The sequence below is a fragment of the Watersipora subatra genome, chromosome 2 (assembly GCF_963576615.1).
Source record: "Watersipora subatra chromosome 2, tzWatSuba1.1, whole genome shotgun sequence".
In the NCBI taxonomy this organism is placed as follows: Eukaryota; Metazoa; Bryozoa; class Gymnolaemata; order Cheilostomatida; family Watersiporidae; genus Watersipora; species Watersipora subatra.
In genome coordinates, this window is record NC_088709.1 from 12,002,990 (window position 1) to 12,147,168 (window position 144,179).

Below are 144,179 nucleotides of genomic sequence, written 5' to 3' on the forward strand. Positions count from 1 at the left end.
TCCTATTTATACACTATTAGTACTCCCATCTATACACTATTATTACTCCTATCTATACACTATTTGTACTCCTATCTATACACTATTAGTACTCCTATCTATACACTGTTAGTACTCCTATCTATACACTGTTAGTACTCCTATCTATACTCTCTTGGTACTGGTACTCAGTCATATTACTTCTCAGATAAAAAAGGTGAGATAAAAGAATTGAGAATAAAATTATTACTGATACTTCAGTTATATAGCCATACCTCTACGGTGCATCGGGTGAAGTAAGCCTTCTGCATTTTTTCTGTTCTCAAATGTGTTCGCTTCAACTATTGCCATTAGCTGCCATTCAGACAACTCCAGGCCAAGAAACTTGGCAACCTTCTTAATGTTGCCTTTGAGATCCTGCAAGATTTTTTGAATTGTATCTTATTGAAGCTCTACAAACCCCAACTCTATTCTCCTTCATTTAAAAAGTTACAGCTTTATTGTTTTTAGCAAAGTTCTTTCCAACTGATGTTTTATAACCTCTGGTTTAAAACGTAGGCCTACTGTATATGTTTATTTAGTTATAATTAACTTTTATTTGTCGTTCAGCAAGCAGGTAAGTGTAAGTTAAATTACTATGGGTATTTATGTGGTACAAATTGCTGACTCAAGGGTTTACCAAACAAACCAGAATGATGAAATTAAAACTACTATGGGTATTTATGTGGTACAAAATTCTGACTCAAGGATTTCACCAAACAAGCCAGAATAATGAAGTTAAACTACTATGGGTATTTGTGTGGTACAAAATTCTGACTCAAGGGTTTCACCAAACAAACCAGAATAATGAAATTAAAATTACTATGGGTATTTATGTTATACATAATACTGACTCAAGGGTTTACCAAACAAATCAGAATGATGAGAAAACGAAACTGTACTAATGATAGTCCTATATAATCATAAATAGCCATTTTTAATTATAAGTACCATACTACAAGATAGTAATTACAAACAGTAAACCTGGCAACGTTCAGGAGTTCTTCAATTTTCAATCAGATAGCCTGCAAGTTGGTGTTTAAGTGGCTGGGTATCTGCAGCTAGAAGAGGAGCTTTAAAAGCAAATATTTTTGTCAACCTGACTGAATGTACAGTGTGTGAAGTTTGGATGAAACTGGCCACAAATCAGAAATGCGGTGTTTATGTAGACTAACAGACAGAAACAATGACAAATAAAAATGGGATTTATTAATAAAAGTGAATGTTAGGGCATTTATACTGATACTTCTTTTGTTAAACACTTGAAGAAGATAGTATCTGACACAGACCAACATGTCAGAGTGACCGCATGACACCTATTAAAGGAGCTGATGGTAGTTATGGTCAGCAACACCAGAAGATTAACCTCTAAAATCAGTTTATATGATAAACCAATTGAAGAGAAAAAAATTACATTGGTTGCAGTATGCTGAATGGTGACCTTTACTATACAAATATACATATGTAGGAGTGCAGCGCTATTTTTAAAGCAAGAACAAGTCTAGACATCTGTTTAACCTTGGTATCACCTTTATACCAAAAAAGGCCTATGTTTGTCTGCAGTGTTACATTCGCAGCCCGAGCAAGGTTGTATGAGTTTACAGTGTTGCTTTCACAGTAAAAACCAAGCATATGCATATATGTAGTCATTCATTGACAGCTCTAACAGATCTATACCTGCGTACAGCATTACCTTTTGCATGGTTTCAAACTGCAGGTTCAGCAAGTTTTGGTTGCTCCTGTAGTACCACCATTCTTTCACATACCTGAAGTAGCTGCCATAAATGACTGCAACATAATTTAGACAACACTATCTCACACGTTAATGCTGGTGAAATGCTGGGATACACTTTTTAACTTCATTTTTAACAACGCGTATGTCATCTCACGCAACTCTTGGCATAGAAATCATGAGTACAGCGCACTCTCTATTGGGCCTCATAGTTTAACATTGCGCAGCTTCCTCTGATCTCAAATGTGTCTCATCGTATTCCATCACATGGCATCAGATGCTAAATCCAAGCTATTCTACTTCGATGTATTGGGTGCAAGCGATAGGCTGCATGCAAACATTGAGATGTGTAAAATTGAATACAAATAGCGTCGATCGCTTGAAAATTTGCTAGTGCACTTTTAAACAGAATGTTGGCTGTATCTGCAAATTCATTTAGTCTTCTCCTTAGCAATGTCAATGATAATCATAGATGACTCAATAACACGCCGAAATAATACGCAAGTGTTTTAAATCAAATAGTTTGCTTGCTTTCTCTTTGATAGCAAGAACTTGTGCGTGCTCTGTAAGATTGTACAAGTTGTGCAAGGGATATTAAGACATGTGAATGTGGAACTTTTTAAAGCGTATGCATTCTTTTTAAATGCCAGTAGACTATAAGCAGCTAAGAAACTAGATAACCAATATATTTTTAAGCATACCTATGCTGCTTACCAAAATTAGAGCTGATATAAGAGAAGCTATAATGCCTTCAACCTACTCTACCATTTCCTTTAACCCACCTTACTATTTCCTTTACCTACTGTACCATTCCCTTAAACCTACTGTACCATCTCCTTTACCTACTGTACCATTTCCTTTAAACCACTGTACCATTTCCTTTAACCTACTGTACCATTTCCTTTAACCTACTGTACCATCTCCTTTACCTACTTACCATTTCCTTTAACCCACTGTACCATTTCCTTTAACCTACTGTACCATTTCCTTTAACCTACTGTACCATTTCCTTTAACCTACTGTACCATTTCTTCTACCTAATGTACATTTCCTTTAAACCACTGTACCATTTCCTTTAACCTACTGTACCATTTCCTTTAACCCACTGTACCATTTCCTTTAACCTACTGTACCATCTCCTTTACCTACTGTACCATTTCCTTTAAACCACTGTACCATTTCCTTCAACCTACTGTACCATCTCCTTTACCTACTTACCATTTCCTTTAAACCACTGTGCCATTTCCTTTAACCTACTGTACCATTTGTTCTACCTAATGTACATTTCCTTTAACCTACTGTACCATTTCCTTTACCTACTGTACCATTTCCTTTAACCTACTGTACCATTTGTTCTACCTAATGTACATTTCCTTTAACCTACTGTACCATTTCCTTTACCTAATGTACATTTCCTTTAAACCTACTGTATCATTCCCTTTAACCTACTGTACCATTTCCTTTAACCTATTGTACCATTTCTTTCAACTTACTGTACAATTCCTATAGTCTATTGTAAAAAGTGCACCATTTCCTTTAGCCTACCATACCATTTCCTTGAATAAACCATTCTATGAATTCCTGCCATTCTGTTGTAGGAAGGATATATCCTAGCTTTTTGTAGAATGGGTACATGCTGCAGAGAACATCTTTGGGGTTCCTTAAGCAGTTTATTGTCTACAACAGTTCAATGCAATAGGTACATACATGTCTTTGACACTTAGCTTTGCCCTGAGCATACGTAATTTTTACAAAGGCAGCGTTATTCAAAAGGTTTCCCAATCAAACTAGCTACCCATGATATATAAACGCTGAGTAACTTAACTTAAAACAACAGTTTTTTTCAGAAAACAATATACGCATATGATCTAGACTTGATTAACTGTTATGATGTGAATAACTATTGGCATGTGTCGCACTATGCCCATTACCACAGTTGCAGGAGTTCTTATCTTTTTTGCTATTGGCAGTAGGCATTAACATTAAGTTCATGACAGTAGGTTTTATCTATGAAAGTTTCATGTATGAACAAAAGTGTGCAATTTAGAACGAATTTATGCATTTATGCTGATATTTTTAATAAAACATGTATTAAATAAATGTATATATAATATAGTATATGTTCCATAGCCATATATATATACTATATAGTTTTTCATTGTTTTATATATAGATGTTGTGTGTTGGCACTCTAAAAGATGTGTTGTATTGATGTATTTCAATGACACTAAAAAGCTAAAATGCTCTTTAAATATTGCTAATTTTATTCATTTATTCTGATAAATATAATAGTTTTTATTTAATTTTAGAATACTTCAAAACTTTTCACTATAGTTTCTATGCCAACCTTGACTCTTCCTTCTCTGACATTGGGTGGAAGAAGAGTCCAAGGCAAATGAGTTATTATGATCCGAGGGCTATCTGCTCCTTCAACACCAACTAATTCTCCTTCTTCTACATCTGAAAATTTGAGAATTAACTGAAACAAGACACATTACTATATTAAGAAATAGATTGCAAGCAGTTCATTACACATACTTTTTGCTTCTTTGGCTCATGGGTAATTAATTGCCTGTTTAAAAAAGAAATTTTTAATTTTGAAAAAATTGTTTCAAACCTGAAATTGAAAAAGCTCATTTAAATATTTATAATCATTATACAACATGTATAAAAAACCTACCAAAAGTTATGTTTTCTATGAACCAAAAAGTTTTGCATCAGTGGTTAACTAATGCAATGCACAAAGGTTATGAATATATTTTTATTTAAAAAATGCTTTACTCAGCTCTTCCAGATCAGGATGAGTCTTTTAGTAACGTAAAAACTATTATACAGTAACTAGTCCAAAATGATGATTTAGTACATATATATATAGTTACAGTACTAGTTTTCTGTTTTATCATTGACATTTACTTGTATTTCTATTAATTTAAAATAATTCAAATTAAAGTTAACTAAAATATAATAATTACAAGAATTTAAACCTAATTTATTGATATTGACAGTTAAGAACATTAAATAAAGGTATCACTGCTCAAGTAATAAAAAGAGAGAATCCAAGAGATCATACATACTTTTTTATGCAACAACATTATATACAAAATTCATGATGACGTACTTCTATTCATATTCCCTAAAAGTTGAGAAAGCAGCAATCGAGAACTTGCTGACTGTTTGTGTCAAGTTTCGTTAGACAACTCCGTTAATGAATTGTCTAATATTATAAGGTTTTTCACATTTATATTTGTGCTTACAAGAGTTCTGTGAAGTATTTTCATACTTTCACTAATATATAGCTGTAGTATACATGTATTCCGGTTTGCTAAAACAGATGCTTGGTAAACACTACAATTCTTCCATGTCTCCTGTTCTCAGCCTGCCACAGGTTGTCCCTGCTTGACCCCAGTACACACTTTTTAAATACTTTTTGTGTATTGTGCTACAATTTGAGTAATGTACCTGTTTGCTGTCTGTAGCAACACTGAGCAGAGCAGAAAACATCATCAAGTAATCTAGATTTAAAGGATGGTTGGGGCTTTGAGAGCCCTCTCTACATTAGATAGTGACTTTGACCACCTAAACCCATAAAATCGGATTCAGTATAAACATATTCTATTATGACTTTATATCTAAATTTATAAAATAAGCATGAATTTCAATGTTGAAAAATTTAAATAAAACACTTAACAAGTTTTATTCAAATTGTTGTTGAATAGCAATACAACTTATATTGTGTTGTTATGAACAGCATAACGATACAATATGTTGTGCTACTCAATAATATAGATTATAAAAATTAGCATGAAAATACTTATAATATGTTATTTTCAATATTGATATTTTGGCTTGTGACAGTGAGTCGTTATCTAGTGCATTATTTCAATTTCAATATAACAATCGGTTTTAGTAATGCCAAGATGCTTGCGCTGGCCATAAAAATCTTCGTAAATATTACCTGAACTTTTAGTCATGAAAAATGATTGGTTGACCTCCAGAAGTGTTGTGTAGTCTATGAAGGTAGCATTTCTTGGCAGCATTCCTTTCTCTTTGTATATGGATTCGATGATGTCGTGAACTAACAGAGTGCCTATAAACAGCCATTTGGAGTTGTTTTTCTTGGACTAATTTGGAGTTAAGGAAGCATAACTCACAAAGCTTGCAAAGGTCATTTGCATTTTATGATTTTCTAGTGAACAAAAGCTAGATGTAGAAGCTTTAATGATTTTTCATGTAAACAAAAGCTTACCTGTTTTGGGATAAGTAGCAATGACAACGTCATCAGGTCTGAAGTTGTCATAGCTTTCACTAGCAACAGTCCTGTCACGGCTGTGAATCATAGAGGAGAACCAGACATCTTTGTATTGAAATGGATCACACATGCCATATAATTCTTTAGATACACCTTCAAATGCAAACCAATACAATTTGTTTATTTTGAAAATATCATTGCTAGCTGCTTTAACAATTTTCCACACTCTTCTAACTCATATTTGTTTCCCTAAGAGAGAAAGGTTTTTTAAACATTATATGCTAAATTATTCATTTGATTTGTTTGGCATAATTTAAAAAAGGGTCTGCTGGAAATGAAATGGTTGCCAATAAAGCAATGTATATATAAGCAGTTTTATATTTGTGTAATGATACTTATATAAAAGTACTAGCTGTGCTACCCGGCGTTGCTCGGGTATGGAAATTCTGCTTATAAACAATGAGAGCTAATGAGAGTTGCTTGTCACTTCTTATTAGCCTATGGCCTATTGCCAATGGATAATTTGAGTAAGCTTGTGAATAAGAGCTAGGGCTTCTCATGGCTTTGCGTCATGACCGAAAGTGTAGCGTATTTGCTACCATATAGCAATATATATTGCCTAGCACATCAATCAACCTCGTGTGGCTTAATTGGTAGGGCATCGGACTGGTGAACCCGAGGGTCTGAAATCAAATCTTCTGTGATATGGACTTTTTATTCCAAGGTTTTAATAACTATAGATGGAACTATGGTGGAAGAAATATGTATATTGAGTAGAGACAAATTTAGTTTTATGAATAAAAACAATAAAAATAGTGAAATGTATACATGTAAGTCTGGCAGTGAGACTACTAACTACAATATTAGCAATAATAAAATGCATGTACATGTATATTGTTACTGCCAACATACCACACTTCCCTAACTATACACTACATGCTAACTGACAATGCCATCAGAGAACCGTGAATTACATATATCAGTGTTTAACTTGACTATTTGAGATTGAAACTTTTCTGTTCGGCCCATTAAGTTGATCGGAAAGAGTTCATTGTTTCAAAAGACATTCAATTATATCACATGTAGAAATGTATAGAGAAAACACTTGGGGGTCACTGGCTAACATTTATGATCACAGACCATAAGCCACCAATTAAAGTGAGGTAACCAGCAAGCTACTAAGTTAAACGTTAACATTACAAAGGGAAATTGAATAACACACTATCTCTGCAGATGGGTTCAATACATTTAAAATGTTTGCTGGCCATAGAAACGTAGTTTAACCTTGTTCAAATGCTTTTCTTCTTTCAATTTTTCATGTTACTTTGATAATTATATAATTCTTAACAGTAGTGTTCTGGAGATTATACCACCTTATCCTCTATTGAATGGCAATATGAATGATGTAAGAGAAGGTAGATAACTCCAAACACTGCTTGTTATTCTATGAGTTAAGTATGGGATATTGGTAATAAATAGTATCAGCCACTTTAATAGTAGATACCCTATTAAAGAGTCATAAATGTGTCAAAATATTAACTTGTATTAGAGGACTGTTATGTAGGGCATTCAGAAGTAGGTAATTTGCCTCATTAAAGGAATTGTTTATGCTAAAGTGTGGAAGTTTTGGGTGTACATTTAGGTGCTTCTAGCTTCTGTGCTGATAGTAATGTATATTAAACAGAAGATGGCTTGTTAGTTAGCCAAATGCTCATAGCAAATCCGGTTTGTTACAGTTACAGCACAGAACTTGTTCTACCAACTTCACCTTCAATTTGTTCATCCCAATGAGAAGCGAAATCAATTCATTCGGTCGAAGTAAATGCATAAACAATCAAACAAAAGCACTTACTTTTTCACACAATTGAACCCTACAACCAAAGGTCATACAATCATTAAACTGTCGCCGTGCAGCCTAGTAAACAACTGAGCACATCTGGAGATGCTTACCGAGAGAAACTTTAAAAAGATTTGTTAGCAGTTTTCCAACCACGCACACAACGGCAGCAACTTTCCTTGGTAGCGCTAAAGCACTCATTGCAATGCTTTCTGACTAACAAATGCGTACTAACTGATGAGGAATGTGCTAACTGACGAGGAGCGGTGAGGCCTGACTCGATATGATTAATCATGTCAAGTTAATCCCAGTTGTTGGCATGCACCATGTACCATACAAGGATGGTCTACTCAACTGCTTATTAAATGTTGGTGAAATCGTTAGCCTCAGCGTGTTTTTCCACTTTTTGTATACTGATCTTTTTCAGCTTCAAATGATTTAAAAAAAAGAAGATATTGTTTCCAACACAAAAGCAATCTAATAAGTATTAACAAATTTTATTATATTATATCCCATTATATGATACTGTAATAAATTGTAATATATTACACAATATCATATTAACTTTTATTATATTATACTACAATATATTAGAATGTAGTGTATTGCGTCATCTTTTGTCGTGTCATATATATCATATTATATTATAAGCATTATTTGCCATATGTTTTACATACTATAGCATATATACATATTATGTATTATATAATATTTAGCTATGCATCTTTAATTCAGCTTGACTTGTTTTCCATATGCTACATAAAAATACATCAGACTATTAATGTTTAATTTAGCCTATTTATGAAACCCTCGCAGGTAGGCTGCTACCTTGAATCAGAATATTCAAAAAGCTTACAGATCTTTGAGTTTTGTAAAGTGCCATTATCTTAGGCTACGTAGCTATAGGGGCATATTTATTTCAGTTGTAGATCTTCACAGCCTTGCCAGTCATGAGCAGCTTTTTCATACTAATCATTGCTAACAACTTTCTTCCTTTCTTCTGAATGTATCTTCAAATGCATTTCTTCAGAATGTCTTTTAAATGAATTTTTTCTGAATGTATCTTCAATGCATTTCTTCAGAATGTCTTTTCAGTGCATTTTTCTTTAATGTCTTTTCAATGCAATTCTTTTGAATATTTTTAATGCGCTTCTTTTGAAAGTTTTTCCACGCTTAGTGAATTGTTATTTTAATGATCAACACTGGCCTGTTTCTTACTGACACATGCTGTATCAGTATTATAAATATCAATGAGGGAAGATGTATATCACCTATTAATACAAGATACATGTATAATAATGTTTTACCAAGTTTGAACCAGTTGTAGAGTTGTGTTATCCAGGGTTAATGTGGGATATGCCAGAGGTTGATCCATTCCAGAAGCCATTTGTATGTAAAAGATGCTCATAAATCAAAACTTTTGAAACTATCAGTGCATGACAACCCCGCAAATGGTAGTTGGTAACCTAACCTTGCTTTTACTTCAGTCCAAGAGATTGTTATTGTAAGAATATAGTCACGATGTAGTCTATACTAAATTTCTATTGAATAGATGTATACATCGTTTATTGGAAGTGTAGCCTGTGTTGCTGAACATTGAAAAGCAGGATTAAGAAATTTGTGACCGTTAGCTATATACTTGTGAACTCTAGCAACTGTTTTGTTCACTTTTGACGTCAGGTTAGCCTGAATCCTTCATTGAATGCGCTACATGTAGACACAATAGAGCAGCTATGGCCAAATGGCGGATCTCTGTAGTTTTTTGTGTGGATCTTTCAAGTTGACTGCCAAAAAATATTTTTGAAGTATTTTTTCAAAAATTTGGTTTAAAAAAGATTTTTGTAAACTTTTCTTAGAATTTTTGTAAATTCATTGTTTTCAGCAATGAATTTTGTAAAAAACAATCAAAGAACACGGCTCACAAATACTCCTCTTCATGAACTTTGAGAGCCGCTGTACGTAGCGGGAAACCGTGTTTTGATAGTATTGTGAGGTCAAAGCTTGGTCATCATTTCTCTCACTGATATCAGGCATATTTATTACAGCACATTCATTCCGTGATTTTTAGTCAAATCATGTATATATACAAAGTTTTTAAAAATCTTCTTTGAAGCTTTGTTTTAAGATACACACAAATAATTGCACGTTTATGTATAGTAAAAAAAATGCACATTTTCAGCTCGTTGTGGATCTTTAATTTGTCAGATTTGGCTGTAGCAGATCATGACCAAAATCATTTGGCTATCCCTGCAATAGAGTATCCCTGCAATAGAGTATGCCAAACTGTAAACTGATATATTCAACTACCGAATTTGCTGTGATAGCATTACTGCCACTCACTGCCACAGATTAGCTGTTTAGCAATTGGTGGTGAGTTTCCAAAACTCCAGACACTTGCGTGCAGGTGATGGTCTAGTAAAGCGAATCAACTGATTATTTCAAATAGAGCAGCACTTGTCAGTGGAGCGATTACTTCATATTATTGACAGCATTGACGCTACACATTTCATTTGGTTAGACATTTGCTACACAGCTAGATATACCTGTCATACAGCTAGATATACCTGTCATATGGCTAGTTATACCTGCTACACAGCTAGTTATACCTGTCATACAGCTAGATATACCTGCTATACAGCTAGATATACCAGTCATACAGCTAGATATACCTGTCATACGGCTAGTTATACCTGCTACACAGTTAGATATACCAGTCATACAGCTAGTTATACCTGCTGCACAGCTAGACATACCTGTCATATGGCTAGTTATACCTGCTACACAGCTAGATATACCAGTCATATGGCAAGATATACCTGCTACACAGCTAGATATACCAGTCATACGGCTAGTTATACCTGCTACACAGCTAGATATACCTGTCATATAGCTAGTTATACCTGCTACACAGTTAGATATACATGTCATACAGCTAGTTATACCTGCTACACAGCTAGATTGACCTGTTATATGGCTAGTTATACCTGCTAGACAGCTAGATATACCAGTCATATGGCTAAATATACCTGCTACACAGCTAGATATACCTGTCATACAGTTAGATATACCTGCTACACAGCTAGATATACCTGTAATATAGCTAGTTATACCTGCTACACAGTGAGATATACCTGTCATACAGCTAGTTATACCTGCTACACAGCTAGATATACCCGTCATATGGCTAGATATACCTGCCGTGCAACCAAATTAACCTACCATATAACTAAACACACCTGCTATATAAGATTAAACACTTGTCTGTCTGTCTGTCTTAACTTGCCGGAGTCAACATCATCTTTATAACTAAATAACTCTGAGATGTGATTATCCACAAAACTCACAAACTCGCTTTAAGCTTATCCTGAACTATTAATCTGTGGAGTGAGTATCAACTTTGCTAGACTAATCAACCTTATAAAAAGCCATGTAAGTTTATTGCTATTAGCTTAGTTATGATATATATTATATGTAATATACATAGAAACTGTATCGTGGCACAACAGCAGGTATTGCACAGGAGTTATCCTTACATGGAAGACACATCAGAATCTGTGCTAAAACACATTTATATGTAGGTTTTATCAGAAAATCTATGCTGCAGTGATTTGCACATTTAAATATTTAACATAGAAAGGTATTTTAAATGCTACATATTGTGCCATTTATTTTATTGATTAACTGTGGTCCTTATTGCTGATTCTTGTATGGCTTAATTTAAAAAGATGTTCTGCTGGAAATGAAATTATTGCTGATAAAGTAATAATACAAAACACTTCATCCTTAGCAGCCTAAAGTAAATGAATATATACAAGAAATGCTTATTTCTAATATATTTCTTGATCTAAGATGATATGAATGCTTCTGATTCAGTTCAGGTACAGGCGGCTAATGGCATCCACACACAATGGCAAGTGTACAGCTAGGCATTTAGTTTTTCTCAATAATATAATAACTTTTTAAGTTTGCTGGTGAAGACGCAGATGACCAGATAAAGCGATAGGTTGATGAACATGATATCTATATACTTCCATTTCCCAAGTTCGCACAAGCTTAACATAATCAGTATCAGCCTGCCCCTATTAAGATTGAACACTGTTTGATTATCAATGAGCAAACCAAATCAATAGATGACTGTTCAATAAATATGAGTTGACTCTCGAAGTCAGATTTGTGACAGTTGACATCTACCTCACAGAATTATGAATCAAGTGCTGAAGGCTGACCTATACGGAAATAGCTGGCTTAAGATAAATCTACACTGCATGTACAGTGGCGCTGCCTATTCAATTCGACAAACACAAGTATGACATGGTGACACAACTCCGACTACGGAATGGATAAACAGCTCGCAACTGAACCAGCAGTCAATAATATGATGAATGCACAAGTTTATTTGTGTGTATTTGTGTAGTTGCAAAGATGTAAAAGAGCCAGTTAGAAGGGTAAACTAACCAGCGCGCACAATATTAAGCATTAATTGTAAAAGAAAAGAAAAAGCTTCTAGAAATGGCCAGGACAAACGTGGAATGCATTGACTTACTTTACAGCGGTAGCAATTCTAAGAGGCACGACACAAAGTAGATAGCTTTGGCCAGTTGTTTTGCAAAGAACATTGGGGAGAGCACACGATGTAGCAAAATATAACATAACTGCGGTGCAAGAAAACAATAGGAAGGAATGTGGTTCAAAGCAAATGATATGCTAAAGCCTTACATGAATACTGTGAAAAACCCATTAAAATTGTCTTAAAGATGGAGATGGAGGTCTCATAAAAAGGTAATAGATAATGCAGGCCTTATTGATCAGATCTATTGTATGAGAAATTATTCTTGATTTTTCGACAAAATAAATAAAAAAATACACAGCACAGAAATATTTAATTTACATCTCAGTTGATGCTGCAGCGATTGATTAAATATATAATTTGTAAATATTGCATATATATTCTTTTTGCTTGCTTAGATATCTTTAAAACAAACTTTTTCTGACAAAAATATCTAAAACGCAAAGATCAAGAACAATGTTTTGAATGACCTTTAAGAATTATGCGAGACATGAAGATGCCTACAGGATGAGTGATGGGCGTGTCTATAAGGTGGACGAATCTATACGGTAGGTGTGTCTAGAAAGTAGGCAGTGGGTGTGGCTAAAGTAGGCAGCTATAAAGTGAATGAAGGGAGACGAGTGAAGGGCGTGTGTCTAAATAATGAGCTGTGAGTGTCCATAAAGACTGAGCCTGTCTGAGGGTGATAAAGGAACTAGATCGGGTTTCTATGAGTTGAGGATTCCTCATCTTTATCTTTCCATGCTTTGAACTTTCTCCAGAGCTCAGAAGGACGGTTCTGCAAGCAAAGATAACAGACAATCCATTCACCGCAGTATTCAGGAACCAAAGAAATTATACACATACATTCGTATATGTAACAACTAACTTTTTAAAGGTCCTGTTGACCCATGTTTAGTTGAAAAAAACTGTTAACGCCACGTTATTTACCAGAGTATTTTATGTAGCAATTTAAATGTAAGTTGAAATGCAGTAACTTAGCGTAACGTAATGTAATTTGAATTGAATTTCACAAAAATGTAGTAATTTAATCACAAAATTATAAAAAAAAACCTATGTGTTTGAATTTTTTGAATAAGTCAAAAAACCTTTTTAACTGTTACATGGAGCAAGAATTAGTATCTTTTTCAATATTTAAAGGAAAATTACTAAACTATTATATATAAATATCTACCATAATTTAATCATTTTATTTAAGGTAATATACGATTAGACGACTTGAAATAAACAAATAAAAATGTATGTGGTGTTATCATATAAGATCATTGTCTTCAACCATTAAAAATAAACTGTTCAGAGTTTAGGCTACATAACCATTAAAAAAGCTGTTTAGTTTACATATTTGACATCAGGACTAAATGAGGGTTAATTTAATATATAATTTATGGCTATTGACGAAATTCACGAGTAACAAGGTTTTGAATTGGAATTTAATCTAAGTTTTCCAACACAGGAGATCAGTTACTCTGTGTGCGAATATATAATCACTGAATTCCAGGTCTTTTGAAGAATCAATGCTTTCAAAATGGCTAAAATGTATACATTTGATGATGGCTCAAAACCACCTAAAGTCGATAAGTCACTTAATGGCATTCATATAGAACTGAGTGTTGTTTGTATTACACTAGCCTGAGTTACCGCATGCCTCAATCAATTATGACCTACAACCGGCGTAAAAATATTTTGCTCACAGTTTGTGCAGGACATTCGGTGGTCCATTTTTGCAGGCACGGATGATGCTATTGTAAACTGACGCTAATTTGGTGTGAAAAAAGAACATGTAACAGGTTATGTGGTACTAGGCCATGTGGTACCAGGCCATGTGGTACCAGGCCATGTGGTACCACATAGCCTGGTACCACATAGCCTGCTACCACATGGCCTGGTACCAGGCCATGTGGTACCAGGCCATGTGGTAGCAGGCCATGTGGTACCAGGCCATGTGGTACCAGGCTATGTGGTACCAGGCTATGTGGTACCAGGCTATGTGGTACCAGGCCATGTGGTACCAGGTCATGTGGTACCAGGCCATGTGGTACCAGGCCATGTGGTACCAGGCTATGTGGTACCAGGCTATGTGGTACCAGGCCATGTGGTACCAGGCTATGTGGTACCAGGCCATGTGGTACCAGGCCATGTGGTACCAGGCCATGTGGTAGCAGGCCATTTGGTACCAGGCCATGTGGTACCAGGCTATGTGGTACCAGGCCATGTGGTACCAGGCTATGTGGTACCAGGCCATGTGGTACCAGGCCATGTGGTAGCAGGCCATGTGGTACCAGGCCATGTGGTACCAGGCCATGTGGTACCAGGCTATGTGGTACCAGGCCATGTGGTACCAGGCCATGTGGCACCAGGCCATGTGGTACCAGGCTATGTGGTACCAGGCCATGTGGTACCAGGCTATGTGGTACCAGGCCATGTGGTACCAGGCCATGTGGTAGCAGGCCATGTGGTAGCAGGCCATTTGGTACCAAACCATGTGGTACCAGGCCATGTGGTAGCAGGCCATGTGGTAGCAGGCCATGTGGTAGCAGGCCATGTGGTACCAGGCCATGTGGTACCAGGCCATGTGGCACCAGGTCAGGTGGCACCAGTTATTCCCTTCAGCATGACAAGGATTATGAACTAACTAAAGTAAATGCACATTGAAAACCTGTTACTGGCACATTTTGTTTTGATATTTTCATATAATGCTTTTTTGAATGGATTAACTGTCGAAGACGCTCAATGAGCTCATTCATGGGTTACATGTGAAGACATTGCCGCAACCAACCAGAATAATTTGGATACACTAAAACGGAAAATCGAATTTTCCTGGCTCCAACCATGGAAACACACTTGCAAAAGCCCTGCAGATGTGTTTATATGCATTTTAACCAGTCAAAAATAGTGGTTAGCTATATTTTCATTCAGCATATTATGCACAGGACGCAGCCATATTCACAGGAATTCACAAATCCGAGTATAGCTATTTCACGGATTGCCTTTTGCAATGTTGATTCTAGGCCCATAAACCTTGAATGCTCAAAAGTGGCTTTACAACTTTTAGCATTATCACATGCATGTTGTTCAACTGAATACAGGCAACAGATGAACGGTATTGATATCTCTTTTGGTCATAACACGTCAAAATAGCTACATCCAGTTAGTTTCAGAGTCGTCTCACCACTGTAAATGTAATAAGAGGAAAAGCAACTTCTGTGACAATATAATAAAGGAGCATACCCTGACTAGGAACTGGCCGATGGGGCTCGTAGGGTTACTGTATCCATAGAGGATGGCACCAAGGATTCCAGCAGAGGTGAGAACAAAAATAGTGCAAAGAGCTGCAGTTATCCCTTTCCACGCAGAAGAGCCTGCAACCAATGTAACTAATTAATGCCAAGTTCTATCATAGAGTAATAAGAATAATATGAATTTAGAGATTTGTGAAGACCATGTTTAATTAGTGACAGTTGCAGTCGGCTGATGGCAAGAAATTACTAGCGCTTAGCTATAACTTACTATGTTGAAACTATGACAAACATTATTATAGCTTAATGTCAAGTCATTGTTAAGTTGCATCATTGTTAAGTTGGAACATTTAATTAGAGCTTCACGATATGGAAATCTAATATGTTGATGGTGATTTTAAAGGCATTTGATTTGAAAATCGCCACCATTTAAAGAAATATCGCCAATCGAATAAATGATATAATCATGTAATTGCGATATATCTCACCTCACACCTGATGAGTTTTAGAGTGAGTGATATTGGAATTAAGATGTACGGGTCTTCTAGTTTTATAATAAGCTCATTCCATGGCCTTCTAAGCACACAGGCATTCATTATATAAGTGTTTCTAATTATCATGAACACAAAACTTTATTTTTAAGTTGAAGTATACAAAAATATTAACCAAAATTTAAGCTTTTGTTTCTACAAAATAATATCGCGATATATGGCGAATCGTTTATTAGAAATATCGAAACGAATGAAGCTCTACATTTAGCTGGCATTTGCTGCTACAGTTGAGCCAGGTGAATGCAACTTCCAGTTTGCCAGTTACGACGCGGACCAAGTACTGCGACCAGTTTAAAACTGGTTGCTGTTACTCCAAATACACCGATCAGGAAGAACTCAAACCTACCTGTAGATTTCGTTTCTTGAGCTCTCACAACGACTGGCGTAGAGGAAGGAGCAATAGTGAACATCATGCTACAGTCTGTCTGTGTCACCTTTACGAAAAACACAGATGGTAGTAGCCAAATAACCCACTCTACACAGTAATATCAGACTAAGGGTATATACTCATGTATTCATCAATCTTATGTATAAGTAAATAGCTATTTCAAGACAAAAACGCTTGATCATAGGTATTAATCATATGCATTTATAAGTTGACTCCAATATTCCAGAATAATCTGAAAGAATTATATCAATTCTCAATCGAACTTTGCTACTCCCAAAATTAAAAAAACTTTTGAAATTTAAAGTTTCGAACAACTCGAAATGTTTCAAGAGTTCTGAGATGACACAGTTATGGTATTACTTGTGCAATGACTGCACACTACACGACAAGTTAATAACTACCAGTTTGCAATCATGAGTGTTGCGACTCTGTTGCTAGCGAAAACTAGTTGCTAGTAATGTTCAAAACTGGCAGGTGGCAGCGCAGCATACCAATGGAGCTTGTTCACTGGTAATATATACCATCCTCTCACTGATATTTGATTCTGGTAAATCTATGAAGTAACTGTAACATTTATGTGATGAATCATCATTATAATGGGTCTGTTGAAGGCTTCATAAAGCGATGTGCGTATCACATGTATGATAAGAGAGTTTTCTGTTCATGCTCAAATTCTAATTGACTCGGCAGCAACATGTTATTTTAGGAAACAAATAAAATTAGCGCATTTTCTAAGAGCAATCCACTTGTCTTAGATGACCCACTTGGGTGACCCACTTAGGCGACCCAGTAAAAACTTGAAATAAAATTGTTACTACTTGCGAACATCAAGCTTGACCTGCTTTTTAAATGCTTAAAATGAATAAAATTGGAAATAAATAAACCTCTACTGTTCTGTCCCATATAATATCATCAGCAATACAGAACACAAGCTAAAAGCACCAAAATATTTGGAAAGATAAGAATGATGTCTGACTTAAGCAAACTCATGATTCTACTCATGATTCAATGACTCTAGAAAAGGTTGTGTCAATCACTCTCAACTAGGACATACAGAACTCAGCCTAATAACTGCTGGGCAGAAAATTATACACCAAGAAAAATGTCAAGTACGACTCACATTGAATACACAGCCACTGGTCAACCAGTCCTGACGCTGCCTGTCAAAGGCATCCGAGCATCTGTTTAGTCTGCTGCACCAGTAACATTGAAAATTTGCAGGTGGGTCATTTAGGCAGACATCGCAGTCTTTGAGCATGTTACAGGCTGTAAGATGCGAGCGTGTGTGTGATATAAACAAAGCATTACGATCCCTTCAAATCATCTTGCATATAGACCCCAGCATATATTAGGGATTATACAGGGTAGTGTCCAACAGGGCAAGCAGTCACAGTCTAAATACACCCAAATATTTTCGCATGAGTTGTTTCCTCTCGCAATTTAATGACTTGGCTTTCCAGAAAGCCGTGTAAACAATATGTATTTGTCATGCTAAATAATTCATACGATTTTAAAATCATTTAACAGTGATTGTTTCAACCAGGCGTGTAATAACCTATTTACTAGCATCAGTTCAAAGCTAGTCAGACACACAAGTATGGTTTCATAGTTGAATTGGTCTATGGACAGCGGATGAGTGAGAACGCGATAAACAGATAACAAGTGGCTTAGGAGGGCCAAAACAGAACAGCATGTAGAGACTGTACATCAACCCTGTGAGACGCACATTTGAAGATGAACATGCACAAAATTTTAGTAGATTTTATCAAAAAGTATCGGTACTTTTCTATTATATGCGATTGTTTTTGATGTTTGTCGTGATCTGACTGCAACGATGTTTCAAGATTACCATCGAAAAACTTGGTCGCAGTTAAACCGCTCAGAAGAAAAATGTGTGAAATGATGTTACTAGTTGCTATCGTTGCTATAGTTGATATCGGCTATTGCATTTCAAGTTACAGCGTTACGCGCCTCTATTCTGTTGGTCTCTTTGCAACTATAGATGTCATAATAGCGCTTTCGCCTGAATCGGAAACTTTTAACCGCCAACAAGTTTTGTCGATTTTAACCTTAAAACATCCCAAAATCTTAAACATTCAAAAATCAAATCAAAATCTTAAACATCGTAAAATAGCCTCAAGCATCGAAAACAATCGCAAATGATGGAAAAATACCGATACTTTCTGATAAAATGTATTAAAATTCTGTGCGCATTCACTTCAAGTACATAGACAAGGAGCGTATACATCTTCCAGTTAAAGTAAATAATGTGCAAGAGGTAGTGATGCAAGGTGCATAAGGTCTGGCTGCAGAAGACCAGTCTCTTTCAGGTTGGTTTCCATGACACATACCACCACATTTCCCGAGTAACAAGCGTATATATATGCTGCTCTACCTGAATGAAAAACATTACAGGAGTTCTGTACACAAAGATTACCCTTCTATTGAAGTTTACAAAGCCACATGCTACTTACAAATCTGCTACAGTTACACCGATATCATGATTTTATGCTAATAAATTTGGTCAAATGTTATGACAACTTATACGCGCCAATGTCAAATATTTAGTTTTACCAATTTATTAACTCTCTCGATAAAAAAATATATTTATTAGCAAAAGAGTTGAAGAAAGTGGTAACCATTATTAAAGAAGCAGCGTAACACATTTGATCCCTTTATTGATCGGTAGTTTATTGATTGATAGTTTATTGATCGGTAGCTTAGTCCCTAACTTTGATTGGTAGAGTTGTTGCAAGTACTTACTTTTCCTGTGAGTATATACGATAGCTGCACCAGGTTTCACTTGATCTTCAGAAGCCCTGTAGGTGTGATAGGGGTAGATGGTTCGGTACTGTCCCACTGTAATAGCAGAAGTAGCCAAGCATTTATGAGATATATAAAGGAAATGTCCTATGTAATTCTGCGATAAGCGATAACAATAGGCTTGCGAGCACTCACATACTTGCAACAAGGCAATGTTACATAGATAAAGGGACAATGCAATAGCGTATCGACTTATGAGTTGAACTGTTACATTTGAATTTTAGTAGATGTAGAGTGAGGGCATGAACAAACATCATCGATATAATAGTTTGAATGTAAATATATGTGTCCAGATATAAATAACTATTGGTATGGAGCCCTGTCGGAGTCCTCATTTACAAGCAACTCTTAAACAAAACCAACTTGCGCTGAATGTGAATCAAATGGAATCAAGATTATGCTATTTGGAATCAATTATTTTAGCCAACCACAGATGCATTGGTTTTGTCTCGACTGACATATACATTCATATCAACACAGTATATGTAGAATTACAGCCTGCGTAGCAAGAGAAACACTAATACTATCAATGTAATATAATAAAAATGCTAATATTTTTTCCCAAATGTCATCATGGGGCCCCTGGTTGGTAAAACTCTGTGAAACACCAGGTGAGTTTAGTGATGATATGCTGATATTCAGAGTAGCTGTAGTCTGGTGCTCTACAGGTCGGGTGGGGGGAGTCAATTCCCAAAACTGGTGTTGAAAGGAATGGCATTCAACATTATATGGCTCTCTCTCCAACTGGGCATATCCCCAGTCATTGAGGTTCCCTTACCAATGGACTCAGACATGTCCAGTCAAGGTCACATAGTTAATGTTTCTTCAACAATACTCTTAAAAACACTCACAGCCCCTTCTTGCAGTAAGCAAATCAATCTTCGACGAAGTACTCACACATTAATATTTGGTGTACCTCAGTTGAAAAAGATGGAGTGCTGTTAACAAGAAAATTGTTTGATACACTGACTTAGTTGATCTGTTGACAAGCCAAACTTTTTCCATAAGGGAACTTAGAGAAGGAGAGGCAATACATACCATCCCAGTAGTACGCATCAGAAAGACCAATCTTAACAGGGTGGTCCTTTGAGGTCACTTCAGAAATTGGCACAGGGATCTGTTTGTAGACAGCAACTATCTTTCCGTCTGTTCGATGCAACTGCACTTGGAAAGTAAAGTTCCCCACTGAAATTATAAATACCATCAAAACTATACAACTGTTGTAAAAGGCAGTAATGGATTTGAACAATGACCAGGGTGTCTAGAGTCCGTGTAAGGGAGACTTTGTTGCTAGCAACTGGAGATGAATGACAAACAATTCTAGAACATATTCAAGGAGCTAAAATATTATTGCGTGAATATTGTTGAAGCTAGGAATGTACATAATCAAATAGTATTTCTATGTGTTTATATCTGTAAATAGGAGCGGACCATCTTCATCCTTATAAGTTGCTAAACTGACTCTCATCTTTAAACAATTTAAAACCAGGACTAAAAGTGAAGCACAGATACTAGGAGTTGTTCATAATAGCAACAGAAACATCGCTCAAGGTTAATTTTTTACCCGCAGTCGGAAGAGCAGAATTTGTACTAAACGTTGTTTTTATATTTTACTATTTTTTCTAAACTTGAGAAAATCCGTAGCCAACCACTCCTTTACTTCTACCTTGAGATCATTACGAACAGACACAATTCAGCTCTATCAGCAGACTGTACCTCCGGTTCTAGATAATTCCCAAGATCACACGGGTTAAGTGGTGAGGCTCTCTGTCTAACTAGGCAGTGCTCGTAATACTGTGGTCACAAATACCTCTTGCAACATTTTAGCATTTTAATGGTGGTAAACCTTCGGCCAAACAAAAGTGTAACGTATCTATGCATCAGTTTGAATGATAATAGAAGTAGTACAGAGTATGACCAATATATGATAGTGATATGAATGTAGTCCAGAGTATGACCGCTATATGATAGTCATATGAATGTAGTCCAGAGTATGACGAATATATGATAGTCATATGAATGTAGTGTAAATAATGACTGGTATATGATAGTCATATGAATGTAGTGTAGAGTATGACCGCTATATGATAGTCATATGAATGTAGTCCAGAGTATGACGAATATATGATAGTCATATGAATTTATTGTAGAGTATGACCAATATATGATAGTCATATGAATGTAGTCCAGAGTACGACGAATATATGATAGTCATATGAATGTAGTGTAGATTATGACCAATATATGATAGTCATATGAATGTAGTGCAGAGTATGACCAATATATGATAGTCATATGAATGTAGTCCAGAGTATGACGAATATATGATAGTCATATGAATTTAGTGTAGAGTATGACCAATATATGATAGTCATATGAATGTAGTGTAGAGTATGACGAATATATGATAGTCATATGAATGTAGTGTAGAGTATGACCAATATATGATAATCATATGAATGTAGTGTAGAGTATGACCAATATATGATAGTGATATGAATGTAGTGTAGAGTATGACCAATATATGATAGTCATATGAATGTAGTGTAGATTATGACCAATATATGATAGTCATATGAATGTAGTGTAGATTATGACCAATATATGATAGTCATATGAATGATTCACGAGAGAGCCTCTACGAAGTTCTTATTGATTATCGAAGCCAACAATCCATGTTTCCAACCAGCTTATAAGAAGAATTGTCTCTCCTTCCTTTAAAACGGGTGATGACTACTCCCGCAACTAAAGCTAGTCTATTTTTGAACAAAAACTACACTGTTGCATTTTGTAAACGTGATCACAGCCTGTTGCAGCAGATCTATACCATAAACAATATGGACACACACATATCGGCATGCATATAGTGAAACGCGAGAAGCTACGTTGTTTTTGCTGCAATACAATGATCTTTGAAGCCTTGTTTTCTCTAGTGGCAAGTCAATTTCTCAAACGTTTAAAAGATTGTTATTGATGGTTATTAATAGGTGCCACTTTGTTATTGTCTGGCTGTTCGTCTGCTTTTCCACACTTTTTGTCTCATTTCATCCACCTTTCACACGCATATGCTCTGTACATTCCATCGTGTCACTAAAATATTTTGTTTCAGTACTTCGTCTGGTACCTGAGAACCAGCCTCTCAAACACCCAGCTGCCAACTATCCGATTAAGAATACAGAATATCCCGGGCATCACAGGGCTTACCGCTAGTAAATACTACAGTACTAGACAACTACTAACACAGCCAAAATTCCCATGAACATAGCGCTGACCTGTTGATAAAAAGAGTCATTAATGACAGCCAACAATCACTTTGTCTCCATGACACGCATGATGCATGTTTATAGTTGTGGGCAAGTTGAGTTACCATGCAATTAAGTGTTTCAGTGGACTTAGCACTTGGGCCAGCTTCGGTAAAAAACTAGACTGTGTCACTAATTATTGATTCCACAGGTCAATAAATAGTCTCTATTTAGGTGCCGCTATGTATTACTATTTATTGACCCTACAGGTCAATAAACAGTCTTATCACACTTAGCAGCATTCCAATATTAGCTCATTGGAACTGCTAAAATGAAATAAAGACCCAAGTGTGAAAATGTTTATAATGGAATAGCTAGCGTGATATTTTAATGCGCATTATTCACAAGTGCCGTTTCCATCATTCGCAAGTGTAAAACATTCGCTAAAGATTGGCAAACAGCAAAACTCGCTTTTGCTGTTTTCATCATGCGGATATCTTGTGGATTGGCCCAAACTTGCGCGCCATGGAAACATAGTACATGTCCTGCATAAATACTTGTGTGTATCTGCTGCAATTTATTGGCACAACCCGAAAGCTTTTTTTACTTGCATTCCTGTATTATTATGAGCTTGTTGAAGGTCATTACTCTACTATTAATAAAATTGGAAAATTGGAGTGATCTAATTAAAGTTGCTGACAACAAATAAATTATAAAACTTCCAAAACTAAAGCTATCAATCAAATTTGGTAAATTGCCAAAATTACATCATTTTAATTAAATGTGCCCTGAGGTTACAACTGGTGTCAACTGTTTTATAAACTACCAGATATAAATACCTACATTCAGGCTTGTCCTTGAGAAATATGTTGCTCCACTGAGCGACAAAGGCTGTGTCTAAAACAAGAGAAGACAACTATGTAAACAACGTTGAAATTTTCAGGACAGTTGGAGGGGATTTTACAGGTGAACTTGAGCATTACATTTAGTAATAGTAACAGTTGCAAAAGTAATCATCATAGACATGTGACACCTTACATCACAATCTGATCTTTTATACATTACCATCCCTTGTCTAGTATTAACTATAATATTGCTATGTATGCAAGCTTACTTTTATATTCTATTTAATTCAAGGGACATAATTTATTTTTTTGACAAATGTTTTAATAATTTACAAAAATAGACTAAAACAATGAACAGAATCCGAATGCAGAAAAACAAATCCTTTAACTTGAGACATTTTGCACTTTAAGATGAACCTGAACAAAATTTTAGTAGATTTTCACAAAACGTATCGGATTTTTTTATTATTTGCGATCATTTTTGATGTTTGAAGTAATATGACTGCCAGGATGTTTTAAGATTAAAATCAACAAAACTTGATGGCGGTTAAACGACTCGGTAATAAAGTACGGGCAAAATGATGTGACTAGTTGCTATTGTTGGCATATTTGATATCAGCTATTGTGTTCTAGTAATAGCGTTCTCTATTCTGTTGGTCTCTTTGCAACTACGAACGCCGTGATCCGACTTTTGATTGATTCTAGCGTTTTATCTGCGATTAAATTTTTTAAATTTTAATCTCGAAACATCCTAGCAGTCAGATCACCTCAAACATAAAAAACAATCGTATATAACAGAAAAATATTGACACTTTCTGAAAACACCTTCTAAATGTTATGTATAAGTTCATCTTTAAAATGAGAACCAAGACTAAATAAAACACATATTGGAGCAACAACTCGGTGTTACTCATATTATTTATTTAATAAAATGTAATAAGAACTTCAAAATGTTTGCAAGAGATAAACATTCGTGTCACATAGATGTTTAAAAAGTGATTAAACATAGGCGACATCAGTGCTGAGTCAGCCAATTGATGACAACTGGAATAATAACCATATAATACAGCATTATGGCAGCCACTGATGTCAGAGCATTCTGACAAAGTGATCAATGTCTCTCAAATGAAAGGATAGTCACAAAAACCCAAGCCAATAATGATCATGAAGAGCCTATTATTTGGCACTGCAAACCTTGTTCAATAGTTTAATACTTTACATAAGGTTTATTATGCTAGAAAGGAAGCAGACCTTCAAATATATTATTATATAGTATATAATTCCTAGTAGAACTACTAAAAATATCAAAATTGTTGCGTGTGTTATTCACTCTGTCTTGGATTAATATATAAAAATATTTAGGCAAAATATTTAAGTTTTCATTGTTTGCTAAAATATTCTTGTTAAACATCACAATATGAAAAAGGTTCACAATGTACATCTCGATAGTGAGAGTAGAATGAACAAAAACAGACGCCTCAACTAAATCATTAACTGACTAGAATATTCCAATCAACTTCCACTTCAACTATTAAGAAGCTGCTTAATGGAGGCAACAGAAAACAACGACTATTACAGCAACTTATCAAGAACAAGTTCAGCTAAAAATGCACTGTCAGCGCTGCCCCAACTGCTGCCATTAAGAAAGATAGGTGTCATTATGATCTGACATAGTCTATATCAAGTCTCCCTTACCATCAGTTCGGAAGAGAATCTCCGAGTCATTACCGCCGAGAGAAGTGTCAAAATTGGCCATGAGAGGTGCGATGTACTGGCTGGCGGTGAGGAATGAGTGCAGGAACTCACTCATATATAAGAATCCTACAATTGTACATGTACATGAGTCGTACAGCAATACAGGCAGATATGAAAAACTAGTTTTGCAACTATTAGAGGCCGCAAGGAATGATAGAGTCCTGCTGGGCATTAGGGATGGTACTGGATGCCCTGCAAGTATGAGGAAAGCAAATGGTATTTAGATTGAGTCATGCAGGCCTACACCCATAATGGCAAAATAATTATGTGGGGCCGGGTTATCAGAAAGGCCAGGTTGACATCAGCCATGGGTATGTTTTAAATAAAAACAAAACAACATGTTATGTTCATTTATATTTAATGTCTGCAGGTAAATCCAAAAACATGTTCAGCAAATAATTCCCATAATGAATTCCAAATGAAGATCACATGAAAGATAACTCCAAATTTATGCCATACCATGTATCATCAGCCGATGACATTAATTCCTCACACATACATGTACCTTATGGGAATGCATAAAATTGAACTCAGAGGCAACAGATTAAGAGCTATAGTAAAACTCGACGCTTCCGGCCATATTCACAATATCTAGTAAAGGCCACAGGCTAGAGCTTACTTGAAATAACTTGAATAAACAGACTTTATAACATAGTCACTAGTATTTAGTAGCTATATACTAGTTTTCCAGAAAATGTTGGATACTAAAACAGTGCACCAGGTTACGCAGATGTGCGCCAGCAGTGTGCCAAAAGAAAAACAGCCCCATGAGGTATACGCTCTGAGAATGGAATTTCTACCTCTATAAGTTTTGCAAACGTGCAGAGTTTGCTGACATTCAGTTTAAACGAGGTAGAATTCAGAAATACTAAAATAAAATGTACATTAATTCCCTGAAGGGCATTTGCCTAATTCTTGCCTCATCGAATGCATGCAAAATATCCATTGAATCTTCAGTTTCTTTTGCTTTAAACAAAAATGTCAGGGTCATTGAAAGCCACATAACCTATTGATTGGTTTATCAGTCAGTTGCATGACATAATTATTCTATGATTTTTATCTTATGTCAGAGCCTAACAAACAAACTCCTCATGAACTCACAGCTTATCTATATGATTTTAAACAACATCTGGCTGATTGACAAATACATCTGAAGAACAAAAACGTGTTTGTGGGCGCTAGAATGCTGAGGACCACTTGATATATTCACTATGTTTCCATGATGCGCAGTGCTTCGGAGTTACGCTATCTCCGAATCATGGAAACGGCGTCTTCGCACTGAAATCACTGCGCACTGATCAGTGCGAAGCCAGTGCAAATTCGCAGCAAGGAAACAGCGACTGCGCAGAGGCTGCGCATAGCTCTCATGCCGTGGAGACGGATTTTTCGATGGCCATAAACTAGTACAAAGGTTGTCCTGCTAATCTTGTTTTTTCACTATTCTTCCGATATTCTTTCACATAAATTTAATTATGGTCTGCATTCACGAGGATGATGAGGTGATTACTTTCCTGGACTTTGTTATCGATGCCAACACTTCGAAAAATAGGTGGCAAGTCCTAAATTAACGTTTAAATAATATATTACTTAAAAAATACTTATTAAAAATATATTACTATGTAAAGCGTGTGTTAAGGTTTGTAAAACCTTGTGAATGTGTATTGTAAATAAAAGTATAATGACGACAGAATCATAAAAAAGACTGTGTATGACGTTCGGTATCCGTGATCGATTCTATTTCTCCATCAGGCGATTCGATTTATACAATTTCTCTTCTCTGGCTAATTTGCGGTATTTGCTGAAAACCACTGCGCAGCATGGAAACGTACAATCCCCTCGACTTCGGAGGGGGCTGCTTCGCAGTACTGCGCACCATGGAAACATAGTGATTATCACTATATTTCCACGATGCCATTGATCGGCAAGTTTGTATTATACGCAAGAAAGAAATGGCCAAAACCTGCAAGTTAAGTAAATCTTTTTATTCACAGATTATCATCGAATGTTTTAGGCTGGCAAAATATGGAAATGACGCATGGGAAAAAGGCCCAAGAAAATGCGGCACACACCGTTCTATTTTACTAACATTTTCCATACTTCAATCATTCCTATTTGGAAAGTGCGCTGCTAAGGGAAACAAAAGTATGCTGCTATGACTTATTCAGTGAAATTCCTCATTTTTTAAACAGAGCGGTCAAATTAAACTGCGCCATGCTAATGTTCACTAAAACACATATTGCCCGGTAACTCAACATTTCCGGTATCTCAACACAAATTCAAATCCGCATAATCCGCGCAATGGGAACACGGTGTATATGATACAATCATGGCAGCCTGTAAACTTAACTTAGCCTTATGAAGGCAGCGTATAAGAGTTTAGTATAGAACCGTCTCAAACCCCTGATATAAATGCTGCCTTACACGAATAATCACTTGGAGAGCAGATGAAATTTCTAGTTCAGCTTTGGCAGTAATGCGTGCATTGCAAAAATTTAACCGGCAAGATGACACAAAGCAAATTCTATGTATAGTAACCAGCAACCGCCCTCCCTATTCCTCTTTATGTAGTCTTGCTACAAACGGAACTTTCCAGAATAATTAAACGGTAAGAGTCTAAGTAACCTGATGAATTGCGGGGCGTTGCCTAGTTAATTATGTATGCCAGAGGGAAAAGACAGTGCGAATGACGGCAAGATAACCATGACACATTCACCAATATCGTAGTGCTTAACGATATTTAAAATTTGAGAAACCCGCTTGGTCATTCACTTTGAAAAAGTCCTGTACATTTCTCACATCACCAAGCCTGCTTCCCTCTCAGTAAGATTACTACAGAAGCAGTGAGTGCTGGACCATATATGATTGCCAGTTGTAAAGCAAAATTCAAATTAATCTTACCAACTCCAGCACGCTAAGCGAATCTTCTACTTGATAATCTAACAAAAAAGCTCTTCAACACAGCTTAAGGTACAATGAAAAAATATAGACAGAACTTACCTCCGGTGGCAATAGTTACTTCCTTTACGGAATGGCCATAGAAAAGAAAGGAGAATCCTATATCTATTTTCTACAAAACAATATAAATTATAGATAGAGAGGAGCTGTTTCTAGGTGACACACTAACACCAAATTAATAAAAAACCACAGCTGCATTTACGTCTTTAACAAAAGAGAGATCACTGTTGGAGTTGTTATTCCTTCACAGAATTACTGGTGGGCCACTTTTCATGCAGTTATAAAAAATCACATCAAATCTGAACTTTTTACACATAGGGTGTATGCATATAAAGTACACGCATAGCTATTGAGTTCCAACAGTGCATCTCTTACAATTATAGAAGAATTACAGTAGGTTCTGCAATGATTGGGCACATGTGGTAAGTACAATAACCAAACAATAGAAGCTATGCTGGCGGGGGGGTAGACCCATGCCTCGTGTTGTCTCATTAAAATCTGTTGCCTGAGATCTTTGTAAAAACATAGTGTTTGTAGGCTATGATCAATGACCTTTTTCCATATATATATAACAACTACTTTCTGCAAACGCTAGAAATTTTGTTATTAAAATAAGGCACAGGCCGTCCTCCAATCGATACAGTTACCCAAATGCTAATGGAATGGGGTATCAATAAAAGTACGAGAAACTACCCCCATTCAACGATGAGTATTTGGTACTCATGCACCTGAGAGTAGGGATTCAAAAGCATCCTTTGTGATGATTAGGATAATAAACATGAATTCAGTTCTCAGAACAAATAAATGCTGTGCATGTATTGAACTGCCTATACACACTGACGAAATGTGCCATTTGCTTAGCCAATGCACTGACGGCATATCATCCACGAGGTGTATTGATACAAACCTGTTGGGCTATGTCGGTAGGGAGAAAACCAATGCATCTGTGGTTGGCGAAAATAATCAATCTCAAAGAAAATAATCTTGATTCTATTTTATTCACCTATAACTTACTCGAACAATTCTTCGGGAAATTAAATCTGATGAGACTCGATTTTCTACAGCTTGATTCATGTCTGTACTGAATTTATTTTGCGTTTTCATTTTTGGCATTGAGTGTTTTTTTCCTAGAGTTATTGCTATCACAAATTGTCAATGATTCATGTTAGATTACATATATACTGATGATACTTAAATAGCGGCAATAAAAAATTCAATAGGCACATCATGGCCTTCACAAGACTATGGCCAACTTGTATCGGACAATCTATTTGTCATGTGAAGAATCATTCGATAGTATTTTTATCGGACAATCTACTTGTCAAGTGACGCATCATTCAATAGTATCGTTGTATGTAGCCACAGCAACATCTACACTATGCATTAGTTGTGAATCTTGTCAGTGCATGTAACCATTACTTTACACTGCTGTTAGCATATACCAGCTAAATGGCATCATCAATTGCAGCAACAACAGTTTATTTTGTTTGTGCCTGCACTTTATCATTTTCGTGTTCTGTTTTGAGTTCAATTTCAAAGTTCAAGTTCAATTACTGTAAACAAATTATATTCTTATCATACAGATCTGAAATCAAGCAGTAGTAATTATGATGTCATCTTGAACACAAACCTAAGGTAATTTTTAAATGCCTATAACAGAACTCAAGAATAATAAATTGCCTTTGTTGAAGGGTTCTCCAAAATCTATGTGTTATTGAATAAATTCGTTCGAAGATAATAATCTTTGTATTCCTGCTCCATTATTCAATGATTGCTGTGAAGTAAAATCTTCAAAGCATGTGACTATGGAGACAGCCATGGTGAGGATAACATCCACCAGCTAGTGGACTATGGAGACAGCCATGGTGAGGATAACATCCACCAGCTAGTGGACTATGGAGACAGCCTTGGTGAGGATAACATCCACCAGCTAGTGGACTATGGAGACAGCCATGGTGAGGATAACATTCACCAGCTAGTGGACTATGGAGACAGCCATGGTGAGGATAACATCCACCAGCTAGTGGACTATGGAGACAGCCTTGGTGAGGATAACGTCTACTAACTAGTAGACTATGGAAACAGCCATAGGGAAGATAACATCTACTAACTAGTGGAGTATGGAGACAGACATGGTGAGGATAACATCCGCTAACTAGTGGACTATGGAAACAGTCATGGTGAGGATAACATCCACTAACTAGTGGACTATGGAGACAGCAATGGTGAGGATAACATCCACCAACTAGTGGACTATAGAGACAGCCATTGTGAGAATAACATCCGATACCTAGTGGACTATGAGGATGGCCATGGTGAGAATAACATCCAATAACTAGTGGACTATGGAGACAGTCATGGCAAGGATAACATCCGATAACTAGTGGACTATGGAGACAGACATGGTGAGGATAACATCTACCAACTAGTGAACTATGGAGACAGCCCTGGTGAGGATGACATCCAGCAACTAGTGGACTATGGAGACAGTCATAGTGAGGATAGCATCCACCAACTAGTGGACTATGGAGACAGTCATAGTGAGGATAGCATCCACCAACTAGTGGACTATGGAGACAGCCGTGGTGAGGATAACATCTACTAACTAGTGGACTTCCCATACGCCCACGAGTGGAGTTTCAGGGACAACAGTACTCAAGCTAACCACTACTAACTAAAGGGCTATGACTGTCAAGCGTATACATTACTACCTCTTCCAAAGTGCTCTGGGCAATGTGATTGTGTCAAACATGCCTCAGTGAAAATTTTACAAGGTTTCATTTAGTCGAAGCGCAAACAATTTTCCTGCTGGTATTTCACAGGGCTTCTGTATTTTTTGGAAAAATCCAGTTAAAGCTGTGCTGTCCTTCAACCTAATGTAGAATTAGTCAACCAACTTTATTACACCGTCGTAGCTATGAAAATAATAACAATAAGACATTTGACACTTACAACAGCGAGACGATATGCTGACTGGAGACTCCGATGCTTAACAACTCCAGACGATCCAGCCGTCAAATCCATCCACAGACCTGCTCCACCATCTTCTGCACCGATATACTTGATATCATAGTAGTTAGTTGTGTCCTGCAACCCAATGTCACAGTCAGTACAACCAACACCACTAACATTAGGAAGTCAAGCAAGAATACTTCCAGTTATAATTTATTTATTCGCACACACTTGCATGTTAATTCTATACTCAAATATAATTGTCATTAGGCAGAATGCTTCCAACTCTTCTCTCAGTTTGAAGGCCTTTAAAGGTCGGCGGTTCAGGGATAGAGCCACAGATAAGCTCAAACTTTTCAATAATAATTTTGTGTAGCTCTCATGTTAAGTATGGCCTTACTACTTGGTAGTGATATATTGTAGGATAGCAATAAAATTTACCTTTTTAACATTCATTTATTTAAAACATCAAAACATTGTTGAGTTTTGTGGAAAATTGTCTGTGAAGGCCTTATTACCAAGTGGAGTACCAGCGCATAATTGTTATTCTATACGCTAAAATGTAGGGCACTGTTGAATAACCTGAATGTGTTCGGTTGACCTAATTGAGATTATATATAGAGCATTTTGGATAAGGATAAGAGACAACATATAAGAACAATAAGAATATTTTGTAATAGTAGCTCCAAGTATCAAGATGATGTGTTCTATGGAAGGGATTCAATCCCTTCTGATTATCACCATGATAGTGACAAAGTGGGATATGGAATTCTAAGGAATAGAAAATATATCATGGATATATCCCACTTTGGTAGGGTGCTAACGTGTTTTCATGACAAAATTAATATAAAAACTTCCAGTCGAAACATTTAACATATTTTTAACACTGGTTGCGCAATCTTTTACATTCACGCTTGTATATCGTCACTCACTCCTCTGATCTTTTTTTAGAACATTTCTATCGGCAAGTTGAAAAGCTACTAACGCTATTTTAGTTATTTCTGTTTACAGAGTTTAATAGCGTGTCCAAATTATCTTCAGCATCCTGTGGCTTCTTCTATCGTATAAATAAAAGGGAAACTACATGCATGTCCTCCACAGTTTGCTTTTGATAAATTCAACGGAGTAGTCAGTGCTAATTAAGTATCACGTTCTGGAGTGCCTGGCCATAGCCTACTTCTGTTTATTTTTTTGCTAGGCTATAATCGTGCGTCAATCATTGGGTTGCTTAGACGTAGTTGAACAGTATAAATAGAGTGAATAGAGCACTGGTACATAGCAAAAACTGAACAAAGAACAGCTCAGGGTTGAGGAACTATAAAATCATGTTCTTATGAAGGAAGGTATTACAAAGTGCAGGCCGCCATTAAACTTGACCCGAGCTGCTGTAATCAGGGTTGGATTTTGAACTATAAACATATACACTTAGGCTAAAAGCATTTTGAAAGAGGAAGAATTTTTCTATCACCATTTGCTTGAAACTGCATCCTGCTTCACTACTGCTTGGGTGTCATATATTGAGGCCCGACTTGAAAATTCTTTGACTATGGCTGGTGGAACTGTGGAAGACTATCTAATAGCTTGCTAAAATGCTTTCAGTGCTCTTACTTTTAGTAGAAATAATTTAGTTAGACCAGAAGGAGACAGCATGAAGCACAATAGGTTGATCTTATTGCTCTATTTCAACTTTTAATATTTTTCTATCTATCCCGGAGAACTTGAGACGGACGATGAAATGAAAATCGTATTTTCCCAGTGGTTTTTACCACTCTCGAGAAAATCCTTGGAGCCCTGGTTGTAATAACGTAGAAATATTATTGTAAATATTAGTAGCTGTATTTTGATGCGTCTTAGCTTGTTTTATATCAAAACAATGTAGTGGCATAACTTTTACTTTCCACTTGCTGACAATCCCATCTTAATCTGATCACAAACAAAAAGAGTGAGCAGTTGTTGAAAACACTGCTTATATAGACTGAGAGTAATGGGAGGCATTAGTTGTCTTTAGCTAATGGGGCGGTCTTCTAGCCTTCTACCCACTCGAGTACAAATTTACAAACCGATAGGCCAGCTCCTTTTAGCAATTCAAGAACAAAAACATTTTCAAACATGACACGCACAGCGATTGGTGTTAGTCCGTCTCACACCTAATACGTCCACATTTGATGTTATAATAGACATGCTAATATGCACTTTACAACAAGTTTCCTAATACAAGGATTGTATGCTAGTTTTAATTACAAACGCACAAGGCTAGCAAAACATCAATACAGTCGAGGAGGCATGTTATAGATATACGCTGTTTATGTTATATGCGCTATACATACGTTATATATATGTTATATATACATTATCTACTATACAAGCAAATGCTGAATCCTTTTAGAATGAGCGCTAATATCCACAAGAATGAATAATGAGGTGGCCAGGCCATACCCTAAGTGCTTGGACTAGTTCTAATGGTGTGTCTTGACAGGTTTGAAGCCATCTTTTCAAATACTGCATCTGTGCAAGCAACAAAGATAGAAGCCGCAAGCGAAGGTAACTCTTGCATAGATGAATACCTTTACCCATGGTACAGTTTTTATAGAAGACTAACATAGCATCAATGACAGTAAAATGTGGAAGCTAATGCAGAGATAATTTGTATATATTAAACTAGAATTGACTAGCGCCACGGTAGTGAGTGATAATAACTGACAGGACATTATTATAGTTCATACATGTACTAGGACAGAAATTAATTACAGGTAAACTTTGGGTTCAATCTCCTTAATGCCATTTCCTACACACTTCCATTGCCATACACACTATAGCAGGCCTATTGATCAGGCAACTATAATATATAGAAATGAATGAGTGCTGAATCGTCTTAGGATATTGAACGATGAAGAGGGTTGAAAATGTGGAACCCTCTGTTCATGGTATATGCAGTAATTGTATTCTGACACAATAGCAGCTCTCACTTATCATTATGATGCATCAATGATATTGAGAACTTTTCCAAAAGAAAGTTTTTCCCCTTTGAAAGACTAGCCTAGAGAGTTTTATGACTTCTGTGAACCTCAAGGAGGTTTGAACCAAAAAGTTTTGAGAATTTTTAGAAAGGAACGGTATACTCATCTTCTGATAGATGGTATACGAAGGTTGCAATTGACTCCTTGACCTACTTCCTCATCAGCATATTAAACACTCCCATAACATATATTCAAAGTAATCTAAAGAATTTATGTGAAGTTTTTGCTTCGTACTACGTAAAAATTTTCATATAACGTAAACTGGTATTTGGGCGAAAGGTCTCAAAGTCGATTTTAATAATAATAATCTCGCAGATAGCCTTAAAAGTATGCCTTTATCTCCTGCTGCACTTGAGAGAAAGCGACCTATTGGGTCATCTCTCTTACATATAATACTATATATAATAGTAGCCTAGCAGTCTAGTGTGGCGTGAGAGATCGTCAGGCGTATCAATAAAACAACGAGAATACCTACCGGTGCAATTATTCAGAAATACTTGAAGGCGATCGATTGGTGAAGGTGTTAACGTGTCAACATACCAAGCTGTGAATGTTACGAGCTGTAGACTCGTCAAAAGGTATCTTTTATCCTAACCATTGAACCATGGCGATGGACAGACAGACACCGCGCTTATAGCAAAAATATATGTTTGTTCGCTTTATTCTAGACAGATAAAACATTTTTATTTTTCCCTTGAAGAATAGACATCGCTATCCAAAACGAAGTTGTGAAAAATCGATGTAAAGTGACATTGTGACAACGAAAAATTATCGTAATAATGAGCCATAAACCAACTGAAAGTGATAAGAAAAAAAGTAAAGTTGTCGATACAAACCAGTAATACCACAGTCACTGTACAGTAATACCACAGTTACTGTACAGTAACACCACAGTTACTATACAGTAATACCACAGTTACTGTACAGTAATACCACAGTTACTGTAGTCAGTAAATTAAACAATTATGTTTAGTTTATCCTTTTTGAAGGGCTAAAGGAATGATTTTGGGACAAAATTTCAACAAATTGCACAATTTATATGTATTTTACTGTTCATATAACTCTCCATATCATAAATGTTCCAGGAATGGATTATTTAGATTGTAGAAAGGTCTACTGTACATGAAATAGAATTTAGACGCCTTGGCCTACCATTCTCTCGTCCAATGCCTCCCTTGGTCACTGCTACATTAAAGAAATGGCATGTGTACTGCTATCTAAAAAACACTTTTTTGTAAGTCGATATAGCAAAGGTTTTGTAAAGAGCACACAGTTCAGACATTGAATAAAAATGGAACCTTTCATATCTTGTAAAACTTCTTTTACAGAAATAATATTACATTTATCAGTTGTACGCTATCGTTATTTTCGTACCATTTCGAAATGTCAGTGGTCCACAGCAATCACAGCAGCACAATAATAATAATATGGGCTCTTTAACAAGAACATTCCGGAAAGAGTTCCGCTTCATCCCAGCACATCATAGTGCGAAGTGTTGAGAGTTTGGTGGCTGATAACTACTGACTGGGTTATTATACTAACACAAAGAGATGATTTATGAAACACCTGGGAGGTTCTTGGCGTATAAGTTCGGGAAAAGAAAAATGCCAAACATGAAAAACAGCGGTATGTAATTACATCGAATAATTAGAAATTTGTTTTACTCTATAGAGTACAATAAATTACCATAAAGCGGTTTGCCTATAACCAACTCGATGAACACGTAGTGCTTGCCTGCTGTCAAATTTCTTCTAAGCAGTTTGATGATTTTTGTCTTGCAAGTGTTATACAGAGGGTTCAGGGGCACCAGACATACCCGAACAAATAATAAAGGTAACAAAATGAAGTCATTGCTATAGAAAAATGTAAGCTATATGGACTCACAATTCCTCACCCTTAGAAGGAGAATGTCTAAGACATTCACAGGGCTCACTTAAAATGTGATAGTGCCTTGTATGATACAAGGTTATGTATGATACATGATTTTACATGATACAACTGAGTTGTATCATGTAAAATTTTCCTAATTTACGATGTAACTAGGGATTGGATCATTAGGGTTGCATGTGTGCTGCATGTGTGCCCCACGTGTTCCAAGCACTAATCCAACACTGCTATGTACAGTACATGTATTTAATAACTTTCAAAACCAAAAGAGCTGTAGATGGGGCGTAGAAAGGTGACTATTGTAGCTCTGCCTAACCAATACTTCACCAGACTGTGTAATCATTACGTCTATCCTACCATATGATACATGACTAGATCTGTTTGAACTGAGGGATAATAGTAGAGTTATACCAGTCTTAATATATATTAACATTTCTTGTTCTACTACATACGTAATAACAGCTAAACATTAAAATTGGTTTATGAATAATTTTAATCCTCTGTGAATCATAACAAATGTTATAATGACTCATCCTAAACGTGTCATGGGTGAAAAAAGTGATCGAGACCAACCTGTGCGCAATTTCATGATTTTAGTACTCTATAAATAGTGCCATTCCTCCCTGAGAATCATTTTCATGAAATCTCTAATTTCATTAAATTTCATTCCAATAAATTTCTTATATCAAATTGGTATCGCGGCAATCGCAAAGCATTGTTTTAAATGCAAACTTAACATCATTTGCAGCTGTTAAAATCTTAAAATGTTTTTGAATCTAAATTTCAAAGATTTCTACAGAGAATAAAACCTTGAAAAATATTACAGCTTCTTTTCAGGATTGTCATGTTTGTCCTGTGTGACTCAAGAACCAATCACCAAAACATGGGAGAGTAGATTATGAGACTCAAGTGGGGACATTATCAACACTCCAAAAGACTTGATCTGTAAAATAGCTACATCAATAATGATTGTTATTTAGAAGTTTAGAACTTACTAAGGAAGTGGAGAAGCAGCCACAACTCTGACAGCTATAATAATTGTATGTCTGCACAAACACAAATTTTAAACACAGGATGTTAATGAAGGTTGTTAACACAAGATGTAGGTTTGCCTTAACACAGTTTTTCAACACAAGTTGCCAACAAAGGATGTTAAAAAGGATGTTAAAAAGGATGTTAACACAGGATGTTAACACAGGGTGTTAATACAGGTCGTTAACACAGAGTGCTAACACGGGTTGTTAACACATGTTTTTAGTAATAACAATTACTGAATTTCCATATTTTGAAAAGTACCTATGATTAATGCATAATCCCCAAGACTGAAGATTTCAACTACATTAGCCTTCTACATTTCATTTTTTTACGTCATCAATTCGTCTGCACATGCGCTCGTTAGCAGAAACGCCGCCATATTTGTGAACAAACAAGCATCATTCTCATTCAATTTGCATTATTAAACAATATTTTTGATGTTATTCCGAGTTTATATTGGGATTCTCTAGGTGTTCAGCATTGCTGAACAAAAATTGTGAACAACGGCGTCGTTCGCAAAATTAATTGCCGAAGCTTCGTATTTTCAATGGTAATAGTTGTCTACGAAGATGGCTGACTACGATAATTCACAGTACCCCACTCACGGAATGGCGTCACAAAACGAAGGATAGGTGAGCAGGTTTGCATTCAAAACTGGCTCATGCAATCGCTGGTGCAGCCATACATTTCAGTTTACTAGGAATAAATTAATCTAGTAAAGTGTTAATTTAAATCTGACAATGTGAACAATCGATGGTTAAATTTAAATTAACCACAAATAACAAATCTTTGCATTTACTAATCTACATGTATTGCAACAAAAACTAGATTGGTAAAAAACCGAGTGATATGTTCCTACCACTTATTTTACATGAGAACTTAATGTGACTTCATTATGGCCAATCATAACTATGATAAGCAGTTTCGAACACACATTGATCTTCTCTGCATGGAAACAAGCTCAAAAGTAGTTCTTTAAAAGAGGAATGACTCATGCGACACGACATGACTGATGATTGCGCGATTCTATCTGTGCTCTGAATACCCATTGAATCGATCAGATGCAACGAATAAAATACATACAGTAACCCGGTAACCGGGTGTATTTACCCAGTATTTACTGAGTGAATACACTCAGTGAATAAATACAGCCGGATTCCCGACTATGAAAGTTTTGATGCGGGTACCATCTGGCCACGCCTTCAGGCTATCTTAGAAGCATGGAACCGCAACAATGAACACATCAAGACAGGCTTCCTACATCTCCTTAAGGGAATGTGTCTATAGAGGACAATATCCTATATATCAATTAGTTTGAAGTGAACGCACAAACGGACAAAAGATAGTGCAAACATGGCCTATAACATGATGGGCATTAGGTGTGAGGAAAAGGATAATGGATAAAGTGGCAGCTAATAAAGGCCCTGCCAATCACCAGCTGATGAAAGTCAACAGGAGCTGCTAACATTACAGAGCTCCTGATTGTCTTATGCTAGGCGTTATAAGGCTTGAGCTAGGAGGAACTAACAGGAAGTACTCATAGTGCAGCCGCACTCTTGAAGTCCAACAGCTAATTAAAGAGAGTTTGTTCAGGTTAGACGCTCTCACCAACATTCGCTATCGAGGTTATAGGTTATTCGTGTCACATGTTCCCTACCTCTTTCACTATCGAGACTACGGTGGATGTAGCAGGGCTATCGGTGGGACTCTCCACATTTTGCCTTTTCACTCTGATAAAGTCATCAGATTCTTCACTCAAGTCATACCTCACTGAGTCTAGTTGTTCTGCAATAAAACCAAATACCAACTGAAAGTAAGCAGCATTTCATCGAATTTTTTCAGTCATTATATTTGTAAGATACTGCGGGTATCTTTGTTACCTAAGGCTTTATTAAGCTTCACTTTTTAAATTAAAACTGATAAATGACTGCTTAAAATTTATCTGAGGTGCTTTAAACATCGTGATAAACCGTTTACAAGTCTGATCTATTATCAAAAGGCTCGGGTTGAAACAATTAAACCGGCAAACCAGCTAAAAAGTACTTCTTTTATTTAATAATCATACCATAATACTTTAAAAATCTATTATAAATCACAAATAGTTTAAACAGTTGAATTGTTATGACACAGTTCGATTTCAAAAACAAGTTTTGAGACAAATACGAATTAATGTGAACTGTTCATAATGTACTCCAGACCCACAAATATTCAATTTATACAAAAACAAACTTTGAACTGATAATTAACTACAAAAAATAACTACAAAAATATTTGAAATGGTTACAGCCAACACCAAACAATTAACATTAGAACTCCCAAGTTGCACTTTTCGCATTTATTAAAAGACTGGTGATAAAACTCTTATTGCTCGGAGCTCTAGTTTATGAAAGGAAAATACACAAACTATCGAACTTAATAAAACTGATGATCAAGTTTCCAAGATGTTTCAAGAAAAACCATCTTAAATTCAATGTTGCCAGCATTTACTACAATCTTGATAAGAAGAGATCGTACGATTTTTCCTTAACTGAACGGCACTCTTAGTACTTATAAGTCGTTCTAAAATGGACTTATTACATTTAGTTGTTTGTTTCATCAGCCTAATCTAGTCGTTTGTGAAATGAAAATATTGATAAATTTGTTATTAATATAGTCTGTCATCTCCTCTGAAGGAATGACTACTTTTCCCTTAGGCCCCAGGTGGTCCTTCTGGCAGCAACATGGTTGGTATAGCAAGAGAATGCAAAAGCAGAAAATACTCAACTTGAATTGACTTGAGTAAAATGATATCTTGCATTAATTTCTAGTGCTAAATATTATTCGTAAACTATATCAGCAAAGAAAATTAAAACTTTCTAGCTGCCGGATATTGCCACGTTGTTATTAGCTAGAATATATATCATGACTTATTTACGGTAGTGCTATGAGATACTGGTCCATTAACATCTAGACCCACAAAGGTTAATAAAATCTTTCTGTAGCTTTCACATACCTTTAGCATATTCACAGGAGATTACAGCGAATGATAAAGCCATGTACAAGAACAAGGTTGTCCAGCAATATTTTTCTGCCATTGTGGCGCTTGCTCTACAATAATCGTAGTAGGCTGCAAGAAATAAATAGTAGTTTTGCTTTACTACAATAACTCTGCAGCTACCATGATACAGGGAAACTAGCAACTGACTCTCCAAGCGCAAAATCTTGCACATTAACCCCACATTACTCCCAGGGGCATAGATGCAACATGTTTTGTAGAGTTGCCCCGTCATAAATATGCCTAAAAGTGGGAAAACCCCACAGTTTTCCCAGTGGCATATATGTAACAACAGTTTTGTAGAGTTGCCCTGGCATAAATATGCATTTAAGTGGGAAAATCTACTTAAGTCAGAAACAGCGATATTTTAACTACACAATGATACCAAATATGATTGGTTACAAGTCATGTGACCTGGGAGCAACCGTCATCAAACTCCCTCCAAATTTGAAGTAACTTGTTAAGCGCAGAACTATGAAGCTGAAAACATCATAATAGATAGCGTAATAATGTATGTTATACTATAAACAGGTGTGATAAATTAAAATGCAAATTTTGTTTTTATATTAGAAAATATAGATACAGATCGACATAAAGTGAAGTGAAACATCAAATACTCTGCATAGTTTTCACGGTCTAAGCACTGTGTGGTTAAATGTCATACTTAATAAACAGTTCTTGGCAAACAACTCACTGATCTGATTCCTTGGCAAAAAGGATACAATACTTTGAGGTTTGAGTTTTAAAAACATGCATAATATACGTAGAATATCAATTACATTGATGATAAAATTAAAGAATAGTACTAGGCCAATTTAAAAGAGTGTTGAAAAGATGCACTTGAGTAAAAACATTTACATATCAAATTGAGCGGAGATGATACAGACGAGAAATAAAACAATGATCTGATTCAGAATGCTAGCTGGAGTGCGCGAACAGTAGCAGTAAAGGACTTATTGACTCAGTTATAGCTAATACTAGATGAATGTCCGGCATTGCGCAGGTAATAGAATAATTACCTAATGAATTTGAATAACTTACCTGAAAAGCTAGATTTTTACTAAAATATTTATTAAGACAATTATGTTTAGGGCCAGCTTAACAATTGCTACGCATAACGGTCAACAGTGCTAGTTATTAACCCCAAGCAAACGTCAAGTTTGAGTATCTTAACCAATGCAATGACTATTTGAGCATTGAATTCATGGTATTCCGTGAAGCTTAATGGTTAAATTTGTCACCTCTAGATCTGGAGGTTCCGAGATGAAATCCAGTGCCTTGTGGATTTTTCTCTACTAGAATTAAATTGTTATAACTGGACGCAGGGTTTAATTCAGAGAAAAAGACCAACAGTGAGAAATTATACATTGACTTGGAACATGGCTCAACTGAGCAAGAAACAAAATATAATTTAAATAAGATTAACCTATGATTTTGGAAATGTGATTAAAACAGTTAATTATTGGGTTCTTACATGACTATAGTAGAAGAGTACTAATAGTTGTACCCCAGTTATCACATGAAAAACTGCACAGGTTGTGCATGTTATATTCTTTGTATATTTGAGTAGAACTTTAAAGGTCCTGATTTGTTTGGAGAGGAATCCACCAGTCAACGTTTTATTGTGTAATGCAAACCCTCACATTACATGCTCCTTAACATTTCAATTTCAGGGTATTCGATTTCTGTCTGGCATGGAATACTCCAATAATTCAAAAATTGACTGATTATCACAATAAAGGGTCAAATGGAAAGCTTTTTTTACCCCTCAAATAGCAAAACAGTTAAAAAATCCTCAATCATGAACTGCTCATAGAAGGGTCTCAACCGATGTGGTTACCAAATGAAGCAAATACATGTACACAAAGTGATTTTGGGCAGTTTGTTTAGCGCAAGGCCTTAAAAGTTATGGCAACGATTCATTTTTAAACGTTAAACTTCATGCTTGATTAAGTTTTGTCAAAATAATTAATTGTTTAAGATTACAAAGTATACAGATGTCTCAAGTTTGAAACTGCAAAAGTGACCTTGAACTAAGCCATTAATACAAGTTTTTGGCTTACTGCAGATGTGGGCAAGAAGTTTGATTTAAAAATGCATTTTACCTGCTATTGTTGACTTGTAGCAAACCTAATTATAGTTAAAATACACCAAGGATGTTAGAACGAAAGATGGTTAGACGTTCATTATCTGAGGTAAAATACTACCTCTCTAAATCATAAAGAACATCCAGACTGCATAACAGGCAAATTTACCAGGGAGCTTTTTTAAGCTAAAACTATATTTACATGCATGTATAGGTGAACTAGGAACTATTAAATAAAAATGCATCTGTAAAGATTTCATAAAAACTTTGCATTTTCCTGGAAATCAAATCAACCAATGTACAGACACATAGATTATAAGTGAGAATTGCAACAAGGTTCATCATCAAGCCAATACCTTGACCCAACTGAATGAGCTCGCTATCAAACACTTGACAAGGCAAATTAGACCACACACAAGAGTTTACCAAACCCCTGACATCGGAAAATATCTTCAGCAGTAATGGTGCACTAACTTAGATACCTTGCAGCGCGCAAAATCACCTATCCATCGAAATCCTCAATGCTGTTCAGACTCTTCGCATATATACTAATCAACCTCGGCTTTAGAACAACTATAAGCTGTTTGTATTTCTGTAAAACTGGTAACAATGACTAAAGTTACTAGTATTTTATCATAAACATTTTCTATGTCATAAAGACAGGCATGCCAGAGTTAGCAACTGCATTTATTTGAAGCATTGATAGTAGCAAATCGTGAGCTTAAAAATTTTCTACCTTTGTCTGCAATCAACAGGCTAGTGATTAAGTTTCAGAAAATTAAAAATATCATGTTTTATTACAAATAAAATTGGAAGTATCGTCTTAAAACCTGGAAATATGACCAAAAACGGCTAAAGAATAATAGTTGTTGTGGTATCCTTGCTATACAACACAACAATACAACTGCGTACCTAGTTGTTTATAATATATCTAATCAACTAATTTGATGAAGTTACAACTTTACTATAATCGCTAGTATTTATTAGCGAACCTCTATCGCCAAGCACTGCTTTATGTTATTCAATCATCGGAAATACGTCTAACCATAAAGCCTGTGAACCGTGATATTTTGACCAATAAACGAGGATCTGTCTAACCAGAGTTCCAATCACCAGTGCGCATGTGTGCTGTGGCCGTTTCCGTTAAACCTGAAGTCTATCTGTACAATCGGTTGTATTAGTAATTGAAAAAAATAAGTCATATCATTGGTTTTTGATTGATGATTGTCAAAAATAATCTTAATGGAACTACTATTTATGTGAGAAGCGTTGAAGCTAAAAATAATTTTACAACAAGTATAGGCAAAAAAGGTATGGCTAGTCTCTTCACTGCCAATTCAATTTGTCACCAGAAGGATTAAATCGTTAAAACCCAAATTTCACGCCCAACACCTGTTCCTTTTTGAACGGATTTAGCGACTATTAATTAAATTATTTTAGTAATATAGTAACGATACTATACAAACTGTAGGATATAATTAGCCAGTAATATGAATGCTGGGTTGCAAGGAAAGCCAAAAAACTGGCTAACAGGACCCCCTATACAAAGGGCAGTAAAACAGCAATTGGTGTTGAGCCTGGGGAAACAGAGCAAAGATCGTGTGAACTGAACTACTGGGTTGTTGTGTCTTTCGCTAACAGAAAACCTTCAGTGTGTGGTGTTCTAGACAGATTTAACCATATCGGTGTAGCAATTGTAATCCATTAATTACTAAGTTTACATGTATATTATAATTGTTATTATAAAGGGGCTAGGTTAGCATCTGAATTTTTCCCAAACTTTAACTGAAGCCATGCTTTAAATATGATGAAGTGGGAGTGACAAAACTTGCTGGAAGTCTCTAGTGAAAGAAAAATTACTTAGCGAAACTCATAAAATCTACATTAATTATGACTTGTATAAAGCTTGCCATCTTTCATTAATTTATATAAATCATCATTTCAATCACTTTATCAATCAATATGACTTTTTCATCAGTCTTGAAGTTATTACAATTGCTAAAAGTCGCGGCTCAATAAAATTTGTTCTAGTATGTCATGGTAATGAGTTATACTATATGATATAGCTTTTTATTGCTTTGTGTATAATGAATATGCAAATCTATAAACATTTAAATGTTACGTGAATCTTAATGTTTATCTGTGTTTCATTCATTTGTCCAATTATAGCTATAAAGGTATAGCAACGAAAAATCACCTTGGTACTCGATTAGTACTCCGGACATTCAAATTGCAAGTCTACTAACAAGTGCACGTGACCACACGGATCAGCTTTTCTTATACTCCCCATTGCTCTTACCATATAGTGTATATCCTTTTTGTGATTGCACATGCTAAATGTGTTCATTTTTATTATTAATTAACATAACCTTTTGCGTTTGTTACTGTTTTGAAATAGTTTTAAAAATTAAGTTTTTAACCATTACATATTTTTTAATTTTTAATTTTCAAATGTGCCGTTTCAACTTTAAATGTGTTGTTACACGCAGACTTTCGGTTTCAGCAAATCTGTTAAAGCTAAATGCTTTTCACATGGACAATTGTATTCTCTGGATTGGACTTGCCTCTACATTCTATTTCCATTCAGTCAGACAAAGTATCAAATAAAGAAAGTCCGATATCTCATTTTTTGTTTGTACCAGTAATGAGAGGTACCAGTATTGTCCATCAGAACTTTGAATACAACGGAGCTTCTGCAGCAATGTTAACCTTTCTTTATACACACACCTCCATGTATTCTTTGTTTATTTTTTCTTAATTCATTTTAACTTTGCAAAAACACTTCTCATGATATGAAGCTTGAAAGTATATATGATAGATATTGTATATGATAAATAAAAGTAAGTTTTCTGCACAAATACTTTTTATTACCCACCCATCAAAACTTTGAATACAACGGAGCTTCTGCTGCAACAATAACCTTTTTCTATACACACACTTCCATGTTCCCGTTGCTTATTTTTTCTCTCAATTTTTTGAACTGCACAAAAACACTCATGATATGAAGCTTAAAAGTTAAATTGGTAAATGTCGTATATGTTAAATAAAATAAAGTTTTCTGTGCAAAGACTTTTTAATACTCGAGCAACGCATTTAATCTATGGCATTCATCTAGTATTACATAAAATATTATTACATAAAATAAATGTTCACATAAAATTTACATTAATAAACAAATGTAAATCAAAGATTATGTAAATCTACTCTTAGTACAAAATCATGTATTTGTTAGCCTATTATTAGAATTCTGCTTCAATATTGAGTACGATTATTCTTGGCAAGTCAGACTTGTTCATTGCTATGAATAAAGCATGCTTTGATTTGTTGTTCAACAAATATTGACCTATGATATAGGCTAGAGGAAAGTTATAAACTTGAGAGATTTATTGTTTATAGACAACTTGCTATTAATTTATTGCAATTTGCTTAGGGAATGTATTTTTGATCACTCCACCTACAAGCTAGTAATATTACTGCAGTTTTATGTTCAATTTGTGGATGATGGTTATATCATCATATGTAATAAAACTGATAAAAATCTTTATTGTTCTCGTGAACCTTTGTACAATTGTCAGAACCGTTATCTGATATTGATATGCAAAATTCACAAAAAACACCAGCAAATAGCTTTTAATTTTTAGCAATGATTCATAAAGTCATTAAAAATTGTCATAGATCTGCATTTAAAAATTATTAAGCTACTTTGAATTCGGCAAAAGTCATTGGGTCTGTTTTTGCATTAATTATTTTTTTAGATGCAAAAGTGATCCAATTGTTATACTCCTGCATAATGTAAATGTCACGAGGCCTTATGTAGCATTTTGCTACTTTCCTGCACAACAACCGCTATTACATAAACCAAAAATTGATGTATGTTTGCTTCGTGTTTTCACAACTTGAAACTAGGTTAAAATGCCTCAAAGGTGATGCAGTTGAATCTATCTACTTTTTATCATTTAAAAAAGTTTTTGTTGTGGTTGCGACGGATAGCAGGCACTTGTTTAACTTTCATTTAACATTGTTCATGACAGCTCAAAATTTTTGCGGTAGCCGAATTCATTGTTCAGCTGTTTCTTCACTGCAATGTTTGTTTCTACATAGCGATAAGTCCGTGATTAGTGTAGAATATGTTAATATGCTGTTATGAATTATTTTTCAGCTATTTGTTTGTAATAAAATATCTAATTTTATTTGATGGAAGTTGTGTTTATACTTAATGATTTTGACAAAATAAATCTGTGGCGCTTAGACATGCATTCAGTACACCGGTCATGCAGCCAAAGCATAATAGCCATGCTGCTCGTAGAGACAATAGTCAACTATATTCTTCAACTGTTATTGATTAAACTTCATCATGCAGTGAAAGCTATGATTTTTTCAATGCCAAATGCACTAGCTGATTCAGCTATTGATCCGTTACGTCAATGCTCCCTAAAACCTATAAACCTTTAAAATCCAGGTTTTTTGTGTCGCACTATTTGGTGTTCGTTTGTTTTGGATAATATAAATGGGTATGCATGTATTTTTATGTTAAAAAAAGAGATATATTTTAATTGCTTAATTTCATAATGCCAGTAAAAAATAGTACACTGCATTCTGAACTTGTGCTTCGCTGTGATGATTTTCATCTTTTTAAATTAAAAATACAACATATTTACCCGCTGATACGAACCAGCTAAATGGTTGACTATAGTTTCACAGGATCCGCCTTCGCTGAAAATTTTTATCTGCGGAATAAGAAGTGGCTACTCATGGTACTCTATTATTATAGTCAATAGTGTATTCGTGGAAACTATTTGAAGTTTCTGATACCTATTTACATGTTAATTATCCTAGTTATTGGTTCCAATACCCAAACCAGTGTCTAGACATTTCTGATAAAAATTACCTTGTTTGTTAAAAAATTACTGAAATGGGACAATAATATTATCTTTTTCCACCCGCCCTATAGTGTGTATATGTTAACAGTTTTATAAGATTATTAGTTATATTCAATACGTATTACCTCCACTTCAGTAGAGTCAAACCTCGGCTTATGGAAACATCAATGTGTAACATTTTCAACAAACAACAAGGTTTCAGCAATTAGGTATATTGACATACAAATTGCTTTACAAAACATTGCGTGGTGAGCTTCCTGACACATTGCAGCTTTATAAATCAATGCATATTTGCCCAGTTATTTTTCTAATGTAAAGCCTGTAATTGAACGTCACGTTTATTTGAACGCCACCTCTGTTTGACCGCGACTATACAGGTTGGGGTGCAAAATAGAGGGCCATGGCGTTCAATTAGAGGTTTTACTGCAATTTGGTTGTGATTCTTGAAAGTTTTTCATACCTTCCTTAGTTAGTTTTGAGAGTATGAATTCCAAACAGATCAGTGCCAGCAGGCGTAATTGTGAAATAAACGAATGCATTATTTTTCTTTTTATCTAAGCAACATTTAACATGAAACCATAAGCATGCAATTTCAGATAAATTCTTGAAGATTTGGGCAACTGTCTGGTAGGGATGGGATGAAGTAAGTGAAAGTGATAGAAAGAAAATAAATTCAAAAAGAGTGAACATGAATAGGCTGGTTGTAATAATTAAAGATGAAGCTTTCAAATATATCAAATAAAATAAATATTCAAGTGATGTAATTCATAAAGTTTGCGCACACTAAATATCTGTATATTTATTGTGACTTGTACTAATATGCCATCTATTTCTTGTATTACTATGGCAACATCTGTATTTGCCTGGCTTTATGACAAAAGCGGTGTAATAATGGCTGCCTTTTTATTGTTTAATACTTTAATAATTTTAGTTTTTCACATACATTTTTTACAACTTTTTTATAATATATTCATTGTAATCTTATAGATATTTACCAGAAGTATTTAACCTTAGATGTTTGATCCCATACTGAAGGTCAATAATTAACTAACAACATACTAACAGCAAATGATGAATCTCTAATAGCAGTTTAAGCAGTATTCTTCTCCACAAAGTCTTTTCCACCAGTTTTGTTATCAAGAAACACTCCTACATAATAAAAATCTTGAAAATGCCTTTTCATACTTATTAGCTGCAATGTAAATTAAAATAACCATCCTACTGTGTAGATACTACTCACAGTTTGCTGATTTCACATGAAACCTTTTAACAACTTTACAAGGTTGCTCTAGATGTGTTAGAAATGCTAAGGTGGATTGTTTCATACATTTTATCACTTTTGCAGCGATCTTGAGAAGCTTTACAGTAAAGAAGTTATCAAATAGCAGCTAACAGAAGGCAGCATTGTGTTTTAGATATAGTAGTGCTTCTCACGGGATGAGCTTTCGGAATGATTGACTCTGTTATCGCTGTAAGTGTTTTTTTATTGGATTTAAGTCTAATAACTTCTGTTTTCTATATCACTTGGTATTTTCTCTGTTTTGCTTTTGTTTATGCACTTTTAGCTAGAATATTTCAGCATGAAATGACCTGACTTATTGTGGGTGTTGACTTTCCCTCTTTAAATGCTGGTATTTTCACACTGATTACAGATTGACAAAATGCCATGAAAAAGTAACTATGCGAATGGGCTCATTACATTTAAATATTGCCATGAAAAAGTGTTGCTCACAAACTTCTATGTATAAAGACAAAAAGAGTCAAAACCTCTTCCAATAAATTTAATATCAAATCTTGTTTTACTACTAGTTTCCTGATACTAGTCATTCAGGTGGTTTAGATATATAATTGGAGTGGACAATGCTGCTGACTAAAGTTATTCTCTCTTGCAGGGAAAAACGCATGTAACTCACACAATGATTCCTAAGGTTCAGTCGGGCAGGAACATCCCTTGCCTTAATTGTTTTCTTGGAAATAAATCCAAGATTGTTTTCCTCATAACTCTTGTCTGCATCATATGCAGTTATACAGGATTGAGATGGTATGCAACAGCCAAGGTATGTTACACTGCATCCTGTCACACTGTTGTTTCTCAAGTTTAGTTAAATCACCTGATATAAAGTTTGAAATCTAATAGTTTTCTATTGGAAGGCTAGGCTTAGATGGTGAAGCATGTTATTCTCTTGTTTGTTCTCTCTGTGAAGCAGAATCTGTGCCTTGATAACTGTTTAAATCGGCCAATTTGTCAAAATCCTATGCCTTGAGGCGTCTATTTTAAATCTTTCATATTCAGTGTGTGTTAATAATTTGTCTATTAAACTGTTCTGTGTGCCACATTTCAGAACAAATGTGAATTTTTTTTGTTTACCATGTTTTTTCTTTTAAAGTCTGGTATGTCAAATGCAGAATCTTTGTGCTGCTCGGTTGGATATGTATGAGTTATATTTTAATCTAGTATCAGCCAGAGGATGATGTTAGAGATCTCACCACTGTGGTACGCTGCATCAGCCTGTGCATGTGTGACCTAGCTATTCTTGTCTTGTGTAACCCCCGTTCTTGTTTTGTCATTAATACTGGTTTTTGTGCATGGTATGGTTGAGGTGTTGGTTTCCTGGTGGTAAGCTTTCTATGTGTCAGGTGTTTGATGTAATAGAATGGGTTTGAGGTATTTTACTGTAGTCAAACCTGGACATACTAAAATAATCCGTTATAATATTTGCTTCATGCGCTAAACTCATTTGTTGAGCAAATATTTCATATTTTGTTTAATTTATTTTACAGTCCAAAAACAAGAATAAATTCTAGAGGTAATTTGTTGTAGCATCAAAACAAATGCATTACATAAAAGTTTGTAAAAAACTTAATTAGATCTTAGAAACCAAATTAGTAAAAGTAATAATTATTATAAAAATGATTTTGGTATTATTGCAATTTAAGTTCAATGATAGGCAATATGATATATATATATACATACATGTGTATATATATCCTTGTCATATATCCCATATGATAGAAGAAATGGAAAGATAAGTGACACGTCGTCTAGGTGGTGATAGAAATATAGAAATAGTCTAACTTAGCATTAACATAATTTATTTATACTTCCAGTTTTTTATATTGGCTGTTTTTATATTTTATTGTTAGTAATCACATCAGGTCTGTCGACTTTTACTAGTTTCAGACCTTTTTGCGTCACCTTCACTTTCCTACTCACGATAAATACTAGACTTGAATCTTTTAAAGAATTGATCTGATGACTTGCTCATTCTTTAAGCGATTTATTGCTTTATTTCTAAGGGAAGCAGCCTTCCCGTTTTCATTACTCATACTGGTCTTATTGGGTGGTGGATTTTGAAATCGAAAATTAAAGGTAGGAAGCGCTGTTTAATTTTATTTAATTTCTTCATTTAATTTCTTTTATTTAACATCTTAGAGCCAATCTATGCGAAGGGGAAATGTGTATCCATGTACTGATTTATGAACTGCGTTGTTTCGAAAAATGTCATATTTTTAAATTTCCTCCAGACGTCAAGATAAATATTTGCTCAAATTTAATGGGATTTTTTTAAAGGTTTACTTGCAACAAATTTCACATTACAGTTATTCGGTATGAAAAAATTCACCATGTTTTACTCCGCTGTGTTGTAGGTGCAAAATATGTGGAAATAGACTTCAAGCTCTTACTAGCTAAAAAAACGAATCGTCAAAATATTATCACAAATATACTTCACGCATTCATTAAAACCAAGTCTATTGCTCTTACACAACTATTTCATCATCATATTAACACTGTCATTTTGAGCACTGATATATCAAAACCTACCGTAAAAATTCGTTTAATTTTTTAACCTCGGAGGAATGCATATCATCCTCTGATAAACATGACGAGCCTGTTGGTCACATGTGATAGTCGACAAATGCTGCAGAAATTTTTCGCGCTATTTGGCAAGATGTACGGGTCACATGATCAGATTACGACTAGATGACTAGACCAAGCCGAAACAAAACTAACATAGCGAGCATCTATATTTAATGTTTGCTATAAACTAGTTCTACGAGAAGTTTTATATTGAGCCTTTCATTGGCCTTTCAATTCACGTGATAACACCACGCGTCGACACAATAACCAAGTTGGCTTGAGTACATCAGCAAATAAAAAGATAGCCTGCGGCGCTTTCGTGATGGCTGTGATTAATCGTTCGTTTTTTAACTTTTAAGAGCTTGTAATCACATTTGCACCTACAACACAGCAGAATAAGGCATGGTGAATCTTTTGATACCAAATACTTGTAATGTGAATTTTGTTGCAAGTAAACCTTTATATAGTGTAATAAGGTTGTTGTGAGTCGAGGTTTGGCCGTGCCTATTTAGGATAACATTCTTCGTGCCACCACATATACATGTATTTAAGCCAAAGCATTCACTGTAACTGGGTAATATATCGGCTAAGGTGTTTGCTGTGGTGGTGCTCGTACTTCAGCTAACATACTAGCTTCAGCAGGATATGCTATTAAAACAAGACTACTCTAACAGTAAACATAATGTACTTAATCGAATCTGTTTGCTGCAATTGTATGTGTGCATTAGTTGAGATGTTTGGTGTAGTTGTGTGTATACATAAGGTAAGGTGTTTGCTGTAGTTGTATGTATGCATAAATTAAGGTGCTTGCTGTAGTTGTACAAATGCATCAGTTAAGCTGTTTGCTGTAGTTGCATGCATTCATCAGTACAGTTTTTTGCTGTTGTATGAAAGCATCAGTTAAGGTGTTTTCTGTAGCTGTATGCATGCATCATTACAGTTGTTTGCTATAGTTGTATGCATACATCAGTACATTTGTTGGCTGTAGTTGTATGCATGCATCAGTACATGTGTTTGCTGTAGTTGTATGAATGCGTCAGTTAAGGTGTTTGCTGTGGTTGTATGCATGCATCAGTACAGTTGTTTACTGTAGTTGCATACATGTATCAGCCAAGGTGTTTGCTGCATTGAAATGCATACGTTAGCTGATGTGGCAGTTGTACTGGTATAAACATACATGTGGTATGGACATATGGTATATATGTATGCTAAGGCATTGCTTCCATCAAAATTGACCTGTGTGCTGTACGCTTTAGGTGGTTCCAGATAATTTAACTGTGCACAAAACATCTGGTACAACATTCCCCTTATCAAATTCATCTACTATTACCCAAACAAAGCCTCAGGTCTATGAGAAACGGCTTCCCCACTTCATCATCATCGGAGTGAAGAAATCGGGAACTAGGGCTCTGCTGAGCTTTATAAAGATGCACCCAGATATAGTCACCACCGGAATGGAGGTTGGTTCATTACTAGTCTCCGATGTCTATGATGTCTATGTCACTATCTGTTCTAATACTTGAATTATCTACGGGGTTGTCTAGATTTTGTCATTTTTCTGACAACTGCATTTTACTCCTATATTAATTTATAAGCGCTTTTGTCTTTTATTCCATTGAGGTGTACCTAATCCTGTATGATATTCACATTGGCATAGGAATCGTCTCTGACCTCCCATTCGCTGAAACAGAATATTTTTCTTTGTTATTTTTTTTCAAGTTTCTCTGCTTAAGGGCTAGTCTTGTCAAGTTTAAAAAGAATTTATCAGAAAGTTTAGATGTTTCTATCATTTGAAGTTTTCACTGTTGTTTTAGTTAATCTGACTGCCAGGGTGTTTCAAGATTAAAATTTGCAAACTTTATCAGAGTTAAAACGTTCAGAAAAAGGGGACGTCTCCAAAAATGATGTCATTAGTCGTGTTTCCTATTTGTCCCCCTCGTTATTGACATCGGCTATTGAGTTCAATTTGTCGTTTCACGCGTCTCTAATGACCTATATTTTAGTTTATATTTGCTCATAATTGTTAGATTACAACTACAAGTATAGCTTCAAATCTATAGATAGTTCAAATAATTTAAAGATAAGTTGGGTTGGTTAATAATTGTCCCATTTTCTCCCTTTAAATGTTGTGTATGCGTATAAGCTCGTGATGCCGATAAGACCGTATATTTATTTTTTAAACACAGTGCACTATGACTGATGCCATTTTTGGGGAAATCTGGACATATCTTTTTCTTTCAAGTCTTTTTATCACAAACAGGTTTAACCAGTTTTAATATTGAAACATCCTATCTGTCAGATCACCTCAAACAACCAGCAAAAATTCAAATAATAGACAGATATCAATACTTCCTGATTGACCATTTTAGCATTTAATGTGAGTTACCCTTTCATGGTTTGTTTTCTTCATGTTCGCAGGTACACTTCTTCGACCGCAATGAAAGCTATGAGCAAGGCCTTGACTGGTATAGAGACATGATGCCTGCGTCCCTGCCTGACCAGTTGACAGGCGAGAAATCCCCAGGCTACTATAGAACATTGTTTGTTCCACAAAGAATTCATGAAATGAACAGCTCTATCAAGGTTAACTTACGATGACTTACTTTGCCTTACTTACCAACATGTAGATTTGACGATACACTAGTTCAACGAGTTTGGGTCAGTAATCTAGGTTTTGAATTACAAAAATTTCAAACAATTTTTTAAAGCAAGACATACTTTTTACCATTGAGCCCATTTTCTTCGGCATTCCATTGTTTGTTAACTACACCGCTCACCTTTCATGGTTTCACCGCTTCATGGTCCAAAAATGTTCATTAAAAGCTAAAAGATCAAAGAAAGTTTATTAAAATACATGAAAGTCAATCAAGATAACTTCAACCTACTTATCTAGAAAATAAATACAATATGTTTAGAAAAAAGTTTGAGTGTTTTGGTTTTAGAATTTTGGCTCATATACTTTGGAAAATTAGTTTCTACTTTGCGGATTTTCAAATATCACGGCTGACGCTGGTTTCCATCAACCATGGAAAGTGAGGGTTTACTGTATAGTCTTCAAGACCAGAAGACCAAGATTATTTTTATCGTTGAGCTGGAAAACCTTTCAACTCTCATGCATGCATTTGCATGCGTAAAGCCTCACTGGAATGCATAGTTATTTGTTGAAGCTAATAAAATGTTGTAACCTCATCTTGATCTCGGGTTGTGCCCATCATGGCCGCATGTTTTGTGAGGGAGAAGGTCGAGGAGATTACGACTAGAAAGATATATCTGTTGTAGCTTATACTAGTAGTACGGGAGCCTATAGAGAGGTGTATGTCCAATTACCTGCAGCACGCGAGCAAGAATGCAAGGCATGGCTCTTTTGCGAGTGAAGTTCTATTGAGCAATGGAGAGGTGAATGAGCAATCTCCTCATGTCTTCAATTCCAATTATGATCTGTAAGTGAATTTAATTTTGTCAGTTTTTGTTGTCTATTTGAATCGCTCTCCATTCTTTATGTGCAGTTTTTGTGGAAGTGATTAAAAATAGTGCGTAAATTTCTGTTCCGAGTTAAAATTTAAAGTTTTTACCTCAAGTTAAAACAGCTCATCATTGTCTGTCCATGTTAATCATTTAAACATGAATTTACTAAAGATTCTAGCATAAATTATTGGTATTTTTCTATCATTTTTGTGATTTTTTCTGATGTTTGAGGTGATTTGACTGCTAGAATAGTTTGAGATTAAAATTGACAGAAGTTCACCTTTTACCCGTACAAAATTTACTGAACTTGATTACGGCTAAAACACTCAGAAAAAATTTACTTACGAAATGATGTCACTAGTTGCTATAGTTGATATCAGCTATTGCTTTCAAGTTGCGGCGTTGCGCATCCCTATTATGTCAGTCTCTTTGCAACTATAGACGTCATAATCGCAGTAGTTTAAATTAAATCTCTAGTTTAAACTATAGACTATCACAGTAGTTTAAATTCTAGCTGCTGTCGAGAATATGCCTTTCCTCAGCGTGAAATATTTGCTTAGCTTTTCATCACTAGATTCATATTGTTAATCAGTTCTGGAGCTTCATCTTTAGTTCTCTTCTGATAGTCCAACTCTTTCATAATGAATGAGATCAAAGTGTGAATATCATTTGCAACTTCCCACACGTGAAATAATAGATATTTTGATCATTTTGCATTATATGATGTTTAGTTTAATATTGGTTGTTGTAACTGTTTACAAAAGGTAACTGTTTACAAAAGATACTGTCCCATATTGTACTTTGTATTTTGAGCAGAGGTTCAAGAAAACTGTTACCTTTGTTTTTCGTTTGAATTGATTAATTTTCTCTATAAAAATGTGCCTGTTTTTTCAGACTGAGTCATAAGCTAGTATTGCTATACCTCTGCTCTTTTCTTTGAAAAGTTCTGTATTTGGCAAATGAAGACAGGTAAATACTAAGTTCATCACATTGTTGATTATTATAATATGTTAGTCATGGGTACCCAATGATAGTTGTTGTCAGCAAGTTCAACGAAAGATACAAATTTATATAGATGCTGTTTTTTTTTGTTATTTTGCGATGAGATAGTCTTTAATGTAGATAGTTTAGTGAAGTCGATCCAGGCTTTTTTCCTTTTTGAATTGCTGTTCAAAAAGGTAGTTGCGATTTAAACTTTTGATTGTATTGATAATAATGGTATCATCTATAGCAATGCTGGTGAGCGGTGGTAATGCAGGAAGGAATGGCAATGATGATTCATGGGTATAGCTGACTGTCTTTCAGTTGTTCTTTGGTTAATACGTTTACTAGTCATGCTAATCCCAATTTCACAATGTTAATGTCTAGTTTTATGTATCGGCAAAAATTTAACTTCAAACAGGAGTGCTTTTCAAACTATTTCGTACTAAAGTCATAAAAAGTGCAACAGTTATTCAATCAAGTTCAATAAATGGTTTTGAAGTATCTTTCTCTGTTAAGAGACTGGATAATAGGTGGAATGTTGTTAAAAAGGTTAGCAGTAATATTTTCAAATTAATTGTTAGACGTTGTATGTAATCTGTTCATATCACACAAGCTGAAATGAGTTGGATATCTGTACTTTTCATGTAAAAGCGAGGACACAAACCATGAAAGATCATGAATCCTACAATTCGCGTGAAACCAACATTTTACTAGTTAAATGTTTTTTTTATTTTTTTTTTATAAATTGTAGACGCATTTAATAGAGTAACCAATGCTTTTAAAGGATATGCAAGATTCATTTTGGGCTTCCATTACAATTTTAGGCCGGTAATTTTCAGATCCTTGATCGTCCATTAAATGGAGACCTTTGCAAGACTTGGTGAGGTTCCACCAGTCAGTTCTGTGATACTCAATGTTGAGGGAAATTTTAGCCTTAAATCGCTTTTATCATTTTTGGTGGTTATCTTTTGACCTAAAGCTTTAGTTCGTAGCTAGGAAGACTTTTCATGTAAACTAATAAATATTACCTTATTTTCATCAACAACACATCAAACCCTACTTTAAATAGACTTAGTACAAGAAGTCTTCTGCAGGCTAAAGAATTCCACATAACAGAACTGTGCTCTGTCATTGTTTACTGTCAAGATTTGTGGTGCATAGACTATGCGGTTGGTTAAAAGTGTTTAGGATGTTCGTCTCCAAAATTGTTGTTTTTTTGTTAAATACTGTAGCATGAAGAGAATATAATTTGGTCACTCTTGTGATTGGCTGTAATGTCACTGCATTATTATAAAATTTAAAGAATTTTGCTGGAAGCAAGAAAAAGTAGAGTATTGTAAAATCACTTGGCAAGCTTCGTCAAAGCACTTACGTTGTTGATAAATCATAGTAGTAGTATCCCATTGCTAATAGGCCATAGACAATATTAAGGATATGTGTTCTTGATCCTTCAAGTGCTAATGTTGTGCTTTAAGTCTGATAGCAAAAAGTCTACTCTGGCTTCGCCATTTTGAAATCCCAGCGCTTACCTTAGAGGGGTAGGTGTAACAAAATATCCAAAAAGTATCTATTGCGGTATGACTGCATGATAAGACAGTCCATGTGTAGCCATAAACTCCAAGTTGTGCGTGTGACTGATGCAGTAGTTATTAGGTCAACAATCGGATAATGAGTCCGATGAAACATGTCTCACATACACCAAATACATTAATAAGGCAAGTGTTCTTGTATCATAGCCTACAAATGTTACACGTTTATATTCATCTTGAGCCATGGCTTTTGTTGGTGCATCACCTTCCACACCCTGATCCACTGTCAACTGGCCCTGACTCAGTTTTCATGTCGGGGCCTATTATTGCGTATCCCAATCAAAGCAAAGTCTTCTGTATTTTTCTTTAAATTCTATCGCAATCGTGATCTCCTTACCCGCAGGTGATTTGAAAGCATGCTACATGTAAATAGTAACCCTTACATCTACTGCTATGGTAACTTGTGCTATAACGAGTGAGAGTAGCTGACTAATACATAGCTCTCATCTCACTGCAGGTTTATAGACATGTGGCTAAAGCGGTTTCCTCGGAAACAACTCAAGATAGTTGATGGCAATCTCCTTATTACCCATCCACATTTGGTACTGCAAGAGGTGCAGGAATTTCTCGGTGTTCGTCAATACATAAATGAAGGTGAGTCTAGCAGGGTGTTATATGTTGTTGTATTACACAGATGAAGAGGATGCCTTGGATTATTAAGAGAGACATATATCAGTCACTGCATGATGTAAGCATGATCATTTGTCATTCACGTTCGTGTTGAGCGGTTAATCCTAAGGCATGAATGCGATTGTTGTATAGAAGTTGACTACTCCTAATAAGAACACATATGGGAGGATAACTCTTACTTGAACCAATACAACGTACATGTATGTCATCATTTTGCTTGTTCATTGTACGCTAGTAAAATATGAGTAGCGAGGTTGTTTGGGTTGTTTCATGTTCTCATACTTATGAGAGAGCTATCTTAAGCTGTAGTAAAGGTAAGACTTGTTAGTCTTTTCATTCAAGCTGAAGAGGAAAGACAATGGTGATTTGTTAATATTTCATTTAATAACTTTGGTTTAGAATGTTAAGAGAAGACATTTAGGTATCCGTCTAGATTTTTGAGGTGTTCACTTAGGTTCTGTCTAAGGCGAGCTTAGTGCTAGGGCAGATGTTAGCAGTTATCAGCCTTTTACTGGTAGAGTCTACTTTCTGTTGGTAGAGTTAGAGCATGAATCCGGAAGAATGCGAACATTTAAGCTGTGACCACGCACACCTGAAAAATGGTGTCATTTTTCATAGAAAACACCTGCTTGACCAGCATGTAGTGTGTATCTAAGAAAGTATTAGTTTTCATTGGTGCTGCAAAAGCTGAAGCGTCTGTGATAGGCTGAAAGAGTTTACTCTAAAATAGAAAGAGCGTTTCCATTTTCTTAATTTTCAACGCCAACTGGTTTTGTATGAGCTTCACGTTCATTGATGAGAACAAGGCCTCACACCAGCTACTGAAGTCATGTGCAAAAGTATGGCCCCAACCACTATAATTTAGTGTTTCTACAATGTATATAACCAGTTGTAATTTGTACGTAAAAAGTACAAGAATATAGGAGCTTGGTATCATTTTAATGCTCAGAATCCCCTTTGTCTGTCTTTTTATTTACTAGTTTTTAAAAGCAATACTCCGTCTGGTACGTCGCTAAGCAATGTAAAGTTTAAATATATTTTCATTAAATGCTATTTTGAGAAATGAATGCATAAAATGTCAAAAATGACAGAATTTATACTGATAGGGAAACAGGAATGTCAAACATTTGGGAAAAATTTAAGGAATTTAACACAGCTGCTTGAAAGAAAGAATTAAAGATGTAGTTGCGTCAAAAAAGTCGATTTAATGAAATCAAGACCAATAAAAGGCTAAACCATCAGCTACAATTTGATGTCATTTTTGTCTTTGTAGACCAATCCTGTCCAGAGATATATGCGTTTGAATGAGGCCATCTTTTAAAAAGCTCACATTCCAGCGGGTGCTTCATTCGTGACGTAACTAGTAATACATCTGAAAAGAATCCACAAGCGATAAATATAAGGTCGCTTCATTAGCCAATCATCAGTACAAAATTTTTATATATGTCGTAATAAATATTATCACTCGTAAAACGCGTTGTCGGTGATCTCAAATTTAGGGATTTTACTCTATTATTAAATCGCATGGACATCGATATTTACTAAATTAATTAACATCATTACTTTAATGAATTACTCGATCGACACGTTTTATTGACGAACAACAGAATTGTAAAAATTGCTGTAAAGTTACTGCCAAGGTGACTCCGAGTTTTCCGGGCATCAGGTGATTAAAGTGCCACGGAGGAAGATAGGAGAATGGAGGTAAATTTATCTTTTACTTTGATCTCCTCTCGATATACTGTTGAGTTTGCATTCAGATTATATTTTCCCGTTTGAGGTTATAATGTAATTTCCTGTGTGCACGTGCAAGATACGTATGTACAGTGAGGTCTTGACGACTTCTTTTTAATCCATAGCATCTAACAATACAATGGCTTAGATTGATTAATATACTAAAGGTAATATTTTTAGTACTCATTAATACATGTAATAATTAATAAAATTATAACTTTTTGCTATCACTAATCATTGTTTTATAATTTTTTATCGTTTCACCGAGCTATATTTGCTTCAAATTTTCTGTGGCAGTTTTATCTAGTAAATTAGATTTACGATTTGACTTTAGATGTTCACTTCTCACTTGTAGAATGTGAAGAAAATCGATTGATCAATGCACATCTTTAACTTCCAGAACCAAAGCTTCGAATCGTTGGCTTGGCGAACTTATGCTTTTGTTAAACATTTATTCATTTTTAAAATTACACTCGCAATCTATCCAACTCCCAATTTGAAAGCTTTCAGTAGATACGCGTTAGAATGACATATCTATGAATGACTTATATTTATTGCATTTGTTTTACTGATTACAGGATGTTTATGTGGTCCCACCAGCCGAAGCAGCTTTGTCAGTGTGGAAACTGCCATAAATGAGAAAGAGAGACTTGAATTTGTGCTGCATAAACCATGATGTTTTGTTTGAGTTTGCTGCAGTAGATGAATTTGTCTTTTTGTATTAGCTGAAACTATGTGAGTGGCCACGACTTGATGGATATTTTTAATAAAAGCTTTATGCCGAGATGACAATTTTTTTGCTTGTAAAAATTATATAATAAAATAATATTGTCGAAGATAATACCAAACATGATTTTCAGAATCAACAAATCAAATGTGACCAGTGAACTTTTTTCTCCACATTAATACCAATAATAACTCGATAACGTTGACATTTGACTATACAATGTACATGACTGTTAGGGATGTAGTTGGTTTCACCACATATTCTTTTCAAAGACACAGTTTGCTTATTTTACTTGCGGTAGTAAGAAACTAGTTGTCGGTGTGGGCAATGATATACAGCCCCACCCCTAGGATAGGCGACGGGCATAATGTGGGCGGGGCTTTTGGGAGGCTGTATATCGTTAGTGTGGGTAGCGACAGAACCGTGCTAATACAAAGACCTTATTCTACATAGTTTGCTTGACAGAATTACTGTAGGCCGGTAAAATTGGTAGTCGGTACTAAGATGTTTACACAGCATTTAGAAGAAACTAATATGACAAGTTTTTAATTTTCCTTGTTTGAAGCCTTTGAGACATTGGTAATAATGTATCTGTAGCTGGATTTAAAATTTTATTTTAGCCAACGAGCAAATACAAGATAAAATATATGTTAATAGAGCCGCATAGGACTAGACTTTTATCGTAATAGCCGATGTAAATACGAGAGATGGAGACAGGTTGTATCACGCGTTACATCATTTTGGGCAAGTCTGGGCATGTTTTTTTGGCTTGAGCGTTTTACTGCGATCAAATTTTTTCGATTTTAATCTTCAAATATCTTGAAAATGAGATCGCCTAACACAACAAACAACATATCAACTGATAGACAAAGAAAAATACTTTTAAAATCAACTCAAATTTGACACAACCCCATCTTTAACACCAATTAACTTTTGTCAATGTTTCTTTAATCCAGAATATTAATATGTAATTAGGGGATTAAAGTTTTAACTCTTAAACAATAAAATAACATCACAGAAAATGTACATTTTTAAGATTAAAATAATGTATAAAATAGTGTAAAATAGCTTGAGTATATTGGTCTTATTGAGTCCTAAAGTTCAAGCGTGCGAAAAATTATACGGTAGTTGCACACTTTTGCATTTGACTGTATATACATTGTACAAAATATATGACATTGTTACCCTTTACGCGTATCTGAAGGGTGTCAGTAAAAGCTGCCCATAAAATACTTCAGCGAAATTTGTAGCTAATGAAATTCATTGGAAAGCAATGTTGCCTCACTCGTTCATTTCATTAAACAAAGACCTTTTTGGGGTTGGCTGCTTTTTCTTGTTAATATGTAGCCTTTTCCATTGAAACAATAGACCAATGATCTCCAATAGATAACTAAATGTTAGTTCGCAATATACCGCCATACCTCGGCGTTGATGCCACAATACTTTGGTGATTGTCAATGATAACGATGTTCACACTATCACAAACCCATCTGTGTTGGCATCAGTGATGTAGTGTTCTCATTTTCCTTTTTAAATAATTGCGAAGAAACCTTTCGTTTTCACGTGCTGGAATCAAATACTAGTCTCGCAGCAACTATCATAAACAGAAATAAATTAATCACGCTATCGACCACCGCGATTTACCATCGCCAAAATGGTTCATATTTGAAAGGGCTGTCGTCGATGCTTGGCGAATTATCGGGAAAGTTTGACAGCTGTAAACTTTGCCCATGTGTCCGCATTGCTTTGGAACTAGCTGCCATCAGTATACGGTTTACATAATCGACGATGAAAGGAAAACTGTGGCCTACGAAAATATAGTGTGAACCAGGCTCAAGACACTGTCTTCGCCCTGACACTATCTTCGCCCTGACACTGTCTTCGCCCTGACAGTAATAAAGGAAGGTTTGTTTAAGATTTATGGATGTCACCCCACTAAGTTCATTTTCATTGATCTATTTGTCAATGCAATATATTATTGTGTATAGCCATAGCAGATGTCTACACATTTGCTATGGCTATGCATTTTTGGCTAGCATTGCGCTATGGCATGCAAGCCAAAAATGCATCGGCGAAATGCATAGCCAAATGCATGCCATTTGTTATGCATTTCGCCGATGCATTTAGATCGTCTCTCATTGATCTGTTCATATCTATCTAGTTTACATGTATGGAGTCAGCTGAATATATCCTGGTATTACTGACAACTGTTCAGTACCCTACTTGTATTTGCTAGACATATTAGACCAAGAGCTAACCTTCTTGCAATGCTTTGACTTCGTTGATGCTGTTTCATCGAGTGCTTGCAGGCTTGAATTTTCTTTAATATTAATCGAGTTATTCACTTGTTGTATGTAATAGGAATACACATTGTGTATTCCTATTACATACAATAAGTGAATAATTCGATATTAAAAACCTGCTCCTTAATTAAACGCTGTATACTTATTCCTAACTTTATTTGAAGCAACAAGCTTTAGATTAACAGATCAGGTCCGAGTATATCGGTAGTTAGAGAAGGTCTGGTTCATTGGTTGGAGAACGTAGCTACATCATGGTTTTTCGATGCTCAACATGTTAGCTTGATTTTAGGAACACCTATTCTGTTGTTCTAGCCGATTCTGCACTTGTCCTTCCTTCAAGGTTGAATATTTTTATGATCTTCATTGCTAAAACCATGTCCTGTCAGTATATTTGTCGACTATTTTAGTAGACTGCTCATATGCCATTCTACATGTTGTAGAATTCTTTCAATATGATGAAAAGAAAGGTTTCTACTGCTATTTTAACGAGTCAGAGTTTAAATGTCTCGGAGATAGCAAAGGAAGGGCACACCCGGAGATCTCACCAGCCGTGAAACTCAAACTATATCAATACTTTCAGCTTCGCAATGAACTTTTTTTCAAAAAAATTGGCAAAAGATTTGATTGGAAGGTTAATTTGACAGGAAATGGCAGTTAGTCATGAACTCCAATGTCAAAAAAACCCAGCTAGGTTTCATCTCATCTTCAGATCAAACAAATCTACCATGTTTGACTCATCCATCGGTGCTTTAACACTATCTGATATATTTATCCACCGTTTGTGGTCAGCCTACATTTGTGTATTTATTATTCATTCAATCATTACTGTCATCATTCTCTAGCTATCATTCGGGCAGCAATCTTCCTAGCACGTTTATCTTGCCTTTACAATATTTTTGAATCGTTACCTTTTCTCAGCAATATTCAATATGGACACTTGGTGCTTTTTTTGAGATTCTTATCTGTTGTTATTTCTGAGAATCTTATTTGTTTTATTATCATACCCGACGCGTCATCTGAGGTCTTTGTTTATTTATTCTAAATGTCATGTCTATTTTGTCAACTGTATGACCAATTACGGATGTATATTGAATGTTGACAATAGGGTCTGCGGTATTCTATTCTTACTGGTGGTTTCGCCAGAGCAAGGTAGCATATACCTATAAGTTATGGAGGGTACTCTGCGTGGCCATTACATAGAGCTGTTCTAAGCTCGTACAGTCATAGAAGTATTTTATGTTGTCTGTTAAAGTAACAGCTGCTGTATCTTAAATATAATATAAGCCTTTTGTACCATCGTCTCCTCTACATTTTAATCACACTTTTCTATCAGCTTGATCTTGAAGAATCGTCATTGATTTTATAAAACTTCATATGGACTTCATTAAATTCATTATGGGCTGCCTCTTAAGTCAGCCGCTTTTATAAGCACATGCAGTGATGGTCCAAGATTATGAACATGCTTGATTATTAACACTTTTGTATTATACAACAGTGAAAATTATGTTCCGTTCTGACTCTTCATGAGATCCATTGGTGGGCCTCCATATGCTGTGTTTGTCTCGATGGATTTGTAGATATGCAAAAAGTTGCAGTTGCCAGCTCCTGTCATTTAACGCTCTTCATGGTATATCCCCAGGGCTGATACTCCCCCTCAAAAGGCCCATTAGGTTCGGCCCAAAATCACGTTTTAGGGGGGGTTTTCAGACCATGGGGCACTGTCAGTGAATTTGCTACTTTAGGGGGGTTTCCACAACCAAGCCAGTAAAAGGGTCCATGCTCATTAAGGTTTTATTCAGCCAAAGTAATACCAATAAATTGCACCAAAATTCCACAGTCTTCATTTTAATGCATATTGCATTAAAATTTGCATGCTTGCTGACGGAAAAGGAAGGGAAAAGAGACAGTCGACACTGCATCATCTTAGCAACCCTTTAGCAATATACTCAGAATGAATGATATTTCTTTTATTGGTATTATTATGTTTTCTTTTGTAAATGAAATGATGATCTGATGGTTCGTGTTTGGAATAAGTTTTATTAACCCTTTTGCAGGCATAACAACATTTTTGTCGTTTTGCGATACTGACGCTAGTAAACAGAGCGACTATTATGTCACCACACGAACGGTTTTTATAAATTGATTTATGGTTATCTAATTTTCTTTTTTTTGTTTAATTTTTTTACCAATAGTAAACTACAATATATTGGTCTATGTTAGCAACAAAAAATAAGCCGTTTTCAGAAGAAAAACGATCGTTTTTGCAATGCTAAACCAACAAAAAATCCGAAATAAAAACGTAATTAAATTGGGAATTTTGTTTGTAGCTTGTTTCTGCTTTATTAATACATGAATCATATTAGATGTTTAGCGCAGCCTGGAACCTGGGCGCCCTCTAGGGAACTCCCAGTTTTTAGGGGTGTATTTCAAATTGACCAACCAGGTGATTGGGGGTACAATATCCAAATTCAAATTGACCAACCAGGTGATTAGGGGTACAATATCCAAGTCTGGGCCTATCCAGGTGGGTGTTTCTTTCAGAGTATCAGCCCTGGGGGTATATCTACCAGCATGAGCTTATAGACTAAAGTTTTTGGAATTATCTTTCCTTGCTTTTTTATTATTACTTACAAGCTTGCATGTATATGGGTAGTCACTGCGTTAAACTAAAGGCATTTTATTTTGTCATTTCTTGTCTAGGTATATAATTGAATATTCCAACAGTTGTTACTAGTGCGCAGTCCTAGCATAGGGCAGCATTTTAAATGTTGTTTTTTCTCTCCCTGTTTTACCGCAGGGTATACGTTAGAGCACAAGTGTGTTGTCCGCATGTCAATCATGTATTCTTCGACACCATAAAAATATTGCAGTAGTTTTTGTTTTCATTTGTATGCATTAGGGTATGACAACTAAATCATGGGTGGTTCAGTGACAGTAGATACATGCATTTAGCTCACTGCATCATTAGAAGCTGTGGACCAAGATCTCCATAAATGCATCTCTAATATTTCAAGACTGATAATTGAAACTTGTGTAATAGTAAAATTAATCAGTGTGTGCTGAAATTTTCTGTTTGGATACGTTTGTAGGCCATCCAATTATCGATATAGAAATTACCATGTCATTCATTGCCTGGCGCTGAAAATTACATGTACTTGTAAACTCAAACATTGTGGATATGTGTCTGCACAAACAAATTCGTATAACAGCCCGTTTCCCGATAAACCCATTCGATATGTTGTAATATCTACTCCTTCCCTCGGAGGTCTGTATACAGAATCTATACCCACCTCTAATTTGATATCTGTTGGAGGGATTCCCTTCTTCCTGTACTTATACTATTGCCCATTATAGGTCATGGTGCTAAAGGCATCATTCATACTAGTGACCTGATATTCTCGTCTGTTGTGAGAGATCAGCAGGTGTAATAACTAATTACATAATTATTCCACCTTTGCCACCCAACGATCTATGTGGCAAGTAATGAAGCGTTGGCCTACAAAGCTGTAAGAAATTGTGGTCAAATCTCGTTGAAAGCAGTCATTTTTAAAAATTGCCAAGTGTGACTGGACAGACGGAGATAGCCACGGCTCTTATTATAGTAAAGACAAGTACACTAGGGGGTCTCACGCACCGTGAGAGATCATCATGAGTAATCAGTATGTTCATAATTATCACATGAACTGGTAAGTCAGCCAAGTAGTGTAGTGGTTAGTGCGCTGGTCTGTAAAATGGAGCGTCCATGTTCAATTCTCATGTGAGGCAAGATTTATTGGTAACGCTGTCAGTGTGGCTTTGGATGGACACAGCTCTTATTATAGTAAAGATCCTTGCTCTAATTTAGTAAGAATTGTGTTATTGAAATAGGAATGTCAACCCATAAGTCTCATGCCTACATTTATATCAGCCATTCAACCCATCTCTTGTTCACTTAGGTATGCAATTTTCCCACTTTTAGGATTTTTGCGCCTATCATATGATGTTTGAATAAAAAGCTTAGTTTGGATAAATATGTTACTATTTTTAGAGCTGTCTTTGGACAGCCAATAGGTAAGAAAAGGCAAATAATTGTAAGAGAATGTGGGAGCAGAATGCAAACAAGATTATCAGTAAAACTGCAAAGAATTTCACTTCTTGCTGACATCTTGTATTGAATGACTGCTGCTCACTGTGAATTTGTTTCTACTTATAGCTATATAAAACTGTATATAAAATATATATAGAAAACTGATAAAGAAAAATTAGATTGCTTTTAAAAACTGCTTCAGGCTAGTTCAGGCTTATGCCGCTTGATATGAACAGTATGATAAGAGCATACATAAAAGTCGATTAAGTTAAAATCAATTTGTAATGAGTCTCTACAACGCTTACAGGAAAAGGTAAAAAATTATAAAACTATCATTGAATCTGTGGTATTCCATAGCCATTGGCCTGCAAGACTGTAAGGTTGAATGATGCTAGACAATCAGGCCAGCCATTATTTTAAATACATTTGAAATCTAAACAATTTTATACATAACTATTGATGCATGTTTACACTTTCAGTTGTTTTTTATCCAGTACCGGAGTCATGACACCAGAGTGCTTTGATATAAAATCTGCGACTAAAATGTGTTAGAGTTAAAAATCTTACACATACATGTAATTATAGGCCAACCTTTTTCAACAATAGCATTGCAATTTTCAAATTAACTTAAATTACTACCTAAGGCAGGAAAAATACTTCATATATTTCATGAAGTCCTTATTTCCCCATTTCATATGAATTTATTTTCAAACTAAATTATTTTCAGACTTCAAGCCTCAGCATAGATGTTGGATGACAATAAAAATAAGTAAAGCTATACCAAATAGTAAAATAAACTAATAAAATGTTTGTTTACAGATGTGTGTTTTGTTGTATCTGTAAGATTTATAAAGAGACACAGAATAACTTTTTCGAAATATTTCTATATGTTTTGTCACTGTATAATTTTTTTCCGAAAACTAATATAGATTTAAAAAGGCTAAAGGTTACTGTAGCGTAATAAAGGAAAGCTGTAAAACCATTACGAAGATTTTCTCAGAGAAACATGTAATCATTAAGTATTTATGTTCTAATATAAAGGGACCAGCCAACTGTAACAGATTTTATGATGCACAAAGGTGATAGGAGCTGGTGTTGAGAATCTTATGGAAGGGGTAGAAAATATTTTCTACCTCTTCCATAAGATATTTTTTATTTTTGACTGATAGCAAATATCTATCAATCTATTGTAACTATAGATATAGCTACAGGCTTGTTTTAACCCATAACAGGTTCTCAAAATAGGAAAATTAGACCGCATAGAAAAAGCTACAAGTGAGCGAACACTTGCTCATAGAACATGCAGCAGGTTGGAGGTTGGCCATGTACGATAGTTTCTATGAGGGTGAGAATATTAGCAAATTATCATTGATGTTGGAGTATTAGATCGTGGCAGGTTTGTAAAAAGTGCAAGGTAATGACAAGTGTCATAGATACGGAAATACTGCATCCAGATTAATTGTTGAATGAATATACATTAAAACATCAAAACATGGATCTTGTTGTAACTTGGACTTGCAACAAAAATAAGAACTAAAATGCATCATATTGTACATGGTTGTGTGAAAATTTGCCATATCAAGCCACCTATGACTAAAATTAGCATGTGAACAGTATATAAAGTGCAAAAAATGACTAACAATAAATTGTAAATGTTTGTTGATGGTCAATTTTTTTAGGTAAATTAAATGAATTAAAATTGAATCATCTTAATTAAAATAACCAAACTTCACCTTAAGTAAGGCAATAAATTTTGTATACTTTGGTTCACTAATATATAGTTTTAACAAAAAATAGATAAGCTAAACATTACGTTATTTTTCTTAATTCTTTTATGACAAGCATTCCTACTTATGCTGAAAAAAATAAAATGTTCTATTATTAACTGCCAGTGTTACTAAATGATCAGGATATCTGCAGCAAACTGTTTAATGTCTCTTATACTTTGCAGCAAGTTTAGTTAATATTTACCTAGACATTCTAATGTGTGAGTATGCTTGCTATTTTTGCGATACATGTAGTTATATCTCGACATACGAGTGCTTCAGCATACAATAAAACCGAGATATGAACAGAATTTTTGAGCTATTTTCTTCTTTGTGGTACGAGTCGGTTCTTGATGGCCATTATATGGCCAAGTATGCGAGAGGCCGCTTCCGAAAACAGCTTCGCTTAGTCTTTTTCCTCGAATCAGTTTAAGGAGGTTTTTAACAGGTTGGCTGAAAGTGACAATGAACGCCCGCTAAAAAGGTGCAATCTACAAACGGATAATAAAAAATTACGATGACAATGAAAATAAGTTTAGTAATAGATTAATACTTATATGCGAGGATATATGATAGTTTCAAACGTTACGATGCCTCCAGTTTCTCAATCTCAGACAACTTAAATTCAAAAGCTTGCATATAATGAGCATTCAATTTTTAGCAAGTTTCATTTAGACAATCAGCTGCTCAACACCTGACCTAAGTATAAGAGTTGTGGCTCCTTTTATCCCTTATGGTCTGACGATGAAATACCACTGGAGGCGGGAGTTATCTTCTCCATCAGTGCATATGGGGTGGCAGGAAATTACTGTCATCGGGTAACTAAACATCTGGAAGCCATGAGGTGCTCATCAGACACAAAGTATGATTATATATATAGGTACACTGGAAAATGTTTAACATTCTGCCTGTTCTCAATTTGTTTAATGCTTGCAGATTAAATAGAAATGGATTCATTCATAGATATAGATAATTCTGCTCATATACTGTAAGCGTCTATAGTTAAATCTATGACTTTACTGTCGATGTTCATAGCAATAAAGTTTATATAAACCTATGGCTATGAGTGACAAACTTGATGACATGTTTGTTTAATTAAGTTCTGTTCATAGTTATGTCAACTGCAGTTGTGTCTGCAACTACTTGTGAACTAACCAATCATCAGTCAACTAACAACTGGATAATCCAATCATTTTGGAAAATATTGATTTTTACCCTAACATAAATTCGTTCACGTTTAGTATTCAGAGAAGTTGCAGCTAGGATGACCAATCATAGAAGACTCTAGCAGCCAATGAACATGGTTTAATGTTACAATGAACAATGATTAGTCTTTTATCATCTAAAATAGAGAAATATGTGATTTACTTGCCATCATCTTATATAGATATATACCTAAGGGTTTATTGCTTAGTTTGCTGCAGCTCTGGTACATGGAGAGCCACACCTTCACTCTGGTGCGTAAAAAATATGTCCATTTGTCTAAAGCCATGGTTAGAGATTGGAATAAAAGATCGCCTCATATAGGAGTTGAACTCAAGAAACTTGGCACAGCAGCCCGACACTCACCTAGGCTAATCATCTTCCTTTGAGAATAGTTATGCACATACTGGAATAGTTATGCACACACTTATTCTCTGTGCTTTATTAGCACCCTAGGTGATCTCTCAGTGCTCTTGAGACTGCCAAAGTACTAGTAACTAGAAAGGAAGAAACTTGAAGCAAAATCTTTGCATTTTGATAGAAGCGCTAGAGTTCCTAAAACATGTTTAAGAATTATCAGTGAGTTTAAGATGAGAGTTAGGTCATTATAACTCAGGTCTACACACATTCAATTACTTGTCAAAACTTGTCTAGCCATATTCTACTCAAGCTTTGTAATTGATAGTGCTAGTTAACTCAACTAATACGGCTGCATCTAGAGATCCTCTCATGCATGCTGTTTAGCTAGTTTACTTGCTGTGGTATCTTATGGAAAACATATTGTAAAATATGACTATTGATTACCACAATAAAATTTGCTCATAATAATAAATGCATTTCTTAATTAGCATGAGTATGTATACTATGCTATATTAAGTGAGTATTTATCATTGCGTAGTTATGATTCTTTCATATTGGTCAAAACCCTGTACTTAACTGCCATATTACATGGGTGATTATGAACATTCACTACAGCAGTGTACCCATTACTCAACAGATACAACTAACTTCAACATTTTCTGTGGCATTGTTTTTACATAGATGTTAAAATTATTCATACTTGTCCAGGCTGTGTCACACAATAATCTGATAACTACCCGTGTAAAGGAATTATAAAAGTAGCCGTTGCCTTATACATGTAGGTGCTTAGTTACAGCTTTATAAGTAGCTGAAGATGCCAAAAAAGTTAAAAGTTAAACTGCAGATTTGTTGTGTGACCGTAATCAGATGACTTGATTCCATCCGCTTCAATTAAGGCAATGACAAGCGGAATTGGATTTATAGCCTATTGCTTTACTCAGAGATCTAGGAAAACAATGAGAGGTGTCAAAATCAAACATCATAAAGAATATAGAAACTTTGCTATCGTGTCCTTTAAAGGCCAAAATGTTGTACAACGTCTGCTGGACCCATAAAGTCAATAAATAGCTATTTATGCCAGAATTATAAAAAAGTTACAGTATTGTGCTCTTGATAGGAGAGTGGTTAAAGAGTTTCAGTAGTATATTTATTCAACTGCAGCAGACATACTACCGTAGTCTGACATTCGGGTATAGATGAGTCTACAAACGACAGCCAATAAAACTACCTTTAGCTAACATATTAAATAATACTAATGGCAATGAAGCTATGGTACAACCTCTATTTGAATTCTATAGTGCTCTATTTTTCAACCCTTCTTGTATAATAACGGTGGTCAATTAGAGGCTGGCGTTGTATTTTCAAATTGTTCGTTAGAATTTTGGGAAGATGAATTTAACCCTTTTGCAGGCGAAGCAAATGTGGCCTATATTTGCACTCTCTCTTGGGCAGAGCGACATTAACCCTTTTGGGATACAATAAATCTGCTAACTTACCTCCAACTTGTTGTAGATTTTTAAATGAATATGCGTCGGGAATCCAAGAAATACATCTATCAGTTTATATCTATTGCTTGCAATTGACCTGCAATGATATTATAACCGGCATCCTGCTTTGCAATTTGTTGGAGTTCTTAATTTTTTATTTCATTCAAACTTGAACGCATATTTTTATTTTAGGACTATATTTAACAATGTTGCATAAAAGTTTACTGCACTAATTAATATGTTTTCTACAGTTTGCAGCCAAAATTGGCTTTTTATGTGCCATAGAAGAGGGTTATGGTCAAGCTAACATTACCGCGTGGATGTTCTTAAATAACATGCTGGAAATTTATTAGTTATATAATAATAATAATCGATCAAATGCTTCCAATATATATTCATGAACAAGTAACATAGACAAACCACATTTATAATACATGAAGAAACAAAATTAACATTTTAAAAACAAAAATATTTGCAATGATTGCTCGGCAAGTTAGGTTCTGATTGTTGCTTTTGTTTGGACCCCTTTGTAAAGATCAAAGAATGTCGGTGGCGCTCACATAGAGGTGGCCAAGGTTTAAATATAGATTTTACGGTATCTGCTTTGAGCCATTATAAGTACTAGAAATTCCACTGTCATACAGCCAACGACCAAAGTGATATTAGAAAAAAGAAAGGGTACTGATGGTTGGGAAATGCAATATTAGCAGTCAAATGGCACTGCAGTGCAATAGGATAACTGCAATGGTAGCTGTAATGTACTGGGTGTGGGTGTTATTATATACAACAAATAGCAATAATGAAAGGAAAAGATTATATGTTTATATCTCTCCTCCTGCAAAAAGAGAAATGCAATATTGGCCAATATTAGAAGTAAAATGCACTGATATTATTAGAATAACCAATATTATTACTATATTAATAATATAAAACCAATGCACAATTTTGTTTACATTTCAAAACGTCATAGCTAACAATATCACGAAGTTGTGAAATTTATATAGATTTTTAGAAAATCTGTATTACGTAGTCATTGTTCTGTAGTCATCCAAACTTATAATTAATTATTGTAATAATCTAATAAGAACCGTTAAAAAAATATCATCGCCATTTCCTTTACTTACACTGCATTAGACATCAGTTAGAATACGAAAGTACTCAAATGTGTCGGCAAACGAAAATGAAAAAATTGAAATCGGCAAATATAAAACGATTTCTGTACTCCTATGTTAATTGCCGAAACCTTTGGCAATTCGACAATTCTATAGACTGGTAAAAAGTGCACGTTATTTTTTCGTGAAATGCGCATGACTTTATCGTTCTATTCTCTGTCGCTCGGCGTTTCAATTTCCGGTCTTAATTTTTATTAAACCAAGCTTTTCAAGCGTTTTGTGGCAATTTTTGTCCAAATTAATCTGTCTATTTGTGTATAATCCGATCAGATGGGTTAGTTTTAGGATCTTGCGGTAACCTCTCAAAGGCTTGGTAACATATTTAAATAGGTTTATATGCGTTTTGTATCATTATTATACTTAAACGACTTTACTGAAAAATAGTTAAATTTGTTGATAGGATTTCGTTGCAAGGGTTTGGTGACGGCCGTTAACGGATAATTTTTCGGGAGTTCTGTGCACATGTGCATTTATCATAAATCTCCCAATAAATCACTTCGCTCTTATTTGGTCGTGGGACAACTTTTTATGGCGTCAACAAAGAAGTAAGTTGTCAGCAGAAACAATAAGGCACTGTATATATAGGTCCCAAGCCTTTTTCTAAATTGTTAATTTACACTTTAGAAAGCTCTTGTCTGCTAACGAAATTAGAAAAACCGTTAAGTACTTGCATAATCTCTGTGCACCGAAGTTTTGATTTGGAACAATGAAATTAAGATCTGCAAAACAATACAAGTTTCAGCAAGTTAAGTTCAACTAGTAAGTTAGCAGTCTAGTGTGCCATGAGAAATCATCAATAATTCGTCTTTTTCCGGTTTTCTATACTTTTTTTCGCTTTTTCGGTCATAAAGCACAAAAATTAACTAGTGGAATTTGCACGATCATTTTGAAGTGATGGAATTTTTGCTGTGATTGCAAGTGTTAGAGTGTGGGTCTCGTGGGCTGAATATCATGAGTTGCTCAAAGTAATTGTTCATCCAAACCTGTGACTCTGATATTAGACAAACAGACATACAGGCAAACAAACATACAAACAGACAATCAAGAGCTGCTCTAATCATAGTAAAGATTATAACCTTGAACAGAAGATTTCTGTTCAAGGCAGTTGATAGCCATTGCTCACCAAATAGTTTAAATTTTTTGCATAATTAAGCAGCTAATGATAGTAGTGTAGAGGTCAATGGTGATTATTCACCAGTGAACTAGTAAAATTTGCACCATTACTAGTTTTTCGTGCCATTTTCGACATGCTGCTTGCTTACTAAATATTTTCACCATATTCTGCTGAGAACACTATGGGTAGGTTGATACTTCATGCCTTTGACCCGATTACATTCTGCTGCTTCCTGATGACAGGAATTTATATTGAAGCTTGTAAAGATAAGATTACAGTTATTAAACTTTTTAGCACTAGTACGTCCACAATTTTAAACATATTATAATAAAAACTTATTGTAAAAACCATAATTAATAAAAAACATTATTTTTTGAGTTGAAAAACAGTACACTCATTACACTAGCATTCCAACTTGTTTCTCTTTTTGTTTTCAGAAAAACTAAACTTTGCTCTGTATCAAAACATATTTTATTAAGTACATTTGAGTTAGTCTCAGTTTATGCTTAGATTTTATGAGTTCACAACAGTTTTGAATTTTGAAGTTGATTTTTATATTTTTTGGCAAATATTACAAATTGTTGTTATTGCTGTTTGACTAATTATGTTTTTGATAGACTTTGATTTGTCTTATGAGGCATTCCATAACCAACTGATAAATCTGATGCTTGAAAATCTTTACTATATGGGAAAGGAGTTGGTTATTATGTATCTGGTTAACTATTTTACCTAAACTAAATAAACAAATAAGTTTATAAAACTCATTAAAAAGTGGTACATTTATTTTTTTTTAAACTTTTGGAAACAGAGCAGCATGTAAAATAATGTTTCATAATAAACCTTACTATATTTCAACCTCTAAAAAAATACAACAATTGCAAAGTTAAATGAAAAATTGAAAACATGAAAGAAAAGAAAATCAAGCAAAAACTGCTTAGAACCAGTTTTCGTTAAAAGAAGTGAAACATATTAAAAAAGATAAATTAGAAAAAGGAATAACATCTATATTAATAAATGTCATGTCATCAGTGTGTTTGTGGGTGTGTGCATGCGTGTGCGTGTGTGTGTGCGGGCATGTGTGTGATTGCGCGTGTGCATGTGTGTCTGTAAAAAAGCTATGCGTTTCCATTTGTTTTGGCTAATTTTATCCAAACTTCACACGTATATGCTCCATGCCTTCCATCAGGTCACTTAAATTATTTAGTCTCAAAACTCTATCTTGTTCCTGTAAACCAATCTCTTGAACACCCACCTGCTGACTATCTGATTGAATATGAAAGAAGCCTTGGGCTTAGCCAGGCTTACCGCATTTCTAAAAACAAAAATATGGTAAAATTGATAGAAGATAAAAAACGCAGATAAAAAAAGAAAAATTACACGAAATAGAACTGGAAAGCTAGTGTTTCTTAACTGAATTAGCTTTGATTTATTATGTTTAAAGAGTATATCGGAACAGAAACTCATCGCTCATTCTGCTTGAGAGGTGCTGTATAGACAAGCAATAATAAATTGCTTCTTACTTACATCCAGACGATAAGCATCATTTCTATTACAGATGCTCACGGTCAGCTTTTGGAATTGACCTTTGTGACCTCGATTGCTGTTGTTGCTTTGGTGATGGCCATTATCTTTTGTGCTAAAGGAAAAAAGTAAGTTTGCAAGATACAGAAAAATTATATTGCTTATAAAAACATGTCATAAAAGCCGTGTCATGAAAGTATTTCAAGATAAGTTATTGATAAGCACCTGACTGTACATAGCACATAAACTTAAGCTAAAATACCTTTTTAGCAGTTAAATATGTAATTAAATGTATATTTGTTAGGGACACTAGTTTGATAAGAATTTGGGCTTTGTATGTTTTCTATTTATATATGTATGATATCAGTATGATATCAGTATGATATCAGTATGATATCAGTATGATATCAGTATGATATCAGTAAGATATAAAAATGGTATGAGAATGATATGAGTGTAATACAAGTGTGATAAGAGAATAATATGAGTGTAATATGAAAATGCTATAACTATGATGTCAGTATAGTTTATATATAGAATGAGTATGGTATGAGTAAGATAGGAGGATGATTTGAATTTGAGTATGATAAAAGTTTGATATGAAAGTGGTATGATATCAGAGTGGTATTGATATGGTAATAATAGGGTATCAGTATAATACATTTATGAGTATAGGATGGGTATGATATGTGTATGATGTGTTTTTACACAAAAGCATTATATCACAGTACACTATATAATATAAACCTATTAGCATGTACTAATAGTGAAAAGCACATTCTTTATACAAGTAAACTTTGACTTACTACCTCTTTAACATATAGCTTCAGTTAAATATAGCTTTGCTATATGACAATTTATATGATGTGAAATAAGAGCAACCATTTGACTCCACATCTAATATAATTTCTTACATTTGACAGTTGAAGTTCTAATTTGGAAAAGGCGTACATATTTATGCATTCCATCTTCAAGTGGTCCCATTCGAAAGGTGCTCGAATAACATAAAGCTGTGTTTCATTTTTTTCTTTCTATTTTTATAAATTTTAAGAAAATTAGACTAGGTAGTAGTACTGGTATAATGTGGAAGACAGCAGTGCTTTTTGTAGTAACACAGCAAGTCATTTTAGAAAACTAACAACAAGTTTTAGATCAGTTCTTTAAAAACCTATCCAACGTCATCTGGTAGTTATAGAGCAAAAAACTGACGAGAAAAAAAAAGTATGACGTGGGTTTAAATAAAAAGGCAAGATGTTGGTAGTTATGAATAAAACTCAAATGACCTTGAATATAAAAACAAAAAACATGCATAAGCTATGTTAATATAAAAACAAAGAAGATAGATAAATTAGATAAATTTTAAGATCACTTGGTCTAAGCTAGACAAACAAGCACCAAATATTTAATTTGGCTTCTACTTAGACACCATCCACTGCGTTTATTGTCAAAATTACAAATAAATTTCTCTGCCTTAAACAAGGCGGTGGAGTGACAATAAAAATATTTTTGTCATTATCTTATGAATGCTGTTGTTCACCTCTGTGGAGTGCAATCTAATTTGGTGCATTTTCTTTTTCACGAAGTTGTATGCAGTACATATTTTATATACCGTATAATACACATACAAAATAAAAAATGTCTTATACATGTATAATGCGGTATGTAAAACTTTTTGATGCTATTTATGATTAATTTTAGCATATTTTTACCTTTTACTTTTAGGCTATGAAAAGAACTAAATGACATACAGTGTATTCTTATAGAAAAGCGGTTATACAAAAGGCGGTTATAAAACATTAAAAAATTTCTGAGCAGATTAATTTTTAAGGCCAAAGTATCACTGTGGCTGAAAGCTAAGATTAATAAATGAGATTAACATTATGATTAAGGGCTTAAGGGTGAAAATTATTTATAAATAGTTATATCTATGACTAGATTATTTCTATGAGTATTACATCCTTAATAACATGCATTGATAAAAAGAGTGTGTCTATGAGTAAAATATGTTAGACATGTTTAATCATGTGGGTGTATCTATGAGTAATATATGTCTATATGCAGGGTACGTCAATGGGTAAGCTATGTCTGTGCATGAATTGTATAAAAGTAACTTATGTCTGAGTTCGGATGATTATGAGTACGGTATGTTTACAAGTAAAGATCACTCGAGCACATTATAAGTTAATAGTTATGAGTTGGACAATATATTAACACTTTGTCAGAATAATGTGTATCGTTTATCAGAATAATAAATACTGACACAGGTGTATCAGAATAACACATACTGACACTGATGTATCAGAATAATAAATACTGACACTGGTGTATCAGAATAATGATTTCTGATTCTGGGGTATCAAAATAATAAATCCTGACACTGGTGTATCAGAATAATAAATAATGACGCTGGTGTTTGTTTGTTGTAGAGATAAAGAAGAGCCAAGTAAGTCTTCTTGCTTCATAATGTACATTGTGAATTTAACAAATTTAAAATTAATATTTAGAGTTTAAAAATGTTTTTCTACCATATTTGAGGTGTTTAAAAATTCAAAGCTTCAGGTTTTTTAGTGTACAAATAAAATGCTTTGTTTATAAACCCAGGCTATGAGTGTGTAAGTGGTAGAGCGAAATCTGCTAATTACAATATAGCTTCAATTTAGTATTGAAACTGTTTTGTCATTAAAAATTATAGACGCATTACTGCTAAAAGTTTTCATTACTCAATAGTTAGTGACCAAAGTTTAAAAAAAACAAAATTATCCAGTTTTTCATGTTCTTTTTATTGAAATTAAGCTTTATCAATTTTTAGAAGCTTTATTTTTTTAAATCTTACAAGTATTAATACTTGTAGTTGCTTCTTGCAAGCGATTGAATTTTCAAATATCATTGACCAACAGGCTATAAGCAAGCTAATCTTCTAGAAAAGCTAAATTTTATATTATTCTATTCAGTGTTAGTTTATTCTAGGTTAGCTTTAGTTCTAATCAAATTGTAATACAAATGAGAATTTGTAATATGAAGTTGTGGATTATGCTAGAAACAAAGGTCACATAATTAGCATATAAAAATGATATCAACAGAGAAAATAAATGCTAGGCTAGGTATAAACATATATTTGGCCTAGGTTCACAAACATGCCATAAAACAATAATGATGAAGGCTAGATTTACCATCTGCAACCAAGATGCTATACACCACATCAACCGAAATACATTTAGGTTTCATGAAACATCTTTTAGGTAGCTCCAGAAAGATATTTGATTAATTTTAAATGAACTGTTAAAACTACATAACAAAGAACTTTGATGTTGAACATTAATTTAATTAGAATTTTCTTCTCCTACAAAGAGCTAATAACTCTAAAAACCTTCAAACATTAAGTAACAGGATACGCTGCTGGCCGCTGCTTGTATGTTAAAGCAGTACTATATACTACATGCTTTCTTTTTAACGTTTAGATATGCCAATTATTTGCTGTTAACCCATTTTACTAGTCTTCATTGTTGATAATTTATTATTTGTTCTTTATGGCTAATTTTGTATTGCTAACCTTCTTTGAATAATCATTTACAGCTAGTTGTTCGTCGATTACAGCACAATATAAAGCCTTCATAAACCTTTAGTTGTTAAACAATTGTCGCTTGCCTTTCATTGTTAATCACTTATTGTTAGCTTTTCTTTGTGAAGACTCTTCAGAAAACCCTTCATCATTGACCTTTCATGGTTTACATTGCATTGTTCAAGCATTTATTAATAATTTTAAACTTTTATTGCTAGCTTTTGTCATTAACTCCCTATTGTTAACCCTCAATTGTTGAAACTTCATTTTTAGCACTTCATTATTAGTTTTAATGCGCAATAAACGGTGGAATGATTCAAGCCAGAGTTTTGACATACTTTATCAATTAAATACAGCTACTAAGGAGCAAAATAACATAAACTACAGTACATGTGTTGCAGCATTTTGCAATGCTAACCACACTTGTCTCAATTATTTTTAAGCTGGTTATTATAAATAACAAAAAAAAACAACTTTTTCACTGTATAAAATTACCTCAATTTATGTCATTCTTTTCGCCCTTTTTGAGGAGATCTTATGTGCACTACATGCAAGTTTCATGGGCACAACATGCAAGTCTCATGGGCACAACATGCAAGTCTCATGGGCACAACATGCAAGTCTCATGGGCACAACATGCAGGTCTAATGTGCACTACCTGCTAGTCCCATGTACATGTATACTGCATGTGACCCTTATTTTCACTACATGGAGGGTTTCAAGTATTATAGGTCTCAAATAGATCTAACATGTAATTAATGTCGAAAATACAGAATGTTTTTACAGTCTTTAAGTTGGAGCTGTATTTTTATGGTGTGTCCCATTTAGCCTGAACTGAATTTGAATTAGTCTTTCAGACTTCAAAGTCACTATTCACTTTTGGAGTCTGTATCTATTAATCATTTATATTATTTTTCAAATCTAGAAGATATCGATGCAGAGAAACAAGAAGAAGCAAAACAGCCTGAAAATGTGAAAGAAGGAGATGAGGAAAAGTAATAAATTATCTCATGAGCTATTATAGTATTGTTAGTTTGTAATAGTGCATAGGTCATGTTAGTCATTGGTAGTCTGTAACAGTGCATAAGTCATGTTAGTCGTTGGTAGTCTGTAACAATGCATAGGTAATGTTAGTCGTTGGTAGTTGGCAACAGTGTATATATAGATCATGTTAGTCATTGGTAGTCTGTAACAGTGTATAGGTCATGTTAGTCGATGGTAGTCTGTGACAGCGCATAGGTCATGTTATTCGTTGATAGTCTGTAACAGTGTACAGGTCATGCTAGTCGTTGGTAGTCTGTAACAGTGCATAGGTCATGTTAGTCATTGGTAGTCAGTAACAGGGCATAGGTCATGTTAGTCGTTGGTAGGCTGTAACAGTGCAAAGGTCATGTTAGTCGTCGATAGTCGGTAACAGCGCATAGGCCATGTTAGTCGTTGGTAGTATGTAACAGTGTATAAATCATGTTAGTCGTTGGTAGCCTGTAACAGTGCATAGGTCATGTTACTCTTTGATAGCCTGTAACAGTGAAAAGGTCATATTATTCATTGGTAATCTGTAACAGTACATAGGTCATGTTACCAATTAGTAACCTGTAGCAGTAAATAAGTCATGTTAGTCATTGATAACCTGTAACAGTGAATAGGTCATTTTAGTCATTGATAATCTGTAACAGTGCATCGATCATGCTAGTCATTGGTAATCTAAATCAGTATTGTTGCAAGAGTTTTATATTGAGGTGCTTGTAAAAGCTGTCTTCATTGAGAGTTTCACTCATAACACAAATGGATTTGAGGTACCGAATAAGAATTATTAAATTCTAGCCAACTTTTAAAATATAATTGCGTGCTCTGGTAACTGACACAGGCAAAATATTTGGTAATTTTTTTAGTATAACCAGGTAAATATCCTTTTTTAACAACTAGGTACATTTGTGTTTTAGCTGTGAAAGATGTTTTTTGAATTATGCAAATGTGAAATTATGTGTTCACAGTAATCATTGTTATTAGCTCACAATTCCTTATTGTTTTAGGTTTATTGAAGTAATATTTTACTGCTAACAGTTTTGTGAGACATACAGCTCTCACCTGATTTTAGAGCTTTTCCTTTTTATGATTGGTACTATTGTAGAAAAGAACCAGGTAAAAATCACTAGCTGCAGGAATGCTAGCAGGCTATAGCTGCAGGAATGCTAGCAGGCTATAGCTGCAGGAATGCTAGCAGGCTATAGCTGCTTTTTATGTACTCTAAACAACATTTTTTGTTTGTCTCTTGTCTTTGCTAGCCTTTGTCTCTCGTCCTTGTTAGCCTTTGTCTCTCGTCCTTGCTAGCCTTTGTCTCTTGTCCTCTCTACAGCTCATATATTTTGTTATTGCCGCTATAGTATGAAGACCGTTTCATTAGTATGAAAGCAGGTGTACCATTGGACAAGACTAAAATACTTGTGAAAAAAACTGTAAAACAGGCAATTTTTTAAATTTTAACAGTTAAATAATGTTTTAATAGTTTGATGTATGTTTTTGATGCAAGTCATGCACCCGATTTAAAAAAAAGTTTTTGCCGTTACTGTTTGGCCATCCTTTACTAGCTGCCTTGCCGCTTTTAATGTTTGACCTCTTTCTTAATTTACAGAAGAAGGGCAAGACAAGCAGATGATGCCATCAGATGCTGAAAAACAAAATTCAGTTCTAGAAGGTGACCTTACAGTCAGATTTTCCAAGTTGCAATAATACCTTTTAGAAATAGAGTAACACCTTTTAGAATAAAAGTAGCACATTTTAGACTCACTTGTAGAGTAATTATGTTGAACTACAGTACCAGTGTTTAAATTATTTTCAGTTCATCGCTGCTCAGCTGACCTACACCATTCCCAGTGTTGACAGGTTGTTAAAGACATTACAAGAAAATTTATTTCATTACAAAGTAATAGCATTATTTATTTTATTGAATTTTATTCATATAGCCATTCAAAAGTAATAGCTGCTTTTTTCTAATTGAAGCTTCCAAAAACATCTGCTTCTACAGAAGTAACTGCAATAAGTGTTTAAAAGCTGTGTAGATCTAACCATTATTAATGTTATCATTCTGCTGCTCTAAAATGATTAAAATTTATCTGCGTTCCATGACTTGTAAATATTAAAGACAATTTATATGTGCTGTTTATACTAATACCTATTGATTTATAGCATGATATAGCAAAAATATAGCGTACAAAAAATTAAGATAGCAAAACTAAAATATAGTTTAATATGTAACATTACATAACGTATTATGACATATTAGTTTATACTATAGTATATTGCACTGCAATACAATATGATGACATATATATAATATGATATGACATGGAAAAATATATGTTATAATACAATATAGTATAGCACAATGTATTTGTAATATGGTATAATATTTCATACAATACAAAATGGTATAACATAATTAATATAGTATAATACCTCGTAATTTATTATCTCTGATTTTAAATAATATTTTAAAAAATCACAAAAGAGTAATCAAGTCGATTCAACAGATAATGACATGTTATCCTATTAATAAGATGTTTCTTGCTCAAGTTGTCATAAACTGATAAAGTAAAGTTATATTAGACGCGCGTGATGAGCAACACACACCTAGATTTATGCTTTACCATAGACTTTATCAGCTCTTATAAAATTTTTCGACCTAGCTGTTAAACTCTATTTAAAACACCACTACTGTAGAAGCTACTGTACTTTATCCAAAACTTCGTGGAACAATAAAGTTAGAAGTGTTGGATGGGCTGGTTTAACAAGAGCTGAGCCTCTAAATGCCTGGGAATCAAATTGTTTGCAAATTTTTAACATTAACTTTCGTTAAAGTTTTCAACATAACGCATCTTTTGAAAGACTTTTTATTTATGAGCTTAGCAAACCATTTCATAGGTTTAAAGTAGTTTGAGAAATGATCATGCATTTGCAAAGACATTTAACATTTAATACATTTATTTGATTGTAACAGTTTATACATGTAGTTCCTTTGTATTATGACATTTTAAAAGGAGTTGAGAAGATTTTATTTTGAAGCTATTTGGCTTCTTCTCTCGGTATTTATCTAACAATACAACTACGAGCAATAAATTAAATACATTTTATGGAGGAAATATAAGTTTTTTTTAAATAGCATGGTTTCCCGTTTTATGAAGCTTCCAACCTAAAGCTGTGTATGCTATATGCGTACTTGTATGTTTGTTATAAATAAAAAAGCATATTCTAAAAACTTAGCTAAAATTTTCCAGAGTGAAAATGGTAAATTTTCGAGCAGAAAAAAACAATCCTTTTTTGTATTTGAGCTAGAATGTTCATAGCTGTCAGTAAATGTTTACTTACAAAACCTCTCTAGACACATCTACCGTAAAAGCAAAAAATAGTAAAGCTTGTTTTTATTCCTTCTAGCAGCTCCCGATGCTGATCCAGATGCTGAAGCTACAAAGGAGAATGAAAAAATGCCAACTAATGAGTCTTCTAACAAACCGAGGTAAGCGAAAGTATGTTTAAATGACAAATTCATTTTTTAATCTCAGCAATAAGACTACTAATTGTACTATCCGGCGCTGCTCAGGTGATAAAAAGTCTTTGCACAGAAAACCTGTTTGTATTTAACATATAACAACATTTGTCATTCTAACTTTTAAACTACATATCATGAGAAAAGTGTTTTGTGTAGTTGAAATAAGTTAAGAAAAAATAAAAGCAACTGTAAAGGTTTTCAAACTTTTCAAACAACTGTAACTTTCAAACTTTATAATTTATCATGAAAAATATGTTTAGTAATATGTTGAATACAAATAAATTTTTGTACAAAGACTTTTTTATTACCCGAACAATGACGGGTGGTACAGCTAGTTGAAAAAAAAAAATATATATATATATATATATATATATAGATGCGGCCATAAACTCGAAAGCTCATTGTGTATCTTCCCTCTCGGCAGGTCAACTATGTATCTTAGTTTGTATTTTATGCATGAAATAGTGCGGAAAGTAGATCCACTATCTTCATCTGTAGGCAGCATTCTGTTAGCCTGGAATGAATATTTGCTTTAGTAAAAGCTGATTTTGAGCTATATTTTTGATACTTTCCGTTATTGGCAGGTAATGTAGTTACTTGTCGACTGCCATTAACCTGGCACATTGCCAATGACTAATTTGAGTACACTACTATCCGTATTTCTAAACTTACTAATAAGAGCTTTGAGAGCAAGCTTTAGGGACGTTGCGTAATGCGGAGTGCTATGCGTATTTTAAACAAATGGTGACTCATATCACCTAATGAATTCATTGCATCTTGCATAGCTTAATTAGTTAGGTTTTTGCCTGGTGAACAGGAGGTTCTGAGATCAAAGCCAGCACAAAATGAATCTTTCATTCTTAGATTGTAATAGCCATAACTGGAAAGACTGAATGACGGAGTTTGAGATTTATATATATAGCCTTTAATATATATATATATATATATATATATATATATATATATATACATGTATATATATATATATATATATATATATATATATAACCGGAAAGACTGCATGACGAAGTTTGAGATTTATATATATAGCCTTTAATATATATATGCAGTAGATTTATATATAAATGAACATATGTATATACATATGTTCATTTATATATAAATCTACCGCATATATATATTATAGGCGCATATATATATTAAGTATATATATATATATATATATATATATATATATATATACTTTTATTAAGCAGCCCATAAAATTTTTTTATAAAAAAAATATTTTGCACATGGTGCCCAAAAAAATAAAAAGAAAGCTGTTGCCATGTTACGCCATGAACGCAAAACCAAAATTTGACATGGAAGACTTAAAACCGTTAAGCTTATGTATACGCCTTATCTTTTTTAACAAAATATTAAAAAGCAAAGCAATGCAATTATTGTGTGCATGTTTTTGTAAATGTAAAATAAAATTTTGTACCAATTTTGCATAAATATTTTTATTTGCTTTGCTTAAAAATATGACTTCCTTAATCGCAACCTATCTACCTCTGTCATACCAGCCTGACCTGCAATAGCCTATTCACCTTATTCAAGTATTTTAAAAAAAGAATGAGTGAGAGAGAGCGTGACTCCAAACTCTTTCACACGTTCTATCTAGTATAGATATCATAACTCCTTACTCCTTTCATTATGGAGACCTTGACATCCTTCTTTTTTGGTTTGGCATACTATGTTTAAAGTAATACCAAATCACAACAAGTTAACCACTTGAACTGTTTTATACTTACAGAGGTAGTGAAGGAAAAGCATCACAGAAATCAAAATCATCGAAGTCTAAACCTGGCATCAAGAAAAGTGAGTAATGTTTTAAGTTAAATGTTTGCCGTCATTCTGGCTACAGCTATATATTCTAGTGCAGTTTTCTTCAGTTCAAAGATTTTTGCTTGCTCATTCTAAAACAGCTGTTTATTATTGTAGCGGCCCTGACATTGCTTTAGCAGGTAGTTTCGTAAAAACTTTATGGTTACCTATTGCTAATCTGTTGTAACGAAATTGCTGCATAGGTAGCAATTTGTGATGGAAATTTTGACAAAATATTGCTAAGCCTATTAGCTCCTAGTTGTTCACAATGTAGCTAAAAAATTTTAACAACTGGCATATTGGAGTTAAACAATATCTACATATGAAGAGGCAATCGTAAACCATCAGACATATAGGAACATAAAATCTTGCCTCTGATAAGCCACTTTAGCTTGTCAGGCTTACGATAAACAGTTGATTTATTCTGTTTACCATCAGGCAGCAGAATTTAATTTTAATTAACTCGAGTCAACATTTGACTTATTCTTTTAGATTCAAAGTAGAAAAACTCCTATTCGAAAGAAGATGGAAATGTCAAAAACCATAATAAAGAAAAACTCATGAAAATAATTTGTCAAAAACGTAACAATTGTGTGATGGCAGCACTCAAACTCAAGAATAGCTGAAAGGCTGTATACTTAACTCTATACTATGATCAGCAACTGGCTGTACTAAGGATGAACAAACGTTTTTGTTATACTATAAACTCATAATTTTTGTGTAAAACTCGTCAAATGTGAAATTGTTTGCAAATAAATGGCAATTGAGTGTAAAAGTTTGAATCTTGGAGCCTTATAAGGCTGTTTGTAGGGTGTAGCATTTTGTCTCCTATGGTAAAAGTATATCACAGCTGATAGCTACACTGAAGTTTCTGGTTTAAATTTTCACAAACACTTTGATAAAAGCTTAGATAGAATGTTTAAAGTGTTTAAAGAACAGATTATACATTACATGCATCCTTTGTTGAATGGAAATGGCCATATTTGTAGATTTTAACTGCCATGAGCCATGGGGCCGGTTAACAAGCACGTGTTGTAATTTGTACCATAGCTGTTTACACCTAATTTTTTGATGAAAAATAGTTTAACAGTCACTTAGTTTTGAACCATGACCATGAAGCATGAACTACTAAACTTTTAAACATAAATAAACTCAAAAACTAGTTATAGCTAACTCAAGTTGATAGCGATAAACAGTCAGACTAGGTTCAAAACTGTAAAGTGCGCTTGGTGATTAATTCTTTCATAAAAATGTTTTGGTTTGTTACGACAAAAGATCAGAATATATAAAATTTGGTTGCGTATCATTTTCACTAGGTTTATAAAAGCTCGCTTGCTCTTATTCATTCAAAGAAAAGATAACTCCAAAGAGAAATGCTATTGATTTTCTCAGTTACAGTAATTGCTGGATGCCCATACATAAACTGCAGCCTTTGACATAAACACTTTTTTAGCTTTAAACATTAAATATAAGTTCGAAATTAAAGTTTAAAATGAAAACAACAATAAATTTTCAAAAATGTTTATTTTGTTTTTAAATGTGTTTAAAGCTTTTAATTCTGTCTGCAAATAAATAACTCACTTTTTCATATCTCACTAATGAAGTTTGATAACCAAATTACATAAAAGACATTGTAGATTAGGCAACCATCTGTAGCTTCTTATGAAAATAACTGGAGAAGACGTGGTTTGAATTTTTAGCAGTTTTAATGCTAGTTATTTCTATGCTTAATGAGTGTTTTTATCTTGATTAGCAGGTCTCATAGTGTAACTATATTACACCCTCAAAACAAACCCAACAGTTCTATATATATAGACTAGCTGTACTACTGTACATTGCTCAGGTAATGCAAAACTCTTTGGACAAAAAATTGATTTGTATTTAACATATAACAAAATTTGCAGTTTTAACTTTCAAGCTACATATCATGAGAGAGGTGTTTGGTGTAGGTGAAATAAATTAAGAGAGATAATAAAAAAACTGTAGAGGTTTACAAACTTTGTCAAATAATGGTAACTTTCAAACTTCATATCTTGAGGAAAATTTTTCCAGCAGGTCAATTAAACTAAAAAAATAAAACGACTATAAAAAGGCTTAAATATAGATGTGAAATAGTTTGCAAGTAATAGCTAAATTAAGTCTGTTTTGCTACGGTTAAAATAAGAGATGATTCGATAATGATACAATTAATACAAACTGAGAAAACAAAATAAAAACTCCAAATATGTTGAATTAATAATAACAGTTCTTGCAGAGAAATGTGTGGGTATAAAAAGGTTACTGTTCCACCAGAAGCTAACCATCAAAACTTTGAATAAGACAATACTAGTACTTCTCGACACTGGTACCAATGTAAAAGTGAGATATCAGACTGTTTTTGTGTGACCGAATGGTGAGAGAATGTAGAGGCCATTCCTACTTGAGATATTACAATTGTCCACGTGAAAAGTATTGACCTTCACCGCAATTTAGTAGTTGAACTTTACAAAAAACCGGAAATAGAAGTTCACGAAAACATAAAAAATCATCATGTTTCATAGAGTTAATAGAATTCAGAGTTTCAAATAATACATCATTCAGTATGTCATTTAGCGTGTGCATACGTTATACGGTATATGATGTCTTTAATCAATATGCTCAGTGGTAGAGCTCGTAGTTCAAAAAGTTGCTGATGCAATCTCCGTGATTTCTAATTAACCAGAACGTGGAATTTTAATTCCAAAATTTTAATAGCGATAGCCGGACGTACCAAATGACAGATGACCAAAAACAGAACCAAATAGGGAAGTAGAACAGAAACAAATAAGGAAATATATGTATATGACCTGCTCTCTAAAATATTTATTCATGGACAAAGTTTTTGTGTTTCTATCGATTCATTCATCGGTATAATTCCAGCTAATTTTAGTGTTTTTTGTTGTTGTTTCATTCTGTGTTTTGCTTCAGAGGCAGCACCACAGAGGCAGCAGGTTGTTTACCAACATTCACACTCATTCTTCTCTTTTCATCTCCTTGTTGTGATTCTTGTTCTTTCTTTTAAATTTTTTTTCCTTTTAAATGTTGATTCAGTTGGCCCAAAACCAAATCAAATCTAGACAGAGTCTGTGGTAGGTGAAACCGCTAGGCTTGTCTAGACTCAGCTGAACAATTTAATCACTGTTTAAATGTCTCGGACTATGCTTTAAGCAGTCTCATGGAGTTGATCTCATGTAAGAAGTTCAAACAAAAGATTATCAATGACCGGATGTTGTTTATTTATTTTAATAAACTCACAATCTCTGCTAGGAGTTTTGATTACTGCTTAATAAAGCAGGGTTGATAAAAAGTGTTAAATGATTTATATATTTATGTTCCCACGCAATAAATATTGGTCAAACAGCGGCGCAATGTAATCTGCAGGAATCAATAAGCACAAATGTTAATGCTTATTGCTACAAGCTCGACTTGAGTATAGATAATTGAAAATTTTCTTGTAATTGGGTAGGAATTTATATTGTTGCTGATTTTATGTTTGCCTCATCGCGGGCAGAGAAATACTTAAAACATAATAAAATTCATTAGATATGATATTAAATGACAAGACTCATATAAACTTCAGCTCCCCTTTTCAGTCTATAATGCTGTGAATTTATGAAATGGACAGCTTTACAAAATCCAGCATCAAAGAAAAACACAATTTAATCCTTAGTAAATGTTACAGAATAGTAGCACAATTCGGTTGAATTTGTCCTCTTAAATACTTTCCTCTGTGATTTGATATTTCAAATGCAAGCATCATGATAGCCTCAAGCCTCAGAGCTCCTAAATCGCTACAATATGTTATCTTTTCCATCTATTATCTATCTATATAATTTATCTACCCCAGTGTAATCTCAAAAGCTCATAGCTGACAATGCTGAATTGCTAAAGTGAGAACAACTCCAACAGAAATTCTTTAACTTAACTCTCATGCGTGCATCTAGCTATATATATATATATATAGATGTATATATATATATATAGATATATATATATATATAGATATATATATAATTATATATACATATATATATGTATATATATACATATATATATATATATACATATATATGTATATGGATATATATATATATATATATATATATATATATATATATATATATATATATATATATATATATACATATACAGTCAAACATGGATAACTCGAACTTCACGGGATCGAGCAAAAGTGTTCGAATTATCAGAGCGTTCAAGTTATCAGAGCACTGTCACAAGTCTATGTGTATACTTATTTATTAGTAGATACATGTACATATACAAACTATAATATAAATCAAAAGCACAAATGGCTTGTTTCAAATTAAATGCTTCTAATGTAAAGTTTAAAACATTTTTATCAAAAAGTATAAAGATTTTTCTATCACTTGAGATTGGTTTGTTGTTTGAGGTGATGTTATTGCCAGGACGTTTTTTTAGATTGACATTGGTAAAACTTGATCGTTGTTGAAATGGTCAAAAGAAAAGACATCTTTTTCTTTTGAGCGTTTTACCCACGATCAATTTTGCCAATTTTTCTTGAAGTTTATGCAAAGATTACCTTACTTTACCTGGGATTCGTTAAGAGCAACACTCCAAGGCAGTTAAATTAGAAGTTTTACGAGGTTTTACGGTACATTGTATAACACTCACGCTTTTTGAATGGATACTTATTGAATGTACACAGGTATTCTGTGTTTAGGTCAAACGATGAATAGTTTTTTTAGCTAAGACAACGTATACGTTTAATTACAACAATTTTTAAGACGTTTTAAACATTCAATATTCCGACGTTGATTCAACACGGAATCAACGTCGGAAAACTATTCATCACGGGCTAGCCGGGTCACGCACTCAAGAACTTTCGCCACGCACATACAAGACAAAAACAACATGTTGTTTTTGTTTTGTATGTGCGTGGCGAAAATCCTTGCGCGCGTGACCCGGCTAGCCCGTGCTATTCATCGTATAGCAGTATAAATCAAATTTCACCAAACCTTTAGAAAAGTCGTTGACAAAAATATTTTACCGATGGTGGTAATAACGACGCTTATGATTTACGAAAAGATGAGGTTTACCTCAAAGGCTTTGAATAAAGTGATTTTCTAAAGCGATAACAACCGTTTCGGTAGCCGTTGGGCAAAAAAACAGTTCGAATTAACAGTGTTGAGTTCGAGTTATCTATAGCAATTTATCATTACGTGGGAACGGACCAAAGAAACCGTTCGAATTAACCATGTGTGCGAGCTATCCGTGGGCGAGTTATTCATGTTTGACTGTATATATATATATATATATATATATAGACCAATATATAGTCTATATATATATATATATATATATATATATATATAGACCAATATATAGTCTATATATATATATATATATATATATATATATATAGACCAATATATAGTCTATATATATATATATATATAGACCAATATATAGTCTATATATATATATATATATATATATATATATATATATATATATATATATATATATATATATATATATATATATACAGTATACTTCATTCTACACATATTGTATTGATTGCTCATTCTTACTCTGCATGAAACTGGTGTTTCTAACGATAATATATATACATATTCTTATGGATTTATAAATGCAATGAATGATTTATATTTATAGTTATTAATTATTAGCATAAATAAACTTATTTTGTCATCAGAGAAAGTTGGCATAGCTTGTTTTTATTTGTGAATTTCTCTCCATGATTTGAGAAACTTTTATATGAAAAGATTAGAGAATGTAAATCTGACAGGAAATGATAAGGCAGCAAATATTAAACACGATTATAAAATCTTTACCTCAAGCTTTGCTTAGATCAAACATACAGCTTAGATTTCTTATCCTCACCCTGGAAAGGTCAGAGATGCAGATGATTATATTTCAAATGTCTCTATAAACGATTTGATTGCAATTTTTATTGCGATTCGATTGCCTTAATCGGGGGATCTGCAGTGAAAGCGAGTGCAAATAGTCGCTCCTCTTACTCCAAGATTGTCTTTTAGTTATATAGTGGCGCCATAATTTAAATATCATCAGCATATAATCTTGGCGGGTTATAATATGTGCTCATGGCCTGTAAAGAACATTTCCTGCGTCCCACATTTTAGCCATATCAATCAGTAACTGACAGAATTGATAATAGCTTTAGCTGAATCAGTAATTACAGACATTCTTTATCTGGAAATGTCATGCAGCTATAGCACCATTGAACTAAATATATGTATACCGCGACTGATCAGCATTGATGTGTTTGCTTACGCTTATCAATAACCTCTACTATAAGATGATTACTTATCTGGCCGGTACTCGAGGCTTGTAAACTTTCACTTGGCTAGTGGTGCACCAAACCTATCATCACTCCTTCAGAAGAGATCAGACCTGAGCAGACTTTCATACGCTCAATCGAAAGCTTGTTGCAATGCAGTCACCAATGTTTCTAGCACTTTATCTAGCTGCCACTTTATGCTGCTGCTCTTTTGTTCGCGCTGACCCAGTAGTCACCCTGAGTCATGGAGGACAGCTGAAAGGACTTAGTACAAGTTTCCTTGACAAACCCGTTGACTTGTTTCTTGGTAAGTTATTTCTTCTCACTTGTTTTGCCGGCTGTAGCAAAAGTTTTATCACATGCCTAAACACAACTCTGGGAACAGATTTTGAGGATTTTATTGGCACTTTTGAGCACTCCGCATGTAAAATAATGTCACTTCCTGTGCAGTTGACTAATCCAGTGATGGTTGATATCATTCAAAACTCATTGCCTATATATGATTGTAGATGTAGCATGACATGCATATTTGAAGTAAAATTTAGTTATCAAATTTTGGTAAGAAGTCATGAAAGATTTTCAGAAAAGCAAACTTATGTCAACAATCCTTCTCATTGTTAAAACTGTTCACATGAAAAGCATTAAAGCTTTCTACTGGTGATAGTAATTAGGAACGTTCAAAATAATTTCTTTTTACACTGTATACTCTGCAGTGTGCTTTAATCTGGCAAGTTTCTCCAGAGTTCTATGTAACAATAGTCATAGCATGTGATTTGAATTGGACTTTGATGTTGTGCTTCAGGGGTGAGATATGCCGAACCTCCTACTGGGTACTTACGGTTTAAAAAACCAATAGAAGCAACATGGGACGGAGTGATGGATGCTACAGATGTTGGAAACCCTTGTTCACAGTTTGAGTTCCCAGGTTAGGCCTACAGCTAAATTAAACATTTATAGGTTATTTTAATTGTTTTCGTAAATACTAAGAACTCTATGGAACAGAAAATTAGTTGGGTATGTGTACCGCTGTGAGAGTTGACGTGAAGCGTTAATCCAGGTCATGCCATCAAAGTTGAGATGGTTGACCTTGAGTTTTTTGATAAGGAAAAACTGCTGATTAGCTTTGTCTTTCCAAGCCCCATTGCTGCGCCGCCACACTGGTGATCATAATTGTGTCTCCACCTAGTAGTTTTTGTGTTATTTGTCATTTCTGGCATCAACTTCCTGCCTTGACTATCTCAGACCACCCATACTATATATACTTGATAAGCAAGTTTTATAGTCACTCTGTCTGCCACCAAAATTGTTCTGATGAAATACTATCTACTGTATTTGTTGGACATGCATTTATCCTATCCTGTGAATGGTAATAAGGGCTGGCCAACTACACATTAAAACATTGCTATAGTACTTCAAAGGCCACCTTTTTACTTCTGTATATTTACATGTGCTCCTACATTTAAAAACTATATTAAATTTGTCCAATTTTGTCAATGGGTAGAAACTTCATTTTTATTGAATCTTTTGTCATAATGTGCAGATGCAGCTATGTTACACCAAAACCAAGTTAAGGAAAGCTAATGTTAGTACATATTTTGTGATATTCAAGTGTAGAACTTCCTTTGCCTTCCATAGAGATGCATAATGTCATAATTCATGCAATACATACTTAAAAACTATGAATTATTAACAAAAAAGGGTTTATTTTAAACAGTCTCTGATAGTGATCACCATTGCATAAGTTCATTTCTACTAATAGTAGACCTATAGCCATGACATCTTTGATGATTTCTACTCATGAAATTTAGCACCAATTTGTTTACTTTATGGCAATAAGGCTAACGATGTTTTACATCAGGTTAAAAAGCTTGAAATTTTGAAGATTTGGAAAACTGTATATTATTGAATGCAGCAAAAAACATGAAAATTATCAAGCTAGAATTTTTAGTAGATAATCCGTGCAGGTTGACCAAATAGCAGAAAATAGCAATTTTTATTGTAATAGGAACCATGTTCATCTGTCTGTGTGTCTCTCTGTTTGAAGTCACGATTAACAGTTGAGAATATGTTTCCCTCATCCAGGGTTTGTACCCTCACCCTTCAGCATAGCATACCAACATACTAACAACTGCACCAAACGAGCACCTTCAACCATCTTGGAATAATTGTGCAGATAGTTATTCTCTGTGCTTTACAGCACTGCGGATGATGTCTCACAGCACACTAGAGTGACAGGGTACTAGTATATATGAAATTAAATGAAAGTAAATACCTTTTTATCGTAGCTTGGTAGTCTCAAATAGCATCTACCATCTCTACACACAACATCCAGTGATGTACTACATGTAGCTCCTAGATCACTGGCTAGGCACCTGGTTAGAAAACATTACATGTCTCAAGCCACTGTTAAACTTCAAGGGAGTCTTGTGAATTCCAAAACATATTCCTACTGTAAGCCAATTGCTTAGCTTGTTTTTTATTGCAATAAAGTAACATCATAATTTTTGCTATTTTTTCTATAAGCTTCTGTGAATTATTAAAAGACATGGCCTATAATTATGATCATGATTACTTAATGCCGGTATCCCACGTACCTGCTTCACAAGCTGTTAGGTGATGGTTAACATATTTGTTATAGATTTGTTCATGAGTTGTCCTCTCAATAATAGATTAATCACCATATCATTATATAAACATTGACAGTAATGTGGAGAAGACAACTCAAAGTCTGGCTGTAACTTAAAATTGAATGTATTCCCTATAAAACATATAATGGAAAATTTGTGCAAATATGAAACAAATATAAATAAGAAAACCAGTTTTTTTACTTAGTTTAACTTGGTTTAAACCAAGTCAGCCCTGGTTTTTACAAATACCTCATTCGGTAGTCACTACTCATGGAGTACACCTAGGGTAGTTCTTACGGGTACACTGTGACTTTTTCCCTGAGCGATTGTAGCTCATAAAAGTTAACTAATATTAAAACTTGAGCATAATAATAATATTCCAAAAGTGCAATTTGCTGCACTGTTTGAATCGGCTAACTCAAAATCCAAATCTAAACTCAGGAAGGTTTTGGATCTCCTAGGTTAGTTGTTCTGACATAAGTTCCAAATATACCTACAGCATCAGGTACAGAATCCGTCCTAAGATCGCGCCTGCGCAATCTTAGGATCGCCTGTGCAATCCTAAAAGGCGCCGAAGGGGTGGGAATAATAGCAGCCAAAAAATATATTAAATAATAATATAAAGGTGTGAAATATATTGCTATTTCTCTGGCCAATACTAGACTGTGCAAACGATAACTCTGTGTGATTACACTAATTTGTTATTTTTGTTTAGTGATGCCATTAATTTCACCTTTATATTCTCACACACTCTCTTAATTATAGATTTACTACTTTGTTCATTAAGAAATTGAATTGATTTTTATTATTATATTAGAGCTATATATATAATTCAAAACCGCGTACATCGAGATAACTCTAGAAGGGTCTTACTAAGGATCTAGCACGAAAATGGTTACCTTATATAACTCTGTCTATCTGAGGTCACGCTTAGAGGTTAGCGAAAAAATGCCTTGCAAAAGAATTGAACTCGGGTATTCAGCCGAACGGCCAGGCACACTTACTGTGCGCACCACTTGATCACCTTGCTGTGCCACGAAATAATTGTGTACATATTTACTACACATAATAACCTCTCACAGCGTAAGGTACTGCCCGCGTAATAATAACAATAGTAGCAAAATATGGATTTTGTGCAAAATTAAATGTAATCTTTTTATCAATAGATGCAACTAGTTTCATTAGAATGCCTGATGCTTTTTCTCCATGATGTATATGGCCTTTTTTTCATATATTTCTGGCCAAAAAATCAAAATTATGGGAGCCAAAAGATTGAGTTTAACAGTTATTATCGAGCATAGCTCAGATGTGTAAACATGATTTGAGCTCCCTCATTATTTAGCTATAGCCAATCTTTCCTTTGTCTTCCCTTGTGTATTCATTTTGTACTGCTGGCCTCTCTCCTTTTTAAACACCCGATGCAGCTTATTCATAAATTTCAATTTATGCTAATTGCTCTTTACAAACTTTTTCAGGCAGGAAATACACGAAACAGCCAGTAGTGATTCTGGTCCCCATTTACATAGTAGACAACAAATGTATCTACAAATATAAATCTTAAAGTCTGTTGTTTGGTGTGTCCAGCTATAGCTGTTAAAATCTAGGAATGAAAGATCCGCATCGCGCTGGATTTGATCTCGGAACCTCCTACTCACCAAGTGATAACCTAACCAATTAAGCTGCGATGCAGCTATTAATTACCAGATGCAATGAGTTTACATGTATTAGGCGATATGAATCATTATATTGGGTAAAATACCCATAGCTCTCTGCGTTACGTTAGTAAGTTTGGTAGGTTTATTAGTTTAGATATACGGATAGTAACTTACTCAATTTAGTCATTGGCAATGTGCCAGGCTAATGGCAAGGGACAGGTAACTACATTACCTGGCACTGTTTACAAGCTGTTATTTAATATCCATGCAACGCCAGGCATTTGGCTAGTTTTATCTATAAGGATTGGTGAATTATCAAATATCATTTATTCTTGCATTTCAGGTCTAAGTAAGGTTATAGGCGATGAGGACTGTCTTTTTCTCTATGTAACTGTACCTGGTAAAGTCCAAGCTGGTGCTAAAAAGCCTGTCATGGTGTGGATTCATGGAGGGGGATATACCTTTGGGACTGGAATGGTCTATGTGGGTGGTCCTTTGGCCACCTTTGGAGATGTAATTGTTGTCACCATCAACTACCGACTCGGACCACTAGGGTTTCTTTTCGAAGGTTCAGGTAAGTGAATAACAACAAGTTTAGGTTTCAAAGAATTGTCACTTACGCCAAAACACACAAAACTTCTAAGTGGCTGTTTTTCAAATTAATTTAAGACATTGTGTTAAGGTCACAGATCACTCTGTCAGAGCAATTTGTCTGCATGTGTTTAGCATTACACATCTTTACAAGCAAATGTATTTTTGTCATGGCTACTGATGCATCCATTTCTGGCTGCTGCCAAGACAGTTAATCACAGAAACTTATAAGTGAGAAGAGATATGGGCACTATGTAGCAACCCCTTTCGCCCTCATTAGAAAACACCAATAGCCAATCAGAATGGTATCTCAATCTTAGCGTGGTGTAACCATATCTACTAAGATAATAGCAGATGTTACCATCACGTCATGATGCCATAACGGCTGTGCAAGCATTTTTACTTATTAGCTTTAAAGCGCATACAGAAGTTTATGTATTAATAGAATATGTATAGCCTGCCCTATGTGTATTCTTGTTAAAATCCTTGTTTTATATGTAATTTAAACTGAGTTAATCTTACATGAAACTAAGTTTATGCTTAGTCCGCTATAAATTTTCTCAGTTGTATACTACCAATCAACCTAATGTCATTTCAACAAAGCATGCTCTATGATAGCATAATCTATGATTATATACTCAATAATAGCATACTACATTACTAATGGGTACTTGATGATAGCATACTCTACAAGTGCATACTCTATGAGTGCATATGCTCTGAGTGCATACTCCAGGAGTGCGTACTCCATGAGTGCATGCTCTATGACTGCATACTATATGACTGCATACTCTATGATAGTATATTTTATAAGTGCATACTCTATGAGTGCATGCTCCATGAGTGCAAACTCTATGAGTGTATACTCTATGAGTGCACACTCTATAGTAGCATACTCTATGAGCGCATACTCTATGAGTGCAAACTCTATGAGTGTATACTCTATGAGTGCACACTCTATAGTAGCATACTCTATGAGCGCATACTCTATGAGTGCAAACTCTATGAGTGCATACTCTATGAGAAAAACTAGTATTATTGGACTATAACCTGACTGTAGCAGCTTGTTAGCTCCATGTTACAAAGCTACTTACACAAGTTCTTGCTATCGAGTGAGACTGACTAATTTACATTTGATAGTTATATTTTAGGTCTGTATGTTACAAACAAATCCTTTTTTTGGCGCTGAATAAGCTTTATTGGTTACTAGCGGTAAGCCCAGTTATACCTGGTATTTCTTTGTTTTTAGTTAGATAGCAAGCAGGCAGGGATGTTAAAAGATGTTATGAGTGTATACTCTATGATTGTATACTCTATGAGTGTATACTCTATGAGTGTATACTCTATGAGTGTATACTCTATGAGTGTATACTCTATGAGTGTATACTCTATGAGGGTATACTCTATGAGTGCACATTCTATGAGTGTATACTCTATGAGTGCACACTCTATGAGTGTATACTCTATGAGTGCACACTCTATGAGTGTATAGTCTATGAGTGCACACTCTATGAGTGTATACTCTATGAGTGCACACTCTATGAGTGTATACTCTATGAGTGCACACTCTATAAGGATGTTTCTCAGAAACCAGATAGAGTTTTGAAACCAAATATTTTTAGTCGATTGTCAGAAGGCACGAAACGCAAGCGTGTAAAGTTAGGATAGAATCAGCTAACAAACTTGGAAACACATAGCTGGTACGCGGACTGACAGACAGACACAAGCACACAATGACAAAATGGGTTTATTAATATTACTTTGGATAATTCTTCTGTCACAGCCATTATCAAGTGACAGAACGCATGCCAAAAAAAATACATGTATATATATATAAATATATATATATACATATATATATATATATATACATATATATATATATATATATATATATATATATATATATATATATATATATATATATATATATATAAAATTGGGTAAAAATGAAAGTTAAAGTTAAGTTTAAAACAACTTTATTACTAATAGTTTCATATTGCCATGCAATAATCATCTGATGATTATTGCATGGCAATATGAAACTATTAGTAATAAAGTTGTTTTAAACTTAACTTTAACTTTCATTTTTACCCAATTTTACATCGCTCTATTTTAATATTGAGCACTTTCATGCAAGAGACTGTTCATACTGCATCTACTGTATATATATATATATATATATATATATATATATGTATACATGTTTGTATGCGGTTGCAGCATTGTATTAGCAATACATTTGCTCCTGAATTTTGTTCATTTGCCTGGTACATTGCAGATGTATGGCAATAAGCTGGAGGATTCATTTCCTCCATAAATACATACTGAAAAATATTTCAGTAATTGTTAGGTTAGCGAGCTTTCTTCAAAAAAGTTGAAGCTGCTGATTCAGCACTTGTAAGATGCACAGAAAAAAACTAAAATTAAATGCGGACTTTAGTTCTAAATAACCATTTTCTTTGCAAGTCCTTCGTCTTATAACAATAGTTCTTGTCTTGCAGACTGAACTTTTAGCTTTTGCGCGGGGCATTTTATGTTGATTTCTCAAAGGCAGTTAGACAGAGGGCAAATGAGCTTTCTAGTACAGGTCACAAGTTCATCATCGTATGAAATTATTATCAATTAACTATTGCAATCATAAAAAACACATATAAAAAATAACTTTTCAAAGGCTTTTTTCAGAGATTTTCAAAAGGACCTGGTAATATTTCATAGGTACTGGCAACTATGGTCTATGGGATCAGAGAGCAGCCCTTCTATGGGTCCAAAAAAACATCGCACAGTTTGGAGGTGATCCAGATCTTGTTACCATATTTGGAGAGTCAGCGGGTGGTGGCAGCGTGTCAGCTCAAACAATGAGTCCTCATAATGACGGATTGTTTAAGCGAGCTATACAGGAGGTGAGCAACACCTGCTTGCTAGCTTTCTACTAATAAATATCATGGAGAAGAGGGCTCCTCTCCCTTCTCTTTTTTACTTCCCTGTTTTTTATCTCACACTCTCTTACTTTCTCTCCCACTCTCACTCTCTCTCACTCTTTCTCTCTCTCTCTCTCTCTCTCTCACTCTCTCTCTCCCTCTTTCTCTCTCTCTCTCTCACTCTCTCTCTCTCTCACTCACTCCCTCTCTCTCTCTCTCATTCTCTCTCTCTCACTCTCTATCACTCACTCTCTCACTCACTCCCTCTCTCTCACTCTCTCTCCCTCTCTCTCTAACTCGCTCTAACTCTCTCTCACTCTCTCTGTCTCACTCTTTCTCTCACTCTCTCTCACTCTCTCTCACTCGCTCTTACTCTCTCTCACTCTCTCACTCGCTCTCACTCGCCCTCACTCACCCTCACTCACTCTTGCTCTCTCTCACTCTCTCACTTGCTCTCTCTCTTGCACTCTCGCACTCTCTCACTCTCTCTCTCACACTCTCTCTCTCACACTCTCTCTCGCACTCTCTCGCTCTCACTCACCCTCACTCGCCCTCACTCACTCTTGCTCTCTTGTCTTCACTTTTCTTTTTTTGTCTCTCATCTTTTCTTCTTTCATTTCCTTTTTGTTATCTACTTTTGTAGTCAATAGAGACAATGGAGTTGGGTAAATATTTTGTTAACTATTGTTTAAGAAAACTTGCAGATTTGCCAGTGAATGAGAAAGATATTTCTAACCATTACTATAATAAGAGTCATTTTTGTCTGTCTGTCCGTCTGTCCAAAGCCACAATTGAAGGTTAGGAAAAAAATCTTTTTGCTAAACACGATTCTAACTCGTGATTTTCAGCGTAGTAGACCGATGGTCAAGCTGCTGCCCCCAATAATTGGGCACATACTTTTGCTTATTGTTGGTCAGCACACCTGACTATCTCTTACGGCTGCCAGAGTACTAGAACATGTAAAGCTAATTTGAGGGAAGTATGAAAAGATAGGACAAATCTAACGTGTGATGAGCAGTATTCATATGGTCATATTCACGCTAGAATATTTTTAGATTTTTCGCCCAAAACTTTTCTACTTGAGGTGATTACTATTGCTACTGTATTTAGTCAGGAACACTATTCCTTCCTTGGAGTTGGGACCTATCCAGTAGCCCTAGGCCTGAGATGAATAAAATATTTCGACAAGACCATTGTCCATCTATGGCGACTTCTTCTATTTATGACTGTCTACAGAATGTACCAGTAGAGCTAATTTTTGCAAGTGCAAGTAGGATGAATATTGTTGACTCTCCTTTTAAACCGTCAGCTGACGAAGACTTCTTTGCCAAAGACATCAACATTAATTCCTATCAACCAGCTCAACGGTAAGGCTGTCTCTCTTCACTTATATATATATATTTATATAAATTAAAAAATTAAATAGTTCACTTATCTTTCAGCTACTGACAGTTTCCTGCTAGTGCATTCTTCAGGCTGTAGATTATATATATATATATATAGTTTACAGCCTGAAGAATGCATTAGCAGGAAACTGTCAGTAGCTGAAAGATAAGTGAACTATTTAATGTATACATAATTATATATAATTATATGTATGTATATACGGTATATGTCGCTTCGAAGAAATTAGGTTAAAAAGATAACTCTAAACTTTGAGATTTGTGTTAAAATTAGACGATTTTTAAGCAAAATGTTCTCGTGACAGCTGCAACATTACTCTCTGCGCTTGGGTCTCATCAGGCTGCGAGTGATGGTTTTGACAAGATGGCGTGTTGTAGGGGCGATGCTTATGAAATTTCCGAGGAGATAAGTCCTCGCGTGATTGCATGCTGATGTCAATTCATCCCTTTTGTGTAGTGCTGTTAGTTCTGGTTTGAATATTATGTAATGTTTTTCTAACATGCATAAGTTCTAGGGTTTTGTTGTGTTGTTGTAGGGTTAGACACATGCTTATATTTTCAAAGTTATCTCAATGTTTTTGTTGTTGTCTTTTAAATTTCATATCTTTTTAGTAAGTTCTGGTTGATTTTGTTTACTGTTTTGATCGATCAGAACTTTGTGGTTATCGTATTGAGATTTTAATTCTGTTGCGCATAGTCCAATGCATGATTCGGTTTTCATGTCAGTTTTATTTGCTACTGCAGCTTTGGTAGAATATGTTTTTGGTGATGCACTTGTTGTTTAGTGTCAGAAATCGTAAAACATAATCTACTTGATGATATTAATGGTACTTGATAATTGAAACATTTCAGTGCTCTATGAAAGAGTTACACCATTTGGTATTTTGAATCAAACAATGCTAGTAAAAAAACTAACATATTTATGATACTGGGAGTACATCTACTGTTTTAACCAAAATGTGCACTTTCCAAAGGGGCCCCTTTGCTAACCGATGCATGTAGATTGTAAAAAAGTTCTTTCTAAAAGTTGGCTTTGATCACTGTCGGATGTCATATTGCTTCTAATAGCATGTTTTGCATGTTCTGTGGTAGTCTCTGAAGTGATAGTCTCCAAAGTGATAATCTTTGAAGTGATAGTCTTCAAAGCGATGGTCTCTGAAGCAATGGGTTCCGTAGCGATGGTCTCCAAAGCGATGGTCTCCAAAGCGATAGTCTTCGAAATTATGGTTTCCGAAATGATGGTCTCCGAAGCGATGGTTTACGAAACGATGGTCTCCAAAGCGATGGTTTCTGAAACGATGGTCTCCAAAGTGATAGTCTTCGAAAAGATTGTTTCCGAAGTGATGGTCTCTAAAGAGATTGTCTCTAAAGCGATCGTCTCCGAAGCGATGGTCTCCAAAGGGATTGCCTCTAAAACGATCGTCTCCGAAGCTATGGTCTTCGAAGCAATGTTTTCAAAGTGAGGGTCTTCGAAGGTACCCATACTGTTTCAGCTACTACTTATCAATGGTTTTTTTTTTAAATTTTATTTAGATTTTTAAAGAAAATTACAATTCTATTGTGCAGTGCTTCTTTTACTTTACTTTGTTCACCAAATATACGTTAAGGCAACTCTGCCTTGCTAACTGTGACTGTAACTCAAAATGAATTGGACAAATTTATACATTTTTGTCATCAGCTCACAAATGTTACAATACCAAAGTTTCTAGGTTTGAGCTGATGTCAGGAGTGAACGGACAAGAAGGAGTTCTTTTCTATGCCTTAGAAATTTCTACCCCAGCAGCTATGAGCAATGATACTTCAACTTTAGAGAGTGGACCAGACAAAGAACTCATAGAGGAATTTTTGATGAAAAAGTGTGTCTCTTCGATTGCACCACTTTCACCAAACCTCTGTGTCCAGCAAATCATTGACATCTATGAGTTGGACACAGCAGTCAATGGCAGGGAAAGGGCTTCTCGACTTATTGAATTTCTTGGTTGGTGTTTAAACGTGTCAGCAGTTGCACTTAATAATACTAAAACGTTAAAAAGTCTGTAGCAATTTAATTGTTTATAATATTATAGTTTACAGGTTTTTAGTTTATGATATAGTTTACAAAAGAGTGTTGAAGGTGAAAGAGATTTTTTTGTAAGTCCTTCTATAAGAGAAATAGACCATGATTTTCGTTATATACATGTACTTTAGAACAAGCAATTTAAAGAGTATTTGATTGCGTTCCAGAAAGTAATGATACTAAATATGTATTTATTTCTTGTATTTTATTGCAGACGTTCTGCACCAATTGTAAACAAGAAACCTCTTAACATATCACAAAATCTGTATGCTAACTATCACTTGCTATCTCAATAATAACATCTTCACCACAAACCTGTAATTGTTTCTGGCAATGGACTCTCTACAGGGGACCATTATATGGCTGTTGACATCACATTTGGCCTTGATGAGCATGCTGCTTCTCCTAAGCCAACTTATGCCTACTACTTTACTGAGCTAACTAACCACTCGCCAGACTTGCTGCTTTGGCCCTCTCTTCCATCTGGTGTCCAAGTGGCAGCCGACCATGCGGACGAGCTGCTGTTTGTCTTTGGTACTCCTTTTATAAAGGATAATGAAGATACATTTTGGAGAGGTAAAGTTCATGCAGTACAAATAAATGAGCATTTAAAATTAGAATATTCTTTATTTTTTTTATTTTTAGTTTTTATTTGCTAAATGATGGCTAATATTTCAGAAACAATTGTAGTGTATTTTATTATTGCAATGCTTCTTCTGCAAGCCTATAAGGTTCATTATTGGTATCTTTTTAAACAGCTATATTTTTATAATATATCCTATGTAATACTACAAGCCAATGGCTCCTAACATAAAGAGTTATCTGCTCGATATGATAAATTGGATAGGTTATTGCAAGGTTTGCAAAGGTCTGCTTTTACTGTTATATGATATTGTACAGAGATGCTTGTGAAAGACCCAACTGTGTCTTCTGTTATGGTCAGCATTGATGACAAGAATAAAGAACTCTCTCAAATGATGATGTACATGTGGACCAACTTTGCAAAATCAGGGTAAGTGCAAGTCACAGCAGAGCTCAGCAATTGGCAAGAATATTTGGAAGCTGAACAAGAGCCCACATGATTGTTACCCAGGAGATAGATACTTCATGAGTAAGATGAAAATTTAGCCTATCAGAGGTGCTGAACGATAAATTGTAAAAATACTATCGTTTAACAAATAATCATTAATTTAGCGAATTGTTATTTGGGAGATTGTAATCAGATAGAAGTTATGCTCTCTTTTTCATTTTTTAGTTAAAAAATATTTGTATATTAGTTTTTCATAACAACTTGAAAATATAATTTTCTATGCTTTGGTAAATGAGTTAAAAGACCTCGCGACAATGCTTAAAATACCAACTTTCTAGTTGCTGTTTGCTAGGTGCTGTTTGCTAGTTGCTGTTTGTTCGTTGCTGTTTTCTAGTTGCTGTTTGCTAGTTGCTGTTTGTTAGTTATTGTTTATTAGTTGCTGTTTGTTAGTTGTTGTTTGTTAGTTACTGTTTGATAGTTGCTGTTTGTTACTTGCTGTTTGTTAGTTGCTGTTTGCTAGTTGCTGTTTGGTAGTTGCTGTTTGTTAGTTCCTGTTTGTTAGTTGCTGTTTGTTAGTTGCTGTTTGATAGTTGCTGTTTGTTAGTTGCTGTTTGCTAGTTGCTGTTTGTTAGTTGCTGTTTGCTAGTTGCTGTTTGCTAGTTGCTGTTTGTTAGTTGCTGTTTGTTACTTGCTGTTTGTTACTTGCTGTTTGTTAGTTGCTGTTTGCTAGTTTCTGTTTGGTAGTTGCTGTTTGTTAGTTGCTGTTTGTTAGTTGCTGTTTGCAAGTTGCTGTTTGTTAGTTTCTGTTTGTTAGTTGCTGTTTGTTACTTGCTGTTTGTTAGTTGCTGTTTGCTAGTTGCTATTAATAAACTGAAATGTTGATATTTGAAATGATCAAGGATGAACATTTGTTTTTTCCTAAACTTTATTAAAAGTTAGTAAAAGCTTGTGATTTCTTTTGGAGTTTAATAATAAAGCACCGTTTTATCAGCTCGAGCGGAGATCTCTGTTAGTTAAAATATCTAAAATTATTTTGAAATGTTTATACACAACTAATGGCTATTGGAGCAGTTTACGGAGTAGGAGGGGTTCAGTGGTTAGAGTACTGGCATATAATCAGTAGGTCAGTGATTTGTGTCACTTAAAGACCACTGGTGGTGTTAGGAAGTACATCCAACCACAATTGTTCCTGTTGCAAGTCTGGTCGTCAGCGACTAAACCGACTCCCCGTCTGCGTTCCAGTGTAGATGAAGAGTGTGGTTTACAACTCTGCAAAAGTATCTGCAATATTGACAGAGCATGCGATCTGGCAGGAATTGTTACTTAGAGACAGAATAGCTAATATTTTGTAACTAGCTATAAATAAATGCATTTTGACAGGTTCTCAGTACATATTTTTTTTATTCATGTGTTGAGTCTTTTTAGGAATCCAAATGAGCCAGTAGCTCTCCCAGAAGGAACCCCTGTCTGGCCTCAGTTCAATAACGAGACTAACTACTTCCTTGAGTTGAAAAGTGGAAGAATACGACTTGTGACAACTCCAAACCAGAAAAGGGTCCACAGGCTAAGAAAATATTTATACGCTGACAGAGAGTTGCAGCGAATGACGAGTGAGAAAAAGAAAGGTTTGTAGTACTGCTGCCTGCATGTTGCAACGTAGATCTTTGTCCCTGAGCTTTGTCTCTATAGTTTGAATCAGTGTTATCAGTTTTAAGTTGAATGCTGATACGATGCTTTGAAGAGTAACTACTGCCACAAGGAACCATGTATTAATTAGGAAACTTTATGAAAACTCAGATGGGCAAATTGAGATTTTAATAAAAACGCTATTTTAAAATTTTATGGTTGTTCATTCTATTTTAAAGTAAAAGTACCACAATGCCATAAGCTAAACACTTTTTAGTGACTAGCCAATGCTTCAAACCCTGTTCAGTAATTATGATTGACTGTTTAAAGTGGTGCTAACCACTAAAGCAGAATACGTACAGCCGTGTAAAATCTTAAAGCAATTTGTAAATTGTCCACATAGTTGCTATATTGATTTCAGCAGGAAATAAATTTTAAACTTTTTATAAAATTTTACAGCTTGTCCATTTATATTCAAAGCAAGCATATTCAACCCAATGTCTATGAAAGAATTCAAATCCTAAACGTATATGTCAATTTTCTATATGTCATAAGTAACTTTGTGACCATTGGTCTATTTATCTGGTAGGGCAGCATGACGAGTTGTGATGAGATAAAGATAGAGACTCTCAGAAGATGATGGGTGCTGCCAACATCTGATAACAAAATAAGTGGTTATGTAAAAATAACATTTTAGGATAATTCAATGTGCCAAATTGAAAATGAAATTTACATTGAGTGAGAACTGTCTATCTAGGCATAATACAAAGTTTGTTATAATTTTGCAGTCAGTGGAATTGAGATAATAAACTCCATACAAGTAATGGATAGAAAGCTTATACACTATGGATTTTCTAGCCTGCCAATTTGTAAACATTAGGTTGAATATTTCATTTGTAAAGTGCAAGTAAAAATGTATATTGATCTGTTCAAAAAATATTGCAAAATTATCAATGTTGCCCTATGCTATGGGCTAACATGTCAGATAGCTAGGTGTACAAACTGATTTCAAATGCATACACACTGGTAAATGGTACAATGATCGCAGTCTGCCATGAACATAAATTTTAGCTCTTGGGTGTTATGCAAACAGCGTCAGACAAATTGTAGAAAACTAGTGACATATTGTACACTTTTTTGTACATATTGTGAATGGCTAGACATGAGTCAAATGACTAAAGACGGCCAGTCAGCTGAGCCTTGTTCTGAGATTATTCTTGTTAATAGCTATCTTTGCAATCGCCTGTTGAATTCCAATCTTGGCATATCTAGAGGTGATAGTTTTAACTAGCGCTGGCTGCGCTGGTGATTGAGCATGAAAATTCCTGATGCAAATTGCTTTGTAAAACTGATAAAAGAGTCTTAGTGACCACCAGCTTGTGTATGTCTGCAGTGATTCCCTGTAAGTCAGCACACTGTTGTATGATCTGTTCTTAGCCTAGACATATCTTTGTGATGACAGGATGATGTGTAAACAGATGACCTCTATCTTTGACACTGATTAGTGTAGCATCCTCCCTGATGCGTAAATCTGGACAGGAGGCTATAAAGCTGGTGCAGTTATTGCGATTGAGTTTTATGCTTCACACCACATAGCCTACTGAATAAATATCAGATGCTAATCTATATATATATTTCTCAAAGTTTTTCGTGTGTATGTACGTACGTGTGTATGCGTGTCCAGCTATTGCTCTTAAAATCTTGGAATTAAAATTCTGCATACTGATGGATTTGAACTCACAGAGATTGCTATCGCAAGTTTAAAATCCAGGCACTCTACCTAAAAAGTAACGATTTAAGTCGTTATCATATACTGTTTGCACACATTAATTATTTTAACATTGTGCCCACACGTTTCGATGCCCTTCTTAAGAAATATTTTGGCACGTAAGTATATGCAACATGATGCTTTTTCACCTTTTTTTCCTTAGGGCAAAATTTTTACGCATTACAATATCAACAATAACTAATGTCAAACTTAAATATTGGCGATTTGTAGACTGATTATATACGTTGTTAAAAGATATTTGTTGCTCGCTATGGCGAGTTCAACGTTATCCGTTATAGTGAAAACTGATCATAAAAGTTCAAGGTTTATTAAAATACATACTAAAACTTCCTTCAAGTATGTGTTTAGTAAACTAAATTCATTAAAGTTAGATTCAGTGTTTATGTTACACGAATGTCTTGAAGGTAAGACCTCTCCACGTAGTACATTGTAATGTTATATTATCTTGCAAATCATAACCAAAAATTACACTAAAGTCATTGTAGGTACCTTTGGTTACTAAGTTTAACATATTGTTTGGTTACTATTTTTTATGATTTTAATGATTTTTACCAGGAGGTGATTGCATTAGATAATTAATATGGGTTTCTACACCACTCTACGTTTGTCTATAGCCTACGATATTTTCCCATGTCAACACTGGCATGCGAAATTTGAATGCCAATTTTTGCATGCCAACACTGAAACAAACTAAAATCATATGATTTTTGTAAACCACGTAACTTTTTATAGTAATTGTAGAAAAACAGACTGTATTTAGCCATTACTTGCTAATGATTTTACATGTTTATGTTTAAACACCTTTACAGTTTGATTTTTTCTCTTATTTTATTTCAATGAAGCACTTCTTTCAAGTTATAAAAATTAAAAGTTACAGGTGTTTGACAAAGTTTGAAAACCTTTACAGTTGTTTTTGTTTTATCTCTTATATTATTTCAAATACACATAACACTTTTCTCATAATATGTAGTTTAAAAGTTAGATTGGCAAATGTTGTCATATATTAAATACTAATAAACTTTCTGTTCAAAGACTTTTTTATTACCCGGGCAATCTCGGGTAGTACAGCTAATGTTATTATAAAAAGCAGATGTATCAACCGTAAACCAAACTTAACTACATCTCTCTGATCTGCAGCAATAGTATCAACAACACAGCAACACTAACAATAAGTGAAAGTAACTAATACCAAAATACATGTACATATACATAATATATATGCACAAATATAATGTTTAATATTATGATAAATATAATATAAATATAATATATTTGTATATTATATAATATTATAAAAATATAATATAATATATAATATATTTGTATATTATATATAAATATAATATACAAATATAAAATACATACACAAACCATGTACCACAATATGAGCAGCCATGCAGCTTACCATATGCAGCAAGGCTGCAATGTGTGCCAGATCTCTTATTTTGTAGAAAATGTGAAGGAATTGGTAATATTTACCTACTGATGTACTCCACTATTTCTGAGACAGATTTTGACAGATTGATTTCTAGCTGATGAGAATAGTGAGAACATGACTAGGACTTATCAAAAATTTTTGATGGCTAACAGATCAACAGCATACAGCGTAGCAAGTGTTGCACCATTTAGTTTGTTATGGGAAATGAAAATGTTGTTTTCATTTTCCGACCATTCACTTTGGTTCGGAAATGAAAACAAAACTTCTAAGCATGGTTGAAAAAGAAAATCCAACAGATTTTGGGAAAGCTGTCAAGATGATGCGCTATCAAAAGCGCTTACTAAAAATTATTTACACAAAGAATTGTCTGGCAAGAAAGTGAATGTGGAGGACGAGGTCCTTCTGAAAAATGACAAAAATTGGAAGTTAGATGGGAATTTTAGCTCAAACAAATAGACAGTTGGGAGTAAACAAAGCTCTGTAGAAGTAGTGATGAATGGGTAGAGAGAGCACAAGCGATAAAACTCTGCATTCAAGAAATTAATTCCCAAATTCATCAGGTAGACAGCTGACGCGGGTCTACCTGATGTTGAGAGTAAGCGGGGATTTGGATGCCCGCAGGCTAAGGGTTCTGCCACCCACGCACCAGCACGCAGTTCTATGAAGCAGGGTCAGCCACCTGAAAGATAAAAGGAAAGTATTAGTACATTAGGTCAGAAATAAACATTTAGAAATTAATCTGAAAATTCTCCTCGTAACCAAACAGCATAATTTTATCATTTTATTGTGTGTAAATGCAATAATTTGTTATTATTAACTAACGTTACCTTTGAAATTTGTTAGTTTTTTAAATTATTGAAACACCAGTTTTTTGCTATTATTACTTATTTATCTTTTTGTAATTTTGTAATTTTTAAATGTGCCGTATTAATTTCAAATGTGGGTTACAATTCTGTTTCCGGTTTTTCGTTAAGTTGGGTTGCTAAATTGGTAATTGAAAAGATGTTTCACGTAAAAAATTGTTTTATTTCGAGTAGGATTATAGCCTCTACAATCTTTCTCCGTTCGGTCAGACAAAGTGATAGACCAAGACCGTCCGATATCTCATTTTTACATTTGTACCAGTATCAAAATGTCCCAGTATTGTCGTATTCAAAGCTTGGATGGATAGAGTCTGCTAGAACAGTAACTATTTTTATACACACCCTTCTATGCCTGAATTGATATTATTAATTCAGCATATTCAGGATATTTATTTTATTTTCTCAGTTCGTTTATTAATTGTATTATTACCAAATCATTTTTATTGGAATTTTAGCAAAACAGACTTAATTTAGCCATTATTCGCTCATTATTTCTCATTTGAACATTTTATAGTTGCTTTATTTCTTTCTTAATTTATTTGACCTCCACAAATCATTTTTTTCATGATATGAAGTTTAAAAGTTAGAATAGTAACTGTTGTTACATGTTTAACATTAAAAATAAATTTCCTTTGCAAATACTTTTATTACGCGGGCAACGATGGGCATTAACTTAGTATATATATAAATGTTAACGTTTGTCCGTATGTACGTACATTTGTCCACCTGTCTTGCTAGCTATAGCAATAAAGTTTTGAGAATGAGAACTCTGCTGTTAACTGGCTTTGAACTCACAATATATATCCCTCATATATAAATCTCAATTTGTCATCCCATGCTTAGCATTTACAATCTAACAAAGAAACATTCGTTTTGCAGAAGATTTGATCTCGGAACAAGCTCACCCACTAAGCTACACCTGATGCAATGGATTCATTGGGCAATACGAGTCACTATCTGTGTTAGAATATGCATAGTGACTCTGTGTTATGCCCATTGTCCCGAAAGTTTGCTCTCTTGGCACTTGTTAGGAAGTCTAGTAATGTGGATACTAGTGTACTCAAATTAGCCAACAGGAACTATATTACCTGCAGCTATTTATAAACCGTTTTTAATACCTTTGCAACTCGGACAATTGGCTAGAATATATACATACCAGGTAAATAAATGCTCAGCGATGCAGGAGTGTGGAAAAACTGCTAATAAACATTGGCGGGTAATTTAGTTGTTATTGGCTGGTTTAAATCATCTAATATATGACTAAACTTACCCATAAGAGCCGTGAGAGCAAACTTTAGTAACGTTGCAAGTAACCCAACGTCATTACACATATTTTACCCCATGTAATGACTATTTGCCCAATAATTGTACTGCATCAGATGTAGCTGAATGGATTAAATTGTTGCTCTGTTCAAAGTTCTTATACAGTGTGCTGCAGATTTTTTGTTGCTGAATTGTAATCTTTGTAACTAAACATTCACACAATACAAAGACTTTAAGATTTATATATATAAATAAATATATATAAATAAATATATATAAATAGATATGAAAACACAATATATATAAACAGATATGAAAAAAAAATGTATATGTATATATATATATATACATACATATATGTATACTCATGCTTCAGACAGTACTGTTTTGGCTATTGAAGCCTCATCAGTGCAGCTCAGAATTCAGGAAAGGGACACATAAAATCCCATTACCAATGAGAGTTGATTTCTTGCCATAAAACAACTAAGTTGCCTCACAGAATTTAAAGGTTGACTTTCAACAAAATTCACATTACAGTTATTTGGTATCAAAAGATTTACCATGTCTCACTCTGTTGTGTTGTAGATGCTAAATATGTGAGAATGTGATTACAAGCTCTTAAAAGCTAAAAAACGAACAGTTAATCGCAACCACACGAGACCGCCGTAGTTTGGATTATCTTTTTAAAACGGCTCAAATGTGACATAGCTGTGGTAGATGGTTTCTGTTTACACTTTCATGCAACCTTATTCGTCAAAATACTTTCCCAAATATACTTGACGCATTCAATTAAACCATGTCTATTGTTCTTGTCTATTGTCTATTTTATCGTCATTGTAATGCTGTCACTTTTAGCAGTGATATCTTATAACCTACCGTAAAAGTTCATTTAATTTTTTAACCTTACCTCGAAGGAGTACATAATATTGTCTGACAATCATGATGAGCTTGTTGGTCACCTGTGATAATCGAAAAGTGCTGCAAAAATTATTTGTGAAGTATTGGGTCACATGATCAGATTATGAATTGACGATTTGATCAAGCCGAAACAAAACTGTAAAGTAGCGAGCATCTATATTTGATACGGGGTCTTCGGTAAAACCCGAAGTGTTTGTCATAAACTAGTACTACGATAAGTTTTATATTGAGCTTTGTATTGGCCTTTCAATTCACGTGAGAACATCACGTGACAAGACAATAACCAAACTGTAATGACTACGTCAGAGAAATAAACAGATTCCAATCTACGTCGGCTTTTCGTTTTTGAGCTTTTAAGAGCTTTTAATCACGTTTCCACATATTTGGCACCTACAACACAACAGAGTAAAACATGGTGAATCTTTTGATACCAAATAACTGTAATGTGAATTTTGTTGCAAGTCAACCTTTAAGAAAGTCAATGTGCTGACACCAAAGTGCTCAAATCCCAAAAGGCATTTGTGCATGGCTGGCTGTTTGTATTGCCAAAAAATCTTAGACCTAAGGTCATTTGACTGAAAAAGTTTGAATCTACCACTATGATGAGCCTGCGGCAATCTGATTGGCCCTTTTATCTTTATATAGTCTGTAGGGGTCTTAAAATGGATATTTGTTTCTTCCTACATCATATAATTGGTTTATATTCATTTTTAACTATCACACAGGTTGTACTATCCAATGTGCTATTGCTATTGTAGATGAAACTATTTTGATCAGGCTGAAGTCATTTATACATCGTAAAAAAACTTACATTCAGACCCAAAAAGGAAGTTGGCATGTACACAAAGAGGAGTTTGGGAGATTGTTTGCAGATGGAATGAGTGTGCTATGATGAAAGTTGGTGAGCATAGCTTTTCTATTCTGTCATGCGAGATGATCAAGAATACATTGAATATATACATATCACAAATTCAGAAGATAATAATAAGCGATTATGTCTTTTAGATTTCATATAATTTTACAGATGATCGTCAGCCTGCCATTCATCAGGTTTGCCCAGACTGCAATCGAATCGTTTTCTGTCTACCTGGTAGATATGAGATGGTTAGAACTATTTCTTTTGAAGGTATGTTTTCAACTGAATTGAGTAGTTATAATAGCATAGGTTAGCTCTATTAGTAAAGGTTACCCTAGGTTAGCTGTACTAGCATAGGCTACTCTCGGTTACCTGTACTAGTATAGGCTACCCTAGGTTAGCTGTAGATAAATTAATCATGTTTTTTGTGTTTATAAAATCTGAAATAATTTTCCAAGAATGGTCAGTCAAAAGATAGGCGTTATTGTCTGTGAAGTATGTTCATGGCCTTCTTGGCGGGAGCCTTAACAGCTGGTCCAGTATGGGCTAAGGCCTGTTGACGTTGAGAGAAGAGCCTACTTCAACTTTAGTTTTCTTCTTAGCGCTTCAATCCTGCAGCACTTCTCACCATCTCTGAGCCTTAAAAGTCTGTTGGGTTCAGTCAGCTTTATCTCATCCTTGAATGGCGAGGTATTACATCTGATCTTTATGTTCACAGTAGATGTTAGTTATATCATCATTATATAATGACACATGCGTCGAGCTATATAGTCAGCCAACTTGTGAAATGCCGCATTTGTCATCAAGCAAGGATACAATTAACAGAAAAACTATAAACAGAATCTTTTGTGACCTTTCCTTGAATTTTCTATCAGATTTGAAGAGTGTTGTGTTGTTGTTTATAGTTTCATGCTGAAACAAGATGTTTTCAACTATTCACTGTTGGAATGGAGGATTCAAGAAACAGAATATCTATCTAAAGCTACCGGTGGTAGTTTGTTCAGATGCCCTGCATGTTTGGACAAGCCCTATGCAATTCACATTGATGGGAATGCGAAACTATTCCTCTATAGAGCTGCAGGCAGGCATGGCGTTTATTGGAAAGCAATGTCAGATTTTTGCATTCTCTGTGTTAACAGCCAGTAACAATTTAATATTGGTTTAATTTCATTTTGATACAACGAGTTATGCTTATCATCAAATCTTCAAATTACTAAGCACTAGCCCCATTCAGCATGATATCACTGAATAAACCAGGCCGCTGATAGGCTGTCTGCTTGTTGTGAGCATCATGAGGCAATTCCTTCTATAATTAAGCGCTTGTAAAGTTCTGTCTAAGTAGCTAGTAGAGCTCATTAGAGTTGTCTACAATGAATCTTCTTTTGAAAAAGTTCTGTATCGCTGTAATAATCTTCATCTGCCTTGCTGCTGTATTACATAGACATACTAACAACTACATGTATAAGGATTTATTGAAGACCCATCAGCAAAAAGAAAGTGAAGTATTCTCTACCCAGAGTACAACTGAAGACATACAGCAGAGGAATACAATGGAAACACAATCGAAGAGCTTTGAGAGAATAGTGATGGCAGAAAAGATGAAGCTAATATTGAGCATTGATAGGAGTGGACCATCTTTGAGCAAGAAGTTAAACTTTGATGATTGTCAATATTCAAATTGTGTATTCAGACACAGTTTAAACAACATCAGTTATGCACAGCAAGCTGATGTTCTCATCTTTGGTCCTAATTATACGCAAATAACGCTACAAGTTTCAGCTATAGCACGGCAGCGACAACTTTGGTTTGTTTTCAGCAAGGAATCACCAGCCTTCTCTCACAACAGATTCAACAGTCATCAACTTATTTAATGGAAGCATGACCTACTCACGAGATTCTATTCCTGCCCACTTTCCTTATGGCTTTATGAAACAAAAAGCTGAGAATATTCCAGAGGGTGTTGCTGACTACGCTAAACATAAAACAAAAGGGGCATACGCTTATGTCTCCAACTGTGACTCCCATCAATATAATAGACTAGAGGTTATGAGACGTCTTTTAACATATGTAAATGGAGACATATTCGGAAGTTGCACTAATCAAAGGCCTTGCCCAAAAAAAGGTGATATTACATGTGAGGCAAAGGTGCACTCGCAATACCGGTTTTACTTAGCGTTTGAAAACTCTTTATGCAAAGATTACATAACAGAAAAGTTTTGGAAGACTTTAGAAAACAAAGGTTATTCTATTCCTGTAGCTCTCGGTGGTTTATCAATTGAAGAGTATACTGATGTTGCACCTCCTAATTCATTTATTCACGCCTACAACTTCTCATCAATAGAGGCTTTAGGGAAATACCTCCAATATCTAATGAATAATGACGCTGCTTATAACAGGTACCATGAGTGGCGCCACAACTACACAGTAACCAGAGAAACCAACAAGAAGACGGTTTGTAGTCTTTGTGAAAGTATCAATCACCCTGAGTCACTTAGAGCTGCCCAGAGTCACCTCTTTGCAGATGAGTGGAATAACCAGAGCAACTGTAGGAACTTGGTAAACATGAATGTGACTTACTCGGCATTTGTTTATAATAGTAGTCAATTAGATGACACGTCATAACATGTCAATAGATGCAACCGGATTCAACCGAAGTATATGGCCTCTTCTGTTACTTCTTTCTGACTACAAAATCAAAGTTATGGGAGCCGAAAGATCAGATTTAGCAGTTGTTAATGAGCATAGCTCAGATGTGTAAGCATGATTTGAGCTCCCTCCTTATTTACATGTAGCAATATACAATCTTTCCTTTGTCTTCCCTCGTGTATTCATTTTGCACTGCTGGCCTCTCTCCTTTTTAAACACCTGATGCAATTTATTCATAACTTCAAATGCTAACTGCTCTTTACACACGTTTTCAGGTAAGAAATACACAAAAACAGCAAATAGCGGTTCTCGTCATCATTAATGTACTAAACACCCAATTTAGTCTATCTTAAAGTAATTGGTGAGTTATAAAGTATCACTTATTTTTGGATTCCAGGTTTAAGTAAGGTTACAGGCAATGAGGACTGTCTTTAGCAGATGTTACCATCATGTTATGATGCCATAATGACTGTGCGAAGCATTTGTACTTATTAGCTCTAAAGCGCATACAGGGGTGTATATATTAATAGAATATGTATAGCCTGCTCTATGTGTATTCTTGTTAAAATCCTTATTTAACGTGTAATTTAAACTGAGTTAATCTTACATGGAACTAAGTTTATGCTTGGTCTGCTATAAATTTTCTCAATTGTAAACTACCAGCTGACCCAATGCCATTTCAACACTGCACACTCCATGAGTGCATACTCTATGGCTGCATGCTCTATGAGTGCATGCTCTATGAGCGCATACTCTATGAGTGCATGCTTTATGAGTGCATACTCTATGAGTGCATACTCTATGAGTGAATGCTCTAGGAGTGCATAATCTATGAGTGCACACTCTATGAGTGCATACTCTATGAGTGCATACTCTAGGAGTGCATGCCCTAGGAGCGCATACTCTATGACTGCATACTCTATGACTGCATCCTCTATGAGAGTATACTCTATGAGTGCATACTCTATGAGTGCATACTCTATGAGTGCATGCTTTATGGTAGCAAACTCTATGATAGCATAATCTATGAGTGTATACTCTATAATAGCATACTCTATGAGTGCATACTCTATGAGTGCATACTTTATGAGTGCATACTTTATGAGTGCATACTCTATGAGTGCATAATCTATGAGTGCATACTCTATGAGCGCATACTCTATGAGCATAACTAGTATTATTGGACTATAACCCGACTGTAGCAGTATTTTATCTCCATGTTATAAAGCTACTTACACAAGTTCTTCCTATTGAGTGAGACTGACTAACTTACATTTGATAATTATGCAGGTATGCAATGGGTGCTCCATTATGCGGGTACTCCATTAGTGGGTACGCAGACTGACAGACAGACACACGCACATAATGACCAAAGAAATTTCATTATTATTGTTTTGTATAATTCTTCTGTCACAGCCATTATCAAGTGACATAACGCATGCCAAAAAAATATATACATGGGAGTATGTGGTTGCAACATTGTATTAGCAGTAGCATTTGTTCCTGAACTTTATTGCATTATTCTTCTGGTACATTGTAGATGTATAGCAATAGACTGGAGTATTTATTTGTCTCATGGATACACACTGAAAAAGATTCCAGTTAATTGTTAAGTTAGTGAGCTTTCTTTGAGAAAGTTAAAGCTGCTAATTCAACACACGTAAGATGCACAGAAACAGCCAAAATTAAATGTGAACTTTAACCCTAAACAACCATGTTCTTCACAAGTCCTTCGTCTTATCGCAGTAGTTCTTGTCTTGCAGACTGAAATTATAGTGTTTATTTAATTAGCAACTTATGTTGGCTGCTCTAGGGTAGTTGGTCAGAGGGCAAGAGGGCTTCCTAGTACAGGTCACAAGTTCACCATCTTATGAAATAGGTATTAATCAACTATTGCAATCATAAATAACAGATTAGAACAAATAACTTTTCAAAAGATTCTTACTGGGAATTTGAACAAAAGAACCTGGTAATATTTAATAGGTAATGGCAACTATGGTCTATAGGATCAGAGAGCAGCACTTCGATGAGTTCAAAAGAACATCGCATAGTTTGGAGGTGATCCAGATCTTGTTACCTTATTTGAAGAGTCAGCAGGTGGTGGCAGCAAGTCGGCTCACACAATGAGTCCTCTTAATGACGGATTAATTAAGTGAGCTATACAGGAGGTGAGCACCACCTGCTTGCTGGCCGTCTACTGAAAAGTATCAAGAGAAGATGGCGTGGTGTAGGGGCGGTGCTTATGAAATTTTCGAAAAGATAACTCCACACATGATTGCATGCTGATGTCAATTCATCCCTTTTGTGTAGTTCTGCTATTTCTGGTTTGAACATTATGTAATATTTTTCTAATAAGCATAAGTTGCAGCGTTTTTTTGGGTTGTTGTAGGGTTGGAAAAGTGCTTATATTTTTGAAGTTATCTCAATGTTTTTGTTGCTGTCTTTCAAATTTAATTTGTGTTTAGTAAAGTTGATTGATTTTGTTTACTGTTATGTTTGAGCAAAGCTTTGTGGTTATCGTATCTGGATTTTAATTCTGTTGCGCATAGTCCAATGCATGACTGTGTTTTAATGTCAATTTTATTTGCTACTTCAGCTTTGGTAGAATATGTTTTTGGTGATGCACTTGTTGTCTAGTGTCAAAAATCGTAAAACATAATCTACTTGATGATATTAATGGTACTTGATATTTGAAACATATCAGTGATGTATGAAAGAGTTACAGCATTCAGTATTTTAAATCAAACATTGTTAGTAAAAAAACTAACATATTTATGATATCGGGAAGATGTACATCTACTATTCTAAACAAAATTGTAGATGGTATAAAACAAGGTGCACTTGCCAAAGGTGTGTCTTTGCTAACCAATGTATTTGGATTGTAAAAAGTCATTCCTAAAAGTTTGCTTTGATCACTGCCGGAGGTCATACTGCTTCTAATAACATTTTTTGCTTGTTCTGTGTTAGTCTCCGAAGTGATACTCTCCGAAGTGATATTCTTCAAAGCAATAGTTTTCAAAGCGATGGTCTCTGAAGCAATGGTCTCCAAAGCGATGGTCACCGAAGCGATGGTCTCCAAAGCAATGGTCTTTAAAGCGATGGTTTCCAAAACGATGGTCTCTGAAGCGATGGTTTCCAAAATGATGGTCTCTGAAGTGATAGTTCTCGAAGTGATAGTCTTTGAAGAGATGGTCTCCGAAGCGATGGTCTCTTAAGTGATGGTTTCCAAAGCGATAGTTTCCAAAGCGATAGTCTCTGAAGCGATAATTTCCAAGGCGACCGACTCCGCTGTGATGGTGTTGGAAGCGATGGTCTCTAAAGTTATGGTCTTTGAAGTGATAGTTTTTGAAACTATGGTTTCCGAAATGATGGTTTCTAAAACGATGGTCTCCGAAGCGATGGTCTCCGAAGCGATGGTCTCCGAAGCGATGGTCTCCGAAGCGATGGTCTCCGAAGCGATGGTCTCCGAAGCGATGGTCTCCGAGGCAATAGTCTCTGCGGGTACCCATTCTGTATCAGCTACTTTTTATCAATGGTATTTTTTCAAAAATTTTTCATAGATTCTTTGCAACAAGTACAATTCTATTGTGAGTGCTTCTTTTACTTTACTTTGTTCACTAAATAAAAAAAAGTCAATGCTGCCTTGCTAACTGCGCGACTGTAACACAAAATAAATTGGACAACTTTATACATTTTTGTCATCAGTTAACAAATGTTAAGTTGCCAGAGTTTTTAGGTTTGAGCTGCTGTTGGGAGTGAACTGACAAGAAGGAGTTCTTTTTTATGCCTTAGAGATTTCTACACCAGCAGTTGTGAGCATCGATACCTCAACTTTAAAGAGTGAACCAGATGACGACCTCATAGAGGATTTTTTTAATGAAAAAGGGTGTTTCTTTTGGACACAGCAGTCAATGGCAGGGAAAAGGCTTCTCGACTTATTGAATTTCTTGGTTGGTGTTTAAATGTGTCAGCAGTTGAACTTAATAATACTAAAATGTTAAAAAGTCTTTAGCAATTAAATTGTTTATAATATTATAGGTTACAATGCTATAGTTTATGTTTTAGCTTAAAAAAGAGTGTTAGAAGTAAAAGAGATTTTTATGTAAATCTTTTTATATAAAACATGGGCCATGATTTTCGTTATATACTATGCTTTAAAGAAAAACAATTTAAACAGTAATTGATTGCATTCCAGAAAGTGATGATACTAAATATGTATTTACTTTTTGTATTTTATTGCAGGCGTTCTGCACCAATTGTAAGCAAGAAACCTTACATATAATCAAATCTGAATGCTAACTATCACTTGCTATCTCAATTAAAATATCTTCATTACATGTCTGTAATTGTCTCTGGTAATCGGCTCTTTAAAGAGGACCATTACATAGCTGTTGGCATCACATTTGGCCTTGATGAGCATATGCTGCTTCTCCTAAGCCAACTTATGCCGACTACTTTACCGAGCTAACTAACCACTTGCTTGCCAGACTTGCTGCTTTGGCCCTCTCATCCATCTGGTGTCCAACTGGCAGCAGACCATGCGGACGAGCTGCTGTTTGTCTTTGGTACTCCTTTTAAAAAGAATAATGAAGATACATTTTGGAGAGGTAAAGTTCATGCAGTACAAATAAATGTGCATTTAAAGTTAGAATATTCTTTATTTTTTATTTTAGTTCTGATTTGTTAAATGATGGCTAATATTTCAATAATAATTCCATTTTATTATTGCAACACTTCATCTGCAAGCCTATGAGGCTCATTAATAGTATCTTTTTAAACAGTTATATTTTAATAATATGTATGTTATACTATAAGCCAGTGACTCCTAACTTAAAGAGTTATCTACTCGATATGATAACTTACATAGGTTATAGCAATGTTTGCAAAGGTCTGATTTTACTGTTATATGATATTGTACAGAGATGCTGGTGAAAGACCCGACTGTGTCTTCTGTTATGGTCAGCAATAATGACAAGAATAAAGAACTCTCTCAAATGATGATGTACATGTGGACCAACTTTGCAAAATCAGGGTAAGTGCAAGTCACAGCAGAGCTCAGCAATTGGCAAGAATAATTGGAAGCTGAACAAGAGCCTACATTATTGTTACCCAGGAGATAGATACTTCATGAATAAGATGAAAATTTAGCCTATCAGAGGTGCTGGGCAATAAATTGTAAAAATACTATCGTTTAACAAATAATCATTAGTTTAGTGAATTTTTATTTGAGAGATTGTAATCAGATAGAAGTTATGCTCTCTTTTTTATTTTTTAGTTAAAAAACTTTTGTACAAAAATTTTTCTTAACAACTTGAAAATATAATTTTCTATGCTTTGGTAAATGAGCAAAAAGGTCACGTGGCAAGTTTTTAAATACCGGCTTTTTAGTTGCTGTTGGTAGGTTGCTCTTGCCAGCTAGCTAGAGATGGTGTCTCAATAAAAACAAACAATGAGAGGCACTGACAAGCTTCTGTTAAAACCTGCCAAAAACATGGTTATAGAAAGTGGGAGAGAACCATGATTGCCCACGTCTCCATAGGACATGGTACTGAGAGAGAGAATAGCTAATATTTAGTAGCCAGCTATAAATTAATGCATTATTACAGGTTTTGAGTATGTATTTTCCTTTATTCGTGTGTTGAGTTTTTTCAGAAAACCAAATGAGCCAGTAGCTCTCCCAGAGAGAACTCCAGTCTGGCCTCAGTTGAATAACAAGACTAACTACTTCGTTCAGTTAAACAGAAGAGGAATACGACTTGTGACAACTCCAAACCAGGAAAGGGTGCACAGACTTAGAAAATATTTATACGCTGACAGAGAGTTGTAGCGAATGACGAGTGAGAAAAGGAAAGGTTTGTAGTATTGCTGCCTGCATGTTGCTACATGGATCTCTTTTCCTGAGCTTTGTCTCTAGTTTTTATCCGCCATTTATCAGTTTTAAGTTGAATGCTGATACGATGCTTTGAAGAGTAACTATGCCACAAGGAACCATGTATAATTAGAAAAATTTATGAAAACTCAGATGGGCAAAATGAGATTTTAATGAAAAAGCCATTCCAAAATTTCATGGTTGTTCATTCTATTTTAAAGTAAAAGTACCACAATGCCATAAGCTAAACACTTTTTAGTGACTAGCCAATGCTTCAAACCCTGTTCAGTAATTATGATTGACAGTTTAAAGCGGTGCTAACCACTAAAGCAGAATACGTACAGCCGTGTAAAATCTTAAAGCAAATTGTGAAATGTCCACATAGTTGCTATATTGATTTCAGCAAAAAACTAGTTTTAAACTTTTTATAAAATTTTACAGCTTGTCCATTTATATTCAAAGCAAGCATATTCAACACAATGTCTATGAAAGAATTCAAATCCTAAACGTATATGACAATGTTCTATATGTCATAAACAACTATGTGACCATCAGTCTATTTATCTAGTAGGTCAGCATGACGAGTTGTGATGAGATAAAGATGGAGACTCTCAGAAGATAATGGTGTGCTGCCAACATCTGATAACAAAATAAGTGGTTATGTGAAAACAACATTTTAGGATAATCTGATGTGCCAAATTAAAAAGAAACAAAACTTGAGTGAGAACTATCTATCTAAGCATAATACTAAGTTTGTTATAGTTTTGCAGTGGGTAGAATTGAGATAACAAATTCTTTACTAGTAATGATACCATTTAGTTATCCCTTTTTATAACGCCACATTTTAAAAGTTAAATTTTTACCTTCAAGTTTTGTATTTTATAAAAAAAGATGTTTAACATGTTTTACGCTTTTTGAACCAACGGGTTATAAATCTTTGTATACAGATCTACTCTTTGTATTATGGGACACAGAAGACATGCTCATATTGGCTGCTTTGATACCGTTGAAGGTGTTACCAGTCGCGCATGTGATAAGAAAAGTACTTGCAAACAGTGATGGACTAGACGATTACCCAGCGTTACACAAGTAATAAAATAATTACCCAATAAATTTGAGTAACTTACCTGGTAGGCTAGTAAAAGAAGTTCACCTTTACTAAAACCAATGCTGTGTTTGCAAAAGGTTTAATAATTGTTCCATTACGGTAACTGTCAACAATGCCAGTTAATGACCTCAAGTACTTCAAGGATGAGTATTTTGACTGATGTATTAAAGGGTATACTGCAGTTCAACGGTTAAGTTGGTCATCTTTAGGTCTGAAGGCTTTGAGATCAAATGCAGTGCCAAGGGGTTTTTATTGAAGGTTTGAATCTCTATAGCTAGACACAGGGTCAACCAGCAACAAGACAAACCCTGATATTTATATATATTTATGATGTTATATATATAAGTACAGGTGTTCAGCATGATCTTATTCATAGATATAAAATTTGGTTATTAAAACTATATCTGCTGTTTCTGAACAGTCGAGTTGATATACACATCGGTGTCAGCTCCCTTTATCTTGCTAGGTGGGAGTTGTTGGAGGTAACGACTCTGAAAATACACAAAGTTTGCATTTTTTTGAAATATTGATTAGTAAAAAGTCAGGCTCACTGCACACATGTAGGAGTGCACAAAAATGTTGATTTTGAAATAAGATTTGTAAAGTTAAGTTTCTGGATGGGATGTTCTGTACACTATAGATCGACACTTACAGATCAACAGCACACAGTAGCAGAAGCTGTTGCGTCATTCAGTTTGTTATGGGAAATGAAATGTTATTTTCATTTTCTGACCATTCACTTTGATTGGGAAATGAAAACAAAACTTCTAAGCATGGTTGAAGAAACATACGTAACAGTTTTTGAGAAAGCTGCCAAAAATGACGCTCTATTAAAAGTTATCTCAACTTCCGAAGCAAACCAAACCTAAGTCGGTTTGGCGCTCATGTGACCACGCCTTTAAGCCGTGGTCACACAATGGCTAAACCGACTTAGGTTTGGTTTGGTTCGGAGGTTGTTTAATTTCGGTTCGGCTAAGCCACAGGTCACAAGGCATCCGAAGTCACTTCGCTTCCTAAATACCATACGTATAGAGACAGGACACTGTTTCATTGGTAGTTTTTATGTATATGAGCTAAATAATTCTATTGTAAACAAAAAACTTTGAGGAACAATTATTAATTATAATTATGCAGCAAATTTAGCAGAATATTGCTCAGCTGCTCAAAATAAATCACTCGATACAAAGATTTTGCCAACCTTTCCTATCAACAAAATTATATTTTTTATTAACATATGAATATTTTTCTATGCTGAGTACATAACAAACAAAAACAGTCTTTACCATAGTACCGTGGTTTTACATAAATAAATAAATCAGTCAACGATATTTCATCAGGATGAGTATGGCACATTACTTCTATTCTACATGAAAGAAAACCACCACCATTCTCTTATATTTATGCAAAACTTAAGTGCAACATCTTACATTTATGCAACACAATCACAAGTCCGGGTGAGCCTTGTCGTAAATTGCTTCATGTTGTTTATTTAAGGAAATAAAAGAATCGTCCCATTTCTTTTTTAACTTTGCTCACACGCATGTAAGGAGAAATGTGATGTGTGCTCGCTAAAATCTTAACCAGCCAATAAGATTAAGGATTCGGCCACGAAATTTCGAGCAGGGCCGAAATGGTTCATTTCGGCCAGAAATGTCTTCAGCCGAACAGTTTACAGCTGACAGCGACGTGGTTTTGCGTCATTTAGTTCGTTTCGGCTCTTGTGTGACCACCCCTTTACCAAGAAACAACTGCCCACTGTCCAACTAAGAACATAATATACCTGGCCATAGTGACTAGAGAAGATACAGGCACCGAGAGCACCTACATAGGACTATGCACAGCCAACTTTAAATCTAAATTTAGAAACCACAAGGCCTCATTCATACACAGTGACAAATTAAACAGCACAGATTTCAGTGAACACATCTGAAAATTTAAAACGAGTATTGTAGGTTGCTGTTCTGTAGAAACAACAACATAGATTTCTTCATCGACATTTCTTTTATAATATATTTAGAAAGTTATCTATAGGCTAACTGTAACTTCACTCACTCTGTATTTTTTACTCTTGTTTGTTCGGTGGCTGTGGTTACCACGTTTGAAGTATCTCGGGTCATTGGTTCTTTGGCCAAAATATAGATTCACCTCTTCACATGATTTGAAAAAAGAAATTTGAAATAACGCGCTTGCCCTAATTTAAGGTCTAGTTTCATGATATGACATAAGTTTTCCTGTGGCACTGTAGGCGGATAATTACAAATTTTTTGTATTAAAAATGGATTGAAAGCTTGACAATACAACCCTTTGAAAATCATTGATAACAATGCTATGCTTTTTTTATTGCTTTAGGAAGGAGGAGATTCGTAGAAACAGATGTCCCTACAGGACATTCTTAGTTTTGTCACTGGAATTGGCTATGAGCCACTCCTCGGCTGGAGCATGCAGCCAAGGCTAAAATTCCAACATCATCCTGCGTGGTGCTCCACTAGCAGCACATGCGCTAACGTTCTATATTTACTCATGCCATCAGAGCTCTCTGATCCAATATTAAATCAAGAGATGGGATGGGGTGTTCATAAGTTAAGGAATATTATTGTTTTAAAACTGAATACTTTGGCTTAGAGTAGGTGAAAAGACAGTCCACATAGTTTAGCCTCAGAGTCATGTTTCATAAGATAGCAACATACATAATATACGCATACAGAAGAAAAATTGGGGTTGTTCTCTTAAGATACAACCACACGTAACAATTTTATCGTTGGTTCTCGCCGAAATCCCGAAATGAACGAAAAACACAGAATTATTCGGCCGAAATTTACAGAATTGTCAGAGCTGTGCATGCACACCGAAATCTTCAACAAAACACTTTTAATTGGCTAAACAAATTATTAGCCAGCACGATTGTAGCAGCTTTCGCAGTTTATATAGTCCATAACACGACGCTCAAGAAAAATACTAACACAATATGCCATAGTAAATACGATGCAACTGACATGATTGCGCTATTGTTGGTCAATTATCGTTCCGACAGCATGGCTACAAATAGCTTCATTTTTAATAATAACAATTTTTTTAACAGGAAAAGTTCCATTGTAGAAAAGAGCTGCCATCTTTAGCATGATCAAGTCAGTTGCATCGTATTTACTATGGTAAATTGCGTTAGTATTTTAGTGTGCGTCGCGTTATGTGTCTTGAACTATATAAATTTCGAAAGCTGCTAGAATCGGGCTCGCTAATAGTTTGTTTAGCCAATTAAAAACGGTTTGTCAATGGTTTCGGTGTGCATGTACAGCTCTGACAATTCTGTGAATTTCAGCCAAGTAAATCTGTGTTTTTCATTCATTTCGTGATTTCAGTCAAAACCAACAAAGAAATCGTTACGTGTGGCTGTACCTTTAGTGTCACAAGCATTGAACTACTATTAAAAAAACATAAATTTGCAATTTTTTTATATTCTAGTTTACTAGATTTTGTGAAGCTATAAATACTTGTGTCAAAAGGTTTTTCCAGAACCAAGTGGTACACCAATATATGGCCAGCTTGTCAGTCTAGAGTGTATAATATAATAAGTCTGTGGTTACAAATATCAGGTATGATATTTTTAATACACGCATGTTATTTGAAGACTTTCTGGTCCGTTGGCAGTAAGCAACAATTTACCACCACCAAGTATTTCACTATAGTTGTTAGCACGAATTGAATGATACAATATTGAATGCTATAAAAGGTCATTATTATTTTATTCATACGGAATTAATTCCTATCGTCCCTATGAATTTGAACCTCTGATGTTTTCTTGCCAATTCATAACATCGCTGGCCAATATACTGTATTGCATGACTTATGTCATACTTTACTGCTAGTGTCGCTGAGCTTTCACTATGAATTAGCTACATTGATGAAGTTTTGGTTGGCGAATAGATAATGCCACCAAATCCATAACCAACCGACGCTTAATCAGAGAAGCAAACGATGAATGAACTAAAATGAACCTAAATGAACTGACAAGACTTTCACTTTGTCAATTCATTGTAGCAAATCATCATATGTTTTTACTAGTAGAGTGTCTGCTCCTTAAAAGCATGTAGCAACAGAAAGTATGCGTAGCAGAACTGCTGTTACGACTTTTGTGAGCCATTGAAGATAGTGGCTGACCATTCCTGCAAGGCGATCGTACAGTTCCTATAACATGAGCAATCAATTTGCTGCTCATTACAGGCTCTCTGGGCTGTAGTCGCAGAGTTTCAAAAGCATTTCTATGAATGGGCATGCATGTATGTAAGCAAATGCGTAGATTTAGGCATTGTTGATAAATCCTTTAAAAATCCGAGCTTATATGGGAGTTATCATCTCTCAGTCAAATTCACATGGGAAGGCAACTCTCATGTCGTTTATCCTTTTAGCGAGGCATAATTTGTTGATTGCCAGTGAAGGATTTATATTTTTATAGCACCTAATTTTGAATTGTGTACACTGTTTTCTGAAACAATATGTTCCAAATACACCTACAGTAGATTATCTAAGGTATACTCACTGCGATCCTGGCTTAGACAGAAGGTAGTCAGCTATACTTACTTGTGGACACATTCTCTTATAGCCTGATAGATTGTCAGCCCTTCGCCATCATCAGTCGTCAGTGGAAGCACATTAGTGATCATGTGATTTAAGAAGTGTGGGTCAAATATGTCGCTTGTGTGCACAAACTAAAAAACAGCATCTGTTGGAGGATGAGCTGGTGATGTAAATCCACTCGCTGTTAAAATCTGGTTTGAGCTTTTGTCCCTTTTGGCACGTATAGCATGACTGTTATGGGAGTTGGCAAAAATTTTTAAGGCTTCATTCATTTTAGGATAAATGTGTAATGCAAAGCAAATCTGTCCTTTTTACATGTTACATCCAACAGGCCATCATTCTCAAGGCTGTGGAAGATATTGGCAAACTTATCACAAATGTTGCAATTTATATCCCATCTGAATCTCTCAACACGCTGGTTATGTACTGATGCTCCAAGTAATACTGGTGGGCCACTATTACAACCAACTTTCTCAAATAAGCTGCCATAATAACACATTCTCTATCCCATAGTCTGTCCTAGTCTTTGTTGGGAGAATCCCATAGAGATTCTCTGTTCCATAGTCTGTCCTAATCCTTGTTGGGAGAATCCCATAGAGATTCTCTGTTCTATAGTCTGTCCTAACCCTTATTTGGAGAATCCCATAAAGATTCGTTGCTTTATTTATTAAGCAGCTGAAGAACTGTTTGAGATGTATTATCAATGTTGGCTTGTAGATAAATACATGTTCTTGAATACCCATCTACAGCCGTGTGTATGTATATGCCCCATCTCAACAGTTGCTGGTTCCGATTAATGTGCCACATAATGATATGGGTTAGGTACACTGTAAAAACGCCTTCTGATGCGTCTGTTAAACTGCTGCCGCCTTTGGTCAAGTGTTTGGATGTCTACTCTTCTTATAAATTCTCGGATGCAGCGGCACTGAACTTTATAGCCTTCAAATTGAAAATATCTACAAAGCATACGCTTGCCAATTCCTGCTAAGGTACTTAGCGCTTTCATGGTTATTTCATCTACATTCATCATTCGTGAGATTACACCTACAACCAAAATTACTATGATTGACCGATTCAAATCACATTTTCCCAGTAAGACCATCCACTTATTACAGATAGCAGTTTGCTCACTGGAATTCATGGCTTCACACCATAATATTTAAATTTTATTAGAAAACAACTGGCTACATCTGTGTTAACAGTCTCCAATTTCAATGTTGATGAACCTACCATGTTACTAAACCATCAAGTTGATAATCGATAATAGTTCTATTTAAAGTGCGTCGACTAATGTTGAAGAAGGCTGCAATATCTGATTTGGATGCTCTAGTCAGAAGCTGTTGCTCCAGAGAATCATAGTCAAAATCTATACAACGCGCCATCACTCATCCAATATTGAAACCTTTAGTTATCTGCAGTAGAAAAAAAGAATTATTGACCACAAGTAATCATGTGACAGAATACTTTTATTTCAAGACCAATGCATAGCGCTGAGGAGGAAAATACCAAAAGTGAACAAAGCTAACTGAGTGAAACTATGGACATTGTATGTTGCATGCAACGATCTCAAAATCTAAAGCGCATTCACATGCAATTTAACTATTAATATTTGTAGTGTCTAATGCCTTAAGTGCACAGCAGCTCTCTCAACAGGCCGTAGTAAGACAAGCACCACAGGTCGGTTCAGTCGTCAGATACGCAAGTGCCAGCGTTTGAACCTCCCTTCCACATCCGAACCTTTAGCCTGGGTTAAAGCTCTCGCCCGCAACAAGTTAGATAACAGGTAAGCGTATCGCTCACATGTAGGTAGAATCATAGCAACATAGACACAAACGAACATAGACATCACAATATTGTTTGCTCTTTACGACTTTATGACGACTATTAATAAAAATATTTTATTTTTACTATATAAAAATGAAATATGTTAATGGCAGTTATAGTTGTTAAACAGGCGTAACAGGTGTAACAAATATGTATAAAACACCTTAAAAAAACCTTTTTTTTGATCGATCACCTTCACCTTACGCTCACGGTCTCATCATAAAAGGATTCAAAATTACCATTTTTCGAAATATTTTTTTGATGCCCTGAACTGCAAATAAGTATCTTGGTTGCTGGGTAGATACTAAACTGTATTAAACTTTTACCTTTTGTTACCGCGCGACGAAGCTTAGCATTGCTTCAAGTACATTATTTCATAAATCACACTTCTGTAATTGGGAATCACAAGCTAGACTCTCGTTACTTTCTCGAAATGTAACAGGGCAGAGGTCGCATAATATAAAAGTTAGAATAACAAAAATGAATATTGTCATATCAAACACGGATCGCGGTGGGATAGCAAACACCCGTGTTTTGCAATACCAAACATTAAAGTTAGCATACTAAACACGCAGGTTAACATACCAAACATGGATTTTGACATACTAAACACATAAGTTGGCATACTAAACACAAACTTTTACATACTAAACATGTAAGTTAGCATACTAAACATGAATCTTGACATATTAAACATGTAAACTGACATACTAAACATGTTTTTATAGTGTGGATATCACAAAGTTTTACAAATGACACTCTATATATTACCAAAGATTTGGTACTCAATTCAAAGGTATGGTAAAGTACTGGTTAGAGTATTGTGCATGGCAGTATTTCATAGTAGTAAGACAGAAGTATTTAGAATGCAAATGTATTTTAGTTTGGTTGTAGATGAGAAGACATTGTTGCATGCAAACACTAAAGATGAGCAGAGGTTGATGAGAAAGAGCAACCAGTGACAGCGAGGGGAAGTAAACAGCACGTCGCAGAAATACCAAGCAACAGAGACATCAGCATAAAGAAGGGTGGCCTAATTTGGTGACTGATTCAGAGGTATGGTGAAATACTGGTCAGAGTAATTGCTCAAATATGGTGGCTGAGAGATAAAACTTTGAAAACTGAACTCAAATTTTCAAAATCGTTTTTCACAAAGTTGCTTTCTTGTGATTCCAGATACTAGCAAAGATTATAGAATAAAGAGGATGCGATATGTTGTCATGAAGTTTCACTTCTATATTCAGAGTTTGGTGTAAAACAAGGTAATAAAAACAGATTTTGGCTAAAAAAGTGCCTGAGAGGTGAAACCTTGAAATCTCAACATCAATTTTTAAAATAGTTTTCTCGAACTTGCTTTTTTGCGATGCCCAGGAGCTGGCAAAGATTACAGAAAGAAAAAGAAAATGCAATACATTGTCATGAGATTTTACATGTTTATTTAGAATTGTTTGTAAAACTAGATAAAAGAAACAAATTTTGGCTATAACTAATACCTGTCTTGTTATTCCGTAAATCATAGGTTACAGTCTTGTCATATCGATTGGTATATATTAATGAACTTCTTCTTAACTTAAGGGTTCGGCCACGAAATTTCGAGCAGGACCGAAATGGTTCACTTCGGCTAGAAATGTCTTCAGCCGAACAGTTTACAGCTGACAGCGGCGTCATTTTGCGTCATTTAGTTCGTTTCGGCTCTTGTGTGACCACCCCTTTACCAAGGAACAACTGCCCACTGCCTAACTACGAACATAATATACCTGGCCATAGTGACTAGAGAAGATACAAGCACCGAGAGCACCTACATAGGGCTATGCACAGCCAACTTTAAATCTAGATTTAGAAACCACAAGGCCTCATTCATACACAGTGACAAATTAAACAGCTCAGATTTCAGCAAACACATCTGAAAATTTAAAACGAGTATTGTAGGTTGCTGTTCTGTAGAAACAACAACATAGATTTCTTCATCGACATTTCTTTTATAATATATTTAGAAAGTTATCTATAGGCTAACTGTAACTTCACTCACTCTGTATTTTTTACTCTTGTTTGTTCGGTGGCTGTGGTTACCACGTTTGAAGTATCTCGGATCATTGGTTCTTTGGCCAAAATATAGATTCACCTCTTCACATGATTTGAAAAAAGAAATTTGAAATAACGCGCTTGCCCTAATTTAAGGTCTAGTTTCATGATATGACATAAGTTTTCCTGTGGCACTGTAGGCGGATAATTACAAATTTTTTGTATTAAAAATGGGTTGAAAGCTTGACAATACAACCCTTTGAAAATCATTGATAACAATGCTATGCTTTTTTTATTGCTTTAGGAAGGAGGAGATTCGTAGAAACAGATGTCCCTACAGGACATTCTTAGTTTTGTCACTGGAATTGGCTATGAGCCACTCCTCGGCTGGAGCATGCAGCCAAGGCTAAAATTCCAACATCATCCTGCGTGGTGCTCCACTAGCAGCACATGCGCTAACGTTCTATATTTACTCATGCCATCAGAGCTCTCTGATCCAATATTAAATCAAGAGATGGGATGGGGTGTTCATAAGTTAAGGAATATTATTGTTTTAAAACTGAATACTTTGGCTTAGAGTAGGTGAAAAGACAGTCCACATAGTTTAGCCTCAGAGTCATGTTTCATAAGATAGTAACATACATAATATACGCATACAGAAGAAAAATTGGGGTTGCTCTTTTAAGATACGACCACACATAACGATTTTATCGTTGGTTCTGACCGAAATCACGAAATGAACGAAAAACACAGAATTATTTGGCCGAAATTTACAGAATTGTCAGAGCTGTGCATGCACACCGAAATCGTCAACAAATGCTTTTAATTGGCTAAACAAATTATTAGCCAGCACGATTGTAGCAGCTTTCGCAGTTTATATAGTCCATAACACGACGCTCAAGAAAAATACTAACACAATATGCCATAGTAAATACGATGCAACTGTTACACCTGTTACAAACATGTTTGTAAGGTGTGTCTCCGCCCTGTTTTGTGTGTGTTGCGTTATGTGTCTTGAACTATATAAATTTCGAAAGCTGCTAGAATCGGGCTCGCTAATAGTTTGTTTAGCCAATTAAAAGCAGTTCGTCAACGGTTTCGGTGTGCATGCACAGCTCTGACAATTCTGTGAATTTCAGCCAAGTAAATCTGTGTTGTTCATTCATTTCATGATTTCAGTCAGAACCAACCAAAAAAATTGTTACCTGTAGTCGTACCTTTAGTGTCACAAGCATTGAACTGCTATTAAAAAAACATAAATTTGCAATTTTTTTGTATTGTAGTTTATTAGATTTTTGTGAAGCTATAAATACTTGGGTCATAAGGTTTTTCTAGAATCAAGTGGTACACCAATATATGGCCAGCTTGTCAGTCTAGAGTGTATAATATAATAAGTCTGTGGTTACAAATATCAGGTATGATATTTTTAATACATGCATGTTATTTGAAGACTTTCTGGTTCATTGGCAGTGAGCAACAATTTACCACCACCAAGTATTTCACCATAGTTACTTGTTAGCACGGATTGAACGATACAATATTGAATGCTATATAAGGTCATTATTATTTTATTCGTACGGAATTAATTCCTATCATCCCTGTGAATTTGAACCTCTGATGTTTTCTTGCCAATTCATAACATCGTTGGCCAAGATACTGTACTGCATGACTTATGTCATATTTTACTGCTAATGTCGCTGAGCTTTCTCTATGAATTAGCTACATTGATGAAGTTTTGGTTGGCGAATAGATAATGCCGCCAAATCCATAACCAACCGACGCTTAATCAGAGAAGCAAACGATGAATGAACTAAAATGAACCTAAATGAACTGACAAGACTTTCACTTTGTCAATTCATTGTAGCAAATCATTATATGTTTCTACTAGTAGAATTTCTGCTCCTTAAAAGCATGTAGCAACAGAAAGTATGGATAGCAGAACTGCTGTTACGACTTTTGTGAGCCATTGAAGATAGTGGATGACCATTCCTGCAAGGCGATCGTACAGTTCCTATAACATGAGCAATCAATTTGCTGCTCATTACAGGCTCTCTGGGCTGTAGTCACAGAATTTCAAGAGCATTTCTTTGAATGGGCATGCATGTATGTAAGCAAATGCGTAGATTTAGGCATTGTTGATAAATCCTTTAAAAATCCGAGCATATTTTGGAGTTATCATCTCTCAGTCAAAATCGAATGGGAAGACAACTCTCGTGTCATTTATCCTTTTAGCGAGGCATAATTTGTTAATTGTCAGTGAAGGATTTATATTTTTATAGCACCTAATTTTGAATTGTGTACACTGTTTTCTGAAACAATATGTTCCAAATACACATCCTGAAGTAGATTATCTACATGTAAGGTATACTCACTGCGATCCTGGCTTAGACAGAAGGTAGTCAGCTATACATACTTGTGGACATATTCTCTTATAGCCTGATAGATTGTCAGCCCTTCGCCATCATCAGTCGTCAGTGGAAGCACATTAGTGATCATGTGATTTAAGAAGTGTGGGTCAAGTATGTCGCTTGTGTGCACAAACTAAAAAACAGCATCTGTAGGAGGATGAGCTGGTGATGTAAATTGACTCGCTGCTATAATCTGGTTTGAGCTTTTGTCCCTTTTGGTACGTATAGCATGACTGTTATGGGAGTTGGCAAAAATTTTTAAGGCTTCATTCATTCTAGGTATAAATGTGTAATGCAAAGCAAATCTGTCCTTTTTACATGTTACATCCAACAGGCCATCATTCTCAAGGCTGTGGAAGATATTGGCAAACTTATCACAAATGTTGCGATTTATATTCCTTTTGAATTTCTCAACACGTTGGTTATGTACCGATGCTCCAAGTAATACTGGTGGGCCACTATTACAACCAACTTTCTCCATAATCTGCCATAATAACACATTCTCTGTCCCATAGTCTGTCCTAATCCTTGTTGGGAGAATCCCATAGAGATTCTCTGTTCCATAGTCTGTCCTAACCCTTGTTGGGAGAATCCCATAAAGATTTGCTGCTTTATTTATTAAGCAGCTCAATAATTGTTTGAGATGTATTATCAATGTTGGCTTGTAGATAAATACATGTTCCTGAATACCCATCTACAGCCGCGTGTATGTATATGCCCCATCTCACCAGTTGTTGGTTCCCATTAATGTGCCACATAAAGATGTGGGTTAGGTACAATGTACAAACGCCTTCTGATGCGTCTGTGAAACTGCTGCCACCTCTGGTCAAGTCTTTAGAAGTCTACTCTTCTTATAAATTCTCGGACGCAGCGGCGCTGAATTTTATAGCCTTCAAATCGAAAATATCTACAAAGCATACGCTTGCCAATTCCTGTTAAGGTACTTAGCGCTTTCATGGTTATTTCATCTACATCATCATTCATGAGATTACCTACAACCAGAATTACCATGATTGACCGAATCAAATCACATTCTCCCAGTAAGATCATCCACTTATTACAGATAGCATTTTGCTCACTGGAATTCATGGCTTCACACCATAATATTTAACTTTTATTACAAAACAACTAGCTACATCTGTGTCAACAGTCTCAAATTTCAATGTTGATGAACCTACCATGTTACTAAACCATCAAGTTGATAATCGGTAATAGTTCTATTTAAAGTGCGTCGACTAATGTTGAAGAAGGCTGCAATATCTAACTTTGATGCTCCAGTCAGAAGCTGTTGCTCCAGAGATTCATAGTCAAAATCTATACAATGCTTCATCACTCATCTAGTATTGAAGCTCTTAGTTATCTGTAGTAGAAACAAAAAATTATTCACCACAAGTAATCATATGACAGAATACTTTTATTTCAAGACCAATGTATAGCGCTGAGGAGAAGAATACCAAAAGTGAGCAAAGCTAACTGAGTGAAACTATGGACATTGTATGTTGCATGCAACGATCTCCAAATCTAAAGCACATTCACATGCAATTTAACTATTAATATTTGTAGCGTCTTACCTTGAGTGCACAGCAGCTCTCTCAACAGGCCGTAGTAAGAGAAGCACCACAGGTCGGTTCAGTCGTCAGATACGCAAGTGCCAGCATTTGAACCTTCCTTCCATATCTGAACCTTTAGCCTGGGTTAAAGCCCTTGCACACAACAAGTTAGATAACAGGTAAGCGTATTGCTCACATGTAGGTGAAAACATAGCAACATAGACACAAACGAACATAGACATCACAATATTGTTTGCTCTTTACGACTTTATGACGACTATTAATAAAAATATTTTATTTTTACTAAATAAAAATGAAATATGTTAATGGCGGTTATAGTTGTTAAACAGACGCAACAGGTGTAACAAATATGTATAAAACACATTCAAATAAAAAACCTTTTTTTAATCGATCACCTTCACCTTACGCTCACGGTCTCATCATAAAAGGATCCAAAATTACCATTTTTCGAAATATTTTTTGATGTCCTGAACTGCAAATAAGTATCTTGGTTGCTGGGTGGATTCTAAACTGTATTAAACTTTTACCTTTTGTTACCACACGATGAAGCTTAGCGTTGTTTCAAGTACATTATTTCAAAAATTGCACTCCACAAATTGGGGACCACAAGCTAGACTCTCGTTACTTTCTCAAAATGTAACAGGGCGGAGGTCGCATAATATAAAAGTTAGAATACCAAAAATGAATATTGGCATATCAAACACGGATCGTGGTGAGATAGCAAACATGCGTGTTTCACAGTACCAAACATGAAAGTTAGCATACTAAACATGCAGGTTAACATACCAAACATGGATCTTGACATATAAAACATTTAAACTGTCATACTAACCATGAATTTTGACATGCTAAACACGTAAGTTGACATACTAAACACAAATATTTACAAACTAAACATGTAAGTTAGCATACTAAACATGCAGGTTAACATACCAAACATGAATCTTGACATATAAAACATTTAAACTGTCATACTAACCATGAATTTTGACATGCTAAACACGTGAGTTGACATACTAAACACAAATCTTTACAAACTAAACATGTAAGTTAGCATACTAAACAAGAATTTTGACATATTAAACATGTAAACTGACATACTAAACTTTTTTTTATAGTGTGGATATCACAAAATTTTACAATAGGCTCTCCATATATTACCAAAGATTTGGTACTCAATTCAAAGGTATGGTGAAGTACTGGTTAGAGTATTATACATGGCAGTATTTCATAGTAGTAAGACAGAAGTATGTAGAATGCAAATGTATTTCGTTTGGTTCTAGATGAGAAGACATAGTTGCATGCAAAAACAAAGATGAGCAGAGGTTGATGAGAAAGAGCAACCAGTGACAGCGAGGGGAAGTAAACAGCACGTTGCGGAACTACCAAGCAACAGAGACATCAGCACAAAGAAGAGTGGCCTAATTTGGTGACTAATTCAGAGGTATGGTGAAATACTGGTCAGAGTAATTGCCCAAAATTGGTGGCTGGAAGATAAAACGTTGAAAACATGTCAAATTTTCAAAATCGTTTTTCACAAAGTTGCTTTTTTGTGACTCCAGGTGCTAGCAAAGATTATAGAAAAAAGAGGATGCAATATGTTGTCATGAAGTTTCACTTCTATTTTCAGATTTTGGTGTAGAACAAGTTAATAAAAACAGATTTTGGCTAAAAAAGTGCCTGAGAGGTGAAACTTTGAAAACTCAAAATCAATTTTCAAAATAGTTTTCTCGAACTTGCTTTTTTTGCAATTTCTAGGAGCTGGCAAAGATTACAGAAAGAAGAAAATGCAACATATTTTATGAGACTTTACTTGTATATTCAGAATTGTTTGTAAAACTAGATAAAAGTAACAAATTTTGGCTATAACCAGTACCTGCCTTGTTATTCCGTAAATCATAGGTTACAGTCTTGTTATATCGATTGGTATATATTAATGAACTCAAAAAGTTTTTGTAATTAATATCACAGTTCTGCTTCTATCATTTCTAAAAGCATATTCTGAGCTTCAATTTAACACCAAGAACAAGCATTATAGTGCAGCAGCTGGTTCACAAAAACGAACTTTGTGAAACTCTAAAAGATTTATAAATGGCCATATCTAAAAAACTGCTGCATCAAACACAAGGACTTTTTGTGGTTAAGAAATACTTATCTTTCAAACAGTGTGCGAAATTCTAGCTCTTTATGATCGTTTTGAGCCAAAATAAGTTTCATCCTGGATGAGTACCCAGGGGTCTCAGCTACTTGGATTTAATCCGAATTGGTCGGATTTGAAGTTCAAAAGCAGTCACTCGGGTGGATTTTGTCCAATAAAGGTTTATGCTCGGATTCCTTGTAATCTGCTAGGATTTTTCAACCACTTACTCGGATTTTCTTGTTTACATTTCTTATCAGCTTAATCCCTGTGTTAAAAGAGATAGAAATTCATTAAAAATTTTATTTAAAGAAGTTTAATTAATTAGCAAGACGTCTTTGTCTTTGACAAAGAAAGAGAAATGATTATTTGAATCGCTAAATTTTATAACCTAACTTCTGTAACCGATAAAGGGTGAATCATGAAGGTTTAATCATAATATACCCGTATGATACGAATGTGGGTAACTCGTTGTTGAATCGATCGTTATATATAGTAATAATCACACATTTCCAATGAAATCTTACGTCTTTGGCATTTGCTAAATGCTCATTTTTTGTGATCGCAAGCTAAAGCTAGTCTGAGAAATACATGCAGCAGAATTAATGCTCAACGTAAGATGAAATCTATCATGCGTAACATGCATGTTATCTACAAAGCAACTTAGTGTGCAGAAAAATGGCTGCTGCTTCTCCCTTAGCGGTCAGCAGCGATAGTGAAGAAGGGGTTGTTGTTGAGGCTGCCCCACCATCTAAAAAACCTAAGAAGCTTGCTGGCAGCAAAGCATCTGCCAATTTACTTGCTGAGCTCAATGAAAGTTGTCCAAACACGTTTAAAAAGCACTCTGAATATGAACTGTGTTGTTTGGAATGCCGATCAGTTATTAACATTCGAAGAGGGGGAGCCAAAGATGCTAGGAAACATACCAATACCACCAAACATATCAAGGCGGTGGAACGAAATAAAAAGCAGAGTTCTTTGGATATGTATGGCTTGAAAAACAAAGAAGATAACAATGTAATAGAATCCGAGGTCATTCTAATTCAGATGCTTACCATGAAGAATGTCAGCTTTGTTGCTTGTGCTGAGGTTGCTAGGTAGGTACAACATAGTTTAACTGAGAGTAGTTAGTAAGCACTCTTACATGACAGTGATTCTTTCCTCACGAGTTGTATATAGTCTAGGTAGCTTATTATTTTTCATAATATATTTTCTTTTTCACTTGTAGTATTGATGGAATATTATTCTAACAATAATAGACTACATACTGTACATTGTTATACATTTTACAGGGGATTAAAATCTGTATGCTCTGACAGCAAGATAGCCTAGTCAATGATGTGTGGAGCTACTAAAGTGGCACAAATCACAAAGTGCATTGGAAATGATTATAATACTCAGGTCATTGCAGAGCTGAAGCTTAAGCCTTTTACTATTATGATCGACGAAAGCAACGATTCTAGTGAAAAGGTATTAGCAATTCTGGCATCCTTATATGATGAACCTACCAAGACAAATTCCACAAGGTTTGTTCAGCTGGTCAAATGCTCAGATGCCTCTGCTAATGGCATATTCAAGCTCGTGGACTCATTCTTCAAAACTCATGGTGTGATAATATGGACTAATGTTGTTGCCTTCCAGAGCGACAATTGCAATGTGATGAAAGGCAAACACAAAGTTGTGATAAGACTCATTAGAGACCAAAATCCAAATGTGGTAGACACGGGTTGTATTTGTCATCTCTGCAATCTCTGTGTTAAAAAGGCCAGTCAAGCTCTACCATTTTCCGTAGACGACCTTTTGGTAGATATTCATTACCACTTTGACAACAGCATGCCCAGAACAGAAGAGCTGAAAAGCTATTTTGCAGCATACCCAGATTTTGGGTATAAGAGGATGCTAAAGCATTGTTCTACTCGCTGGTTGTCAATAAGGCCCTGTCTAGAACGGCTGCTGGTATTCTATGAACCCATAATGAAGTACTTCATAGATTGTAAGGAGGCTGAGAAGCGAGGAAAGGCAAAGAATATAAAAGAGATCCTCACTGACCCGGTGACAAAGCCACTGCTGTTCTTTTTGAGTGATACGCTGAAAACTGTTGACAAGTACAATGTACTCTTCCAGAATGAGCAGTTTATACTTGATAGAGGTTATGAGGCAACCCTGTCTCTGATCAAGGACTTACTGGGTTGCATTCTCCCTCCAGAAAAGATTCGACCGTATCTGCGACATGATCTCTCCCAGATTGATTTGAGTAGTTTCCTAGAACCATCAGAGTTTGCCATCAGTACTGATTGTAGGATAGAATTGGAACGCATCTATGATGAAAACACCGAGACCGAACACAAGGTACTAAATTACTGCAAGGATTGGATACTTGCATTTTTTACCAAGCTCCGAACCACCTTTCCAGTTGACCTACTAAAAGCCTTCAGTGTCCTCAACCCACAAACCATTTCTGAGAATCGCAATGTCATTAAACTATTTATTGATCTGTGTAAGCTGATAGGAGCACCAGTGCCAGAAGACCTTAAAACACAGCTGAGGATGATGCTTTGTGATGAGTTTGACACAGCCAAGGATTGTATACCGTTCTGGATTCACATGGCAGAGAAGTATCCAGCTGTGCAGTTAGCCATGAGCTATATTCTAGCTTTTCCCAATAGCAACGCAGGTACTGAAAGGCTATTTAGTCTATTAAAGGCTGTACACACACCAGTATGCAATAGTCTTGCTATAGAGACATTAAATGCGATCCTACAAATGAAGGTCAACAAACGATCTCCAGCCACGGAAATTGACAATAAAGATGAATTGTTGAGACGTTGCAAAAAAGCTACAATGGACTATAACAGATTGCACAGTTCCTAAATTTCTTTGCCTGTATAGCGATTGTTCTTATTGTTCATACGTCATTAAGTGCTACATCCCACTCACTTTCTGTTCTTCATCAAGTTGAAAGCTCTCATACCAATAAAGCTTTTGAACTCAGGTAAGAAGTTCCTTACCAAAGAAATGTGAAGTATTTGCTTGGATTTTTTTCTGGACAGGTTGAGACCCCTGGTACCAAGGAAAACATACAAGGAAAACACTCAGCATATGTGAAATAGCCAGTGACTATGGGCTATTTTCTATCACTGAGCAAACCAAGCTGCTGATAGGCTGGCTGCTTGTTCTGCGCATCATGAGGCAATTCCTTCTATAACTAAGCGCTTGAAGAGTTCTGTCTAAGTAGCTAGTAGAGCGTGTTGGAGTTGTCTACAATGAATCTTCTTTTGAAAAAGTTCTGTATCGCTGTAGTATTCTTCATCTGCCTTGCTGTTATATTACATAGACATACTAACAACTACATGTATAAGAATTTAGTAAAGAACCATCAACAGCAAGAAAGTGAAGTATTCTCTACACAGAGTACAACTGGAGTCATGAGCCAGAGGAATGCAATGGAAACACAGTCAGAGAGCTCTGAAGAAATAGCGAGGGCAGAGCAGATGAAGCTAATACTGAGTATAGATCGGAGTGGATTATTGCTGAGTGAGATGTTGAACTTTGAAGATTGTCAATATTCAAACTGTGTATTCAGACACAGTTTGAATAACATCAGTTATGCACTGCAAGCTGATGTCCTCATCTTTGGCCCTAATTATGAGCAGATAACTCTGCAAGTTCCAGCTACAGTGCGTCAGCGACAACTCTGGTTTGTTTTCAGCATGGAATCACCAGCCTTCTCACACAACAGATTCAACAAAGTCATCAACTCATTTAATGGAAGCATGACCTATTCACCAGATTCTATTCCTGCCCACTTTCCTTATGGTTTTATGAAACAAAAAGTTGAGAATACCGTAGAGGATGTTGTTGACTACGCTAAACATAAGACAAAAGGGGCGTATGCTTACGTCTCCAACTGTCACTCTCATCAGTATAATAGACTAGAGACTATGAGACATCTTTTAACATATGTTAATGGAGACATATTCGGAAACTGCACCAAACAGCAGTCATGTCCAAGAAAAGGTGATGATATTACATGTGAAGCAAAAGTGCACTCGCAATACCGGTTTTACTTAGCGTTTGAAAACTCTTTATGCAAAGATTACATAACAGAAAAGTTTTGGAAGACTTTAGAAAACAAAGGTTATTTTATTCCTGTAGCTCTCGGTGGTTTATCAATTGAAGAGTATACCGATATTGCACCTCCCAATTCATTTATTCACGCCTACAACTTCTCATCAATGGAGGCTTTAGGGAAATACCTCCAACATCTAATGAATGATGATGCTGCCTATAACAGGTACCATGAGTGGCGCCACAACTACACAGTAACCAGAGAAACCAACAAGAAGTCTGTTTGTAGCCTTTGTGAAAGTATCAACCACCCAGAGTCACTTCAGGCTGCCCAGAGTCACCTCTTTGCAGATGAGTGGAACAACCAGAGCAACTGTAGGAACTTGTCAAACAGGAATGTGTGATTTATTTAGCATTTGTTTATAACATTAGTTTAGATGACATTTCATAAAATTTCAATAGATGCAACCAGATTCATTAAAATAGGGCTTATAGAAAGAGGCTTTATAGGCCAATAGAGGCTTTGCTCCATGAAGTATATGGCCTTCTTTGTTACATATTTCTGGCCAAAAAATCAAAATTATCGAAGCCAAGAGATCAGGTTTAGCCATAGACCTAATAACTATACTAGACTGGGCAATCCAATGCATCACGGCTCAGCATTGTGTCCTACTTAAATAGCCACATTCTTCGCGACGTAACGTCAACGCTTTGTTCACTTGCAGCTGGTCAGGCAAGCGAGTCATCATTGTTTACATTGAAAGAATGACAGAGACAGCTTTGTTGCTACACGTAATTTGACATAACTACTTTAATGTATTCATTTATACGTTAATTATCATTAGAAGTGCACAGGGAGCTTCTTGACTGTTTGCTGTGCTAGACTAGACTAATTTATTTCACTGAAAGATTTTGTCACAAACACGTCAGCATTGAATCAGACGACACACAATAAGATAAACAATATTATAGATTGCCACACTGAAAGCATAACAAGGAAACATTTCTGCACTAGCTTGTAAAAACTGTTGATTCACATAATGTGTTGCATCAGCTGACATACAGGTGTGATGATCATGAATAATCAGAGAATACAAACATTGGTACATTACAACTACTAAAGTACACAAGATATTGGTTTAAAATTTCAGATGCAAAGCTTATACACTATGCATTTCCTACCCTGCAAATTTGTAAACATAAAGTTGAATATTTCATATGTAAAGTGCCAGTAAAAATGTATAGTGATCTATTCAGAAAATATTGCAAAATTATCAATGTTGCCCTGTGCTATGGGCTAACATGTCAGATAGCTAGGTATTGAAACTGATTTCAAATGCATACACACTGGTAAATGGTACACTGATCGCAGTCTGCCATGAATATAAATGTTGGGTCTTAGGTGTTATGCAAACAGCCAAACAGCATCAGAAAATAGGTTTATGTTCACTTAGTTGCTTTGTTCACTTTGCCTAGTCCAGGCCATAGTTTTAAGTGGGAAGCTATGGAGAGTGGAGCAACTACAAGCACTGGAAATGATTCGAAGGTAAATTTTACTCCAATTATTTTCAAGTGTGGTTGTGAAAGGTACCTAGATATGAAGAGCAAGAAATCTTGCGGATTTTTCCGAGATATGCATACAAATAATAGTTTTTTCCAAAATGCTTTCTTAAAGGTCATTGCTGGCACTAATATTTTAAAAGTTGCTTCGCACAAAGAGGTGCCAACCGGGAAGTAGACGAAGTGGTGCCCATTTCATGAAGTTTTTCATCCCCATGGCAGGTGGACATGGCTAGTAAATGAGTATGGTGATGGCTGTGCTATATTTAGAAGTGTAGCTAAACCCAATGAAAAGATTTTTACTTCATGATGGTCTCATAGGAATGCAATTATTTACTGATTATTTTGCAGGACAAGAGTAAAATTTTTTGCTGTGCATTTGGTTGTTCCAATACTCCAGCAAAAGACAGTTAACTCAGTTTCCACACCTTTCCATCGGAAGAAAAACACCTAGACATACGTAACAAGTGGATAGACGCCGTGAAACATGAGGACTGGATGCCTTCCAAATACTCTGCGCTCGGCAGTGATCTCCTGCAGACCTCCTGGTATGATGATGGCTGCCATACTAAAGCCTACTGCTGTACCAAGGGTATTGGATTTTCTGCCAAAATATTTACAACCGACTCAACCAAAGCATAGACGACTGTTATGCCGACCAATACCATCTAAATCATCTCCACCAGACCGAGATGAGCCAGTCCTGGAACCTTCACTTTGCTATGAAGAGCCAACAGCCGCCAAGCAATCTGAAGAGATCATCCCCGACCCTCTACATAACCGTACCTTGTACCTTGGAATAAGGAATTAAATTTTTCAAACATTTCACGAGGCCAAGTATCTACTTCCGTACAAGCTTGCACAGGAGCATATAGAAACACTGTCCTCAAAAACATGATACATGATTTAGGTATGTACATGTATTTTGGTATTAGCTACTTTCACTTATTGTTAGTGTATAGAACAGATATACAGGTAGTAGAGTGGCTTGAAATAATACTGCAGCAAATCAGTGAGATGTAGTTAAACTTATTTTACGGTTGATACATATACTTTTTATAATAATATTAGCATATGATATTTATTCAGCAGGTTATGCGGTACGGAGCTTAAAACTCAACTGCAATGACTGCACCAGCTTTATAGCCTCCTGTCCAGGTTTACGCACCAGGGAGGATGCGACACTAATTAGTGTAAAAGATAGAGGTGGTCTGTTTACACCTCATCCTGTCATCACAAAGATATGTCTAGGCTCAGAACAGATCATCCGGCAGTGTGTCGACTTACAAGGAATCACTGCAGACATACACAAGCTGGTAGTCACTAAGAAAGACTCTTTTATTAGTTTTACAAAGCAATTTGCATCAGGAATTTCCATGCTCAAGTCACAGCGCAGCGTTTTAGTTAAAACTATCACATCCAGATATGTCAGAATTAGAATTCACCATGAGGCTACAAAGGTAGCAGCTAACAAGAGTAATCTTAGATCAAAGCTCAGCCGACTGGTCGTCTTTAGTCATGTGTAGCCTTTCACAATATGTCTAGAAAAGTGTACCATTTGTCGTTTGTTTTCTACGATTTTTCTGATGCTGTTTGCATAACACCTAAGATCCAACATTTATGTTCATGGCAGACTGCGATCAGTGTACCATTTACCAGTGTGTATGCATTTGAAATCAGTTTCTACACCTAGCTATCTGACATGTTAGCCCATAGCGTAGGGCAACATTGATAATTTTGCAATATTTTTTGAATAGATCAATATACAATTTTACTGGCACTTTACATATGAAATATTCAACTTTATGTTTACAAATTTGCAGGGTAGGAAATGCATAGCGTATAAGCTTTGCATCTGAAATTTTAAACCAATATCTTGTGTACTTTAGTAGTTATGTCAAATTACATGTAGCAACAAAGCTGTCTCTGTCATTCTTTCAATGTAAACAATGATGACTTGCTTGCCTGACCAGCTGCAAGTGCAAAGCGATGACGTTACGTCGCGAAGAATGTGGCTATTTATGTAGGAGACCGT

General features: G+C 35.1%; 7 protein-coding genes across 13 annotated transcripts in view; 5 read left to right on the forward strand and 2 right to left on the reverse strand.

Annotated features, from left to right (window-relative positions):
- LOC137387773 (sulfotransferase 1A1-like) overlaps nt 1-8,061 on the reverse strand; it is a 9,334-nt gene extending 1,273 nt beyond the window's left edge. The window contains exons 1-7 of the mRNA XM_068074285.1: nt 7,950-8,061; nt 5,997-6,152; nt 5,706-5,837; nt 4,098-4,210; nt 3,301-3,427; nt 1,712-1,806; nt 255-396 (exon numbers count right to left, since the gene is read on the reverse strand). Of these exons, the coding sequence (XP_067930386.1) occupies nt 255-396; nt 1,712-1,806; nt 3,301-3,427; nt 4,098-4,210; nt 5,706-5,837; nt 5,997-6,152; nt 7,950-8,037 (853 nt within the window). The 5' untranslated portion in view covers nt 8,038-8,061. The remainder of the gene's footprint in view (nt 1-254; nt 397-1,711; nt 1,807-3,300; nt 3,428-4,097; nt 4,211-5,705; nt 5,838-5,996; nt 6,153-7,949) is intronic.
- Nucleotides 8,062-12,221: 4,160 nt separating this feature from the next.
- Nucleotides 12,222-43,211, reverse strand: LOC137387451 (plexin domain-containing protein 1-like). The gene is made up of 13 exons (XM_068073878.1): nt 43,122-43,211; nt 40,082-40,176; nt 38,747-38,874; nt 31,151-31,285; nt 28,241-28,310; nt 25,184-25,309; nt 23,487-23,540; nt 20,440-20,586; nt 19,342-19,437; nt 17,699-17,844; nt 16,537-16,624; nt 15,632-15,762; nt 12,222-13,181 (listed from the first exon to the last, which is right to left on the reverse strand). The coding sequence occupies exons 2-13, from the start codon at nt 40,161-40,163 to the stop codon at nt 13,098-13,100; spliced, it is 1,287 nt and encodes a 428-aa protein (XP_067929979.1). The 5' UTR covers nt 40,164-40,176; nt 43,122-43,211; the 3' UTR covers nt 12,222-13,097.
- A 146-nt stretch (nt 43,212-43,357) lies between these two features.
- On the forward strand, nt 43,358-63,678 carry LOC137388913 (heparan sulfate glucosamine 3-O-sulfotransferase 1-like). 6 transcript variants are annotated; one of them, XM_068075405.1, is made up of 9 exons: nt 43,358-43,520; nt 48,435-48,560; nt 48,982-49,146; nt 49,545-49,583; nt 52,205-52,408; nt 53,367-53,531; nt 54,228-54,388; nt 57,444-57,580; nt 62,821-63,678. In XM_068075405.1, exons 2-9 carry the CDS (start codon nt 48,540-48,542, stop codon nt 63,036-63,038), a joined length of 1,110 nt encoding a protein of 369 aa, XP_067931506.1. In that variant the 5' UTR covers nt 43,358-43,520; nt 48,435-48,539; the 3' UTR covers nt 63,039-63,678. The 6 variants fall into 6 exon arrangements, with proteins under 6 accessions (XP_067931506.1, XP_067931510.1, XP_067931508.1 ...); XM_068075409.1 differs by having other exon boundaries at nt 52,289-52,408; XM_068075407.1 differs by having other exon boundaries at nt 49,551-49,583.
- Nucleotides 63,679-81,263: 17,585 nt separating this feature from the next.
- Nucleotides 81,264-106,084, forward strand: LOC137387038 (cocaine esterase-like). 2 transcript variants are annotated; one of them, XM_068073316.1, is made up of 13 exons: nt 81,264-81,323; nt 83,060-83,141; nt 84,931-84,995; nt 91,499-91,630; nt 92,126-92,248; nt 95,949-96,179; nt 98,915-99,099; nt 100,228-100,484; nt 102,230-102,498; nt 102,925-103,152; nt 103,477-103,588; nt 105,032-105,231; nt 105,822-106,084. In XM_068073316.1, the coding sequence occupies exons 1-13, from the start codon at nt 81,281-81,283 to the stop codon at nt 105,839-105,841; spliced, it is 1,947 nt and encodes a 648-aa protein (XP_067929417.1). In that variant the 5' UTR covers nt 81,264-81,280; the 3' UTR covers nt 105,842-106,084. The 2 variants fall into 2 exon arrangements, with proteins under 2 accessions (XP_067929417.1, XP_067929418.1); XM_068073317.1 differs by having other exon boundaries at nt 83,063-83,141.
- Nucleotides 106,085-114,237: 8,153 nt separating this feature from the next.
- LOC137387946 (alpha-(1,3)-fucosyltransferase fut-1-like) lies at nt 114,238-114,981 on the forward strand. The gene has a single exon (XM_068074463.1). It carries the CDS (start codon nt 114,238-114,240, stop codon nt 114,979-114,981), a length of 744 nt encoding a protein of 247 aa, XP_067930564.1.
- A 22,873-nt stretch (nt 114,982-137,854) lies between these two features.
- On the forward strand, nt 137,855-139,387 carry LOC137387947 (uncharacterized). The gene has a single exon (XM_068074464.1). The coding sequence runs from the start codon at nt 137,855-137,857 to the stop codon at nt 139,385-139,387; it is 1,533 nt and encodes a 510-aa protein (XP_067930565.1).
- Nucleotides 139,388-139,779: 392 nt separating this feature from the next.
- LOC137387948 (glycoprotein 3-alpha-L-fucosyltransferase A-like) lies at nt 139,780-140,988 on the forward strand. Its single transcript, XM_068074465.1, has one exon. The coding sequence runs from the start codon at nt 139,780-139,782 to the stop codon at nt 140,986-140,988; it is 1,209 nt and encodes a 402-aa protein (XP_067930566.1).
- Nucleotides 140,989-144,179: the final 3,191 nt, after the last annotated feature.

Bases quoted from the DNA above. Each gene is read 5' to 3' on its own strand.
- LOC137387451 (XM_068073878.1), bottom strand. From the start codon at position 40,163: ATGGCAGAAAAATATTGCTGGACAACCTTGTTCTTGTACATGGCTTTA. The intron at 31,286-38,746 runs GTAGGGAACATG...ATTGGGTTGCAG, and splicing joins TAGTCTCGATAGTGAAAGAG to GACACAACTAACTACTATGA. The intron at 16,625-17,698 runs GTGAGTCGTACT...TTTTTCGTAAAG, and splicing joins CCAGTGGCTGTGTATTCAAT to GTGACACAGACAGACTGTAG.
- LOC137387948 (XM_068074465.1), top strand. From the start codon at position 139,780: ATGAATCTTCTTTTGAAAAAGTTCTGTATCGCTGTAGTATTCTTCATC.
- LOC137388913 (XM_068075405.1), top strand. From the start codon at position 48,540: ATGATTGACTCTGTTATCGCT. The intron at 49,147-49,544 runs GTATGTTACACT...ATTTTAATCTAG, and splicing joins GATGGTATGCAACAGCCAAG to TATCAGCCAGAGGATGATGT. The intron at 57,581-62,820 runs GTGAGTCTAGCA...TACATGTTGTAG, and splicing joins TCGTCAATACATAAATGAAG to AATTCTTTCAATATGATGAA.
- LOC137387038 (XM_068073316.1), top strand. From the start codon at position 81,281: ATGATGCCATCAGATGCTGAAAAACAAAATTCAGTTCTAGAAG. The intron at 83,142-84,930 runs GTAAGCGAAAGT...TTATACTTACAG, and splicing joins GAGTCTTCTAACAAACCGAG to AGGTAGTGAAGGAAAAGCAT. The intron at 91,631-92,125 runs GTAAGTTATTTC...GTTGTGCTTCAG, and splicing joins ACCCGTTGACTTGTTTCTTG to GGGTGAGATATGCCGAACCT.
- LOC137387946 (XM_068074463.1), top strand. From the start codon at position 114,238: ATGACCTACTCACGAGATTCTATTCCTGCCCACTTTCCTTATGGCTTT.
- LOC137387947 (XM_068074464.1), top strand. From the start codon at position 137,855: ATGTGTGGAGCTACTAAAGTGGCACAAATCACAAAGTGCATTGGAAAT.